This window comes from Petromyzon marinus, chromosome 52, assembly GCF_048934315.1.
Source record: "Petromyzon marinus isolate PM22_M1 ecotype Great Lakes invasive population chromosome 52, UKy_Petmar_22M1.pri1.0, whole genome shotgun sequence".
Classification (NCBI taxonomy): Eukaryota; Metazoa; Chordata; class Hyperoartia; order Petromyzontiformes; family Petromyzontidae; genus Petromyzon; species Petromyzon marinus.
Window position 1 is genome coordinate 3,261,643 of NC_133718.1, and position 143,511 is coordinate 3,405,153.

Genomic DNA, 143,511 nt, shown 5'->3' on the forward strand with positions numbered 1-143,511 from the left:
AGTACATATCAAACAGGAGAATTTTGCATTGAAATATCTGAGGGATTAGCTTGTGACTGGTCACAGAAATAGCTATGTTAAAGTCAAAGCCTACACATCCACAGAGGCACCTAGTACATATCAAACAGGAGAATTTTGCATTGAAATAGCTGAGGGATTAGCTTGTGACTGGTCACAGAAATAGCTATGTTAAAGTCAAAGCCTACACATCCACAGAGGCACCTAGTACATGGACGCCAAAGGGGGCTGTAACAACTCAACTATCAAACAGTAAACTGATGTGAAAAAACCTAAGTCTGAATTACATCAATATAATAAATGTACTCAATATATTCTTCAATAAGCTGAGCTATTAACAGCAACTGGGTATGCACTACACTATATAATGAATACCATATAGTAAACCAATAAAAGCCAAAATATAAAGTACCTCAATGTTATCAATAAACTATATATATTCTCCAACTAGCTGAGCTACCAACAATAAGTCGTTATATATCACAATGCTATATGGCGAAAAAAAATGGGTGGATTCTTACCCTCAACGTCAGCACCACGGATAGCTACGAGCCCCGTTCAGACGGACGAGTCCATCCATGGTCGGAACGGAGGAGGGGGGAGAGAAACAACTGCGAGGCGCTGTTCTACTCCATGTTATAAACCATACCATTAACCATGGTGTGAGAGGTATTACGAGTCAATGCCAGCGAAAGAGTTGCGGTATGAAGGTCACTGTAAAATACAATTAATTAAGAACCGAAATGGTTTAAAACATCTTTCCAATGGTTACTAAGCCAGAATCCATCTTTTCGGTTGAAATTGTCTCTGTGCTTGTATATGTGGATGGCCTCATGAACGAATCTCTCATGGTAGCCGATTGGCTTGCAAATAACCTCCGTCTTGGAGAAGTCAATGTAATGTTAGCCCACTGAATTATAACAGTGATCTGCCACGGCAGAGGAGTTCGTCCTACCGTGTTTCAAGTCTGCTTTATGTTCGCGAATGCGGTCCGAGATATGTCGTTGGTTTCTCCAATGTAGCTACTACCACAGAGGCACTTTAGTTTATAAACGTCCGGGTACTGTATGTCTGGAACAGCATCTTTTACAGATGGAACCAGATCACGGATTTTATGTACTGTGTTGAATCGGACCTGGATCTTGTGTTAATTCAGGATTTTGGAGATCTTTTTAGTGACCCCTGCAATGTAGGGTAAGGTGATGGTTTTGAGTGGCTCCACAAGAGGATCCTTCTTCATGACTGGAGTGATGGCTTTTGCGGATTGTGTAGTCGGAGTAACCATTAGCCCTGAGAGCCTGGTGTACGTGCTTGAGTTCACTGGTAATGTGTTCCTGGTCGTAAATGCATTGGGCTCCATGGTATAGAGTCTTGATGAGGGAGTTCTTCTGGGATGGATGGTGGTGGGAATCCGGTTTCAAGTAAGCATCTGTATGGGTGGCTTTCCTGTAGACAGAGTGGCTCATTGAACCATCAGGTCTTCGTTTAATTAAGACATCCAAAAAGGGTAGCTTGCCATTTTTTTCGACCTCCATGGTAAATCTGATGGCTGGGTGTATGGAATTGATGTGGTCGCGGAATTGGTCCAGAGCAGGCTGGCCATGTGGCCAGATGACAAAAGTGTCAGCCACGTACCTCTTCCATAAGGTTGGGCGTAGAGTGGCAGTCTGGATGGCGTCAGTTTCAAATTTTTCCATGAATACGTTGGCTACAACCGGAGACAGGGGGGAGCCCATTGGAGTGCCCTCAGTCTGTTTGTAGAAAGTTCCATACCAGGTGAAGTATGTGTTGGTTAAGCAATGTCTCACCAGGGGGGGTACATCAGTATGCAGTCCTTGATGAATCAGGTCTTCAATGATAGCGATGGTGGTCTGGCAGCCGAGGGTTTCAATAATGCATTTATTTTTTTGCACAGCAAGTGAGCTGTGACGTCAAATCTGTCACGTGACCCGCGCGTGTGGAAGCGTAACGCATTGTAGTGGTTAGCGCACCGCGCTACGAACCCGGCGACCCGCGTTCGATTCCCGCTCACGGCCATCACCAATGATGATTATTTCAACCGATCCTGGGCCTCCCTTAGGTCGACTCAGCCTCAAACGAGTAACTGCTGTGGTGTGTGAACATTGCCACTGGGGAGACAAAGGCGGCCGGGCGTGGTGAATGCAAGTCCCGGGCGAAGCCGGATAGTTAACCTAGTATTTGTATATATTTTTACGTGATTTTTTTACCTTTTCCTATAATTTGCATTCTTATCGTGTGTTTGCACTGTTTGTTGTTGTAACGTTCTGACCTGCCCCTACAGGCCAACCTGGGGAAAAAAAGGGGAGCTTTATAGCTCTTCGGATTCCTCCAGTCTCTAAATATTCTGCTTGTGAATTTAAACAAACTCTTTGTGTTTTTTTGCCTGATGACGACCGCTTGTGTTGCGATCGAAACGTCGTGATTTGTTTCATTTTATTTCTAACTACGTGACTTTACCGAAAGAACCAAAGAGTATGGATTATTTCAGTCGCGAAAGCTTCAAATCAAGAATTTAAACAAAATCCGAGTTTAAATCGATTCGCTCAACAATTGCGAATCGATTCAAAAAGCCACGCCCCTTACCACACCCTCCCCCAATAACGGACGGTACCCCTCCCCCCCCCATCTTTCCCTCACCCACCCACAAAACATCGCGAGACTTGGCGATGTCATAACGGCCATAACCGACCTCGATCTCGCGATAACACCACCAACCACCCCCCCACCACCGCCAATCGCAATAACAAACAGCGCGAGGAGGCCCCTCCCCCTTCTCTTCACAACGGAAGCCGCCCCCTTTTTAGATTCCGCAGTGCCGATGCGCTCCGCCCTGGCGGTTCCCGTGCTCGCCCATTGGCCCGCGCGGGTCGCCCTCGCACCAATCGGAGAGGGAAGCCCTCTCCCATGTGCGGTGGGAAATTGAAACCCCTCCCTCCCGACGCTCTCCGTTAACGCGAGCGAGTCGCCACCACCGCCACAGTTTCGCCAGTGGGGGGGGTTGTTGTTGTTAGTGGTGGTGGTTGGTTGTGGCGGCGGCGGCGGCGGTGGTGGTGGTCCTACCCCCTCCACCCCCCCGCACCCAGTGCTGCTTTCACAGAGGGGCTTGCCCAGGCTTCTTTTACAAAGTCGCCCCGGCTAACTGCGCTCGACTTCGCTGTTTTCGGTAGCGCGACGCGGCGATTTTAAGGCGGAGCGCGACGGCCGCGTCCGCAGGTCGGAGTGGTGGTGGTGGTGGTGTGGATTTGTGAGGGGGATTGTTTTTTTAAAATATATATAAAAATAACATTTTGTGTTTTTTTTTCCTATCCCTCGACGATCGGCGCCTTTGTTTCGCATTTTTTTCCGCTTGGAAGCACGGCGAAGGCCCCAGGTGAGGCTTCGGTCAGGCGAGCGGCGGGCGGGGGGGGATTTGCACGCGCTGAACGCACGCGCGGAGCCGCGTTCGCAAACGTTTCGCGTACCGTATAAACATTATTAAAAAAAAGGTGTTCGTATACCTTTTATGTTGTTACACCACCAATCTTTCTACCGCCAGTCAACCAACCCACCCACCCACCCCCAAACACACACAAAAATACCACCCGAGATATAATCTCGTACGCAACGGGGGGGCACTTTGGATGATCGCAACCCGGGAGGATATCGTGAGATGGGCGAACACGGGGGAGCGCGTGTTGGATGCTTCTCGTCCAACAGTGGATTGAACATGAGCCTCGATACGCTATTACGTGTTTTATTAATACATTAAAGTCGCCGGCAAAATGCCCATCGCGTGTTTTCTACCGCTTGTGTGAGTCGGTGGGTGACATTCCACATTCGCATGACGGTTGCCAGTGCGTCCACCGTTGACTTTCCACAAAGTGATGCTCGTTTTAGTGACCCGTTTAAGGATAATAGTGATGATGGTGGTGATGATTCAACCTCACTACTGCCGGTTAACCTGTAAAATCCAAAGGTTTGCGAGTGGAACGCCTTAACCACCGCGCACCGTCCCATATGATTATATACAGCCCATCATGCTGTACGAGTCGATAAAGTGAGTAACCATTTGTCAGAAGTTGCGACCAAAACGTTGATATTTGCACACAGTGCATCGCAGCCTCGAATGGATTATAATTATCAGCTGTGTGTACACAATCATTACCGTCACCATCAGCCACGCTGTGACCATCCCTCGCGGCCCTGTCATGCAACAATCCTAACAGCTGCACGCAATCTGATTTACATCACAAGGCACCAATAATTAATTATCAGTGATGGTTAATCCACTGCTGTATGAAGGCCCTCTGCATGCTATCGTGCTGCTGCTGCTGCTGCTAAGACCTGATTTGCAGACGCGTTAACATTTGCTGAACGTGTGAATGTCGATGGGGCATTTCATGGTACTGAAACCAGGCCTCTGTATGTGCACGTTACTGACGGTGCAATGTGATTTTGTGAGCAACACACATTGATTGACGTGTCTCTCTTTTGCAACAGATGTGTGAGGCCGGCACGTAAAAGCAGCATCAGCAATGGCGTGTGCTCTCTTTGAACCTCTAAAGGAGGACTCTAGCTTCAGATGGTACGTACCGTGCACATTTACATCACTTCCTGGCTGATTGCCTGCGTTGGTTTCAGTTGCCAAGGTAGCCTTGAGCTGCCTGATCACTGGTTTGTAGTTAACCTGAGGGAATTTCTTGCCACAAAATAATTACGTCCATCTTCTCAATACTTGAAAGTGCAATGATCTGCCGCAGGAGCACAAACGCTTAACCCACGTGAATGACGATGCCTAATTGACCTAACAGTCTGCTACACTTCTGTTATATCACAAGGAAATTACAGTGCATCAGGAGAAAGCAAACCCAGTAAACAAAGTGATATTGAACCATGTAAACAAACTGAAGGATTAGCACACTGACAAAATAAGTAAGACTGCTTTTTTTTAAAAGAGGCATCATTCAGCTTTTAGACGATGAGCCATGTATTTGTTTGTGATCTCTGTGCTTCTGTTCCTGACAGGGAGGAGCCGCTACTCGAAGGATATGGCTCCGCCAAAGGCAAGGGGAAGATGGTCAATTTCCATGCGGACGTCCATCAGTCGATGAAAGGTAGCACATGCGTGTGTGTGTGTTGGTTGGGTCACGTAGCCTACATGCCCGGCCTCCGCATGCCTAAACAGCTTTTGTTCGGCGGAATTGAGGGGGCTAAACGGGCGCAGCAGGGCTAGAGAAGAGATGGAGTGATATGGTACAGGAGGATGTGGAGCTGAGTGGACTTGCCGATGACTGGTACCAGCGGCGTCAAGATCGGCCTCTGTGGAGGAGGCTCGTGAAGCACGCTGCTGGGCAGTTGCAGGCAGTCGCCTTCCAGTATCAACGGAGGGCAGAGGAGTGATGCTCACAACAACGAGCGGAGTGCCGGGTGGCTAAAGCACAACACGTTGGCACAGTAGGGGGCACAGGTGGTGTATCAGCCAGTTATCTCAGTCAGGCAACCTATGGCACCTGGGTCTGTCCCGTGACCTGTCAGCGGGCGTTCGACACTTCACGTGGACTTAACATCCACATAGCCTGGCACAAACGCCGTGGTGATGTCACCGGCACTTAGTGGCGAATGGCGGTTTTTGTGTGAGTGCAAGTTACCCGTTTTGCTTTTCAGTGTGTTGATGGAGCGTTGTGGAGACTATAGTTTGTGAAAACTTTCTGGGCTGCAAGCTGACCACGAGATGGCAGTGAAGCAAGCAGGTTAGAAGACTAACTGGTGTGGACCGCTGAGCGTTATCGCCTGAAACGCTCACTGGGGTTTTGTCTATGTATTCTGGTTTCCTGTGATTTAAAGGGAACAGCACATGCATTAAACAATCTTATGATTTCACAAGATTACTTGTACAGCCCTTTGATCAATCCTATTGCTGGACCAGGCCATGTGGGTCATGGGGTTTATTTGTACTTAGTCACGCTGGACACGGGAGCATGGAAATAGAATTACAGGTCAACAATTTTTCTGCACTGCCCTCTAATACCCAAAGCACAGCTCCAGATCACATGACACATGTTTTACGCGTGATTATGGGCCATTCGAGCACTATCTTGGTTCCAGTATTGCTTACCTTAAGAAAAACGTAGTTTGTCAATAACATTGCATGAAAACGAAATGTATGTAATCGGCGACATTCCAGGCAATGGTCCTTTTACAGCAAATAGAGAGGCCTGAGAGTTGGAGCTTCGGATATATATATGAATCACTGCAGTCACGAAAGCTTTAAATAAAAATTTAAACAATTTTTACTTGACCAGGTAAGGCCCACTGAGCTATACAACTCCTTTTCAGAAGCGACCTGGCTATCACAAATGATAGCTCAACGAAGTGGCTTATGCGGAAAGTTATAAGCAGCCAAATACTCCAAAATCATATTTCTGAATGTGGATGGAAAAAAACCCGCGGGCTCTGAGAAAATTCTGCGCGACCATTGGGAGAGAGACATGCAAACTCCAAATATACAGGTGTCAACATCGGGAATGGACCTACACCCTCCTAAATACCAGGCGAGATAGTTGGCATCTCGCCACCGTGGTGTTTTTGTTGTTGTTGATGATTTTGTCGTAGGTTTCAATATATTAGTATTGTGATTTAAACACTGGTTATGTAAACAGGGGTATGGAATATGATGTATGTATCGTTCCCCACAGGCAAAAGGTTCCTATGCACGGCTGACGGCAACTGTGATGAAGCGTTCGACAGCATAGAACTCCTCATGGGGCATATGCGGGTTCACCATCGGCCCACGCGGTTTTTCAGGTAAGGCCCGGTGAAGCAATATGTGTGGTGGTGTTGGTACCTATCTACGTGCATGTCTTGTGTGTGTGCGTGCATAATTACATGCGACTTTAATGAGTACCTGTTGCGGAGCATAAGCGTCAGCACTGGGGAGACGGGGCCAACTCGGCGTGGTGCTGACCGCACACACCACCTCCTTGTGTGCCGCGCTGGCCTTAATTGGTAGCTCGCGAACAGCACTTGCCCCAACACTCTGTAAAAATGACATAGGGGGATCTTTTTTTTTGCGAGTTTGTGTTTGTGCTGTTGCTATGTACATGTTTGCAGTTGCAAGTCTGTCTGCATGTTTGCTGTCGGTGTGTGTATATCTTGTTTGTATGTATGAATCTATTTTGAAATCTATTATCTCATTAATAAAGCTTCACACTTATGTCAGGCAGCCTGGGACACATCCTAAGTGCATATATGAAAGAAAAAAACAGGAACTTATTTTCCAGTTTCGTCTTTAATGGCATTTTCCCACAGTCCAAGCCAAGAGTGGGCCCTTTGCCTCGTGTCTTAATGTGCTCCCGCAGAGACACTGTGTCAGAGTACCTGTCCTAGCTGCATGGGAGTGTCATCTCCTACAAGCGCCTACCCGTGTGCTTGTTTGATCTGTCGCGCAGGTGCGAGAAGTGCGAGCAGAAGTTCAACACAAACCGCTCTCTCTTCAAGCACCTGCATGTGTGCCTCAACCACGACGAGCCGGGTTCAGTGTTCGGGAGACGCAACACGCGTGCCACGACCGGCACGACTGCCGCTCCTCCCGCCAGCATTATGGCCGCCCCCGCCAGCATAATGGCGGCCTTCCCCGTCACTGCGGCCGCCGCTGGCGCGGACATCGCGGCTGTCCCTTGTGGTGCCGAAGACGACCCTCTCGGTACCACGATCGACCCCTCCGCCGAAATCACGGCCACTGCCACCGACGTCGCGACCGCCCCTCCTGTCGCCGATACCACCGCCGCTCCTGTCGGCGTCGCGGCCGCCCTTCCTTCTGACGTGACGGTCGCCCCCACTGACGCGGCATCAGAGGAGAGGCGAGCGGTGGATGAGATGCCTGATCTGACGTGCGAGCGCGCCGGTGTCCCGCCGACTCTACCGCCGCCGCCGCCACCGTCGCCGCCGCTAGGACTCCCTAGCGGCCTTCCGATGCCAAAGCTGAAATCCAGCGAGCAACATGAGATGCCGCACCTGAAGCTAGGCCCCGGTGGCGCGTCCAACGCCAGGCGCAAGCGTAAACGGCGCGTTGGCCGCCAGGGCGGCGCGGTCGAAGCACCGGCGGAGGAAGCGCCATCGCCGGTGGCCGTGCTGCTACGGCCGGAGGCGAGCGCCGCCCCCACGCTGAAACGTGCGCTGCCGAGTGAGGACGCAATGGAGAACTCGCAGGGACGGGCGTCGGCCGTGTCGGATGGGAGCACAGAGGGCGCCAGTGCCGCTCCTCAGCACTTTGCTCCGCCGCGCCTGAGCCGCAGCAGCGATGAAAGCGGGGAAGACGGCGCGCCGGCGCGGACCAGCCTGTCAAAGCGCAAGAGTAAGAAAGTTGGCGGCAATGCCGGCAAATCGACCGTGACTACGGCTGGTTCTGTTGCCCCTCCTCCGGCTCCGCCCCATGGAGGTGAGGAGAGCGGTGATGACGGTGTGATCACCGCGGTTTCAAAAGTCGGAAAGAAGAAGGGGGCGGGGCGAATGGGTGACCTGATTTTGCCTGCCGGTGCCCCGCATCTCGACTCCCCCTGTCGGCCGAGCCTCGGAGAAGCGGAGAGCGGCACGGGCGTGGCGGCTCGAACCAGCGATCCCAAGGGGAAGAAAAAGGCCACCTCGGGTCACCCCGACACGACGAGCGCTGCCCACGGTGGTGGGGCGGACGGTGGCGACAGCGGGACGGCCCAGGCGGGACCGCCGAAGCGACGAAGGAAGGCAGTCGGCCGAGGCAGCGAGACGCGGAGTCGGGTGGCGGCGGCGGCGGGGAAAGGGGCGGGGAAAGCGTCGACAAAGACGCTGCTGCTCAAGTTGAGGACGGACAGGGCGGCCGGGGAGGAAACGCGGTGGATCCGAGAAGAAGCTCGCGGCGACGGATCCTCGTGCCCTGGCCCCGCTTTGCCGCCACTGTTGGCGTCGCAGGAGCGGGGGGCAGCGGCGGTGGCGCGAGATGATGCGAGCGACAGAGGCTGCGGGGCCTTGGCTATGGCCTCCGGCAACACGGGAGCCAGCGGGACGGAGTCGCCGGTGGCAGACTGTGATGACAGGACACCCCCTCCTCCAGCATCTTCACCGCCGCCACCACCGCCGCCGGTGAGAGGGAGGAAGGGGAAGGCGGTGGCACCGGTGATGGGGGGGAGCGGTGGCGCGTCTGAAAGCCGCGCCTGCGTGGAGGCGGCGGCGGCGGCGGTGCCGGCGCCGGCCTTGGCGTCGGAGCAGGATGAGACGCCACTGACGCCGAGAGTAGCGAGCCTCCTGCCGCCGGCGCACCACAGCCACCCGGGCTGGCAGGCGGGCTCCGCTCGCTGGAAGGCGGCGGGTGAGTGTACGCGTGTGTACACGGAGCGCAGCGCCACTCTGTCGATCCGCTTGTGGATGACCAGCTTCCCTCCCTACCCTCCTAACGCCATGAGTAGTGTGGTGTTGTTTGCTAGTTTTTCTTTGCCACGCTGGTCAGTGCCGGTTTGTCTTGGGGCACACCGCCTTTTCTCCCCCTTCCGCTGACCAGTGTGGTGAAGATAAGGTCAATTAACCCCCATAACTAACAAGGCGTGGGGGAAGCCTTCATCCAGCAGGGGATTGACAATTGGCTGTAAATTATCAGGAGCAATTAATGTAAACCAAGCAAAGCATTTGTACTCTGGTGATGTCGCTTGAGGTTGGTTTTGAGGTTACATATTGTCAGAATTTCACAAGAGTTTCTTTTTTAAACTGTGCAACTTCAAATCTTGTCCTGGTCGGATGCTGGCACATAGGTTAGTTGTGCATGTAACGCTCTTCATCAAACTAGTGCCAAATGAGAGCCTCCCCAGGCCGTGCAGGCTGCGGGAGTTATTTGTCCATACTTCATTACGCTGGTCAGTGCAGATTTGGTGGATTTTTTCTGCACTGCCATCTACCGCCCACCACAGCCTCGCAGCCTATAACTACCACTGTGCATGGTAGTCATCCATCGGAGCACTATCCAAGCTCAAACCCGCTTAGCTTGTGGGATCTCACGGGATCGGCTGCATTCCAGGCGAGTGAAGTTGTGAGGGTGTATAAATATGCGTGTGCATGACCATTTCCTGTGTCTTTGAGTTTGATTCCTGGACATGGCTGACATCAATGGCGAATGATATCCGAACCAGTCCTTGGTCTTCCCTCGGCCTACTCGGCTTTGAATGAGTATCTGGTGCTGTGCACAAACAGTACTGGGGAGACGAAGGCAGTTGGGCGTGGTGCTGGCCACCCACGCCCTCGTCTGCCTCGCCGACCGTTACAGGCGCAGCTCGCTAGCTGCACTTTCTCCGACAGTCCGTTAAAGGCTACACAGCGCTGGGATCCCCGACAAGTGAGGAGCAACTAACGATAGAAATGGCACGAGCACAGCTAATCGACAAAACCGTATGGATAATGCACCCGTGGGTCACCGGGAGTTAACCGCGTTTCCTCCCTCCCCCACCGTGTGCCACCCCCCCCTCCCCCTCGCAGGCCTGTCCAGTAAGCGCCGGGTGTCGTGGCAACACACGCGTGGCCTCTACACGTGCACCAACTGCTCCTTCAGCAGCCTGTGCCGCCAGGAGGCGACGCGCCACGTCTACGAGCACAGCCGCTAGCGCCCGACGCGCCAACAGCGGTAGGGAGAGCTGCGAAGGGACCGGTTTCTCCCCCTCGCTGCCCCCACCCCCCCCACATTACTAATATAATGAGCCAAGAATGTGTGTGTGTGTCCCGCGCGTGACGTCACTCCACATGAGGCCACCCCCCCAACCCCCCCGCGTGATGTCACTCCACATGATTTTTACACTAACGCAGAGGAAGGTCAAGCTGAATTCAATAATTTATTACGCAAAGTCGCTTCAAATATTGTTCCCTTACAGAAAGTGACGGTGAAAAATAAATATACGCAGCACAGTGCTACATCCTTAGCACTGTGCTGCAAAAGAGCCCCCCCCCCCTTCATTAATATTCATGCCCGTGTAGAAATTTACACGAACGCACAAGAAGGTTGCGCACTCCACATGCCGCACCCCTCCCCTCATTAATAATCATGAGCGGGTGATGTCACTTCACATGCCGCACCCCTCCACAATAACCATTAATGGGTGACGTCACTCCACATGGGGCAACCCTTCCCCCCTAATTAATAATCATGAGATGAACAATTTTTCTATTGAATTTTCAGATTTCCTGCAATATACACCCGTCCTTGGACGGGCAAAAAAGCTAGTAGCATATTGATAACATTTCTTAAGATTTGCACCATCTGCTGTGATTGTAATAAATAACAACTTTTAATTTTGTTTTTTTTACAGGAACTCAGTTCGTACCTTGGGACAAGACTACTGGGCATTAGATGCTGTCATCAAAAATGGTTCTTTCACACGACAGATCACCTCTCACCAAACGCCTCGAAAGTACAACTTTCATTCTCACTTCTCCATTTGGAGGATCGTAACCTTATCGTGGTGGTGGGGTATGTGTGTTCCAATGACCCTCGGAGCTATGTCGCCTGGAGTCTTATACTCCTGGTAGGGTCTTAGTGAACAGATCTTGGGGGAGGTTCCAGACATATCGCGGTCCAAAATACAAAAATCAGAGAACCGCGCCCGGACAAAGAGATAACGGGATACACCCCTGGAGCTAGGCCTGGGGGTGGTATTCGCCGGCAAGCACCTGGTGGCCGGGTGACCCATGTAGCCTGGTCGGGCCCAGCCCGAAATGGCTATGTGGTGCTGTCCTGTTGGGCCCACCAACCGCATGACGAAGGGTGAGGGGCAGGTGCTATGACAGTATAGCAGGGAGAGTGATGGTCTTCAGACGGACTCAACCTTGGCGACGGACACTAGCTATTGGGACGTGGAATGTCGCGTCACTGGGGGGGGAAGGATCCAGAGCTAGTGGAGGGGGTGGTCTCCTATTCCGAAGTAATCCCTGGTGAGAGGACCTGGGCGGGTGTGGGGATACTCAGAAGCCCCCAGCTGGGTGCTGTTCAGCTGGAGTTTGTCCCAGTGGATGAGAAGGTCACCTCAATGAGACTTTGGGTCTCAAAAAGAAAAACTCTTTGACTGTTTGGGCTTATGCACCAAACAGCAATTCAGAGTATTCTACCTTGGAGATGGTGGGTCTAGTGCTCGACAGAGTGCCGCCTACCGACTCCATAGTCTTACGAGGCGACTTCAACGCGCACGTGGGAAAGATGGAGATACCTGGAGAGGCGTGATTGGGAGGAATGGCCCCCCTGATCCGAACCCAAATGGTGAGATGTTATCAGAATTCTGTACTAGTCACGGAATGTCAATAACAAACACCATATTTGAACACAAGGATGCTCAAAAGTATACTTGGTATCAGAACACCTTGGACCTAAAGGTCAATGATTGACTTTCTAGTTGTATCATCGGACCTAAGACTGTATGTTCTGGACACTTGGATGAAGAGAGGGGCAGAGCTGTCAACTGATCACCACCTGGTGGTAAGTTGGAGCCGATGCTTGAGGCACAGACCAGATAGACGTGGAAGGCCCAAGCGAATAGTGCGAGTTTTCTGGGAATGTCTGGCGGAAGACCCAGTGCAGAAATATTTCAACTTCCAACTTCTCCTTCGCTCCAGGGAAGGTTGTGGACATTGAGTCCAAGTGAACGATGATCAGGACCTCGATTGTGGATGCAGCTGTGGTTTGAAGGCAGTTGGTGCCTGTCATAGCGGAAACCCTAGGACCTGTTGGTGGACACCAGTGGTGAGGGAAGCTGTCAAGTTGAAGGATGCTTTCTGAGCTAGGCTCAGAAAAAAGGTCTACCGACTCGATTGAGAGGTACTAGCATGCCTAGAGCGCGGCAGGAGTCACTGAAGCGAAAGGCCGGGCGTGGGAGAAGTTTGGTGAGGCCATGGAGAGGGACTATCGGGGATTCTCAAAGATATTCTGGTAAACCAACCGACGCCTGAGGAGTGGTCGACAGGACGTGGCCCAGGCTGTTTTTAGTAAGGGTAGCGTAACATTGAACTCAACTAGGGAGATAGTTGAGAGGTGGGAGGAACACTTTGATGAGCTCCTTAACCCAGTGGACATGCCCTCCTTTCAGGTGGCAGCCCTGTGGACAGCTGGGGGTGTCGGATCCATCACTGTTGCTGAAGTCGCTGTGGCGGTCGAAGGCCTTCGTAGCGGCAAAGCTGCTGGGGTGGACGAGATTCGCCCAGAGTTGTTGGAAGCGCTGGACAGTGTAGGAGTGTTGTGGTTAACACTCCTCTTCAATGTTGTATGGTAGGTGGGTATAGTACCTCTGGACTGGCAAACTGGGGTCGTGGTTCCCATTTTTTAAAAGGGGAACCAGAGTATGTGCTCCAACTACAGAGGAATCACACTCCTCAGTGTCCCAGGTAAAGCCTATGTCAGAGGGCTGGAGAGGAGGCTCCACCCGGTGGTCGAGTCTCAGATTTAGGAGGAACAATGCGGATTCCGTCATGGTCGTGGAACAATGGACCAGCTCTTTTCCCTCTTACAGATATTTGAGGGGTCATGGGAATGTGCTTCTCCAGTCTACTTCTGCTTTGTAGACTTGGAAAAAGCATTTGACCGTGTTCCCCGCAAGGTCTTGTGGCATGTGCTGCGGGAGTGCCGCTTTTGTGCGCTATCTGGTCTCTATTCCCGGAGTGAGAGCTGTGTTCGTATTTTTGGTGTTAAATCAAAGTCATTCACTGTGGGTGTTGGACTCCGCCAAGGGAGCTTCTTGTCTCCACTCCTGTTTGTGATTTTCATGGACAGAATATCAAGGCGTGTCCAGTACGGGGGCCATGGAGGTGGCATCGCTACCTTTTGCAGATGACGTCATCTTTTGCTCGTCAGTCTGTGATCTCCATCATCTACTTGAACGGTTTGCTGCCAAATGTGTAGAGGCTGGGATGACGATCAGCACCTCCAAATCTGGATTGTTCTCTCCAGGTGAGGGGGAACAGCTGCCCTTAGTGGAGGCGTTTAAGTACCTCGAGGTCTCCTTCGTGAGTGATGGTAAGTGGGAGCGGGAGATCGGCCGGCGGATCGGTGCGGCGTCCGCAGTGTTGCGGGCGCTGTACCGTTCCGTGGTAGTGAAGCGTGAGCTGAGTTCTCGAACGAAGCTTCGGTTTACAGGTCGATCTACATTTCCACCCTCACCTCGGGTCACGAGCTTAAGGTAATGACCAAAAGAATGAGATCCCGGGTACAAGGGGCCAAAATGAGGTATCTCCGCAGGGTTGCCGAGCTCACTCCGTGATCGGATGAGGAGCTTGGTAATCTGGGAGAACTTCACAGTTGAGCCCACTGCTTCTCCCGATTGAGAAGGAGCCAGTTGAGGTGGTGTGGACACCTGGTAAGGATACCCCCCCGGTAGACTCCCCCTGAAACTCTACCGGGCATGATCCACTGGGCGAAGACCCCGGGGCCAGCTCGGGACACGCTGGCGAGACTGTCGCTCGACTGGCCTGGGAATGCCTGGGAATTCCCCGGACAGAGCTGGAGTGTGGCACCAGGGAAAGGGAGATCCAGACCGCTCTACTCAACATGCTGCCGCCCACGACCCTCACCAGGACAAGCGTATTGAGAAACGAACGAACGTCTCCATTAACAAGAGACTCGAAGTGAACGGGGCAGAGACTGCACGATGGATCGTCTTGCAACGGTAGCGCTCCTGCGCCGACTCAGAACGGCTCTGTAATACATTTGGGTAAAAACGTTACAAAAGCATGAAATATTTCATCGCTAGTTTTCAACTCGTACAAGATTGAGTGTTGCGGCCAAACATGCCCAGAAATATTTTGTTGTACTTTAGTCATTTTTGCTGCGAACACCAAAAGTTAAAAAGATAACTAGAAATGAAAAGGTGAAGCACGATAGCTGGCTCTACTGCTAGGAGCTGATTAGCTAGTTGGGGTTAGTGGTAGGGTTAGAATCTGGTTGGCTAGTTTGGTTAGGGTTAGTGTTTGGCTTTTGTGGTTAGGGGTAGGGCTAATCATTGGTTGGCTACTGTAGTGAGGTGTAGGGTTGATGTTGGCTTTTTAAGATGAGGGGGTCAGGCTCTAGGGTCTGATGGGCTAGTGTGGTTGGGGGTAGTGCTAGGGTCTGATTGCCTAGTCAATCGGACATCTATTTTACCATCACTGAGTGACTAAAGTTGATCCTTTTTTTATGTACAACTTTCCCGTGTGGAATGCTTGGAAAGTGCCACAAATTTGGCAACCTCATTAGAGTCAACATTTGTAAAACCATCCGAATAATCTTATCTGGTGCTATATTAAGAGTAATTATATGTTTGCAATATTAATTATTCATGGCATAAGGTGGTGGTTTGACCATGGACTGTACAGGAAAATGATTGCATCATCACCACCATCCCAGCATGGATGAAAAAGTCGTATTGTCTTAGTACGTTCCAACACCACGGTAATTTACGAGAATTTATTTAATCAAGCATGGACAATTTATTTGTCTCTGAATTACAGCTGTAATTGGCTGACGTGTACGCTGTTGAGTTGAAAGCCACTCCGCCCGGTTACTATTGATTGGCCACATCTCTAAAGTGTCGAAAAATGTATGTCCGAAAACCGTGGAACTGCCCATGGGAAAATTTGACCTGTGCTTTGTGCCCACCTGAGTGGACAGAAAACGACGAATGGCAAGGCTCGGCAGTGGGGGGAAAACTCCTCGCAGGCAGAGCAAACCAGCCACCCTCGACACAAGCCCAACCCTAACAAACGAGCCAACCAGCCGCTTAGCATTAACTCTTTTCCCGACCCGATCCGCAATGCTCCATAAAACATTTTCGCTGTGCTCACTTTTCCCCCATTGAATGCCTCGTGGTGATTGGCCCTCTCCAGTATCGGTGGTAACAGTGGACGGTAGTTTGAGTCGTCGTTATCATGGTTCCCATTCTGTTAGGGGGTGTATCGACGCACCCGTTCATCGGTTAAAATCTACTCTCGCGCATTCTAAGCTCATGGTTGCATTTTTGGGTCATGGAATGCAAACAGAACTGTACAAATTATATCACTGAACTGCAGCAAATGATACGATTCATATTGTAAAAATGAGACTAAACTCGGCACTCGCATTGACACGGCTACCCTGGATAGTAGCAGTATTGCATCACTATGGGGTGGTAGTGAGGTTAATCGGGTACATGCCTCCCACTCTTTGCAAGTGTGCGTGATAATGTGTCGAACCACACGCTCCACTCATAGCATCCCCTGCTAATTATAGGAATGGATGTAAATTGTCATAAATCGTTCATTTTCATAGCTTCCACCTGTGCCAGTTTGCGGAAGCATCACCCATATTTTTGGCCATATCTTCCGTACACCAGTTATTTTCTATCCGTCCTCCGCGTCGGAGGAAGTGGCTGCGAATCAATCGTAGGCAGCGACTCTCAAAATGCAACTTTCGTTCCGAATCTCAAGCACCCTTCGAGTTATTCGGCTTTGGTCGATGCTATCCTTTTAATTTCGCTTTTATCTCGGATGTTGTGCTCCGTCACAAATTTACGCACGTGGAAGCGAGCCGATTTTGATATTTTTAAATTTGGCAGCTATAAACTCTCCGCCGTATTCCACAGAATTCTTCAATTGTGTTTTGATGTACAATACAGGAAGAGCGGTAGGACATTGCGATTATGAATTTTGATTCTCAAGCTTGTGCTACACGCATCGAATTGCGTGTGCGCATGTAAGAATCGATGTTTTACTATTGTGGCGTTTGCGTCAAGCCTTCCAACCACTAGGGGGCGCCACCATTAATCGCAATGCTACAGATATGTTGTAGTTCAAAAAAACCCCATACATTAAGCTTTGTGCAATATAACAAAAAGAATATAACACATTTTCCGGGAAGGGGAGAACTCTACAATATTCGCACAGCGCGCAGTTTGTGTGTACATTCATAGACATGGGGAGGCGGGTTTTCTCGTTATTTTTACACGGGCATTTGTGTAAAACTTAACCCAATTACCCTCTATTTTATGAAGTTAATTTGTAAGGGGTTGTTTTATTACAGCTCTCACGTGGAATGTATTTACTATAGGAATAGATATATTTTCTTACCTTTTTTTCTGGAATGCCGTTGTAACCTGCTTTTTTTTTTCTTCCTTTTTGAGTATTTTTATTGTTTTTAAACATGCATTCAAAGTGTGCTGTTCATACCCATACCACCCAATGTACAGTTCTGTGTAAATTCATGATAATGCTGAATGATGTGTATAGATATTTGTCAGTCCATTGCTGGATGAAGTCCTCCCCACGCCTGCGTCGGTCATTGGAGGGGTGGGGGCGGTACGATCATGCTTCACCATGCTGGTCAGCGAGGGGAGGCCGAAGACCAGTTCATTATATATAAATCGCCACCGATGTTAGCCGTGGCTGGGGAAACGAACTCAGGTCGCCGGGTTAACTGCAGCGCGCTAAACGCTGCGCTGCCGTGCCACGTTTCTGTATAGTGACACTAACATGGACCTTAATCGTCATCCAGCAAAGAAAAGATGATAACATTTTTTTAAAGGCTATATAAAATGAAATTCAACTGTTTGTATTGAACAATAAATTGAACTAGAAGAAAAATACTTTTTACAAAAAAGTTGAAAAAAATTAAAAATAATGTACAGTATTTATATACATTTTTAAGGCTGATGTACATTTTATTTAAGAGGTTAGTGTTTGCGTTTTGACTTTGTATTCACGCGGTGCTGGAGTCTGTGGGAGCAGTCTTAATGTTTTGATAACTGAGTATTATTTGCTTATACACTGTTTTCAGCTGTTCAGATATCAACATAGAACATGAGACGAGGTGGTGCCTGTTGACGGCAGTACAGCAAGCAGGTTCTTGAAGGTTGTTTGGTGGGGCCCTAAGTGTTCTTCCTCGCATGTGTGGGTTTTCTACGGACACTCATGCTTTCGCACCACAAAGAAACACCAACGTTTTGTCCGCGTTACCGTAATGGCCAGAAAACTAGCAAAGTCCCGCTGGGAATGAGTGAACTCTCGCGTGCATTTAACAGTTGCGTACGATGAATAAGCACAAACATGCATGGCATAAACACAGCTCAATTTGACACGTAGGTTTTCGCGACCAATATTATTGGTAAAGGTTTTTTTATTCTGGGTTGGATCGCAAAATTCTGGCAAAATCCAGCATCATCTGGCAAAATGGCCCGATGATACTGGATGTAATTACCAGCGAAACGTCGTGGTACTCAAATTGTAAATGTGGATTTACTCCCAACACACCGGTGGGCTAAACTAGTAACTAATTGGCACGTTTTCTTTACAGGACAAACCTTTCTCGTTGGCCGTGGCGGGTTAACAACACATTTATACTTTTGATTTAAAGTTTTCGTGACTGCAGGGATTCATATTCTTGGTTCTTTCGGTAAAGTGACGTAGAAGGGAAATAATACAAAAAAACAATAAAATTATCGCGACGTTTCGATTGCAACACAAGCAATCATCATCAGGTGTGGAAACCACAGCAAGAAAATATTTTTTCTTGCAAGAATTTTCTTGCTATGGTTTTCACACCTGATGATTGCTTGTGTTGCAGTCGAAATGTCGTGATGTTATTGTTTTATTTGTATTATTTGTATTATTTCCCTTCTACGTGACTTTACCAAAAGAACCAAGAATATATTTATACTTGCGCAATCTGAGCCAAAATACCTTATGAACATTGAGAACGCTGCTGTATTTTATGACAGTGCTTCTATCGGCTGTTGCATCACACGCCACGGGGGTAGAAGGTCTCGAGTCACCGATGGCGGTTGTATATTCATGAGAGTTTTACACGAGACAATACTTCGGAACCTTTTCTCACCCCGTTTCAATGAATTAAACCGATGAGTTGTGTTTATTAGAGCCCAAAAATAAAAAAAAATACTTGTTAAGACTTTCCAAGTTGCGAGGAAAAAAAACCCTGCATCTTGTAACAAATTTCAGCTCTAGCCCTGCAACATCATAAAACAAATTTCGTCAAGTCACGATCGCCAGTGTGTAGCGGATGAATTACCTAAAAGTTTTGACTGCTGTCATGTTCGTGACGGTTACGGCGGTGTATAAAACGTTATGGACGAGTGACTTGCGTGTGTAGGATGAGAGTTGAGCGAGTGTACAGCGGATGTGTGTATTGTATATGTTGTTAACCCGCCGGGCATGCGTACTTTTCCCAACGCGGTTGTGAATTACATTAAACTGGCGTCTGTTAAATAACGTGAAGCTGGCCATTCATTCATTTCGGGTTTGTGGGTCACGGTTGGGGAGTGGCGTTTTATCCGACCCTTGCCAAATCCACTTCTGGATGAAGTTCTGGCCAGGTGCGTCCCCTCGCTCATCTTGAGCCGTGCCTTTCGCCTCCTCTGTCCATCTTGGTGGTGGGGACTTCTTCCCGGCCTCCTCTCCCACTCCATTCTCTTTCTCCATGCATTGTATCCTTGACTCCTCTTCCCGTGGTGCGCCCTGGGTAAGACTGAGCAACCCCGCACGTCATTTGAATGTTTGGTCAGCCCTCCCTCCCAGCCAGAAAAAAACGTTTAATCTTCTATGGAGCCCGTCTCGCAGCTTTCGCTTGCCTTATCTATACCGTATATCCCAATTTATCTCAATGTCTCACCGTCTCTCCATTCCTCCATATTCCTCTTTCCACGAGCTCACCCACTTCCCCCCCCCCCCATCTCGCTCAGCTGTGAAGGCCAGTACGGCACACAATGGGTTAGGTGGCCAACGCCACACCCGACTGCTTTTGTCTCGCCAGTGGCGACACACGGCAATCGGGATTATAAGAGATACCCTCAATATCTGATTTAAATTACGGTGGCCACCTGTCAAGAGTTTGACCAGAACAGTTTGAGAATTTGGCATGTGTTTTGGGCAGCAGGAGTTGATTCATACAGAGGTCTGGTGCCGGTATTGCTGTGCTGAACTTTATTACGGGAACCTGCACGGAATGGAGATGCAGCTCAACACCAAAGCATCATTGCTGTGCGCACTTCACAGCTTCAGGACAATGCATTTTTTTTGTTCACTTTTGATGGGTCCACCGTCCAAAAAAAAAAACCTTGTTACATGTGGTGGGGGATGTGGTGTACCCGTTCCAACTATTTTGAGAAAAATGTTATTGTATTCATCACAGCAAGATGAGCCATTTATGGTCACGTTATTTTCACCTTAAACATTTTATTATTGCGTTTCTTCTAACCACAAACTTGCACAGCCTCTATTGCACCGATGTGCTTGCAAAAAAAATATATCGACGCAAAAAGTACTGCAGGATTAGACTTGTTGCTTCCTGGATGAGTGACCACCATGCAAAACAGGTGTTATAGGCTGCTTTGGAGCTATGTGGTGGGCGGCAAGAAACTTTGTTGCACTTCTAAGCTCTCGCGTCGGATGCCACCTGCATTCACCATACTTCAGCGTGGCAAAGTATGGTCAAATAATCCCCACGACCCACACAGGCATGTGGAAGGCCCTCATCCAGCAGTGGTCTGACAAATGGGCTGCACGTGTGCCGTGTAGAGGTTTCTCCCTGCAACAAGCCGATGGGTGGCGATTTTTTGTTTGTTAAAATTTTTCAGCGTAAAGCTGCTGTGCGACGTAACCGTTAATTCTGCGGGCGTCATGGGAGTCGAAAACGTGACGCGAACCCGAAACATGACACAAGCACCGGATGAACAGGTGCTTAAAAAACAGCGCAAGGCCTTCATGCAAAAAAACAAGACTTAATTATTTTTTCCTAACGGAAAAATCAAAACCCCAACCTGCGCTCAACTTATAGGGCAGAGCATGAAACACCGCAACCTGTCCAACTTCGATCACCATGGGTGCTTTGCAAAGGTTCAAAGTAGCACTTGCTCAACCTCAAAACACATCAAATTTTACTTCTTACATCATTCTCACCTTTGTGTGAAACAATGAAATCGGAGATCTTCGTTCCACACGAGGGGAGCCGCAGAAATGGCAAAGCAAATTTAGGGCCTACTTGAGATTTTTTTTTTTAGGACATTGGTCTCGAGGCCCAATCAGGAACTGGTTTGTCTATTGTGTAAAGAATCCCATCCGGTCATTCAGTCTATGGTATTAAGAGCCGATCATAACTGGTCTGTCTTAAGACCACGTAACAGATAGATCTGTACTCTCTCGAGACCCAGAGGATCTCACACTCTTTGGTTCCTTCGGTAAAGTCACGTAGTTCTAAAATAAATCACGACGTTTCGGGCGCAACACAAGCGTCCATCATCAGGTGGGAAAGCCATGGTCTGCTGCTGAAGCAGTCTGCTTTTAAAACAGATTTTCAAAAACAGTCTGCCTCAGCAGCAGACCAATGCTTTCCCACCTGATGATGGACGCTTGTGTGTGTGTGCCCGAAACGTCGCGATTTATTTTATTATATATCTACGTGACTTTACCGAACGAACCAAAGAGTATGGATTCCTGCAGTCACGAAAGCTTCAAATCAACATTATCACCCAAGAGGATTTGTTTATCGTCTCAAAACCTCATTCTTTACCGGCCTTTCTATCGATCATCTGGTAACCTTGTCAGAGAAGGGTGAGATTTAAAAAAAATTAACAAGAAAAACCCAATTCTGATGCTAACGTTAAGATGAATGCAAAACAATCCCAATAGGTTAACTATGCCTATTCATAATGGCTGCATATCGTACAATCGAGTGGAAAAAAACACAAACGGCGTGCCGTAAATTCCAAAAGTGTGAGAGGGCATGAAAGCAAAATGTCGACGACGGAATGCCAAGCAGGTGTGTGTGTACGCAGCAGACGTGTGTGTGTGTGTGTACGCAGCAGAGGTGTGCGTGTACGCAGCAGAGGTGTGCGTGTACGCAGCAGAGGTGTGCGTGTGTACGCAGCAGAGGTGTGCGTGCACGCAGCAGAGGTGTGCGTGTGTACGCAGCAGAGGTGTGCGTGCACGCAGCAGAGGTGTGCGTGTACGCAGCAGAGGTGTGCGTGTACGCAGCAGAGGTGTGCGTGTACGCAGCAGAGGTGTGCGTGTGTACGCAGCAGAGGTGTGCGTGCACGCAGCAGAGGTGTGCGTGTGTACGCAGCAGAGGTGTGCGTGTACGCAGCAGAGGTGTGCGTGTGTACGCTGCAGAGGTGTGCGTGTGTACGCAGCAGAGGTGTGCGTGTGCACGCAGCGGAGGTGTGCGTGTGTACGCAGCAGAGGTGTGCGTGTGTACGCAGCAGAGGTGTGCGTGTGTACGCAGCAGAGGTGTGCGTGTGTACGCAGCAGAGGTGTGCGTGTACGCAGCGGAGGTGTGCGTGTGTACGCAGCAGAGGTGTGCGTGTGTACGCAGCGGAGGGTTGCAAGTGCAAAGTATACGAAACGACATCAATGGCAGAAACCATCTCCTCGAGATCATAATAGGTCAGAAAAATATCCAGTGCAAGGATTGTGACAGGAGCAGCGACGCATCGATTTTATCTGCCCCGCGATTTGATTAATCGTTGCGATTCACTGTCACGATTCAATGCGGGAACAGGTTCTTTGTAAAACGTCGCGGTGAACAGAGGTGACCAGGGCCACCGCAGACACCGCGTGAAAACCGGCGATCCACAAGCTCCCATCGCGCGATCATCGTTGACCTTAAAGGACGAATGGGTGCACCGCGCTTCGTCTGCACTGAACAGCCCTCGTCACGTGAAATAATTGGATCTCGCGCAGCAGCTTTGACCAAACAGTTTCAAATGCCGGACGTGCCTCGAGTCGCGTTACAAACGAACCAATCCCAAACCAGGTTTTTACGAGGAACGGTTTTGTGAAGCGGCTTGCACCGTCCCCCTTCTTTGCGCCAACCAGGCTTCCCCGCCTTCACCGACCCGCGCTGACCAGCGGGAGGGGGGAAGTGCGGTCAAATAACCCCGACGACCCGCACTGTATGGGGACGAGGCCGTCGTCCAGCAGTGGATCATCGCACGGGCTGTACACGCGCAACGGGGGCTGTACGGGTAGGACTAGACTACTGGTGTGGTGTGTGTGCGCGTGCACTGCAGTGCACGCGCACACACACCACACCAGTAGGTAGGCATCTCATCGTATTGTGAGTCTCGTGTGTCGGAGGAGAGGGGCGGTGGGGAGGGGCAGTGAGGAGGGGCAGAGAAGGGAGGGGAGGGGCAGGGATGATGGGGGGGGATGATGCTCCGAACTGATCAGGGTTTCGCGGGCAGCTGAGCTGTGATATCGACCCGGCAGATCGGGCATTTCCTGTTAGTGACGAGCCACTGGTCGACGCATGTTTGGTGGAAGAGATGCATGCAGGGCAGCCTCCTGCACCACCAGGGAGGGGCAGAATGAGCCATGGGGAGGGGGGGGGGCACAGCAGAGATTTCCCCAGTCATTGAATATCTTGAGGTCGCAGATTCATCCTGACCAACTGACCACCTACACGCAGTGCAGTTTTTGTGATACACCTTTGATTTTACATCCATGTTCACACATCTGACTTTTTTCACAGAGCAACCTGTACAATCAGTCCGCAGCGAGTGGGATAAGCGACGCTGTGCTGTGCCAAAATATATCAAGGAAGAGCAACGGCAATTCACCAACCTCACATCCTCCTCGTCTTCCAGCTCGCACAGACAGATGGTGCATTTCTCATCATCGCTCTCTTCGCCATCTGGCCTCTTGTCCTCTTTACGAGGCCTCAGCTGTGAGGCGGGGGTGGGGGGGTTATTTTGGAAGGAGAAGGGGGGTGGTGAAACTACATGACCGGCCTTTGCTTGAACTAGCACAAGTCATGTAATGAATCGCCATACCCGACGATTCTTTTGATCATGATTCTACGCATGTCTGGCCAGGGCGTGTTGTCTTTGGAGGTGTGTGTGTGGCGCTAGCACGGTTGGCTACGTGCGGTGCGAAAGAAGTTCAACTTACAAACATACAAGTGTGTGTGGTGTGCATGTGTGGTGCACGTGTGTGGTACCTGAAAAACCTTTCACAATTCTTTAACAGCTGTCAATACTACTAAGCCAGAGCATTAATTTATTAATTATAAGGTTTCAGCGTGATGGGATTACAGTACATTTGAGGAGCGTTGCATTTCAACCATTACAGAGCAGTACATATATCTATTTATTTTTTGCAGGGGACTCCTCAAAATCAAAGGGACTGGGATGCAGGCCTCCTGTGTTAATCTGGCACATGGTGCCAGTAGCAGGAATTGAACAGCCGCCCCTGTGCAAGCTGGCTCGTTGGCAAGCGTTGTGACCACCGGGTGAGGCAGCAGCAGCGGCGGCCACGCGCTTGTACCTTCTTGTACTTGTGCGCGCACGTGTACCACTCTATCGTGCTCTGAGACGCCCCGTGCAGGATGAACTGGAAGTCAAAATTCATCAGGTCCTGCAAAACAGAACCGAAGCAGCATCATCAACGACTCGCTGCCCTCGAACTTTTTTTTTTTCCCCATGTTTAAGCGGAGAAAAAACTGAACCGGTTTTGACCTTCTTGGTGTCACCATGTATGCTGAACTTCTTTCACACCACACATAGCCAACTGTGCTAATCAGAGGTGCAGTTCAGTGGGCCACAAGATCAACTCGGAGTGTCCTGGCGGGCAACGTGACGCCACACACTATGGCGGCACGTGACGACGTGCCGCCCATGGCGTCCATACGTGCGACCGCCGCATTGCACGCCGCTCTCGTCCCCAGATGTCGCATTGCTCTCTCTTGTTAACCTCCATTCATGTCCAGCGAGATAAACAAGAGGACAGCTCTCTCTCATCTCTCTCGTAAACCCTATCCATCTCACAAGATGGTATATCTTGCCTGTTCACAACACTCTCATTTCTATCCGTTGTTAATCTCATTTTCATGGAACTAATCGGGAGCTCTATTTAACGCGCAGGCTTTCACGACCAACATTACCGGTAATAAAGTTGCTTGGGTTCTGTCAATTGCGTGATTAAGCAGGTGCTCAAATTGTTGACGTTTTAGGTTTGCTCTCCAACACACAGGTGTGCTGAAGTAGTAACGTTTTTGTTCACGTGACAAGCCCTCACTGATTGGCTGTGTCGGGTGGAAGTAGGGTTTACGACACATTTACATTAACGAGATCTAACCCAACTAAAAAAAAAACCTATTAAGAGATCGGCATGTCTCTATATACGAGCCGCATCTCTGTGGGCAGCCACACCTCTTAGTGGGCCACTCCCGAGACTCCACGAGAGCCGCACGCGGGACATGGCCGCCACTTACAAGAACCTCGGTCAACGCGAGCGACAATTTATTCGTGCGAGTGAATTCCCCAACCCTGCAGACCTACTGCACCATGTCAGTGGATGACAGTGCAGCAAATAAGTTGCCGGCCTATCTGTACAGCATAGTTTTGAGCCTTACCTCTTCATATACGAGGGTTTGCTTTGGAGACTCCTTTTAAAAAAAAATGTATCCAAATGCTTTAAAAAATGTCATATACTACGTATGCTGAACTTCTTTTGCACAGTACGTAGCCAACCGCGCTAATCGGAAGTGCGGGAGAGATGATCATATACCACCGATGACAAACGCGTGCAGCAAAGATTTGCAAATCCATGTGTATACATTTGTCTTCATCCTAGAAAAAGTTAAACCCCTTCCCCCCCCCCCACTCATCAACACAATTTCCGATGTCCTCACCTCCAGCTCCGGCCTTGGCACGGTGAGGATCTCCGCCATAAATACCCGGGGTAAACCGAGCTACACACCCAGGAGACACACGGCGGTACACAGGGGACACACAGAGAGACACAGCGGGCACAAGGGGACGCATATAGGTGATTGGTGACCGGGTAGAAACCATAAATTCACAACACTTGAGAACCTGGCTGAAGCAATATGTAGGTGATTTGTGATTTGTGACCGAGCTGAGACCATCAACTCATTAAACATGAGAGCCCAATTTATTCACGACTAAGTCTAGGTGAGTCTGTGTGTCTATGTTAATCTATTGGTGTGTCCTGGAGTCTATGAGCCTCTATGTCAGTCACTGGTTACCGTCTGAGACCATGAAATCGCTATACTAGAGAAACCTGGTTTAATTAAGGCCGGATGAAACTCAACATTTTAAACCAGAATCTCAGCGGTGCCAACACAGTAAGTAAAACTCAAGTTTTATATCGCGCCATTCACACAAGGCCTCACAGCGCTTTACAACACAATCCCTGTAAAAAACATAAACATTAAAACTAAGAGTACAAAGACTGATACGCAAGAAAAAATAAATGCGTTTTCAGACGAGCCTTAAAAACCTCGACTGATGGAGCGTCCCTAATGGACTGGGACAAGACAATCTACAAATGAGGCGTCTGACTACTGAAACCTCTATCACCCACTGAACGCAGACTTGTCCTTGGTACGCTTAGATGCCTGGATTTGGTGGATCGATATTACCGGACAGGGGCATGTGGTTTCCCTGACCTGTGAGCGACTAGAACACTCCCCGCCCCCCCCCCCCCCACTCAGCTGCCCGTGACGAATTTCCAGTGACCGATACTTAATGTAAAGCGCTTCGAGATGATTTTATTGATGTGGAGTGCGCTGTAATACATAATAGTCTGTGGACATTTTTAAAATGCGCTTTAAACCCTATTTATACACTTCCACTTATGAATTTTTTGTTAATTTAGCAAATGGATTCTTAAAATGTATTTATATTATTTTTATGCCCAGTGTATGGTGCTGCTGCTGCGTCCTGTACAGCGCTTTCAGATCCTTAATAAAAAAAATGGAATTATTATCAATAAATACTTTTTGGTTATTTTGGTAAAGTCACGTAGGCATAAAAATAACAATAAATCACGACGTTTCGATCGCCACACAAGTAACCACTCCCACCTGAAGACGGTTTGCTTGTGTGGCAATCAAAACGTCAGGATCTATTATTATTTTTCTACCTACGCGACTTTACCAAAATAACCAAAGAGGGTGGATTCCTGCAGTCACGAAAGCTTCAAATCGAGATTATCATGAATAAAGTTGGACACCCGACGAAATCACCGATAAGCGGTCTGCCCATATATGGAAGGAAGCAGGCGTTGGCATTGCCCCTAGCGGTGTGTCTCTGCCAATAATATGGTCTTGTGGAACCCGACTCGGAGGTGTCTATTGTATCGAATCTGGACAGTCAGACGACAGCCACGTTAGAGTATCGATCCCTCGAGGGTTAATCACTGCGTGTATTCATTGCCAAGTGATCCCACGGATAGAGCAATCCCATTGGTTGGTATAGCGTCGTGTGAAACGCCACCCCCCTTTTTTTTGTGATTGGCCAATATCTGCGTAATCGGTGGCCATTCGCTCGCACAGTGCCGTACAAATGTTTATCGACTGACCATGGGCGAGGGGTGGGAGGAGGAGCTCCCGAGCGTGGAGTGCTGGACCCGGATGGGGGAGGGACGTGTGGAGCGCAGCAGCGAGTGGGGCGGCAGCGGCAGGACGGTGCGCGGGACGGCGTGATGGAAGTCGGCCTCACCGCGAGACCTGCGGTTTGTCATCGTCGTCGCCATCCGTCGTGAGAATCATCGTTAGTCACTGCTTGCAGCAGCAGTTGCTTACTTTATCGTTATTAAGGTCATCATCGTCAAAGTCATAAGCATTATCACTTCTTACAACTTCATAACCACCACCACCCTGCAAAGCCTAACATTGTCGCAACCACCGCAAGCCACCGTCATCATCACAACTGAATCGGTAAAAAAACGAGCACCGCCACCTACAATTTTACCACCACCAACTACCAACAACCACCAGCATTGCCACCACCATCCCCACCAACTTCAAAGACAAATATCCCCCCCTTATAGCCTCAACAGACGTTTGGGGCAAGTGCTGTTAAGTTTAATTTAAGTGAGCACCTATGAAGGCCAGCAAGACACGGGGGAGGATGGCCAGCACCACACCCGACCGCCTTTGTCTCCCCATTAGGCGATGTTTACCCACCGCACCAGGCACTTATTTGAGGCAGAGTCGAACTAGGGGCGACCCGGAACCGGTTCAGATAACCGTCACCGGTGTTGGCCGCGAACGAAAATCGAACTCGGGCCGCCGGGTCCGTAGCGCAGCGGCGCCAACCGCCGCTGCTGGCACTGCCCGCCGCCGCCGCCGCCGCCGCCGCCGCGTCACCTGGAGTCGTCTCGAGTGGCCTGCGCGTCGTCCCCGCGGTGAGCGGCGCTCGTGCGAGGGAACGCGCGGTACCGTGGAGCGGACAGCGGTGGCTCCCGGTCGCGATCCCTGCGGAAGCCAGACAGTGGTGAAAGGTCACACGGCAACGGTGACATTAAGCGACGGTGATGTCACCCGTGCCGCTTCGTGCCAGGCTAGGTACACTCTTGAGGGCACGCGAAGTGTCGAAGGCTCACTGGCAGGTCACGGGACAAACCCAGGTGTTATGGATTAACGGGCTGAGGTGACTGGAAGATGTACCACCACCTGTGTTCCTCACTGTGCCACATACACGCACACAAGACACAAACACCCATGCACACACGTACACAACAATAAAAACAACAGCCACCACGGTCCGGCACTAAGTGGCAAAGATGTCACCATGGCACTTGTGCCAGGCTAGGTGCACAGAGAAACACATGCACACATCCATACGTACACAAAGATATTTACCCGCACAGAGACATGCATCCACACGCAGACAAACATTTTACCCGCAGGCTTTCAATACAACCTTAATATAATGAAAAGCCTATTTGCACCAACCTCTAAATAGAGTCACCTTATTACACGAATGTAGCCTGCCAATCACAACGAGCAATCAATTCTAACTACCAAGCCGGTTCACATGCGTGGCTGTTCTGATGACATCATGGCACCTACTTAAGGACCCGGACCACGAGCTAAGCCTGACGATGCCGTTAAAAGTCACCTCCAGCGCAATTGCCAAAATGTTGCTCGTCTCTCGACATTCCTGTTTGCCGAAAAGCCCAATCTGTCGTCATATTTTTGCCCTTGGCGTGACAACTTGATTTGATTGGCTCTGTCGTCGGGTGGTGGAGGGTTATCGTTAAAACGTTGACGTACCGACACGATATTATGAATCAAAGATAACGATCCAACTCCCCGCCCCCGTGTGGCCTACATACGGGTAAACCATACGATTTACCTGTGTAGAGGAGTAGTGGAGGACGTCATGTCACTCACGGGGGTGAAAAGGGATGACGTCAGAGGTTAGGGGGATATATAAGGGGGAACCCCTGACGTAGAGGGGGTCGTCGCGAAGGGCCAGGAACGGAGAGAGTTAGGGAGTCGGGGTCGAGGGTAGGGGGAATCAGTGCCAGGCGAGAGTGACTACTTCACCCGGCGGACCGAGTTGGATGATCCCTTGGTCGGTGCTGGGGGGGGGGGGGAGATCACGTATAGCCTGGGTGGAGCTAGGGACCTCCCAGTACCCTTTCCCCTGGGGAGATATTAGGGTTGTCACCTGTTAGGCGTGAGCCTTTAATAAGTTACCGGCAGTAGCCCTTAACAAACCTTGGCATCAGCCCCTACTAAAAGAACCGTGTCAGTGTCGTCAGTTGCACCTCAACACCTGTATTCTTGTACAGGTAAATTGAGTTCAGGTCCATACGACGTACAGCCGTTTAAATACGGGAAAACATTATTTCTTGTCTATTTGTTTGTGTTTCTGCCTTGTGATGGGGACTTTTGTAGGATGAACGTTGAGATGTTTAAGGGCATGTAGTGACCAATAAGGTCTGAATTGGTCTGTAATAAGGTAGGCACTGATAAAGGGGTTGAAAGGTATGTAACATAGACCATTGGCGATTGTTTCTCCCTTATCAAGAAAAGTAGACACATTAATTAGCTGACTTACAGTCGGAATTGGTTGACCTACGGTGCTGTTGTAGCAGCAGCAGTGGCCGCAGAGCACGTCTGGCTACCACCACAGCTCACAATGGAACTGCTACACTCTCACTGCTATCACAGCTGTAGTTGCAGCCACGACCGCGGTCTCCACCACTCAAAGTGCCCAAGCTGTCCCCAATGCTTGCGCACAAGCGTCCACGTACCCGACACCATCGCCATCATCGTTGGGCTGCTGTTGCTGCTGCTGCTGTTGCTGCTGCTGGCGGACGTAGTACGGCACCGGCACGCCGCCATTCGCCACGAAGATGGGTTGTCCATACGAGACGTGCGAAGACAGCCGTGCATCGGCCACCCCGTGCCCTCTCATCGAAGTGTGGTGCGCGAAGGCCTGGCCACCCCCTCCGCTCCTCTGCTGCTCCTGATGCTGGATGTGGCCGTGGTGATGGTGGCGGTGGTGGTGGTGATGGTGGTGGTACAAGGATGTCGCGTGTGGGTAGAAGTGGGCTCGTGGCAGGGCGAGATCATAGCTGCCACCCAGAACCTGCGACTCGGACTGCATGTACTGCGGGAGGCGCCCACCGGTCGGTTCATAGCTCGGGCTGGTCGTCCTTGCCCCGTCCGCACCGTCACGTTCGAAGGGCGGCTGGCGTTCCGAGGCCTCCCCAGCGCTGGCCACTTCCGCCGGTGCTCCCAGCGCCGCGCTCCTCACCACCGCGGATAGCACCATCAGCGGCGGTGGTGGCGGCGGCGGTGGCGGCGGCGGCGGCATTGACAGAAAAACATCAGATGGCTCGGCTGAGCGACGGCGGAATGGGTAGCCAATCGCCGGAGAGCGCGGCAAACGCTGGCAGGCATTGGCCCAATCCGCCGGCCCAGCCACCCCCATGGTCGATGGCCAGCGGAAGCCGCAGCGCCGCTTGGGTGTAGAGTTGAGCAGCGTCGACGAACCGACATCATCGCCGGCGCCGTTTCCCCGCGCGTGTGGCTCCGCCCGCAGCTCCTGAGGCAGGGGCGGGAAGTCGAAGTGCGAGCCGTCGCCCTCGCCCCCCGGGAATTGAACCTCATCCAAGCCAGGCACCGGGGTAGGAGGCCGGGCGCAGCCTGCCGCCGATGCCGACGACTCCGCGGCGCCATCGGTGTGGGGCGGCACGTCGGTGGCCACTGCCAGCGCCGCCTTGGTCGCTTCCCAGCAGCGGTGGAGCCGCTCGACGCGGTTCGCCATCAACTGGCGGGTGGCTGCTACCAACACCGCAACGTCAGCAGCAGCACCGGTCCCTGCACCAACTGCGTCCGACGCTTGCGTGGATGCAGCCGGAGCGGCCGCGCCGTCAACGACCACGTCGTCATCCTCGTCCTCGTCGTCGTCGTTTTCATCGTCGTCCTCCTCGCCGTTTGCGTCAAAGAGGAAGAAGGGATCGGGGGTCGAGGCTCGCCGTGCTGCCGCGAGCCGGCGCCGCTGCTGGTGATCCCCGGCGGTCACCGCGCGCCTGATGGCGCAGTTCGCTTGGTGACAGCAGCGCCCCAGCAGTTGCTGCTGCCGCCGGCGGCCCCGCGGCGAGGTGGGCGAGGTGGGCGAGGTGGGCGAGGTGGGCGAGGCGGGCGAGGCAGGAAGCGAGAAGAATTCCGGCGGCTGAGCGGGCACCTGGTTTGCTGCCGCCGCAGTCACGCTTGTCGCGGCGACGGTCGTTGCGGTATCGTTGTCAAGGCGGCGAGTCTCGCTGGCCCCGTCGACAGCTCCCGCCGGGGATGACCGCCCACGAGCGGAGGTAGCGGCGCAGCCGCCCGGCGGGGTTGGAGGGCACGAGAAGCACGGGCAGACGCGGCGATGCGACGGGGAGACGCACAGGGAGGGGAGGCGCGCGCATGCGCTGCCTGCAAGCGGGAGTCGCAAACGAAGCGTCAGGGCAGGAACAGCCAAGCACTTCACTGGTACGCGTACGGTTCGAGACTGTGCGCCATGCGGCCCACAGCCATGTGAGGCCTGCCCCTTCGTAGCGGCACACAAACAACAATCGTCCAAGACTGCGGTCATCTTAGTGACAGACATCACCCAGCCTACAGCAGAATTGCTCATGGCGGTGACGATGGTGAGGAGGGGGTGGTGCAATTGTTAGCGGCGGTGGCTAAGACGGCGGCGCTGGTTATGGCGGTGATGGTGACGGCAGTCGCAATGGTGGCGGTGGTAATACTCACAGTGGGCGACACGCCGCGTGGCTGTGCCTGAAGGCGTAGAGGCGCGGTTCGGTCCCCACGCCTGGCTGAACAAGAAGCGGTGCAGGAGTGGAGAGGGGCACTCGGACGACAATGCCGGCTGAACGGGCGTGGCTCCATCGGGCGGCAACGCCGTCAGCCCCTTCGAGGAGTCCGGATCAGCTGGGGCTCGGTCCAGGCTGGAGCGACGACTTGGACTCTCCGTCATATCCTGAAAATGTGAACAGAAGCAGTTAAAATACAAGCTGGAATTATCAGTGACCGACCATCAGCCGTGGACAATCAACTGTTGAATGAAGGCCTTTCAAGTTGTCACCATCTCTCTGGAGCCTGTCATGGGGCACCTGAATGTAACCACATCTCCGGACGCTGCATGCAGTAGTTGGATGTGCATCTCGGAAAAAACAAAGAGGTGTATGTATATATTTAAAATACAGAGAAGAGATGACGCAGTCAGGCAGAGGGGAAGAGGAAGGTCTTCCGCCTACAGAAGGGGGCTAGCATTCCAGACTGTGTGGGCAGCAGAAAGCTTCGGTTGCCGGAGCTACGTGGAGTGAAAGGAAAGGAGTGGAGTGAGATGGGAGAGTCATTGGACGATGTTGAGGATTAGTTAGGGTGATCTGGGAATTGTTGCAGGATCGTATTGGGAGCGATCAACAGGTTACGTGGTTACGTTTACAGGTGGGGATGAGATGAGGGATATGGGGAGAGGCTCTAGAGGAGAGAGCTACATGTGGTGAAGCATGTATGGGGGAAGAGAACTATAACAGAAAAAAATCACGATGCACTATCATGCTGGTAAATATTGGTTGGGCTGGCTTCGACATAACATATCTTCTGCAAACGTTTAAAATATTTTCTTTTTGACCTGTAAGCAGTGCAATACAAGTAGATTTCGTCTAATATTCTTTCAGGCTGAGAAATTGAATTTAAATCACTTCATTATTTACCTGTTTCATATGTAGATAATCAATCTTGAAGAGTAATTTATTAGCCGCCCGACCTACCCGATCCCTTAGCTTCCATCACGTCCACCCACAAGCGAACCTGATTGGCGCCGACGCTGCTACAGGCCGCGTTGCGGAGACGCCCGACAGCACCACCGGTGCCCGTGGGCGGGCCCGGCTGACCCCCGAGACCCAGCGAGGAATATCCGGAAAATCCCATGGTGCCGTCCAGGGGCTGCATCGCGGAGAAGGGAGCGGGGGCAATGGGCGGCACCAACAGCAAGGGTGGCAGAGACGTCGGTAGTGGCGAGCGCCAGGCGCCGGCCCCCACGCCGCCCCGGTGGTGGTGGTAGTGGTGGCCGCCGCCACCGACGCCGCCCAGCACATTGAAGTACGGGTGGCTCCGGTGAGCCACAGTCGGCTGCGTTTGCGCGGCGCTGGTGGTTGCGGCGGCACCCCACAGCTCGCAGCACGGTGGTGGTGGTGGTGGTGGTGGCGGTGGTGGCGGCGGTTGCGACGGCGGTTGCAATTGCGGCGGCGGTTGCGGCGGTAGCCGCTGCGGTGCGGCCGCCGCCGGAATCTCCGGTGCGAGCAACGGCTGACGTAGCCATGATGCCAGCGCGGAGGGAGGGTGGCGCTGCGCGTTGTGGTGGTGCGTGTGGTGGTGGTGGTGGTGCGAGTGGTGGTGGTGCGCGTGGTGGTGGTGATGGTGCGAGTGGTGGTGGTGGTGGTGGCGTAGGCGCGAGTGCGGGCCGCCCCACTGGGGGGAGCAGTCGTGCGTGCGACTGAGCGGGGATGGCGGCGCGTGTGGCGGCGGCGGCGGCGCGTGCGGCTGGGAGTGCAACGGGGAGGCGTTCGGGGTGGAGTCGTGGGAGGAGTCTGCGCAACATTGACCGGCGCTCGGAGATTCGGCCTCATCTGCAAATGCAAGGGGGGACAGGGTGTCACCCTGGTCGGTGGCTACTCATTTGTATTAGAGCCGGGACGATGAATCGATAAACAAAATCACGATAGAATGCTGGCCGCTCCGAAACCTTGCCTACCGAAGGCTGGAAACCCCTGTATATAATAACACTCCCGAGGGTGATGCGCCTGATGATGGCAGGACCTGGCCTCTCCACCCCTTCACCAATTAACAGAGCAGGGTGATGAAGTATGGCCAAACAACCCCATGACAAAAAAAGATGTGCAGAGGTCTTCATCCATCAATGGATTGGTAAAGGGCTGTGAATGAGAGTTTTTTTTTATTGTTTACGATGATCGTGACAACTTCTGAGATTCATTCATACTTCTGAATCGGTGGTGAAAATTCCACTTTCCCGCATCACGCGTAGCAGCTTCTTAAGAGGGTGGTGTTCATTTTATCGACCACACAGGGATAACGACGACTCGCTTGACCCATAGCTCGGGGTCACAACCCAGGCCACTATGACCACCACTATCCCAATATCACCACCAGTCAGTCAGGTCACCGCTAAAAAAAAAAACAACCAACATCATACCAAACCATCATCGCCAACAACACAAGCACCACCAACACCATCCTCACTACCACTAATACTTACATCAACGCCATGAACATCTGCACCACCAGCCCCATATTCAACACCAGCACTCCAAACATCACAGTGTCCACCACTATCATGTCACCAATGACAAAGCCCCCCCCCGTACACCCTGAAACAGACTGTTGGGGCAAGCGCTGTTAGCGAGCACCAATGAAGGCTGCCAAGATACACGAGAGGGTGGGTGGCCAGCACCATGCCTGGCTGGCTTTGTCTCCCCAGTGGCGATTATTTTTACACACCGCACCAGGTACTCATTGAGGCCGAATCATGTCACCATCACCAGCAACACCGACGGTACGGGCAGCATGACAGCCATATCCTCCACCAGCATTACAACACCCCCACCACCACCACAATACCACTTTACCGACAACACTGCCACCACTATCAACACTATCCCGCACCTCCCATTATCACGGTTTGGCTACGTACAGTGTGAAAGAAGTTCAACATACAGACAAAACGATGCCCATATTACCTGGGGCAAGTTTTGTTGGTGGTGATGTTAACATGCTGCACCAGGCACTCATTTAAGGCCAGGTAAACCTGGGGGAGGGCCCGGGATCGGTCAGATACACGTCACCGGTGTTGGCCACATCTTCATCACCAACCAAAAAAACAGCACTTCTGCAATGCAATCCCCACCAACACCCACCACCACCACCTCCTCCTCACCGCCACACGGTCGATGAAGAGGCCCCCCCGTGGCACCGCCGGGAGGGGAGAGAACATCGTTGGGGCATGGAGCCCAGGGCAGGCTGTGCCCCACCATGTCTCCATTGGCACTGCTGCTCCCCCTGCTCCTCCTGCTGCTCCCACCACCAAAATAAAACAACAAATCCTCAGTGACAGCATGATTAACAATGAGAGCTCTCAAGCAAGTCATCGGGGCTCATGGTGGTGTGTTTATTTGGTCTTGGAATAATAAATGCAGTGGGTGGCTCTTAATTTTCACCACAACCACCAAAAAGAGGCCAACACCACCACCAACAACAACACCATGGTGGTGCTGATCCCGTGATACTGGTGGTGGTTGTGATATTGGTGCAGTTGGCAGTTGTGGTTACGTTAATATTGTGTGTTAATGACAAACCTTGCAAATTTGTTGCATACTTATACACCAATTGGCCGAAACGTTCTACGTATATATTTTCACCACCATTGCGATACGTTTGTGTTTCTGTGAATGTAACACAGTGGAAATTGATTAAGGCTTCCCGAGAAGCACACTTCCCACCCAGCCTGTTAATAAAAATAACGCGAAAGTTGGAACTTACCCGGACGAAACTTCTCCGCCGTCGGCAAAGCTTTCCGTGCGATCGAGAAACGGCTCGTTGAGACTGGGAATGGAGTCAAACCCGTTATCCTCCGATGCGGCGAGCTCCCCACCATCCGCGGCAAACAGGCTACACGGCATGCCGTGATTTGCCGGCGAGGAAGCCGCGCTTCGACTGGCGCAAATTGCGCAGTCGCCCGATTGGACGGACGTCTCGGGGCCGGGTGGGAGCAGCAGCAACTCGTCGTCAGAGTTTGCGAGTGCCAGTTCGCCTGCGCGAGAGAGCGAGGGTGTGGAAACTTGACTACCCAGTTCATTATTTAGCAACATTTATTAAAAAAATTTTTTTATGTTAGTTAGTGCATCAAAAGACAATATTTTTTATTAAACACCTTTGCCCAGAAAAGCCTCTGTGAGCCAATTTACTGTTGTTTGGAGGGTCCTGCCAAGCTTTCACAGCAGGGGTGATCATTGCTATGCATACTTCATTTGAGTAATGTTAGCACGGTTCGCTATGTGCAGAGAAAAATAAGTTCAAGATACATATAAGTGGCAGGTAATTTCTCTAATTTGGCACGAGCACACAATGGCCTACGCTTGCAAAAGACGTCACGAGAACTCTTAACGTCCACTGTGATGCAGACGGCACGTATTTTTACGGTAGTTACACCTGCGGTGTTAACCAGGGTGACTGCCAGATTCGAACCGTGAACATCTATAAGGAAGCGGCGAACATGTTACCGCTAGGCCGTGTCATCGGCCATTGCTCGGTCAACCAGGCAGACGCTCCGACTAGTGACGGTGAGCGACTCACAATGACAGTGCTTTCATTTTTGCGCTGTATATTCTTTGTGAGAGAGTACTATTAAGGGCTGTTGAACCTAGCCTACTACCTCATTAAAATGTTATTGAAAATTATAGTTATATAAGGTTTTGAAAATCCCCAAATAAGTTTATCATTTTGCAAAAGGTGTTTGCAGTTTCAATGATCTTTAATCATACTTAACATATTATGTTGTTTTAACCAAGTGTTTCTTAATGAGACACTTAAGAGTAAATTGACGCTCACCTGCTTATAAACGAACTGTAAGAGTGAATGAACAATAATGAGGCTCTCACCTAGTTAAAAATAAAGTTCAGGCGTGTAGGCATGGTTATATGGCAGGTGATTAAAGAGTCAAGTAGCAGTGAGGGCTTCTGTGGCAACCCAAAGTCTCACTGCAACCAACACAAACAGGTGCGGAGTAATGGGAAATATTGTGACCTACAACCCACAGGAGTGGTGCAACAACTCCAATGCGACAAGGCCACGGACCTTTCCAAAAAGACGAACGCAAAATATAACGTGCAGCCACCTCGCTCGCGATGTTCCCACGAGCACCCGTCGCTGCCGCCTGAAGCCGTGTGGAAGGCGTCCTCCTCCTCATCCTCCTCCTCGTCCTCCTCGTCATCATCAGAGAGCAGCCTATCCCGTGTGCCCTCCCTCCGGTACACCCATAGCGTCGCCTGGTCACCGGCGCTGCCCCTTCGACCACCCCCGCCGCTCACTTCCCCGCTCGCTCCCGCTCCCTGCAACCGCGCCTGGGACAGCCCCAGGTCGCTGCGGCTCCTGCCCCAGCCGCGCGTCACGGCCGCCCAGCTGGTGCCGTCGTCGTCGTTATCGTCATCTCCAGCGCAGACGCCGCTGCCGCTTACGCAGTGCTCGGTGGACGATGCGTCTCCATCTCGGCAGCCAGTACTGTCAGGATCATCAATTACGGCCCAAACTGGCCTTGCTTCTACTGCCGCTGCCGCCGATTCTGCCAACGTTACTCCGTCGGCCCCTTGCTCCCAGTGCCCGCCCCACACTCCGGCACTGGTGTACAAGTGGCCATCTTCATAAATAATTTCATCTTCACTGCTGCTGCTGCTACTGCTGGTGTCACTAGTAGTGTCGCTGCTGCTGCTGGTGTTGTTGGCACTAGTACCGCTGCCGCCACCACCACCACCGCCTGCAGGCTCATTGCGCACACTCAATACCTCTTCCAGCTTGCGCCTCAGTGCCAGGTATCGCTCCAAGTGGCTGGGGCGCTCCTCCTGGCCCCAGCTCTCTCCTCGTCCAGCTGCTATAGGGAGCCCCCACCAGGCAGAAAAATATCACAACAGCACAATACACGATGCAACAATGCAATGTATTTCAGTATGACACTATACGATGTGATAAAACAGTGTAATGTACTTCGGTGTGATGCTAAACAATGTAATGAATAGTGTAGTTTGCTTAATCAGATGAAAACTTAAGATACCAGGTTAAAAGCACAATTAATTTGTGTGATGATATACATCTTTACGCAACTGTGTTCACAACGTTCTGAATTATCACAACGTGACTGACAATGCATTACCACTTACAACCTTGCTTGGAAAGTAAAAAAAACACAGATGCAAAACGTATGAAATTTTGCTTATAAAAATGCATTAACACTGTAAAATGTATCAGCGATCTCGTAGCTGTTTGGCAATAAAACACAGCTATCACATGTCATGTACATGCCTCGCTCCCCAATGACATCTTTGTGTGACATCACACATCCTGCACTCTGTGACGTCTCGTCGTACGGTTTGGAAGGTAACTTTTTTTATCACCAATTAATACTTCTCAGAACAAAGCAATGCTGGAAAACGTTACAGAACGCATTATGTACGATTTTTATTTCTCGTTAGCCAGATTATTTGCATACTTGTTTGCTCGTTGTGCAGTTATGTGGGCACCGAATCACTGATTTTTGACAAGTTAAAATCAGACAATGAATCCATCATGAAAATAAAAATGTTATTTATTTTTTCGCAATCATGGTTCATCCTTAAAAAGGAAATGGCCACAATCAGGAATTAACTGTATGGGCTGTGAACTGGCATAACCTTATAAACATGCGTTTCGAGTATTTGGCTGCTATAAATTTCCACGTGATAAGCCACTTCGTTGAACTATCAATTTGTGGCCAGGTCACTTCTGAAAACGAGCTACATAGCTCAGTGGGTCTTATCTGGTAAAATAAAAAATAGTTTATTTTTTCAGTTTAGTTTTTACCTGTGGTGGAGGTCTTGTCACGGCGATCCCTTGACCTCATGTCGACACCGCCCGCTCGCCTCGCTGCCTCATGGCTCGCAGCTCCATCGGCCGCGGCATCGCAAGCGCGGCACCCGAATCTGGACCCTGGGATAAACTCGGTCTCGTCGGCAGCCTCATTCCCACGGGAAGCGACCGCCCTGTCGCAGCTTCCATCACCACCACCACAACCGTCACCGATACCGCCACCACTGTTGCCACCGCCATCATCGCCAGCACCGTTATGGTAACCGAGACGATGGCAAAGGGGAGGTGGAGGATTGGAAAGAGGAGGTGGTGGTGGAAGCTCCGCTGGGGGTAGATGATCAGGATCAACTTCGTCCGGAATTTGAACCACAAACGGGAGTGGTGGAGGAGATGGTGGTGGGGACAGCTCGCAGAAGCCAGGGCACGAAATCACCGTGCTTGGTGGTGCAGAGCACATTGTGAGACCAGCCCTGAAAGGAAGATAACTTTATTTTAATGGTGATCTATGGCATTAGGACCACAATGCGCTTCTTCAGGAACTACTGGTGGTTTATTTTCATTATGCGCAAAGGCCGAGTGCCTTTTACAAGTTGTGTTGCTGAAATATATATGGTTTTCCGGCCTGCACTATTTTTCTTTCAAAATGTGTTCATCTCGTCATTTATAGATTTGATTGTTGGAGGTACAGTAATGGAAAAGAATTACGCCATGCAAACTAGAGTTTATACGTACACATGTATTAAGCACCATTATCCTATGCAATAATCACCATCATCCCATATATCATATACCGCATCATACAAAGGACTATCCCTCAACTCTCCGATGTCAAACCTGTCAACTCCTCATCAGTGCCTACCTTATTACAGACAAATTCGGACCCTATTGGTCACCCCGTGCTCTTAGAAATCTCAACGTTCATCATATAAAACCGGTATTGAAACGGCTGTACGCCGTATGGACCTGACAACTCAATTTCCCCGAACAAGAATACTGGTTAAATCGTATGGGTTGATAGGTACGCGGATTTTCACGGTTGGCTACGTACGGTGCGAAAAAAGTTCAACAACCGCACAACTCATCATAATCATCTATGACCATACACCTAATCCTACACATTCATCAATATCGTTCCCATCCGATGACTTTGTAATCATCACTATATTATGCACTCCTCACCATTTTTCTACGGGGCATTACCGCGCATTTCCGACCTTCTGAGAATCATTCGCCCTTTCTTGCAAACCATTTTGGCTATACTTTAGGACCAGAACCCCCCCCCCCCCCCAATTTCAATTCCTCCTTTACAGCGTCTCCAATGCAACCGTCTCGAATAACCGCTGCACGAGTTTCCCTCGCCCCGGTGGGCTTCAACAGGGAAGCCGTTTGGGAACCGGGGCGACCGTACCTCTTCCGGCGGCAGGCCGCTTAGGCAAACGCGAGGCTTTCCCAACCCACCTTAGGCCTCGACCCTCAATCCCGCATAAAAAATAATACAATTTAAACACTAAAAAAAACTCAAAACTTGCGACGCACGGCGAATTGCCTCCTCTAGCGCCGACGTGCAACCGCGCGCGCGCGCGCGTGTGTACGATTTGGTTAGCGAACGCATACAATTACACGATAATTGTTGTAAATTATGGCCAGCGGCCTTACACCCACCTCCTCCTCCTTGCGAGGCTGTTTACTCGTCTCATGACGTCACGCCACAGCTATAATCCTATTGGTCCTCGCAGATCCCCCGGCTCCGCCTTTATAACCCCCTCCCCACCACCCTCACCTACAGCCCCGAGTGTCACTCAAGCCAACACAAAACATTAGATTTGTACCTCCAAATTAAACATTGCTTGATTTAGATTTAAAGCTTTCGTGACTGCAGGGATTAATATTCTTGGTTCTTTCGGTAAAGTCACGTAGAAGGGAAACAATAAAATGATAAAAATATAAAACAATAAAATTATCACGACGTTTCGATTGCAACACAAGCAATCATCATCAGGTGTGAAAACCACAGCAATATTTTTTTTGAAAATGTTTTCTTGCTGTGGTTTTAACACCTGATGATGATTGCTTGTGTTGCAATCAAAACGTCGTGAGAATTTAATAGTTTTATTTTTATTATTGTATTATTTCCCTTCTACGTGACTTTACCGAAAGAACCAATAACATTACTTGATTGTTATTTTTTATTTAAAGCTTTCGTGACTGCAGGGATTCATATTCTTGGTTCTTTCGGTAAAGTCACGTAGAAGGGAAACAATAAAATAATGAAAATATATTTTTATTATTTTTATATAATAAAATATGTATAGTATATTTTTATTATTTTTAAATATATATTTTTTATTATTTTATTGTTTCCCTTCTATGTGACTTTACCGAAAGAACCAAGAATATGAATCCCTGCAGTCACGAAAGCTTTATGTCAAAAAATAATAATTATAATTACTTTATTGTTTCCCTTCTACGTGACTTTACCGAAAGAACCAAGAATTGATTATTATTATTATTATTTTGTGACACGTGCCATCAGCCACAAAGTGGATCATTCTGGGAGTGCATCAATAATAACAGCAACGTTCGTTCAAAACGAGTTAAAACTGTGGTCCGGTTTGGACATTACTGTCCGTCATCAGTAGAGGTCAGACTTTGCTTGAACTCAGAATCAGAATACGTATTAATACTTGAGGAATCCGATGAGCTATAAAGCTCTTTTTCACAGACGTCCAGCGGAACAAGGAAGCCTTTCCAATCTGAGATTTGTCCCTCCAAATGAAACATTACTTGATTATTATTATTTTGTAACACGTGCCATCAGCCACGCAGTGGATCATCCTGGTAGTACATCAATAATAACATCAACGTTAGTTCTAAAAACAAGTTAAAATTCCGTCCGGTGTCGAAATTACCACCTATTATCAGTAGAGGTCAGGCTTTGCTTGAACTCAGAATCATAATACGTATTTATACTTGAGGAATCCGATGAGCTATGAAGCTCTTTTTCACAGACAAGGTAGACTTTCCAATAAGAGATTTGTCCTTTCAAATGAAACATTTTTTTATTATTATTTTAGTTTATATCCCATAAGCCACAGAGAGGATTATTCTGGGAGTCCATCATTAACGGCAACGTTAGTTCTAAAACAAGTTAAAATTCCGGTCCGGTTTTGACATTACCGTCCGTCATCAGTAGAGATCAGGCTTTGCTTGAACCCAGAATCAGAATACGTATTTATACCGGAGAAATCCGATGAGCCATGAAGCTCTTTTTCCGCACATGTCCGGTAGAACTAACGCAGATTGCACTGCTAGACGTTCACGGGTAAAGGAACCCTCTCTAAAAAAAAACACATCGCCACACGCTTCGCGCTTAGGGTTGTTAATAACCGGTAAACCGTATGGCAGTATGGTTCAAGAGCTAAAGGCCAATGTCCAGGTTTGCTCGCCACGAGAAGGCTTCAGGAGAGAGTCCGTGTTGTTGTGCTGCTCCTCTGTTGCAGGAGCGCAGACTCCAGCCGTTCACTATAATGGGCCACGGTGTTGGAATGGATGGTCACAATCGCACTACTGCGTCTGTGTCTTTGATTTTCAAAATCATTAAGGAGATGTGCTCCTTCGGCCTGGTGATGTTCTAATTGGGTTGATGGCCACGCCACGGGTGTCTTCGGGGAGGAATGACAAAGCCAAGGAAGAGGTGCGTGGAGGATGATGATGATGATGATGTTTGAGTCCAGAATGATGAGGAGGATGTTTATTCTGGACGTCCGCGTTTCTCCACTCTGTTCACGATCAGCGTTCTTCCATCATCGGGGTGGGATCCTAGGACGGTGACAGCAGCAGGCAGCGCGATCCCAGAAGGGATGGGATCGGTGCTTGAGTCGACGGCGAGGTGACGTCGAGGTCTCGGCTGATGATTCTTAAGATGTTGTGTGTGGTTGTCGTTGGTGCGAAATCGTGTGAACTCCCTTCGCGGTTTGCGCGTCTTTGTGGATATTTGGTGGCAGATTGTTCGCTGGAACAGGACGCTAGAGGATTGGTGTCGGTTTCAGCATTCCGGTTATGATGCAAAGTTGTAGAATTAAAATCTATCTTTTCTTTTTTCTGAAATATACGCACATATACGAAGTGTACACTTTAACAAATTAACAAACAATTTCAGTCTGATTCATGGACAGAGTTTGTTTACTTCAGCATCTTCCTCTGTCTCTCAACGTTTCATGCACGCACCTCTCTAAGTGTGCACTTTATTGTTACGTCGTTGATCATACGCAGAAGGCTTGAACCCATTCACATCCCTGATGCAGTGGTGGAAATTACGTTTTTCCATGGTGGAATCCATCCATGGGAAAAATTGTTTGATTTCCCGCAGTTTTACTATTTTTAAGTTCCCCGAAGGATGTTGGCATGAGTCAACCAGTGATGAGGGTATGAATATGATGAGACATTCAAATTTCCATCAGTGCTGTGCCACTCATTTGGTTGATTTATATTTAATGATTAAACACATTGGTGATACTTCGTTTCCAGTGGTACAACATCCACATATTGTACAACAACAACAACAAAACCCACCACATTCGTCAACAACTCTGCCTAAAAAAGAGAAACAATAAAATACTTAACGTTTCGGGCATGGAGTGGTCACGTGCTATGAAGGTCCATTGCACGAAACGTAGCCTCATTTTTTTATTTTTAGGCCACAGTGTTATTGGCGGATATGTTGAGTTTTGTTTAAACTATTTGATATTGGGAAGAGTAGTGGCGCAGTGGCTGTGTACATATTTACCCTTATGTCGCTCCATGCACGTGCGCAGTGCAGCTTGCACGTTACGCATACGTACATAACGTTATGTCACGACACGTACATATAATGAAACTCTGTTTAGTATGTAAATCCAGCATTTGGGAGGTGCCATGCCAGCCGAGTATGATGGTGCCATGCCAGGCAATCTGGTTGGGTCATGACAGCAGTGGAAAAGGGAAAATGAATGAGTCGTTGGAATTCGTAGTGGTGGTGGGAGGGTCTAGAATTATTAATTAGTAGTCACCAACCTTGCAGTTCCATGCCATCAGTTTCCCGACTACGTGAGTCACCAACTGCCTGTGGTTACAACTTTACTGGTGCAACCGAGTCATCAGCCAGGAATCCATGAGCTGGGGTAAACTCAATCGCCCCATGTTGCAATAAGTGTAAAACATCTCTTACTTGTACTATGATGGCTATTTTTATTTAAACAGGTAAGGCCCACTGTGCTATATAGCTTTTTTTTCAGACGCGACCTGGCCACAACTGATAGCTCAACAAAGTGGCTTATCACATGGAATTGTATAGCAGCCAAATACCCTAAACCCACGTTTCTAAATGTGGAGGGAAAAAAACTTAGAGGACCCGGAGAAAATTAACGGGGAGAGAGAGACATGCAAACTCCAAATATACAGGCGTCAGGGTTGGGATCGAACACCACGACCTCCTGTATACCAGGTGAGGTAGTTAACATCTCACGCACAGCCGTTTATGTCCATCCACTGTTGGGTGAAGGCCTCCTCACCCCCTTGTGTGCCGTGCCAGCCTTCAATAGGTACTCGCTAACAGTACTTGCCCCAATAGTCTGTTAAGGATCTACGGTGGTACACTACCTTTGTATGTGGTGGTTAACCATGTTTCATATATCTTGGTCAGTGTGGGTTGGTGAAGGTAAGGAGTACAATACAGTGCAGCAGTGGATTCAGAATCTTAATTAATCCTGGAGAAATCCGATGAGCTCTGAAGCTCTTTTTTCACAGAAAAGTGGGATCAGGGTTATGCGGAGTCCCAAATTCCACACTAATGGCAAAAATAATAAAACATGTAAACGACGATACATATTTTATTAAAATTATACTACGATGGGAACTTCTCGAAATTTTAGTCGTTGTTCCAGAATTGTCACAGCAGCCAGACCATCACCCGTAACATCACGGCAACCCAACCACGTGCTTGACACAACTTCCTCGTTCGTTGCCTTATATGGGCCAACTCGGCGGAGGCGTACATCCTAAAACGCGGACCACCCCGCTCCGCCACCGCAACAAAGTAACAACCAACAATGAAGAGAGAAATAGTTCCCCATTCGTTTGCGTCTCGAAACAGTGGACATTGCAACCCCGCACACACACAAAAAAAGAAAGAAAGATGAGATTCAATCTAAAACGCTGGACTTTAATGACCGTACGTGCAAAGAGTTGAGTCACATAATGACAAGTAACAAGTTGGATGTAATATTTAATTATATACATTTTCACCCATTCGTTGTGTCGCTGAATTCCTGGGCGGCGACGTCACGGGGCGAGTAACCCTTTAAAAGGCGCGGAGGGATATCGGCACGGCCATCCCCACCTACTACGACTCCCTGGAGCCCTGGTGAGTTGGATTAAAATCGCAGTTAACGTTTCATCAATTCGCGTCGATTAAACGTTGCGGTTGTGTTTATTTTTGTTTGTTGGGACGCATCTGTAAGCCTTAAGCCGTGCGTTGTCGAGTGCGTAGCGAGAAACTCACGTGGCGCACGTAACGGGGTGCATGCGTGGTGCTTGATCTGGGACGTCTGTAAGCAGTGGTTTCTCTTTACCTGCTGTGCAAACACCCCCCCGGGCGTGCGAGATGCCCTTTCTGGGGGTGCGTGATGCCCCTTACTGGGGGTGCGTGATGCCCCTTTCTGGGGGTGCGAGATGCCCCTTTCTGGGGGTGCGAGATGCCCTTTCTGGGGGTGCGTGATGCCCTTTCTGGGGGTGCGAGATGCCCCTTTCTGGGGGTGCGTGATGCCCCTTTCTGGGGGTGCGAGATGCCCCTTTCTGGGGGTGCATGATGCCCCTTTCTGGGGGGGGGGATGCCCCTTTCTGGGGGTGCGAGATGCCCCTCTCTGGGGGTGCGAGATGCCCCTTTCTGGGGGTGCGAGATGCCCCTTTCTGGGGGTGCATGATGCCCCTTTCTGGGGGGGATGCCCCTTTCTGGGGGTGCGAGATGCCCCTCTCTGGGGGTGCGAGATGCCCTTTTCTGGGGGTGCGAGATGCCCCTTTCTGGGGGGGGGGGGATGCTAGACAGCAGAATTTTTTTCGAAGGATAAATAATAGCAAAGAAAAATGTAAGCACGGGACAACGTAAGTCCTACTAAACCTATGTATTTATAAACATGATACGTTTTATTTTACGATTGAGAACCAAATGGGGTACAATACTGCAGTTGAGGCCAAGAACCGCTGGCCTACAGCGTGGTCCTCGTGTGTCTGTGTGATGCACGAATTATGCATTCGATACGTGCCGTGGATGTGCCCACGTGTTAATACGCATGGATGCACACGTTGGCTATGTACGACAGATTGTTATAGTATGTTTGTAATGTATAAGGAGCATGCATAATTACGTATGGTACATGCATATTATAATGGAGCGTGTATAACACGTACAGTGTATGCGTATAATTCGCACGTGTATGTTTAATACACGTGGTGCATGTGCACTGCGTATGGGGCGCGCTGATGGTTGTGCATATTGTAATGCGTGGTGCATGTATCATGCCATGCAGTGCGTGTGTGGCGGATGCATTCCAGCGTTGTTCATGTGCAATGGGGTGCATGCATGGTGCATGTATGATGTGGTGCATGCCTCAATGCTTAGGATTTGCGTGCAGTAACCACGCGTTACCGTGAATACGGTGGGTCATGCGTGTACCATGCGTACGCGCATAGCACCTGCGTGGTATACTGTACACGATTAATATGTACGGTTCGTGCGTAGCAAATGTGTCGTACAGGTATCGTACGTATTCGCACATGTATGTTGCATGTTTTAACACGATGGAGAGTAACTAAATCACGAGAGATGTATGGTATACGCATGACACAATATACTTGCATAGTACGTATATAGAGCATGCATAATGTTGGGGGATATACTCCTATCGCTCGTGGTGCATGTTAAGTACATGCATGTGTAACGTGACACGTGTTTACGTGTATCGTACATGCGTAGTGCGAGACGAGAGGATGATGACGTCTTGCCGAGTGACGTAACGGCCTAATGATGATGTTCTAGAAGGGCGAGAAAGGTGGCTGGGTTTCAGAACGAATGTAGTGGAACCCATGCTTTTATAATGGTCAAAAATACAAGCACCGAAGTGGTGAAGTATGGTCAGATACCCCCCCCCCCCCCCCAAATCATGACCCGCGCGGCATGGGAAGGCACTCATCCAGCAGTGGATTGTCAAATGGTCTGTACATGCACAACTACTACATAGTAACTGCAGGCTAAATATACATCCTGTGTGTGTGTATATGTTATGAATGAAGGCTTTTATTAACCGGGCGTAGTCATTTAATGCAGAATGCTTCGACAAGACCTGGAATGCAACTAAAAAGATCAAATTAGACTCACGGTAGGGAATGTAACGCCATCCACAGACCGATACAATCTGGAGTACAACGTTTAGTATTATTTTTATGACGCGTACATTTGGATTTTTTTTCTGCTGGCCGTTGCAATTATAAGAACACCATTTACTTGGAAGCGTATTATCAATGATAAATGGTAATGATTTCACTGTGCTTTGTGGGACGATTGCCACTCGTTGCAGAAGGGTTTTGTTGTTTGCCGTTCGAACCACGGCGGCCGTCCTGGTAAATACTGCGGTACCGTAATGCACCGTCAATACGCGCCGAAAGTCTTATTGACTTTGCACTTTATAGATCCCGTGGGTGTTATTCGAAAGAAAGGTTCGGCCGCGTGTGCCTGCGACACGGTCCGAATTTCTTTTGGTTATAAAATATTTCCAGAAATGTTACTCTGTTGTGAAAACTGACCGCAGCAGTCTTCCCCGACTGCACTGCTAACCAACTGCAGACTTCTGTGCGAATCTCAACGCCATCCTTTTCGATGATAGCCTTGCACGATTTGGAATGATAGCGCCCAAACCAGATGTACTGCGCCAATTCTTTGATTGGCTTTTTCCAATCCACTGCTGCAATAATGAAGGTGATGTTGGTCACGGCGGGAGGTCGGGATTTCTTGACCATACTTCACCGCACCGGAGCGGTTCAGATATCTTGCAGGGAGTGAGTGCGGAGAGACACACACTGGAGGCAGCAGGGTAGAAGCTGCCTCTGCGGGTATTTTCCCCACCTGAGCAGAATGAAGGTGACCCAGCGAGATTGTTTGCACAGCACCGTACAGTGTACAAGGCGCCACCAGCAACACCTATCGCCACCCACTCTCTCTCGCTCACACGCGTGCGAGTGATATTTTATCTTCCCCCGCTATTTTATGATTTACCGCCTGGCCCATCCCTCGAGGCACATTTACGAGGAGGGAGGGCCCAGGCTATGTCGGTTTAGTTTGGCCAAATATTCGATTTACGAACGCGGTCTTGGGTTTCCGTGATGGAGACTTGTCATTTTTGTGGCAATTTATCTGATGGGAAGGAACATGACAGCAACATGCTGATCAGGCCATGTGTGTAATATAATAGCGCACGTGTACCTGTTAAACTAATGCCCCTTATAAACCAATGGAAATCATAATTCTCAAGACTTTTTTTTATCAAGAGGTTGCTGCTCTACATTGCTGATGTTTGTTCGCGAATTCCATGCTTTAATGAGAACTTGGCTTTGCGTCGGAGGTCACCCGGAGAAAATCCTGCACTCGTAATAATATATAAAGCAATACAATTCTCACGACGTTTCGACTGCAACACAAGCAGTCATCAGGTGTGAAAACCAACGGCAAGAAACATTTGAAAGAAGTGGCGGTTTGTATTTATTTATTTTTAAACGTTAGCACCATGGATAGCGATTTGACAAACTGTCAAATCGCTATCCGTGGTGCTAAATACAAACCGCCACTTCTTTCAAATGTTTCTTGCCGTTGGTTTTCACACCTGATGATGACTGCTTGTGTTGCAGTCGAAACGTCGTGAGAATTGTATTGTTTTATATATTTTATTATTTTATTATTTCCCTTCAACGTGACTTTACCGAAAGAACCAAGAATATGAATCACTGCAGTCACGAAAGCTTTAAATCAAAAGTTTGTATGACGTTCTGACCCCTCCCCCCCCCCCCCCCCCCCCCCCCCCCCCGTGTGTTTATTTCCTCAAAGTGCACCTGCCCTGGCACAGGCGTCGTGGGGATGTCACGGCCACTTGGTGGCGAATGGCGGTTGTGGTTATTTCAGTATTTTTTTCTTTCCGTCTCTCAATGTTATTCCAAGCATGCACCTCTCTTGGCGCACTATATTGTGATGCTATTGTTAGTTTCTACGTGCACGGTTGAAGCCATTCACAGCTCCGAAGCAGTGGTGGATTTGACCTCCATCCCCATGTTGTTTTCTGGTCTCCATCGCTCTCGTCCTGTCTCTCGGTGCAACTCGAGGCCCGAAACTCGTGCACACGAGTCGTATGTCACATTTTTAAAAGAGGGATGTATTTAATTTTAACAGAGCATTTATTGTTTTTTTTGTTTGTTGACAAGTCTAATTTGATTTGAAGAACAAGTGAAAACGGAAATTGTATAATGCAGTGCAGATGTACTTGCAAAACTAAATTTGATACAGGCTCTTGAATGGCTGTGCTGGAGTGCCCAGTGTACTTCTGGGAGCAATATGGGTGATCTGGACTTGGTAATATGTATCACGACAAATGAGGGTGTTAAACTTGTGTGAATAAAATGTATAGCTTTGCTTTTCTGTCGGCGTTGAACCAAAATTCAGAAGCGTGGCTTTCTCCCGGTGCTCCGGTTTCCTCCAACATGCATAGTAACTTTATAATTGTCTGAAAACATCTTACTGTATAAAGAACTGCTGAGCTTGGGCAATTGTTGGCAGTGCCGGCTTGCCACCTTGCTGCTCCCTTCCAGCACATCTGTGGATCATCTGCGATTTTGAGATACAATATGCATGAACACGATATACACAGTCTATTTGTAAAACTAAAACATGATTATTATAATTGACTGCATCCTAAATGCATTTATTCAATAAATGTCAATGAGTGGAATACATTACTTAAATTTGTCTTGTCCATTTTCTGAAGTTGTAATCACACAAACCCAAAGTTTGCATTATTTTGAGCAAAAATATTTTATGGCATTTCGTGGATATGTGGAGGAAGTTTCACACGTTAAAGAATCAAAATGGTTTTGTATATATTAAAACAAAGTTAGATTCACGCACAACAAAAGAAAACCCCCCACAATCTGACCTTGAAGTCTGTATTTTGCTACTAGGGGCGGGTTTTATCGGCACTGGGTAAACATAGGCCAAACAAAGGCCGACACAATTACCACACCCTCTGCTCGCGTGTCATTCCAACCTTATTGGCGCACAAAATCAGTGGGTAGACATGTCTCCTTCGCGTATCCATTTCACTGCGTCACGTGAAATGCAGGCGCTTCTTACATAACCTGTTGGGGGCCCAATTGCCTTCTGAGTCCTGTAATTTCAGCACCATTTGGTCAACCCCGAGCTAGGGTTTGAACTCCCAACCTTTCGATTGCGAGCTTCTCTCTCTCTCCTTTCGAGAGACCCTCCGGATTTACGATTCGATAACAAATTGAAATATCTTAATGTTGCCAACAGTTAATTTTCACGCGACTTTTCTGATTTACTGGCGCAGGTGGTGGTGGCGGTGTTTACGTTCCCAACTATTGGCAACGGTTTCGTCGGTGCTCTTAGGCAGATGTTCAGGAGCTTTTAAATTCCGTGCACGGGGAAAGTGACCGTACTGGAAACTGTAAAAGCTTTAGGAGGAGAGCGCGACAAGTCCACAGAGAGCCAGAACGCTGACAGATGTGTCGTGTGGAAAGTGGGGGGGGGGGGGGGGGAAATACCCCCCAAGCGACGGAGACACGAAGTGACAAGCCGGGGTGGGGTGATGGCGACGGATTTGAACGCATGCCCGAGTGCGCCGCGACCTTCCAGCCTGCCAGGTGCACAAAGGGAAGGGAACTGCATGTTGACTCGATGGTTTCATCTCAAATGTTGCCTCCCCGCCGATTGGCTTCAGGTCCATGCGCTGTTGCCATGCCTGGACTCGCACCGAGAAGGCGCTTTTGTGAAAGAGTGACTGGGTGGCTTGTGGGGATAATTTCATTTTTTTTACTTTGGTCAATTCAATAAAACTTTTTTTTATCTGTGACAACTTTGATAGTGTTGTTCGCTGTGGGCCACTTGGAATTTTAGATCTATTGGCTTGAGCTCTGAAAATGTATTGAACAAAAAAGTAATCTTTTTCGATTTAAAGCTTTCGTGACTGCAAGGATTCATCTTCTTTGGTTCTTTCGGTAAAGCCACGTAGAATGAGAATAAAATAATAAATTGATAAAATAAAAGAACACAATAATATTCTCACGACGTTTCGGCCACAACACAAGCGGCCTTCATCAGGTGTAGGGACGAGATTGTCTGGAGGACAGCCCGTCCCTGTGTTGTGGCCAAAACACCTGATGAAAGCCGCTTGTGTTGTGGCCGAAACGTCGTGAGAATATTATTGTGTTATTTTATTTTATCAATTTATTATTTTATTCTCATTTTACGTGACTTTACCGAAAGAACCAAAGAAGAGAAAAAAGTAATCTTAAAAGTTAAGCTGGGATGAGCCTAGTTAGGTGACCACCGAGGCTTGGCAGGTGTTGTTGGTGTGGCCTGAGATGTGTGGCCGTACGATGGCAGTTTCTAGTGTAACCCCCCCGCTCTCGTACGTGTGATGGGCGTTCTCCAGGTTGTCCGGTTTCCTCCCACCACAAGAAGCCAAACTCTTGTGAATTAAAGGAATTGGCCAAACATCCTAGTGAAGCAAGGACCCTCCTCAAAAATAGCATTGTGACTCTGTGCAGCTTTCCTAAGTAAATAATTAATGTTCTATAACACAAATGATGTTGTTTTTCTGTCCTAGTTACCTTTTGAGTTTTTATTGCCTGGCAAGAGCACGTAATGATGAGACGAGAGCCGTCTCCAGCAACGCAAAACTAAATGTGCAAATAAAACCAGAAGTGAGGTAGGTGGCAGGGTGACTCGGACCGCATAAAGTTATGCCAGAGACGCTGAATCGGCACCACAGCTCTGAGGATCGAATCAAGGTTGCAGCCACCCCTTGTACGTACGCAAGTATGTATGTTGAACTTCTTTCACAATGTCCGTAGCCATTCCGGCGCTAATCGGAGGTTATGTGAGGTGCATCAAGTTGTGTGTTGAATAATTGATGTTTTGGTATGTCTCCGATGTGTTATTCGGGTTGTACCATGTTGTTCTTCGTGGGCCTGATGTCTGGATCTGAAGAAGCGCTTGGAGGAGCGACACCTTTGAAGGACGTACGTTCTGCTGCTACTGTTTATATGAAACATTCAATTAGGGATTTGAGTTTGTTTGGGTTCTGAAGACCAAAGGAACGTTCTGTTTGATTGGCAAGTTGACTCTTGTCTCCAGCAGGCCCTGTGAAAAGCGCCAACTAGTGTGCATTTAGACGCCGTTGAGAGGACCTCCAGACCTCCAGAAGTAATCTTGTCTTCCGCAGCCCAGTCTCTCGCATATGCGATGAGGGCGCGCTTGCTGTCTGCAGGAGATCCAAATGCGGATGCTTCTGCAGTGAGTTGATGACCTCGGCCCGGCCATCGATGACCAGAGAGAATAATTTTTGTATTATTGGACTTCCTCCTGGGGCTTAAGAAGGAAATAATAGTTCGCTTTGATTCGCCGAGCAACGGGCACCTCTCCCCGATAGCAGGGCGTGCGAGAAGGTGAGGTGCCACCGAGTGGGCATCAAGGGGCAATTGATGGGGCCTCGGAAGTAGTTTTGTGTTGTCACCCTAACCCCCTGCACCAATTTCCATTCGCAAACCTTTACTACCAAGGAAACTCAATTGGTCAATTAACACTGTGGCCTTAAAGGGAAATGTATATAATAGGTGACGTTTTGGGCAATGGGCCTTCACAGAACATAGGAACAATAGGGGTTAATTGTGCTTGTGCACCACTGAAAAAAAAGCGCAGCAGCATCACCAAATAATTAGTTGAACCTGCATGCACGACATCAATAAGATGAACGAAGGGTCCCTCTCCCCCCCCCCCCCCCGACTTTACAAACGCACGCTGACCAGCGTGGTGAAGTATGGTCAGACGATGTCCCCTGACCGACCACCGGTGCTAGGGGGGGGGGTGGGGAGGCCTTCGTCCAGCCGTTAGCCGATGTTGACGTGCGAGGTTTGGCGGCGGCGGCGGTCATTTATAGCGTGGAAACAATTGGTCGATGCCACTTGTGAAATTACACGTTGGCCTCATTCGCGGTGCCGAAAGCCGATTCGAGCCCTGGGGGAGGAGGGGGATGTGGAAGCGAGGTGAGAGTCCAAGGGCGGTTACGGTGAACGCGTTTGGGCTTCGCGTTAGGGTTAGCGTTTTCTAGATTTACATAATCAAGGTTTTTTTTTGGGGGGGGGGGGGGGTGGCGTTAAACCCGCCACCACCCGACACGGCCAATTCAGTAAGGTTGGGTTACATAAACAAAACGTGCGAATTGGTTACTTGTTCAACACGCAGGTGTGCTGGAGAGTAAACGCACAATCTCATCCAAAACATCCTCCCCCCCGCCACATTTTTATTGTGGCTAATATCGGTCGCGAAAGCCTACGTATTAATCTGAGCGTCTATTCTTGTGGACCCGGGACATATGGCTCCTACGGCCCGAATCGATTAACACGGTGCGTGCGGTTGCACTGTGATGGGGTTCTGCGGCCAGATCTCGGTACAAATCAATTGCTGCCACCCGAACACCGATGCCAATGCCCCCCCGGGACTGTCCGGGATTCGAACGTGGTAGAGGTGGTAACAACTCCCGGTTCAATGTAGTGTCACGGTTAACCCAATTTTACATGCTCTTTTTTTAACTCGCTCTGTCTGTTGTTGTATCCTCAAATCTTGTAACTCAATTTTAACCCACTTCCCAATGTGGTATCGACTGCAAACTTGGTATACTTATGTCATACTGATGACAATACTATATTCCATCATAAAAATATATATATATTTTTAAACAATCTTTTCTCCATGTTATGTTTCGGCTTGGGTCTAATTGTCCACGGTCAACATGACGTTGGCTGTATATGACCACGGTCCCTGACGTTATGGCAAGCTTCGGGGCCACTTCCTGGAGTCGTGGAGTTCTGGCATTACTACTAGTACATTTCATAAAAGCGTGTTTAAAAAAAAAGTTTTAATATTACTTATTTCTCTTTAACTCAAGCCTATCCGCATCGGATAGGTTTGAGTTATGGTTGTGGTGTGCGTGCGTTCCGTGTGGTGGGTTAGATCGAATGTCGGAGGGCCCCCTCCTCGCGTTGTGGAGCCATTGCCAAGGAAGTCGACAAATCTCCGAAATCGCGTGTCGCCTCTCAATCTGGACGCGTAAACCGGGCAAGGGGCGGGAAAGGGGGTTCTGTTATGTAACAGGCGGGGCTGCCCGTTCCGCAACCCGCTGTGGATTTTTATCTTTTGTGCGGGAGCGGTGGATTTTTATCTTTTGTGCGGGAGCGGTGGCGCAGCGGTTAGCACGCTGAAAACCCGGCGACCCGAGTTCGTTCCCGCTCAACGGCCAAACACCCAGTGACGATTATCTGAACCGGTCCTGGGCTTCCCCTAGGTCGACTCGGCCTCGGTTGAGTACCTGATGCGGTGTCTAAACACATCGGCACTAGGGAGACAAAGTCGGCCGGGTGTGGTGCTGGCTACCCATCACTTCCCAAGCCGCACCGGCCTTAATAGGCGCTCGCGAACAGCACTTGCCCCTTCAGTCTGTGAAGGCTCTGCGGGGGGGCGGTGGGGGGGGGGTCTTTGTCTTTTTGACTCCCCTCGCTGCCACGTCTCGCCATCGGGGGGCTACGAACCATTACACCACGCCGGGTGGGTTTGCTCCCTTTGCTCGGTGGTCTCCAAACCCACAAGACCGTCGGACAAGTGATCCGCAGAACTGTGGCCAACGTACAGAGAAGTCAGATTTTTTTGTTTAACGTCGAGCAGGACTTTTATTTTGGGTGTCCCGCAAGAGAAACACGTGCGAGGGGTTTCCCGACGCGGGCGCTGCGTGCGATGGATTCTGAGAGATCTGCAACCAAACTGCTGAGAGTTCAGAACTCTGCGAAGTCTTCTAAGCCCCCCACTTCGTCTCCACCCAAACACTTGAGGGGGTCCCCCCTTCGTCTCCACCCAAACACCTGAGGAGCCCCCCACCTCGTCTCCACCCAAACACTTGAGGGGGTCCCCCCCCCCCTCGTCTCCACCCAAACACTTGAGGGGGTCCCCCCCACCCCTCCCCCCCACCCCTCCCCCCCACCTCTCCCCCGCCCAGCGTGCGGTGTTTTTTTTTCCCGCCGCGGCGGACCCCGGACGATCCGATTGGCTCACGCGCGGTGCACGCGCCGTGCGCGTGCTTTGCAGGGCGCCCGCGGCCAATGGGCGGGGCGCGCCTGCCCGACTGTTGCCGTGGCAACCTGCCGCAGTGACGGCGCGCCACCAGCCCCCCCCCACACACACAACCTTGGGCGGTGGGGATAGGAAGGAGAGTGTAGGTGACGTGAGGTGACGTTTGGGTTTTAAAATCTCATTGTGTGTCTGTGTCGTGGGGAGGCTGAGGTCGACTCGGCCTCAAATGAGTGCCTGGTGCGATGTGTGAACATCGCCGCTGGGGAGAGACAAAGGCGGCGGACGGGCGTGCTGTTGGCCACCCACCCCGTCGTGTGCCGTGCCGGCCTTCATAGGTGCTCACGGCACTTGCCCCTACAGTGTGTGCAGGCTACAAGGGGGGCCTTTGTCTTTTTGTAGTGGGGAGCGGTGCGCCGCGCTGCGAACCTGGCGGACCCGGGTTTGATTCCCGCTCACGGCCAGCAACACCGGTGACCATTATCTGAACCGATCGTGGGCCTCTCCCCTAGGTCGACTCGGCCTCAAATGAGTACCTGGTGCGTTGTGTAAACATCGCCACTGGGGAGACAAAGGCGGACGGGCGTGGTGCTGGCCGTGCCGGCCTTTAAAGGTGGTTGTTAACAGCACTTGCCTCTACAGTCTGTTAAGGCTACACGGGGGTTCTTTGTCTTTGTACCCTCTCATCTCTATGCCAGCGAAACGTGCACCCCCTTTTTATTATTATTACACGTTTTTATTTAACTCACTCAATTTTAACTCACTTCCCAATGTGGTATCGACTGCAAACTTGGTATACTTATGTCATACTGATGACAACACTATATTCTATCGAAATCTTTTTTTTTAAACAATCTTTTTTTAACGTTATGTTTCTGCTTGGGTCTAATTGTCCACGCTCAACTCACGTTGACTGTAAATCACCACGGTCCATTACGTTAATGGAAAGCTTCGGGCCCACTTCCTGGAGTCGTGGAGTTCTGCCATTACGAGTACGGTACATTTCATTAAAGCGTGTTTTAAAAAAAAACAAGTATTTTTAAACATTACTTATTAAAAGGAACATCTCCGGTTGGAAACGTTCAGTGGCCTCCCTACGATTCCATCCTGGGTTTAACCAGACCATCGATGAGTTTCTCCGGCAGGCAAGGTTACATCGTCTGGGTAATGTAGCCCACATGCCCAACCATCGCATGCCCAAGCAGCCGGATGGAAGTGAGGGCACAGGTGGTGCATCTGCCGGTCAACCCATTCGGCCAACCCACAGCACCTCCCCTGGGTCTGTGTCCCGTGACCTGCGAGCGATCCACATGGTCTCAAAGTTGCACCTAGCCTGGCACAAGCGATGCGGTGACGTCGTCGCCGCTCGTGGCAGCTGTTGCAGGTGTGTGTGTGTCTGCGTGGAGCGATTTGGTATTGGCATGAGCGCGCGCGCTGCATTACGAACCCAGCAATGGTTCGCATCGGGTGCGATCGTTGTTGAACTTGCATCTGGGCCTGCACTGGGTTAACTCCGTCTTAAGCGAGTACTTGGTGCGGCGTGTAAAGACACGGTCACTGGGCGAGAGGAATGCGTTAGGGCGCGGTGCTTGGCACTTGCGCGCACCGCCTCTTCTTCACCGCACTGACCTCGGGTGGCCCACTAACGGCACTGCCCTTGCAGTGAGTGCAAGGCTATCTTTAACTTTGTGCCTTTTTGTAAGCGCACCTAGCCTGGCACAAGCGACTTGTGTATGTGTGTGTGTGTGTGGGGAGCGGTAGTGTTGCGGTTGGCGCGCTCCGCTACGAATCCGGCGACCCGAGTTCAATTCCCGCTCATGGCCAACACCAGTGACAATTATCTGAACCGGTCCTGGGCCTCCCCTAGGTCGACTCTGCTTCAAATGAGTACCTGGTGGGATGTGTAAGCATTTCCGCAAGGGAGACAAAGGCGGCCGGGCGTGGTGATGGCCACCCTCCTCGTGTACCGTTGCCGGCCTTAGTAGGTGCTCGCTAACAGCAATTGCCCCAACAGTCTGTTAAGGCTTTATGGGGGATCTTTGTCATTGCGGTTAAACGTATAAACCCACTTATTATGGCGTTGTGGAACCGGCGAAATCTTAGGGCATATGGAGTAAATTTAGCGTAATTAAAATTCATTGAGATGCGTATACGGCCTGTAACATTTGAAATGTCAAGAGTAGTGAGATTAATGTTTAGAAAACCTTATAAACGAGCAGACAAATCACGCGCTCCCCATATTTGTATTTCCACGTAACAAATGAAAGCATTTCATACACATCCCATCAGCCATGCGGCTTTATGGGAGTCTGTTGGTTTTAACAGCGTTGGTTTCATTTGGGGGGAAAAAACTCTGGTCAATTCTCATTGGCAGTCGGGCTTTCCCAAACCGTGTTGGTGAAATTCCGGATCTTTTATAGGCAAGGACACAACACTCCTTGTTCGGTTAAGATATGGGGTCCGAGTTCACCGCAAAATTACGTAATGCACAACGCACGTATTCATTTGCGTTGCAGTGGAGCGTATAAGCCGCGCCACCTTTTACTATGTGTGTGTGTGTGCAAATTGGGCGTTTTGTCACCTTTTTTTTTCCTCCTAAAGGAAACTTTGTAACCGTCGTCACCTGGAGAGAGCGCTTGTTATCGATAAGCCACCATTGCGTAAGCGTAAATTGCAAGTCTGACAGTTGAACTTGAAGTGATGTGGCCGGGTGACTCGGGGGGTGGGTGGGGGGGTCGCTAATAAACCCTGGCCGGAAACACCGGCGCGGCACCGGCCAATTCCCGGGTTCGAATCTAGGTTTAGGCTGCCCGCAGTTTCAACGATTGGCTTAATCCTCGCGGTGTAGAGCATTGATGGTCTCGGCCCAGCCACCGATGGACGGGGATGGTACGGCGCATCAATGAATCGATCCTTAATATCACGATACGTGCATCGTATGCATGTATGTTCAACTACTTCCGCACCGTACGTGGCTAACCGTGCTAATCGGAGGTGCGGGGAGGTGCATCAAGTGCTGTGTGTGTGTTTGTGTAAGAATCTGATTTTTTGGTAGGTGTCCGATATGTGTTTTTCGGGTTGTACCATGTTGTAACATCGTGGGCCTGATGTCTGGAACTGAAGAAGCGCGTGGAGGAGTGACTTTCAAAGGACGTGCGTTTTGCTTGTACTGTTTATATTAAACATTCAACTAGGGCGTTTACTTTATTCGGGCTCTGAAGACCGAAGGAACGTTCTGTTTCATTAGCAAGTTGACTAGCGTCTCTAGCAGGCCCTGTGAGAAGGAGAAGCACCACCTCGTGTGCACTAAAAGCCGATGAGAGGACCTCAGAAGTAGTTCTGTAATCTCATCTTCCGCAGCCCAGTCTCTCGCACGTGCGATGAGGGTGCGCTTGCTTTCTGCAAGAGATCCAAATGCGAATGCTTCTGTCTCTACTTTGATAACCCAGCAATAATTGTTTGAAAGTAATAATTTTCAGCCCTGTTAATCCACTGCTGGATGAAAGTCTTCCCACGTTGTGTAAACCACGGGGGTTCTTTGGCCATGCGTGTTGGTGAAACGGTGATGCCCCACTTGATGTTAGCCGTCGCTGGGAGTCGAACTGAGGTTGAGAAACGGAATATTTATTTCTACTGGAGGAATCCCATGAAGTTATAGAGCTCTTTTTCACAGATGTCCTGTAGCTGTAGGTTGCTGTGTTCATACCGTGCATGCCACTAAAACCACTGTTCAGTGGGATAGGAAAAAAAACACATTCAAAATATCAAAGTGAATTTTTTTACGTTGTCTGTTTTGTAACCTACACTTCATTGGCTCACAAGCCCCATGTGCGTATAACGGCTCTGCCTCCCGGCTGGACGTTGTGTTTGCGCACCGTCCTCAATTGTTCGACAGCAAATCCTCGTAATTGGGGATTAATTTCAGCCGGGGTCTGTCCTGGTCGGAGACCCAGAAAATATTTCAGCACAACATCCAGGATGGCTGTCTCGGTGCCCGTGGTTAGGTTTCACATGCCAGATAATCCAATCTGGCAGCGACCCAGCCAGACATATTTGCGCACCCTACACACACCACATCCAGTATACCTGTCTCTCTCTGTGCCTGTAGTCACTTAATCTAGTCGTGCATTAACCCTGAAAATATTTGGTGACAAAACAAAGCGCCGATTTTATAATGGATCTGACCACGTCAGCGCTCTGCTTATACTGCCAGCTGCGTGCGTGGGGGCGGGGCGGTAGTTGTGAGTTGCACACCGTAGCGGATGAATGCGCATTAGCGGATTTAAAAATAAACTGCAGCTCTCCGAAAGCTCGGATGCTTGCTCGCACCAAGGTGAAAGCCAGCGTGGGATTCTAGAGGCGAAAACCTGGAACTGCTCGCTCAGTTCATCGTTGGGGGGGAGGGGGGGGACCTCCACTAACAAGATGAAGCTTTGTGTTGTCAACCTTGTAGTTGATATGGCGGGCCACTTAGTGGCTGCATGGGTAACAAGTATTTATTGCATGCAACAAAAGCCTCATTTCTACCATTGGGGTGTGGGGGGGGTATCTATCACTCTACTGCTGGATCAAGGCCTTGGCACACCGTGACGATACTAACCGTGCTTCACCATTCCGATGAGTGCGGGTTTGTGAAAGGGGGAAGCTTACGGACCGGTTCGCTGATTGAATTTGCGCATCCTGTATAAATCGGTCACATAGCGCTCGCCACCGATTGCGGTTGTGCACACTGTATAGACCGGTTCAGATATCGTTCACCGTTGATTGTGCACGCTGTATAGATCGGTTCAGATATCGCTCACCGCGTTTTGCACACACGCTATATAGACCGGGCGGGTGGCTCATCGGTCGAGCGAGCGGCTCTCAATCGGAAGCTTGCGACTTCTAATTCTGCTCGGACATAGGTTGACTCGGCCCATCATCTCTCAGGGATAGATAAAATTATTTCTACTTCGTACGGGGGAGGGGGGGGGGAATCAACAGTGGTTGTCCTATGGAGAGACCTGTCACTCTACCATAGGAATGTGGAATTTCCATTACCGGCGCGGGGCTCTAAACGGGAGATGATCACTACCAGAATGCTCATTTGTGCAGGAAATCGCTGTGATTACATTATATTTGTTAAACTATTAATCCAAATTGGGTCGCGTTGTCAAGGTCAGGAGGTCATGATGGCCAGTGCCGTTGATGCAACCACATCTCCACGGTCACTTCCTTCTGCCAGTTTCCACAGCTGTTACAAAATCGAAGGCCCACTTGTAATTTCCGCTCTCAGTCTTTTAATGCAACTCAAGTAAGAGGCAGAGGCGGAGCCCTGCAACTGCTCGCTTGCGCTACTGCCGGTGGGGCACCCTACAGAGGGTGCTCCAGAGAGCCCCCCCCGTCTTAGAGTGTTTTTGCCTACTCTTTCAGACTGAGCCAAGCGTTTCGGAAGATGCGGGAATGCCCACACTTGACCCCGCCATAAGGGCGCAGCGCAACCTGCCGATCTGCTAACGGTGGTGACCCCATTCACACCACTGGGTGGGCAGAGAGTTCCCGCGAACTTAGTAATCTTTAAATGACATTTTTTTAAAATTTTACCAGGTAAGGCCCACTGATCTATATAGCTCTTTTTCAGATGTAACCTTGCCACAGATGATAGCTCAAGCAAGTGGCTTATTATCACTTGGAAATTTATCGCAGCCAAATACTGTAAAACGCATTATTCTAAATGCGGAAAAAACTGGAGGACCCGGAGGAAAATTTCAAGCGACCATGGGGAGAACATGCAAACTCCACATTCGGGCATCAGGTCGGGATCGAACCCACAACCTCCTGTATACCAGGCGAGGTAGTTTAGATCTTGCCACCTCTGCAACGTTACCTTCCCCACGGTGGCGTCTTGTAAGTTGAAACACATCCGATGCGTGCGAATCGAAGCTGACACAGTCACTGTGACCCCCACCCCTGAATCACTCAGCCCTTCTGAAAGTGTGACCGGCTGCAGCGCGTTTTGTGGGCGTGTTGTGGTATTCGTGGACGCGGCGGTGTAAGACGTGCTCGTCGCCACAGGCACGATGGGGGACGTGTTGCGTCTCGCCCACGTAACTTCGTGTTTAACCGTTAAAAATCATTTTGACTTTTCGTTTGCACCTCTACACGCGTCCACATCACTCCGGTACTCCAATCCTCCACTGGCTCCCGATACCAACGCCAAGATCCCTAATAGACTTGCGTACTTGCCCACCTCTCCCCCCTTATCTCGCTCTACTCCCCCTCCACGCACCCTGCTACCTCTGCGATCTCTCTCAACCGAGGCTTTCTGTGGACCCCATCCCCTGGTCGCTCAGTGGGAGGTTGCTCATTCTCCTCCGCTGCCCTCCACAGTTTGGAACTTCCTTCCCCCAGTCGCCAGTGCTGGTGATCCTCTGGCCCCCATTGAAGTCCAGGCTCAAGGCCTTCCTCATTCCTTCTGCCCGTGATTGAGACTCCCCCCCCCACCTCTCTCTCTGCAAAGTAAATATTCCCCTTGGGCTTCTGCAGTTGCGGCGTCTCGGGATGCCGCCGCGCTTCGGCGCCGTACGAATCCCGCGCCTCTTGCACTCTCCAGGGGATGGCATATCGTGATTGTCGGGATTACAAAACCAAACTTTGCGTGAGAAAAAAAGGTAAAGTGAGAGAAGCGAGATTACAAACTGAACTCTGAAACGCGAGCCGTGCGCGGCAAGCCGTGCACCGCACGTTACCCCGATGCGAAGGGCGTGGCGGGTTCAGCCCCTGGCGCCGTCGTCCGCTCGTCGTCCCTCAGCTTCTCCTGGCCTAGGGCCACGGCTCCCAGCCTCCCTCCCCCTGGCCCCCACCGCGTCTAGTCGCCCGCACCCTTCTCGTCGCCTCGTGGGCTCTACTCTCCTTGTCGCTGTCGTGTTGTGACAACGGGACCAGGCTTAAAGGGGCAATGGTGGCTTTCTTCTCTCCCCCCCCCCCCCTTAGCCCTGCTCTCAACAGTGGTGTTTAGCTTGAGCACCGTTTTGGACACCGCGGTGGCGAGATGTTATCTGCCTCGCCTTGTATGCAGGAGGTCGTGGGTTTGATCGTGACCCTGACGCCTATATATTTGGAGTTTGTGTCTCTCTCTCTCTCCCCGTGGTTGCGTGGATTTTTTTCCCCGAGTCCTCTGGTTTTTCCCTCCACATTTAGAATCAACGTCACGCGTTTAGAATATTTGGCTGCTGCTCTAAATTTACACATGATAAGCTACTTCGTTGAGCTATCATTTGTCGCCAGGTCACTTCTGGAAAATAGTTATATAGCTCAATGGGCCTAACCTGGTAAAATAACAAATATATTTTTAAATAGTTTTCTGAAACTGAATTCTACATGCTTTCAGACGACGGACCCCTTGCAAGTTTTAAATGGGTGCATGATATTTGATTGGCAGGTCTCATGTGCTCGGTGGGGTAAAGTGTGGGTATTCCCACTTTCCCAAGACATTTGGCCACTACAGGGTGCTGCGCTCCTCCCAACAGCTTCCCTCTAGTGCGGGCGCCCCCCCCCGACGATCCACCGGCAGTGCCACGAGCAGGGCATTGCAAGGCTGCGCTTTTTGCCTTGTTGAAGGCGACTGCAATGCGTTGACGTTGGCTCTAATAGGTGACTTGGCGAGTAAGGAATTTCCACTGCAGACAGCCGCCCCGTTCATTGCCCCTTCATAGCTGGAACCCTGCAAGAAGCTCGCTTCTCCTCCCCCACTCCCAGCCTTGTCGCGTGTGTGCACAGTGCCTGCCTTCATTACACATGGATGTTCGCGGCCAGCTCCTCGTGCCGAAAGGCATCGTCGCCAAAGCAGTTAATGTCACCGCCACCGTCCCTCACCGCTGCCACCACCACCACTACCGTACCTCTGCACTACCTACCACCACCACTACCGTGCCTCACCGCTACCACCACCCACCCACCACCGTAACGCGCCGTGACCAACACTTTCTCCCCTTAGCCAAATGCCAGGACTGTTGCCCAGGAGACGCATAGCGATCTTCAAGGTTGTGGCCTGGCAGTCTCCCACCTTCATCTGGCCTTAGGTCTTCTCTTCCCTGGGTCTTTTGAAATGAGTTCTTTTCCAGCAGTGGTTTTTTATTTTTAAGCAACAAAAACCCTGGGCCGGCTTCGATTACTCCGAGTCTCATCAGCAGGATGTAGCCCATAAAACCAATTTGTATCTAATGATGTACACGTGGACTCGTGCGTGTCTGTATATCAATGTAGGCCGACTCGGCCTCAAATGAGTACCTAGTGCGATGTGTAAACATCGCCACGAGGGCTAGGTGCTGGCCACCCACCCCCTCGTGTGTTGTGCCGGCCTTCATAGATGCTCGCCAACAGCACTTGCCCCAAAAGTCCGTTACCGGCTATACGGGGGATATTTATCTTTGTATCAATGTATACTTGTAGAGTTTGTAATGCGTGGTGTGGCACATTACAAATATCGTATTATATTTCCAATACGTCGTGTTGCATGCATACCATATATATTCGTGTAATAGTATATGTGTGGTAATGTAACATGTCTACTTAAATAATGACTAATGTTGCTAACATTCCATTCATGTACTTTGTATGTGACATAAACTCGACACATTCATCAACACCGTGTGGCCTTAAAATAAAATTAATCTTTGACGGACGTTTTGGGCAATGACCCTCCATGGCACATGAATCATGAAAAAGGGCCATTGCCTGAACCATTTACTATTATACGTTTTCTTTTATGGCCACAGTTACTGACGAATGGTGAGTTTTTTTTTTAATTTGTTAAGTTTGCTAAATGCAGCAGCCCTATGACTAAATGTTGCGTTTATATAGACTGTACGTTGTACAAAAAAACTCACCTCTGGTACCAGCATCGTATGCAACTTTATATTAGACGCGCGTCACTCAGTCCATCGTCACTCCGGGGGTCAACAAAATCAGCACCACTTTGCGGGGGAAACAACAGCAGGTTGCCCCGTTGGTAGCACGGTTGGCTACGTATGGTGCGAAAGAAGTTCCACATGCGTGCGTCCATCCCTGCAATGGGAATGTTACATTTTCCACCGCTGCCTTAAGGCTTTACAGACGAGCACCCATGCCTCCGGTATATGTGTACCATATATACTTCCGTAATAGAATATACATCATTTAACAGGATGCGTTATTTAATTTACACACACACACATTATCACGCGTGTATGAATATTACAGTAAGTATGAGCTTTGCATTTATAGTATCGTTTTCAAATGACGTTTTAAAGCGGATCCAAGCTGGGCTTGCATTGCTGACGTCCGTCCGAAGGAAAATCCTCCGCCCGCCCCTCGCCTGCTCCTATTGGCTGGCGCTGACGCATTGCGGACCGTAGGGCCTCCCCGGATGGTTGCCGTGGCGACGGGGCTGGTCGCCCAGGCTACGATCGTGCGGCTGAGCACGTCGCCACGTTTTGGCGGTTGTCCCAGCATCCCCAGACCGCAGCCGCCTCCAACCCGTGCACTGCCAACACTGAACCCCACCGCTAGCACAGAACCCCACCACTAACACTGAACCCCACCGCTAACACTGAACCCCACCACTAACACAAACCCCACCACTAGCACAGAACCCCACCACTAACACTGAACCCCACCACTAACACAGAACCCCACCGCTAGCACAGAACCCCACCGCTAACACTGAACCCCACCGCTAAAACTGAACCCCACCACTAACACTGAACCCCACCACTAACACTGAACCCCACCGCCAACACTGAACCCCACCACTAACACAAACCCCACCACTAGCACAGAACCCCACCGCTAACACTGAACCCCACCGCTAACACTGAACCCCACCACTAACACTGAACCCCACCACTAACACTGAACCCCACCACTAACACTGAACCCCACCACTAACACAAACCCCACCACTAGCACAGAACCCCACCACTAACACAAACCCCACCACTAGCACAGAACCCCACCGCTAACGCTGAACCTCACCACTAAAACTGAACCCCACCGCTAACACTGAACCCCACCGCTAACACTGAACCCCACCGCTAACACTGAACCCCACCGCTAACACTGAACCCCACCGCTAAAACTGAACCCCACCGCTAAAACTGAACCCCACCACTAACACTGAACCCCACCACTAACACTGAACCCCACCACTAACACTGAACCCCACCACTAACACAGAACCCCACCACTAGCACAGAACCCCACCGCTAGCACAGAACCCCACCACTAACACTGAACCTCACTGCTAAAACTGAACCCCACCACTAACACTGAACCCCACCACTAACACAAACCCCACCGCTAACACTGAACCTCACCGCTAACACTGAACCCCAGCACTAACACTGAACCCCAGCACTAACACTGAACCCCACCGCTAACACTGAACCCCACCACTAGCACTGAACCCCACCGCTAGCACTGAGCCCCACCGCTAGCACTGAACCCCACCGCTAGCACTGAACCTCACCGCTAGCACTGAACCTCACCGCTAACACTGAACCCGACCACTAACACAGAACCCCACCGCTAGCACTGAACCCCACCGCTAGCACTGAACCCCACCGCTAGCACTGAACCCCACCGCTAACACTGAACCCCACCACTAACACAGAACCCAGCCACCTATACCACCTGGGGACCCACAGTGGCAAAATGTTAAATACCTCGCCTGGTTTACAGGTGGTGGGTACGATCCCGACCATGATGCCGGTATATTTGGAGTTTGCATGTTCTCTCTGGTTGCGTGGCATTTTTTCCGGGTCCTCTGGTTTCCCCCCCCAACATTTAGAATCAACGTGCGTTTAGAGTATTTGGCTGCAATAAATTTCCACTTGATAAGCCACTTCGTTGAGCTCATTTGTGGCCAGGTCGCTTCTGAAAAAAGCTATACAGCTCAGTGGGCCTTACCTGGTAAAATAAAAAAAAACATTTGTTTTTTAGCCCAGTACCCATCACGAACACAGAACCCAGCCACGGTTAAATGCAACATCTATTGCGAGCTTATGAATCGATGTTCACCAGAGCCTCTTCACATTTGTGTTGAGACACGATATAACAGCCACCATTAACCCAGCCTAATCCCCCCCCCCCCAAACCCATCAACTCTCTCGCTCACCTTAAGTATAACCCGACCACTCGCAACCAACCCAGCCATCTATACAGCCACCCTGCCACCTACCGACCCACCCACCCTATCGCCTACCCACGGAACCATTCTCCCTCCCCTCCAACTCTCCCAGCCAGACCTGAATCGATAAGGCTACCCACCCGGCGCTAGTCAGCCAGCCATCGAGCCCGCCGGCTACTTGCCCACCCTCACCCACCCGCTCCCTCCCCCACTGCCCCGCATCGCACGCTCTCCTTGAGCCCCCCCCACCCCTGCCCTCCACCCTTACCGCCCCCCCCCCCCCACGTTTCAAGTGGGCTGCCCGCAGCTTAAAACGGACGTCACAGCTGTTCCGCTCCCCCGCTCCGCCGGATAGATAGTGCCGTGTCTCAGCCTGAGCGCCATTCCTAGAAGCTCACGGAAGACTCGCTCCCGCTGCTCCGTGTCCCCCTTCGCAGGTTTGTAATTCTCAGCGCTGGCGTTTCCTGCCGCTGTGTTTGCACGCGTGATGCGAGTGTGCGGATAAGATGGTGGTACATACGTTGCGTATGGATCCAATTTAGACGTGCCTGCGAGGATATGCGTGTAAATGTTGCATACGCAAATGCGTACGTAGAAATATTCGTACACGGGTACAAATACAACAGGGTCGTCTGTTATCGTCACCGTCTTATTGTATTGAATTCAGGCGCACACATACAGAAATGTGCGTGCAATAGATGCGAAGCAGTATTCGGACGTGTGTGAATATTACGTTCATATGCATGCGAATACTTGCGTGTCTTGTATTACACCTAGCTACTGCGTACTTTCTACCGCGGTAATCTTACGCAATGATAAATGGATTATTTAATACATTATTAACGCAAGTCTTTTGTCGCTAGATATTATTTTAAGACTCTGCAAACTGAACCTATTTTTGAAGGAAGCCTGTCGGATGAAATTTGTATCATTCTTTCAACAGAGTAAAACATTTTTTTAAAATCCTGCTTATTTATTTTGGGTGCGTACATAATCCGGCCAGGTGTCTCGGCGGCAGAGGCCAGCGGCTCAACAATCGCACGGTTGTGAGTTCAAATCATGGTTGGGGAGGTATGGACAAAGCCCATCATTCTGCCCTCCGGTGTCAATAAAATAAGTACCACGTTGTGGATAGACTTTCCCCCATCATAGGAATGTGGAATTTGCACTTCTGTTCTCAGGGCTGTAAACAGGAGATGAGCACCAATGCCTCAATGTGTCTCATTTGAGCAGGAAATCACTTCGACTTAATTATAACATGCATGCTATGTGTACCCCTTGCATGCATATTCATATATCGTAATGTATATATAATAACGTACATATGTACATGATTGAGTCCTGTATATGTATGCTAAAATGACTGTTCAAGTTTTAAGTGTATAGATAAAAGGACGACCAATGCAGAGATGAAGCGATGAGATCGGCTCAAGTGCAGCAGCGAGAGATGGAGTGTGAACATCGTGAGAGCGATGGTTTCAGCAGTGGCATGGCTTCCATCCAGCAGTGGATAGGTAACAGCTGAAACGATGGGTCAGCATTTTCGTTCATCTTTAAAACAACCCTTCACCAACCCGAACCGACGAGCGTGGTGAAGTATGGTCATATTACCCCCCCCCTCCCACCAACGTCTGATACGGCATGGGGAAGACCTTCAACCAGCAGTGGCTTGACAACATTTCCTGATTGAGTGGCTCAATTACTCCAGATGGCCGAGTAATTTTTTACGTAGGCTGCATATTGGTTGCATCTTTGTGTGGATGCTCTGGGCATAATTTGCCCTATTTTTTTTGTCTGAGAGGTTTTGTTGAAGCGAGTGTTCGTTAGATCGCACGCCTCGTTAATTAAAGGTCTATACAAGTAAAAGAGAAGTGCCTGCCTTCATAATATATACGGTATGCGCATTTAGCCTGCGTTGAAGATAAATAGTGACATTGTAATTTGCAGCCCTTTTTATCAAGGCCTCATTTTGCCGGGGGTTGATGTACATACGTATCGGAGGCAAATATTTTGGTAAAATTATTTGGTTTAAAATGACAGATTCCTCATTTAGTATTGGCTCTTGGAATCTAGCACGTTTTGAAGCAAATGCACCTGCGTATAACCAGACCGATATTAATACTGTTGATCCACTGCAATGTGGCAGTTGAATTTGAGCTTCGCGCAAATACAAACATTGCCAATTCACTGCTCAAGACCTGCGCTGTCAGCGGTGTTACCAATCGGCATTAGCAGCCCTGTTCTACCCACTGCTGGATGAAGGCCTGCCCTTCGGCATCGCGATGCAGCAAATCCGCCGAGCCTCCCGCACGCTGCGTCCGTTACTCCGACCGCCGGGGCCACGTGTCCCTTTGACGTGACGTGCCCGACCCCAGCAGGTGCCCCGCTGTGCTCGTGTCCATGCGATGGCTGCGTCTCGCGAATGCTCGCTCCGATCCAAGGGGGTTTCCTCTTTTTTTCTGTCTGCTCGGTGCGATTGTTGCGCCTCCACCTTCTCCGTGCTGTTGGTGCGCGCCCCCTCAGATTTTGTTCCAATTTAATTGCGGGATGTTTATTTATGATCCGTACATCAAGAGCTGGAAATATGACATGAGCGAACAATTTTACATAAACCAGTTTATGTAGGCATGCTGTATTCTGTAGGCACATTGCACGTGTGTTGATAATCGTTTTGTAATATCCCCCCCCCCTTCATGCTTCAGGCTCTGTAGAATAATATGGAGCGACCTCTACGCTGCCTGCTCCGTAGAATAACACGCAGCAGCCTACACGCTTCGGGGTCCATAGAAAAAAACATGGAGCGTCCTTCCAGCTTAGCCCACGTGTTGTGACGGGGGCCATGGTCATGACGTCACTGGGGGACGTCATGACCATGGCCCCCGTCCTGAAGGTCATACGACCGTTACATTAAATTATTATTTTCCTCATCAATTTCTTTCGTAATTAAATTATACTGTGTCTAGGCACAAGCCTCACTCGGTCTCAAGCTTGTCCCTTTCTGTCGGAGGGCGCTGCAACATAGGGACGTTTGGCCGATTTCCATTATTAATGAGAGATTGGCCTCGCGCGGGAGGGAACTGGAGATACATGGAGTAGACCAAGCCATGTGCATACGACACGGAGGGGGGAGGGGGGTCGCGCTCAAAGCTCCACACAGGTGGATTTGATTTCCGCTTTTGCTGCACTCCCCATCTCCTATCCACTTCCCAGCCCAAGCCTGCAGCACCTTGTTTTCTGACACATTCTTCAACCCCAAGTGTGAACCAGGCCCAACTCCCCTGCTCTTGGCTTCTGCGATCCGAACGTCTTGTTGGATCTCGGAATGCACAGGCCCTTTGTCAATCCACGACTGGATGAAGCCCTCTCCACGCCCTGTCATGTGTGGATCTTGTTTTCGCCATACTTCATCACATTGGGTCGTACCGGGTTGGTGAATGGGGGGGGGGGAGGGTGGTGGGTGAGAGTGGGTCTGGCTCCATTCATTACTCGCCACCGATATTGGCTTTGGCTGGGACTCGAACTCGTGTAGGCACGTTTACAGTGGAGTGCGTGATCTGCTGCGCCACCGCCCCCCCCCCCCCCATTTAGTTTGGTCTTAATTCCAGCACGACAGCTGAGAGAACATTCTAAATGAACCGGTGTGGCACACACCATTTATTTATTCATATGATTGACCGCGGCGAGACGCTCCAACGTGCTGCCTGGGCCCGTTGCCGTTCTTTACGCTGCATTACCTGTGGTAGACGTTACCTAAACATACACGGGCAGGGTGTTTTAGATTCGACACTTTATATATATACACACACACGTGACCCATGACTTGCGCATTTGCTACGCGTGTCGCTCGACGCCCCAAGACACCTGTGCAAAAAAACGAGACGTCCCATCTGGAGGGGAGCGGGCAGGGAATTAGCCGCTTGAAATGTTTTAATTAAAACAATTTTCTTCTAGTTTTCCTCTCGTCCGCCAAGTCGGTGTGAAGGGACCGGGCGGCGATGCTGGGGTGTGCCGCGATGCAGCGGGAATCTGGGTCGGGGACGCTGACGCTAGACATTGACTGCCGCCCCTTTGGCCAAGGTCGTTTGAATTTCAGACGCTGCGTCACAGCTCGGCGTTACGCGCGCCTCCTTTTTAAGCGGTGCGCGGTCATTTGTATTTTTTTGGTTTTGTGGAAATCTCGGAGCTATTCAAGTGTCAAAAGTTGTAATTTATTTTTAACCGATTGTGAACTTAAGAGATGAGGGCAGTCTCATTTGCAAGATTTAGTGAGTCGGTGAATGCGTGAGAGAATGGATGGTCGAGTGAATGAGTGGGTGAATGGATGGATGAGTTGATGGGAGGTCGAATGGATGAGTGAGGTTAGCTCAAGTTTCAAGCTCCAAGTTTATTTTAGTTTGTAACCGGACGTGAGAACTCAAGAGACCAGGATGAGTCTCGCCTGCAAGATTGACCTGGGTTGCCCAAATGACAATCAATAACAATGAAGTGAATGAAGATCCCCATATTGGGAAGTGGTGCGCAAGTATTGGATATAAAATGGCTGATGATGATGATGAAGATGGAACCGAAGTAGCATTGTTGTTGTAGAGTATACCCCAAGTGTATCGACCAAACGTCACTCGGGAACACTGTTAAAGACTATTATTAAAGGCGCTCGCACAGTGTTGCGTAAGTGACGCATGCAATATCCTTCGCTGTTAACGAGACCAATCGCGTCGCCCCCGTTGAAAAGCGGTGGCATGCGCCCACCCGATCTACCGTGCGAAATTCTCACGTTACACTTCTTTGCACGCAAGCTCGCTCGCGTGATTACATCGAAAATTAATCTCCGCTCGACTCAATGGCCTCTATTCAAAGCCGGCCAAACTCCACACCCCCCCGTCCCCGCATAGAGCGCACAATGCCCAGGGATTAATTTCGGCCACTTCTGTCCGTACCTGGCTCACCATATCAAGTATGTTTCCCGCTGTGGCTGTGAGTCGTGCGCCACCTGCTCCAGTCTTATACCAGCGAGCCTCATTGCTGAGCTTGCGTGTTTTCGGGCTCATCGTTTGCCCCGGCTAATACTGCGGGGGTGCTTTAAAGCAATCAAATGCCCTTCTGTCTCCGTCAAAGTGGACGTTGGTCGTCCCCCGTGACGTCGTTTTGAAAGAGGTGGGCCACGCGCCCGCCAGCGTTGCAATCCAAATTTGGCCACGTTGGAAAATGACCCGTGAGGTGGCCTGATTTTTTTTCATGCGGAAACGCATGGCAACATCGCCTTCCCCTATGACTGTGAAAACTTAGCAGGACCCTCCACGACTCTCCTGGGAAAACGAGCAAAGCTACGATAATAAGAATGGCATGAATACCGAAATGTACCGATTGATTTGTTGACGCGCCCCGTTTTCATTTTTTTGGCTTTTGCAGAAGTCTGTAGCGGACGTGCTCGCATTTTGAATCGCAGCGAAGCTCCCAACCTCCCCTGAGCAGACATGGCAAGCCACGACCCTGGAAGCGCCTTCGTGCAGACGCAGCAGCTGTCGGCATCGCGCGCCGACACATTCCTGGAGCACATGTGCCTCCTGGACATCGACTCGGAGCCCATCACGGCACGCAACACTGGCATCATCTGCACCATCGGTGCGTGCGTGTGTGAGCTGCGCGGCGAAACCGGCGACCTGGGTTTGATTCCCATTTAACGGCCAACACCAATTATCTGAACCTGTCCTGGGCCTCCCCTAGGTCGACTGGGCCTCAAATGAGTACCTGGTGCGGTGTGTAAACATTGCCACGGAGGAGACGAAGGCGGCCGGGTGTGGTGCTGGCCACCCCACCCACTAGTGTGCCGTGCCAGCCTTCATAACTGCTACTCACGAACAGCACTTGCCCCAACAGTCTGTTAAAGCTACACGGGGGATCTTCGTCTTTGTTTCGTCTTTGCTGCTCAACACGGGATCTCCGTGTGTTCCCTTGCCCTCCCCTCTTCCCTCCGTCACCCCGCCGTGGCACAGGGCCTGCATCGCGCTCGTTGGACACCCTGAAGGAGATGATCAAGTCGGGCATGAACATCGCTCGCATGAACTTCTCCCACGGCAGCCACGAGGTGTGCCGCGTGCGGCGCTGTGTGCGGGAACTGCATGCTGCGTGCGTTTCTGTGTGGTGCTACGTGCGGCTTTTATTGTTGTGGGCCTCGTGCGGTTTTGTTGCGCGAGCGTGACACTCCGCGTGTCGCCACTGCGACGTTGTCGTTGCCGCGTGTCGCGATCCTTCTGCCGCCTGCGTCCGTTGCTGTGGTGTAATCGAGCATTGCGAGCGAGAGCGTTGCACCGCGAACGTTTTATTTTGTCGTGCTTCGTACGCGTTTGTTGTTGTTGCGAGCGCTGCGCCGCGCGTGTGTTTCTCCCGCAGTACCACTCTGACACCATCAAGAACGTGCGCGAGGCCACGGAGAGCTTTGCCGGGAACCCCATCTACTACCGCCCTGTGGGGGTCGCCCTCGACACCAAGGGGCCCGAGATCCGCACAGGCCTCATCAAGGGGGTACGCCTCCACCCACGGACCCCCACACCCAGGGGATGCAGCAGCAGCAACATGGCCCTTAGTCCACGCATCAAGGGAGTACACCACCACCACTAATTTTAATTTGGATAACCTTTCAGGTATGAGAATTCAAATGCTCAGCTTTGTGCGAAGACGATTCGTCCTCTACCTGTGGCAAGGCGGGTGGGAAAGTGCTGCCCTCTTGTGGCGAGGAGGAGAGAGACCCGTGATGTCATCTCCTTCACGCTGCGCTTTGCGAGCTCCGAACGGACACTTAAATTTGGGGAAAAGCCAACACGTGTCAACATCGAGCCCCCTGAATGACAGTTCGCAGGCCGGAGCTGCTGCGCACGCTTTGCCCTACACGCAGGGTCGGCTGCCGCTGGGTGTCCCCTTGGCTAGGCCGCAACAGGGCGAGGGGATCCTTAATTGCCCAAATGAAGACTCATGCTGGTTCCCACAATGAGTTCACCCGGTTCACATGAAACACACTTGAACATTTGAAACTTCGCCTTAAAACTTGGGAAGGAACATTTTAAAAAGTAAATGAATGAATGGGCGAATGGCTCGGTAAATTGTATCGTAAATTAATGAGTGAATGAATACATTAATAAGCGATTGAGTAAATAAATGCATTGGCTGTTTTGAATTCACAAATGCTGTGAGTGGATCAATAAACGAGCGACTGGGTGACTGAACGAACGAACGGCTGGACTAATGAGCGAGCGGTGGTGGTGGCGGCGCAGAGCGGCACGGCGGAGGTGGAGCTGAAGAAGGGCGCGGAGCTGAAGGTGACGCTGGACGACGCTTACCAGGACGCGTGCGACGATACCATGGTGTGGCTCGACTACAAGAACATCACCAAGGTCGTGACGCCCGGCAGCAAGATCTTCGTGGATGACGGCCTCATCTCCCTGCTCGTCAAGGAGATCGGTAAAGGAAGGGAGAGCGCGCGCGTGCGCTGACTTCCTCGCCAGTGGCTTTGACATCGGGTGGCGTGGGGGGCGGTGATTGGGGGGGGGGGGAGGTGATGATGGGCGGGTCGCGTCGAGAGACGGTACGCGTGGCGGCGGCTGTGTGTCGCTAGCTCGGTGGCATCAACGGAGAGATGGGTAATTTAGCACGTAGTCGATTTTCGCGACAAATGGTATTCACAATAAGGGGGATTTTGGGTTGGATCGCGTAAATAGAAATGTGTCCGTTGACCCACCACGGTCAATGAATAATGTTTGCCACGTAAACAAAACGTGCCAATTAGTTACTACAGTACTTCAGCACACCCAGTTTGTTGGGAGAGTAAACCCACAACATTTACAATCCGAGTACCATGATGTTTTGGGAACAAGTCTTACCGTTTTCGGTCTTAAACAGAGTAAAGGTGATGTCATCGCTGTGAGCCTACATGTTAAACTGGTAAATGGGGGGGGAGTTGTCAACAGGGCAGAGATGCACGGGGGGGTGGGGTCACACGGGTCACTGGGTCAACGTGTCAGTGATGCACGGGGGGGTCGACTGGTCAATGTACGGCAACAACCCCTCTCTGCGTAGATCTAGGGGGGGGGGGGGCAGTTTTGCTGCACTTCATGCCAGCTTAGAGCAACGAAAGGGCTTTGACCTCGGGCAGATTAAACGCGCGCGAACTGAGCAGGTAAAGTTCGCGAAGATGCGCGGCACCGTCGCTGGGCAAGGCCAACGGTGGAGTGGCAGCCTGCGGCGAAGGGTTGACCGCAGAGATGGAGCGTTGAAATGGGCTCGTGTGCGAGTGCTTAGGTGTGATCGTTGCATCGCAGGGCTATTATGACATGTCGACAAACTTGGAGGCCTTCACCCAGCAGTGGATTGATTTATGACGCAGGTATACCAGATAAGTAAAAAAAGACACCACGTTGATCCGTTACGTGCCATTTTAATGATGGTAGTAATAATTTAGAGCCCATATTAAACCACTGCTGGATCAAGCCCTGTCTATTTCATTCATAGTGGCTGGTAAATCGTGGTTCATACATTTCTTAGTTTTACCTTTTGTGTAACCAGACCATTTGCAAACTTGTGTGACCTGGGTCACCAGAACGACAAAAGCAACAACACAACATAGCAAGGGCAACATCCCAAGCAAATAGAAACTGGAGCGAAAAACAACTAAAATGGAAACCGGAGCGTGGTCGAAATTGATGATGAAACGCCGTCGCAGCTGTGCTCACCGCCACTATCCGTCACCCATCGCCCTGCCCCCTCCGCCCTCTTCCAGGCGACGACTACGTCATTACAGAGGTAGAGAACGGGGGGATGCTGGGCAGCCGCAAGGGCGTGAACCTGCCCGGCGCCGCTGTGGACCTCCCCGCCGTCTCCGCCAAGGACGTGCAGGACCTGCAGTTCGGCGTGGATCAGGGCGTGGACATGGTGTTCGCATCGTTCATCCGCAAGGCCGCCGACGTCGAGGAGGTTTGTCTGCCGGCACCGCCCGCCTGCCCGCCACGGACTCTTGCACTTATTAAACTATAAACTAAACTTTTTTTATTTTACCAGGTAAAACCCATCTGAGCTGTGTAGCTCTTTTTCAGAAGCGACCTGGTTATCGCAAACGAAAGCTCAACGAAGCGGTGGCTTATCTCTCCATGTGGAAATTCATAGCAGCAGCCAAATAATCTTAATAACGCATGTTGTGGATTATAAATGTGGAGGGGGGAAAAAAAACCGGAGGACCCGGAGAAAAATTCACGCGACCACGGGGAGAGACATGCAAACTCCAAATATACAGCAGGCGTCAGGGTCGGGATCAAACCCACAACCGGCATACCAGGTGAGGGAGTTAACACCTCTGCACCACAGTGCCTCTTAAATTTGGTGTGGTGGATAAACGCACTCTCTCACTTGGCTAGACCAGGCACTCGCTTCTAACCTTGACGTCGAAAAACCGTGGTCGCTCTTAACCCTGACGCTGGACGTAACACCCGTCGTGCCTAGCCCTCGCGCTTGGTCTAACGCCGACCCTGGCACTGCTGAGACCACAGGCCTGACGCTCGCCCTCGCTCGTACTCATCGCAGCGACGTCCAACCTTGTCACCTAGGTGCGAGCCGTGCTGGGGGAGAAGGGGAAGAACATCAAGATCATCAGCAAGATTGAAAACCACGAGGGCGTGCGCAGGTGTGTGCCGTTTACCGAATCGCGGTCGTGTTCACGATCGTGTGCATGTTCAGCCCTCTGTGGCGTTCCACTGCTGGGTGTGTGTACGCATGTACGCTGAACTTCTTTCGCACCCTTACGAAGCCAACCGTGATAATCGGAGGTGCGGATGACAGCCTCTGCCCACGCGTTGTGCGGGGATGATTGACCATAACTTTCCTACGATGAGGGAAACTGAGTTTATTGTTCACGGTATGGTGACCGAAAGTGGAATTCGATCCGCGAACCTCGGCAGTAGCCGGCGGCTCGGCGTGCCTGACGTGGTCATTCCGAAACCCGAAGTAAACCTCCCCTGGGCTCGTTTCAGGTTTGAGGAGATCCTGGAAGCCAGCGACGGAATCATGGTGGCTCGTGGGGACCTGGGAATCGAGATTCCCGGAGAGAAGGTGTTCATTGCGCAGAAGATGATGATCGGACGCTGCAACCGTGCGGGCAAGCCGGTCATCTGTGCCACGCAGGTGAGGGCCACGGGGGTCGAGGGCCACGGGGCTGGGGGGCCACGGGGCTGGGGGGCCACGGGGCTGGGGGGCCACGGGGCTGGGGGGGCCACGGGGGTGGAGGCGCTGCGGTTGGCACACAGCGCTATGAACCCGACGGGTGGCGATTATCCGAACTGATCCTGGGCCCAGGCCAGACGGTGGCCGTTGAGCCGAAGCGCGTATTTGCGAAAGGTCCTCCTCGCTCTGGTTTGCGTCTCTCGAGTTCCGAGCAACCGCTTGATGGATTTGGCGGCGATCTTTGCTGCAGATGCTGGAGAGCATGATCAAGAAGCCTCGGCCTACGCGCGCGGAGAGCAGCGACGTGGCCAACGCGGTGCTGGACGGCGCCGACTGCATCATGCTGAGCGGGGAGACGGCCAAGGGAGACTACCCCCTGGAGGCCGTGCGCATGCAGCACGCGGTGAGTGAGAGCGAGTGTGTGGGTGGGTGGGTGAGTGAGTGTGGGTGTTGGAACAGTAGGGTGCACAGGTGGTGCATCGTCTCGGTCAGTCAACCTATGGCACTTGGGTCTGTCCTGTGACTTCCTGCCAGCGGGCGTTCGACACTTCACGTGGCCTTAACAGGCACAAGCGCCCTGGTGATGTCACCGCCACTTAGTGGCCACTGGCTGTTATTGTTGATGTTGGGAGCGGTAGTGTCGTGGTTATCGCGCTGTGCTGTGATGCCTGCCGGACACAAGTTCGATTTCTGCTCACGGCCAACACCAGTGACGATTCTCTTAACTGGTCCTGGGCCTCCCCTAGGTCGACTCAGCCTCAAATGAGTACCTGGAGTGGTGTGTAAACATCACCACTGGGGAGACAAAGGCGGCCGGGCGTGGTGTCGGCCACCCACCCCCTCGTGTGCTGTACCGGCCTTTGTAGGTGCTCGCTAACAGCACTTAACCCAACAGTCTAATGCTATACGGGGGATCTTTGTATTTGGTGTTGCTGTAGATTGCCCGGGAGGCCGAGGCGGCTATGTACCACCGTCAGCTGTTTGAGGAGCTGCGGCGGCTGTCGGGCATCACCAGCGACCCCACCGAGACCACCGCCATCGGCACCGTCGAGGCCTCCTTCAAGTGCTCTGCGGGTGCCATCATCGTGCTCACCAAGTCCGGGCGGTGAGTGGTGGTGGTGTTGGTGATAATTGTGACCGAGGCCAGTGGTGGGATGGCGTTGATGATAACGACAACGGCGGAGGTCGTGCTGGTGGTAGTTGTGCTGCTAGTCGTCGCGGCACTAGTGTGGTTGTGCTGGTAAGTGGTGGCGCTACTGGTGGTTGGTGCGGTCGTGGTTGTGCTGGCTATGGAATTCGTGACCAATGCTAGCAATAGCGCATGGCATTTTCTCTCCTACCGGCTGCCCGGTAAACTCGCGTGTGGAGTGTGGCGCGTGCCTGGTTAAACACAGTTCGTGGCGAGGTACGGGGGACATGGTGCGTGTCGTGACGGTGTGGGTCCCCTCCCTCCGGCTGAGACAATCGATCCGTTGTGGCGCGTGCAGCTCTGCTCACCTGCTCTCCAAGTACCGCCCGCGCGCGCCCATCATCGCGGTGACGCGCTGCGGCCAGACCGCGCGCCAGGCGCACCTCTACCGCGGGATCTTCCCCGTGCTGTGCCGCGAGCCGGTCAACGACGTGTGGGCCGAGGACGTGGACCTGCGCGTCAACCTCGCCATGGAAGTCGGTAAGGCTCGCTTCGGTACTCGGGCTTTTAGCGGGCTTGTTACGAAGTCACCCGACTTCCTCCCTTCTCCACCTCCTCTTGCACTCCCCGTCTACGGAGAATCGATGGGATTGTCGCATTTCTCTTCGCGAGTTGGCGTTGACGGCTTTGTCTCCGTTGTTTTCGTCGGCAGGCAAGTGCCGCGGCTTCTTCAAGCAGGACGACGTGGTGATCGTCGTGACGGGCTGGCGCCCGGGTTCCGGCTACACGAACATGATGCGCGTCATCAAGGTCACATAGAGCGGGGCGGCCAAGCGAGCGCGACAGAGGGGCAGGCGAGCGAGGGGGCGCCAAGGAGAGCTGGCGGGTAGAAAATGACGACGCATGCTAAACCGGGGACCAAGTACACTCCAGGGCCGGTTGGCAAAATGACGACGTGGATGGTTTTTTCCTGTGTGTTTTTGTCTAATTTTTTTCTGTTTACTATTTTGTTATTTTCGAGTCCTTGGATATTCTTCGTTCCATCAGAGTGCTTTCATCGGGTGCCGAACGGGACTGTCCAATAATTTCATTGCTCAAATACAGCTTTATCGTTTTAGCAGAGCACTTGCCATTCAGTGCTCTGAGATCTTGGTCACGTTTCTGTAATTTCCAAAAAGAAAAGAACCAACCAACCAATGTGTGCTCGCTGTGAGCAGCCAAAAGTAATAGACAATCGACGCCGACTCTAATGCCGACAAAGCAGCTGTGAAAATATTAATTCTGTACCGTATACCATGAACTGGCAAAATCTGTCGGACGTGGGACACACGCGTGTAAGGACCGGACTAATTATGTCCGCATGTTTCAAACGGAACTTACACCTACGCAAAATAGTAACACGATATTTCCTCCGGTTAGTTTTTAGTCTAGGTGCTTTACAGCGATGGCAAAATGTAAAAAAAAAACCTGGCTTACTGAATACTCGTAGCCTATGACCAAATCGGCCGGAATGCGCCCGAGTCCTGGTCGACCAAGCCGGGTAGAGCCCGCGGGTTGCGTTTTGCATGGTTGACCATCGTGCAACAGGGGTTTTTGGCCAACAGATGGCAGTGCACCAACATCCCCGTTATTCTTTCCCCAACCCTAACCATCGGTGGTCGAATCGCGGGCGAGGGACCCGCGCGGCATCCGGAGGCCCTCGTCCAGCAGTGGATCGGCAAATGGGCTGCGCGAGTGTTCACAGACGCGGACATTCGTAGGCGGGACAGGGACGGCGGGTTGATGGAAAAACTCGCGATTTGCCGTGGGGCCACGCGTGTGTTGTGAGTGTCGCTCCCGATGGTAGCACTCTGCGTGCGGAAGGCCGCGCTGTTCTCGGCAGACATAACGAGGAAGAGGAGGTCTTGTCTCCTCGATGTTAAAGACAAACGTTTAACTTCAGACGAGTCCCACGCAGCGGCTCTGTCGCTGCCGCCGCCGCTACCGCTTTGCGTGTTCGTGTGTGCGTGCGTATATATATCCATGTGTGGGCCTTGCAAACGTTAATCTACTGTATCGCGCAAGCACTTAGGCCGGTGTTGGCCACGATATTTTTCTCTCTCTTGGAAACGGCAAAGTTATGAGAAGTACTTTAATGTGTGCACAGCTTGAAATAAAAATGTAAAATGCGAGCTCATTCCAAACACGGCGAGCGCTGCTTTGTGGCTTAAGTTTATTTTTCCAACACGTACAACCACAGGACGGCAATATAAGCAGGTGATTGTTCTCCTGCATAATAGACGTGCTTTTTAAATTTGCCTTCGTGAACCAAGAATCTATATATTTTCTGCCACCAATATATATGCGTAATAGTATAAACGTATAGTCTCGCTTCCCAGCAAAAACCAAGACGCATCTCCCAAAGAAAAAAAACGCGTTCTCCTTCGGGGCATCCACGGACATGAAGGGCATCATCGCTGTCAATGTTGTCGTCTCTCCTCTTCTTCATTGTGGTGGTGCCAGCACCTGCGCCCCGTATAGCTGAGACAAACGTTGCCACACCGACGGTTAACCCCACGGCGGTTAACCTCCACTCCGGTTAACCCCGCGGTGGGCGGCCACATCTCGGCAGGCTTTACGTAACGGATGCCACGTAAAAAAAACTTGGCTGTAACTCTGGATTTCGGAAGAAAAAGACACATTGTGCTTTTTGTCTTAGTTGAACACTTGAAGATTGTGTGTGTACGGTGGTGGTTGGTGGCGACGGCTGTGGGCTGTGTGTGTGTTTGCTGTGCTGCTGCAGTGTATTTATTCTCTCTACCCAAGTTCCTCCGCTCACTTCCCCGCACCTGAGTTCACCTCCCCTTCGTCTCCCCCCCCCCCTCAACCCTTCCTCCCTTCCTTCCCTTTGCTTCATCTGCACTGTGCTGCCGTCTCGCCCGGGCTTGTCTTGTCTTGTAAAAGGGAAAATAAAAACCTCCATGTGAGCATGCGTGCACCCCGCGCGTGTTTTGCGTTTCACTCCCGTCTCGCTTCGCGGGCAAGGGTGCGCGCGGCACTGCCCACGCGGAAAAACTTGCGCGGGCAAATTTTTAGTGGAGCAGGTTGGGTGCGTGTTGCCCACAGGAATCATTCCGATTGTGGTGCGAGCTTGGCACTTCCGGGGAGAGAAATTCACAAGGGTGGATCCGTTCATAATGAAAACCGTTAGCCACTTGAAATTCCAAATTGGCACATTTCTCCCTTCTGGAAAACGACCGGGTTGTCCAGTTTCGATTATTTGAAGTGTTTATTTCTATGTTCACGTTCAGTAGCAGATTTGACATGCCCCCCCCAACTTCTAAATTTGTATGCATCACTTGACCAATGTTTATGAGAAGAGGCGAAAAATAATACATGTCCGTGCACCACCAGGGTACACTGGCACTGCTGTGCCACTCGGCACGGGGTGTGGGGTTTTGTGGGCTCCGTGCCAGCTAACGTATTTGTACTCTGAGTGCAGTTATACTTTAGTGTCCCTCGTGCTAACTCATAAGCCCCGCAATAGTTGGGTAGCTGCACGTGAATCAACACGGATGAGCCAGCTGTGGGAGAGCCGAGCCAAAGATGACGGGGCTTGAGTCGTGTGGTTGGTGTACAGATGGGGGGTGGGTGGGGGGCATCGGTGGCACTGGATGAACGATCTGGTTGGTGTAGGGCAAAGACACGAACCTAGCTGTGTCCCATTCATTTTCGAGATTGAAAACTTCGTTTCTTTAGAACTGCTTTGTGTGTTTTAGTTTGTTGTTCTCCTTCCACCGCACCTCCGATGCAGCCACGGTTGGCTCCGTACGGTGCGAAAGAAGTTAAACATACATTCATGAAAGTGCCAAAGGAGTAAATGGTTAAAACCTCGGCCTTGAACTATTAATCTCAACCTCTCAAAAGAGCAATTTCTGCTAACTTTAAATCTAAATGGAAGACTGAGCGGAGCGAGTGTTGCCGTTAAGCCACCGCAGAGTTCCCGCAGTGCGGAACAAAACGGCAAACAAATGTTCCTCCGCTTCGCGCTATCGGCGCTTTTACCCATCACCCTGGATACGGCCAGATTGGATGAAGGCGGTGGTACATTCTATTCTGTTTAAGATGGAAGGCACGTTTTTATTTTGCAAAGCAAAATATCACCAAGCATGTAGACTGATGCGCAACAGCGCCACCGAACCACCACGCTACAACGGGTTCAAAAGAGCGCATCCGCTGGTGAAACCGACGCGGTTTATCACCGCGGTGAGTACAAGTCTTCTTCCCAACGGTGCGCGGATGCCTTTTTTTGTGAGATGGAGGCTCCAGAATCGGCATCGTCGCCCACGACGCAACACGGAATTGTCGCATCGCGGCGCCGACTCGGGAGGTGGCGACGGCTTGGGTGGACCTTGATCCAGCAGTGGTTAGAACGTGGCTGCTGGTGGCTTCTTGTTCACAGGGTGGCGAAGCGGTAGCAATTCTGCCTGAGATTGATTATCCTGGGTTCGATGCCCGAGGTGGGGTGCCTTTCCGCGTGAAATTTGTATGTTCTGCTCGTAGTTTTTTCCGCCTTCTCCTCTGGTTCCCTCTGAAAGCGAACAAAAAATACAGACGCAATGTAAACTAAACCACTATTTTATTTTTCCAGGCAATGCCCATTGAGCTATATATAGCTTTCTCAGAAGCGACCTGGCCACAAATGATAACTCAACGAAGTCACCACGTGGAAATGTATAGCACCCAACGGCGTAGCCATGGAGTCAACATTGGGCGGGGGACTAAATCTTCCAGAGGATCTGGGGGTCCCCACCCCAGAAAAAAAATTAAATTTGAAAACTAATTTCCTGCCTATAATATTAAAACATTCACTAACACATAGGATGGACTTTTCTTTCGTACAATAATGTCCAATAGTGTTATTGTATTACATTGCTCTGTTTTTATTTTTTTACCTTTTCTTGTTTCATTGTATGTAATGGCAGAGATTAGGGATTCATAAAGTACAACCATAACCACAATAATATAAATTTTGATTTAAAGCTTTCGTGACTGCAGTAATTCATATTCTTAGCTCTTTCGGTAAAGTCACGTTATTTTATTGTTTCCCTTCAACGTGACTTTACCAAAAGAGCTAAGAATACACAATAATATAAACAAAAATCTATTTTATAGTAATATATTGGGGGGGGGGACATTTTGAGTATTTTTAATATTGGGGGGGGGGGGGGTGTCCCCAATATACAGTGAGGGAAAAAAGTATTTGATCCCCTGCTGATTTTGTACGTTTGACCACTGACAAAGAAATGATGTCTAAAATTTTAATGGTAGGTTTATTTGAAAAGTGAGAGACAGAATAACAACAACAAAATCCATAAAAACGCATGTCAAAAATGTTATAAATTGATTTGCATTTTGAGGGAAATAAGTATTTGACCCCCTCTCAATCAGAGATTTCTGGCTCCCAGGTGTCTTTTATACAGGTAACGAGCTGAGATTAGGAGCACACTCTTAAAGGGAGTGCTCCTAATATCAGCTTGTTGCCTGTATAAAAGACACCTGTCCACAGAAGCAATCAATCAGATTCCAAACTCTCCACCATGGCCAAGACCAAAGAGCTCTCCAAGGATGTCAGGGACAAGAGTGTAGACCTACACAAGGCTGGAATGGGCTACAAGACCATTGCCAAGCAGCTTGGTGAGAAGGTGACAACAGTTTGTGCGATTATTCGCAAATGGAAGAAACACAATAACTGTCAATCTCCCTCGGCCTGGGGCTCCACCTCGTGGAGTTGCAATGATCATGAGAACGGTAAGGAATCAGCCCAGAACTATACGGGAGGATCTTGTCAATGATCTCAAGGCAGCTGGGACCATAGTCACCAAGAAAACAATTGGATATACACTACGCCGTAAAGGACTGAAATCCTGCAGCGCTCGCAAGGTCCCCCTGCTCAAGAAAGCACATATACATGCCCGTCTGAATTTTGCCAATGAACATCTGAATGATGCAGAGGTAAAACTGGGTGAAAGTGTTGTGGTCAGATGAGACCAAAATGGAGCTCTTTGGCATCAACTCAACTCGCCGTGTTTGGAGGAGGAATGCTGCCAATGACTTTAAGAACACCATCCCCACCGTCAAACATGGAGGTGGAAACATTATGCTTTAGGGGTGTTTTTCTGCTAAGGGGACAGGACACCTTCACCGCATCAAAGGGACGATGGACGGGGCCATGTACCGTCAAATCTTGGGTGAGAACTTCCTTCAGCCAGGGCATTGAAAATGGGTCGTGGATGGGTATTCCAGCATGACAATGACCCAAAACACACGGCCAAGGTAACAAAGGAGTGGCTCAAGAAGAAGCACATTAAGGTCCTGGAGTGGCTTAGCCAGTCTCCAGACCTTAATCCCATATAAAATCTGTGGAGGTAGCTGAAGATTGGAATTGCCAAACGTCAGCCTCGAAACCTTAATGACTTGGAGAAGATCTGCAAAGAGGAGTGGGACAAAATCCCTCCTGAGATGTGTGCAAACCTGGTGGCCAACGACAAGAAACGTCTGACCTCTGATTGCCACCAAGTACTAAGTCATGTTTTTCAGCGGGATCAAATGTTTATTTCCCTCATTAAAATGCAAATCAATTCATAACATTTTTGACATGCGTTTTTCTGGATTTCCTTGTTATTCTGTCTCTCACTGTTCAAATAAACCTACCATTAAAATTATAGACTGATCATTTCTTTGTCAGTGGGCAAACGTACAAAATCAGCAGGGGATCAAATACTTTTTTTCCCCTCACTGTATATTATAATTAACGGCCTTGACAGCACCCAATTACTCCACAGGCGTGTTTTGAAATGTGGAGGGGAAAACAACCGGAGGAGGACCCGGATAAAAGTTGTCGCGACCACAACACAGCAAACTCCAAATACACACAGGCGTCAGGGTGGGAATAGAACCCAATGAGACCTCCTGCGTACCACGAGCTAACGCCTCGCCACGGCGGCGGCCCATGCGACTTGTATCGGCCAGACCACCTCCAATCCCAATGCTGGAAATCGTCCTAGCGAAGGACCCCACTGCGATCGCACAGAGAGCCGCGACGTCGGCGGAAGCTTGGCAGAGGGCGCCCCCGGGGCTCGTCGAGGCTTTCCTGGGTGAACGCGCGGTCTCAACCGACGACGTTTGTATTTGTGTCCGAGGTCGGACAACTGCAGGGCCGAATAGAGCCGCGGTTTAACAATAGTATTTTATCCCTTCAAGGCAATAAACCGTGAGGTGTTAAGATGTTAAAACAGCAAACAGAATACTTTTTTTTCCCCCCAAGGAATCCTATCTGCATTAGCCACCACGTACTTGTGGTGAACACGCAAACACGCTCTGGTAATATTTGGCATTATCTTTGAAACTGATTGGCCTGCATTAGAGACAGCCTTCTTTATGGCCCATTATCACCAGTATGAGACCGGAGAGCAACGCCGAAAGGCGAACAGTACAAAGACATTTCACGTTAAAGGTCATTTATAGCTAGGGGTGAGTAGAACCCATATTAGAGCCGTGGTTGTCTGCGCAGTGAGGGGCTCGTTTAAAAAAAAATGTTTTGGCGACTTTCAGATTCTCATGTGATCTTCCACTCCTCAGCACTATGCGAGTCTATGGGTCCCTGTGTAAATCAATGGGTCTATCTATGCGAGTCTATGGGTCCCTGTGTAAACCAATGGGTCTCTCCATGCGAGTCTATGGGTCCCTGTGTAAATCAACGGGTCTCTATGCGAGTCTATGGGTCCCTGTGTAAATCAATGGGTCTCTCTATGCGAGTCTATGGGTCCCTGTGTAAATCAATGGGTCTCTATGCGAGTCTATGGGTCCCTGTGTAAATCAATGGGTCTCTCTATGCGAGTCTATGGGTCCCTGTGTAAACCAATGGGTCTCTCCATGCGAGTCTATGGGTCTCTCTATGCGAGTCTATGGGTCCCTGTGTAAATCAATGGGGTCTCTCTATGCGAGTCTATGGGCCCTGTGTAAATCAATGGGTCTCTCTATGCGAGTCTATGGGTCCCTGTGTAAATCAATGGGTCTCTCTATGCGAGTCTATGGGTCCCTGTGTAAGTCTATGGGTCTCTCTATGCGAGTCTATGGGTCCCTGTGTAAATCAACGGGTCTCTATGCGAGTCTATGGGTCCCTGTGTAAATCAATGGGTCTCTCAATGCGAGTCTATGGGTCCCTGTGTAAATCAATGGGTCTCTATGCGAGTCTATGGGTCCCTGTGTAAATCAATGGGACTCTATGGGAGTCTATGGGTCCCTGTGTAAATCAATGGGTCTCTATGCGAGTATATGGGTCCCTGTGTAAATCAACGGGTCTCTATGCGAGTTTATGGGTCCCTGTGTAAATCAATAGGTCTCTATGCGAGTCTATGGGTCCCTGTGTAAATCAATGGGCCTCTGTGCGAGTCTATGGGTCCCTGTGTAAACCAATGGGTCTCTCCATGCGAGTCTATGGGTCCCTGTGTAAACCAATGGGTCTCTCCATGCGAGTCTATGGGTCCCTGTGTAAATCAATGGGTCTCTCTATGCGAGTCTATGGGTCCCTGTGTAAACCAATGGGTCTCTCCATGCGAGTCTATGGGTCCCTGTGTAAATCAATGGGTCTCTCTATGCGAGTCTATGGGTCCCTGTGTAAATCAATGGGGTCTCTCTATGCGAGTCTATAGGCCCTGTGTAAATCAATGGGTCTCTCTATGCGAGTCTATGGGTCCCTGTGTAAGTCTATGGGTCTCTCTATGCGAGTCTATGGGTCCCTGTGTAAATCAACGGGTCTCTATGCGAGTCTATGGGTCCCTGTGTAAATCAATGGGTCTCTCAATGCGAGTCTATGGGTCCCTGTGTAAATCAATGGGTCTCTATGCGAGTCTATGGGTCCCTGTGTAAATCAATGGGTCTCTATGGGAGTCTATGGGTCCCTGTGTAAATCAATGGGTCTCTATGCGAGTATATGGGTCCCTGTGTAAATCAACGGGTCTCTATGCGAGTTTATGGGTCCCTGTGTAAATCAATGAGTCTCTATGCGAGTCTATGGGTCCCTGTGTAAATCAATGGGCCTCTGTGCGAGTCTATGGGTCCCTGTGTAAACCAATGGGTCTCTCCATGCGAGTCTATGGGTCCCTGTGTAAACCAATGGGTCTCTCCATGCGAGTCTATGGGTCCCTGTGTAAATCAATGGGTCTCTCTATGCGAGTCTATGGGTCCCTGTGTAAACCAATGGGTCTCTCCATGCGAGTCTATGGGTCCCTGTGTAAATCAATGGGTCTCTCTATGCGAGTCTATGGGTCCCTGTGTAAATCAATGGGGTCTCTCTATGCGAGTCTATAGGCCCTGTGTAAATCAATGGGTCTCTCTATGCGAGTCTATGGGTCCCTGTGTAAGTCTATGGGTCTCTCTATGCGAGTCTATGGGTCCCTGTGTAAATCAACGGGTCTCTATGCGAGTCTATGGGTCCCTGTGTAAATCAATGGGTCTCTCAATGCGAGTCTATGGGTCCCTGTGTAAATCAATGGGTCTCTATGCGAGTCTATGGGTCCCTGTGTAAATCAATGGGTCTCTATGGGAGTCTATGGGTCCCTGTGTAAATCAATGGGTCTCTATGCGAGTATATGGGTCCCTGTGTAAATCAACGGGTCTCTATGCGAGTTTATGGGTCCCTGTGTAAATCAATGGGTCTCTATGCGAGTCTATGGGTCCCTGTGTAAATCAATGGGCCTCTGTGCGAGTCTATGGGTCCCTGTGTAAACCAATGGGTCTCTCCATGCGAGTCTATGGGTCCCTGTGTAAACCAATGGGTCTCTCCATGCGAGTCTATGGGTCCCTGTGTAAATCAATGGGTCTCTCTATGCGAGTCTATGGGTCCCTGTGTAAACCAATGGGCCTCTCCATGCGAGTCTATGGGTCCCTGTGTAAATCAATGGGTCTCTCTATGCGAGTCTATGGGTCCCTGTGTAAATCAATGGGTCTCTATGCGAGTATATGGGTCCCTGTGTAAATCAACGGGTCTCTATGCGAGTTTATGGGTCCCTGTGTAAATCAATGGGTCTCTATGCGAGTCTATGGGTCCCTGTGTAAATCAATGGGCCTCTGTGCGAGTCTATGGGTCCCTGTGTAAACCACGGGGTCTCTCCATGCGAGTCTATGGGTCCCTGTGTAAACCAATGGGTCTCTCCATGCGAGTCTATGGGTCCCTGTGTAAATCAATGGGTCTCTCTATGCGAGTCTATGGGTCCCTGTGTAAGTCTGTGAGTCTCTTCGTGAGGCTGTGGGTCCCTGTGTAAATCAATGGGTCTCTCTATGCGAGTCTATGGGTCCCTGTGTAAGTCTATGAGTCTCTTCGTGAGGCTGTGGGTGTGTATGCAAGCGTATCCAATCAAAACATTATTTGGCGATGCTGCTGTGTTAGCAGCGGCGCAAAATGACAAACGCTGAACACATTCGTTAATAACATTGGTTATGTAAGTCTGTGCTTAAACGTGATTTTACATACGCCTATGAGTTCCTACGTAAAGTTACGCAAGTCACAGTTTGTTTAACAGGTTATGTCGGTACAGTGTATGGGTAGTATGTGACGATGGTTGTTTATGTAAGCCTACGGTCTCTATGTAAGTCTATGGATCTGTATGTATGGGTCTGCGGGCCTATGGGTCTGTATATATATCCGCACATGGGAATAGAGGTGGGACTTATATTTTTGTAACTGATTTTCGCGCCATCCGATTGGTGGATCAATTGAATTGATAATCGATGTAGTAATGAAATCCAGTACATAATCGGATATCCCAGCTCTACAGGGACTCCCCAACTTACAAACATTCGACTTACGAACTTTCAAAGATATGAACAAACCTGGTCCGTATGTCAAATTGCCTATTCGGACCGAGAAGTTCAACCACTGCGCAATAGATGGCGGTGGTGGTACATCTGCAGAACATGAAGAAGCAGTGGCATCTACATCTACAGAATATGAAGAACCAGTGGCATCTACATCTACAGAACGTGAAGAAACAGTGGCATCTAGATCTACAGAATATGAAGAACCAGTGGCATCTACATCTACAGAACACGAAGAAGCAGTGACATCTACAGAACATGAAGAACCAGTGGCATCTACATCTACAGAACATGAAGAAGCAGTGGCATCTACATCTACAGAACATGAAGAATCAGTGACATCTACATCTACAGAACATGAAGAAACAGTGGCATCTACATCTACAGAACATGAAGAAGCAGTGGCATCTACATCTACAAAACATGAAGAAACAGTGGCATCTACATCTACAGAACATGAAGAAGCAGTGGCATCTACATCTACAGAACACGAATAACCCGTGACATATACGTCCACAGCAGATGATACAAATTTTAATACCATTTACCGTGTTTAGTGTACACGGCGTACAACATGTTTGGATTCAACAGTAATTGGACTTTCGAACAAATCGACTTACGAACAGACCTCTGGAACCTAACTCGTTCGTAACTAGAGGAGCCCCTGTACTTGGTTATGAATGACTACCACGTACACTCACACAGAGGTTCATTCATGTTGTCACGAGGGTCCTGCAACGTTTTTTGCAGTCGCGGGGGCGATTATTGCCATGTTGAATAATTGAGTAATGTACGATTACATCTTCAGCATTGTTTGCTTATTTGGTTGCGGCGTGCTCACGGTTAATACGACCGCAGGTATTAACCAGGGGGCCGCCGCTGTAATTCGAACCGTGGAGTCTCTGCAACAACGACGGCCACATCATCACCGCCCGTCTCACGCAGCGATGAGAAGATGCCTGAATGTTTAAAAACCGGTCCAGAGTTTGGCTTTGTTGCTGAAATTACGCACTCCCAGAAGGTTAATGGAACGTGTATATTTAAAAAAAAAACTATACATAATTATATATTTTTTTAGTGGAGGGCTATATATGTGGGGATCATGCTTATCGTGTATATTTTCCACGACGATGATACAGTCAGCGTCGTGGTACTCATTTTCTGTGGCGGGGGTGAGATGGCTGGCGCCTTCAATAATTGAACAGGGTAATATGAAACCGGCTTAACCTTTGTGTGCGTGTGCGTGCAACGTTCAGTGAGTGAGTGGGGCCGTGCATGGATTATTCAGAGGGCGTGGGGGTGTGGTAATGGGGTATAATGGAGGGCTAAATGAACGAAGCTCACAACAACGAGCGGAGCGACCGGGCCGGCTAAAACGCAACAAATTTGGCACAGTCTGGAGCACAGGTGGCGCATCTGGCGGTCATCTCAGGTCAAGGTCAACCCCAAATATCTGGCTGGGTCTGTCTCGCGTGACCTGCCAGAGAGCCTTCCACACCACACGTGGCCTCAAGGTGCACCTAGCCTGCCGTGATGACGTCGCGGTCAATAGCGGAAAGGCGGTTGTTGTGTATACGGGCGGCATAGGTGTGCATGTCTATGGATGTCCGTCTGCGTATGGATATACAGTACTGCATTTTTTTGTAAACGTGGGGAGCGGTGGTGCAGCGGTTAGCGCACTGCGCTACGAACCCGGCATCCCGAGTTCGATTCCCGCTCACGGCCAACACCCAGTGACGATTGTCTGACACCTGTCCTGGACCTCCCCTAGGTCGATTCGGCTTCAAATGAGTACCTGGCGCGATGTGTAAGCATTTCCGCAAGGCAGGCAAAGACGGCCGGGCGTGGTGCTGGCCACCCACCCGTTTTCGTGTGCCGTTCCGGCCTTCATAGGTGCTCGCTCACAAGCACTTGCCCCAACAGTCTGTTACAGGCTATATTGGGGGGATCTTTGTCTTGTTGTATTTCAGGAAATGCAAGGATGTTGCATGTCTGTGGCTGCCTCTGGGTGTTGTAACGCCGCCTTAAAATTAATAATATATAACAGGCGACGTTCCGACCAAAGACTTCACAAAAAAATATTCTCGTATTCCAGCTGATGACCGATACAACTGGTGAATATATGAGCCGGTCCTGGGCCACGCCTAGGTCGACTCAGCCTTAAAATAAGAACTGTACCTGCTGCGGTGTATACACTCCCTCGTGTGCCGTGCCGGCCTTGGTAAGTGTTCGCCAGCAGCACTTGCCCCAGCAGTCTATTGCGGCTACACGGGGGATCTTTGGCTGTGTTTCTCTATGGGGGAGTTGCGGGGTGCGGTCACGCTCCCCGTGATTCAGCCGGGATCCCGGCACACACAGAGAGAGAGAGGAGGAGGGAGGGAGCTGTGTGAGGAGAGAGAGCGTGAGAGAGAGTGCAGAGAGAGCGGAGAGAGAGAGCGGAGAGAGCGTGAGAGAGAGAGTGGAGAGAGAGCGTGAGAGAGAGAGTGGAGAGAGAGAGCGGAGAAAGAGTGGAGAGAGCGCGGAGAGAGCGCGTCAGAGAGAGAGTGGAGAGAGAGAGCGTCAAATAGAGAGAGAGGAGAGTGGAGAGAGCGTCAGAGAGAGAGCGGAGAGAGTGGAGAGTGAGCGTCAGACGGAGTGGACGGGGAGAAGAGAGAGAAGAGAGACAGAAGCGAGAAGAGTGAGCGAGGAGGAGGCGCTGACTCAATCCTGCAGCAGTCCAGGTCAGCACCACCCTGCAATGTACCCAATGCACTACTCTCTCGTACAAGCCATAAAACCTTAGTGTTTGTACAATAACGCTGCCTGGCGGCTCTGGTGTTTATAAAACATCGAGTTTTTAGAGGCCTTTCCGAAGTTGACCGTTGGGTGAAGGGCCTGGAACGGTCGGTGCTGTGTTGGCCGAGGAGCGACTCTGACTCAATACCGATTTGCTATCAGCGGCCGGGAATTGAACTTGGGTTGGGGGGGGGAGGGTTGTGGTGGTGGTAAGGTTGTGGTGGTGGTAAGGTTGTGGTGGTATTGTGGTAAGGTTGTGGTGGTGGTGGGGTTGTGGTGGTAAGGTTGTGGTAGTGGTATTGTGGTGTTGTGGTAAGGTTGTGGTGGTGGTAAGGTTGTGGTGTGGTGGTGTTGTGGTTGTGGTGGTGTTGTTGTGGTGGTAAGGTTGTGGTGGTGGGGTTGTGGTGGTGTTGTGGTGGTGGTAAGGTTGTGGTGGTGGTGCTGGGGTTGTGGTGGTAAGGTTGTGGTGGTGTTGTGGTTGTGGTGGTGTTGTGTTGGTGTTGTGGTGGTGGTAAGGTTGTGGTGGTGGTGTGGTGGTGGGGTTGTGGTGGTTGTGTTGTGGTGTTGTTGTGGTGGTGGTAAGGTTGTGGTGGTATTGTGGTGGTAAGGTTGTGGTGGTGCTGGGGTTGTGGTGGTGTTGTGGTGGTGTTGTGGTGTTGTGGTGGTGTTGTGGTTGTGGTGGTGTTGTGGTGGTAAGGTTGTGGTGGTGGTGTGGTGGTGGTGTTGTTGTGGTGGTGTTGTGGTTGTGGTGGGGTTGTGGTGGTAAGGTTGTGGTGGTGGTGTTGTGGTGGTGTTGTTGTGGTGGTAAGGTTGTGGTGGTAAGGTTGTGGTGGTGCTGGGGTTGTGGTGGTGGTGTTGTGGTGGTGGTAAGGTTGTGGTTGTGGTGTGGTGGTATTGTGGTGGTAAGGTTGTGGTGGTGCTGGGTTTGTGGTGGTGCTGAGGTTGTCGCGGAAGCGCGCTAACCGCTGCGCCACCGCTCACCGCCTCACCATTAACACTGCGACACTTCTTAACCGGCGGTCGCAACGCGTCGCTTCACCATGCACCTGTCACCCGCACCGCCTGAGTTCGACTCGAGGGCCACCACGCTCGAGATGATCAACTCCGAACCCGGTATCGTGCACACCGGAGTGGTGAAGTATGGTCAAACGTACGCCACGATCGGGGGGAAAGGTCATTCATTCAGCAGTGGACTTTTTAATCGTGCCAAATAAATAATAATCATAATAATGTTGTTATGTTTCGCATGGTAGATTATAGTAACTTGCAGTGTCAAATCATACGGGTTAACCCCGTAGTCTTGTGCAGGGAAATTGATTTTTCACGTCCATACTGCGTACAGCAAAAAAAAAACATGTTTACAGTATTTGTGTTTCTCTCCTTGTGACGGGACTTTGTAGGATGAAGTTGAGATTTATAAGGTCGTACGGGGTGACTTGGTGTGTAGTAATAAGGGGTTGACCAGGTGTGTTAGTAACTACTAAAGAGAGTCTTAATACGGTACAATAAGACGGATGTTGCCTCGCGTTGTTAGCGATAAGCTATTGCAGCGCCTAGGTAGGCTTACATTATTCCCATACAGTGTACACACTTCACGCACATGTATTCCGCACTTAATAACACTCGTGTACTGTACACGTAGCGACACACACGTACAAAGACAAAGGATCCCCTGTTGTAGCTTCTAACAGACTGTTGGGGCAAGTGCTGTTTGCGAGCACTGTGGCACACGAGGGGGTGGTGGGTGGCCAGCACCGCGCCCGGCCGCCTTTGTCTCCCCCCCAGTGGCGATTTTTTTTTCCACAACGCACCAGGTACTCATTTGAGGCCGAGTCGACCTAGGGCGGGGGGCCCAGGACCGGTTCAGACAATCGTCACTGGCGGTGTTGGCCGTGAGCGGGAATCGAACTCGGGTCGCCGGGTTCGTAGCGCAGCGTAGCGCTAACCGCTGCACCACCGCTCCCCACGTGTTAAAAACAAATGCAGTACTGTATATTCATACGCAGACGGACATCCATAGACATGCACACCTATGCCGCCCGTATACACAACAACAACAACCGCCTTTCCGCTATTGACGGCGACGTCATCACCGCAGCTTGTGCCAGGCTAGGTGCACCTTGAGGCCACGTGCGGTGTGGAAGGTTCTCTGGCAGGAGGTCACGCGAGACAGACCCAGCCAGGTATTTGAGGTTGACCTTAACCTGAGATGACCGCCAGATGTGCCACCTGTGCTCCCCACTGTGCCAAATTTGTCGCGTTTTAATCCGCCCCGGTCGCTCCGCTCGTTGTTGTGAGCTTCGTTCCTTTAGCCCTGCATTATACCCCATTACCACACCACACATCCTCTTACCGCTACACCACCGCTCCCCACGTTAATACACAAAACACACACACACACACCGTTACCAATAACAACGCGCAGCCGCCTTTGTCTCCCCAGTGCTGATGTTTACTACACACCGCGCCGAGGTACGGTACTCGTTTGAGGCTGAGTCGACCTAGAGGGGGGGGGGGCGTGTGCCCAGGACCGGGAGTGTACTCACACACGCACACTTCCCCAAATGCTGCCTTGTGGTGTAAGATGCACGCTAGCTACGGTCACAATGTCTTTGCCAAACCACTCCTGCGCCCTCCCCCCCACAATAGAGATGGAAGCGATGCTGCAAGCCCTGTGCGTCGTCATCAGCCTCGTCGGAGCCTCCGTCTCTCAAGATGCCAGTTTGACACCCAGCCCAGGTGAGATGCAGCCCGGCCTGCCGAATAAAAACCCCGGGACATTGCCCCACCTGGATCTCGGTAGGCTTTGCGCTCAGATAATTGCTCGTGTGGTTGTTTGCAGGCCGGGGTTGCGATGCGGGTCAGGAGATGGCGGTGGGTTGTTGCGTCGATCTGTGTGGAGCTTTGAGTGGTATCCCTCCCCACCCCACCTCTGCCCTCCCCCCCACCCCGCATTTAGTGTGGGGAGGTTTTCTCGCACGCTCGTTTGGAAATCGGCCAAACATCCCCATGTAGCAGGACCCTCTCCAGAAATGTTCTTGGGACTCAAACCGTGGATTTCCTGGGTCAAAGGTTAGGCAAATGTGAGTGGCAATGAAAAGGTCGCCCCCATTGTTTGAACCACCTCCAGCAATTCCACGTTGCCATGGCGTAAGAGCCACAAGTACATCCAAGGCGTAACCGTTTTGCCCACCGCGTCCAGATTTTTTCCCGTGGGGGCGAGTCCCTTGTGGCAATACAACTGTACATATGATAGGACGTGTGACTGTGGTGTGCTAGTGGAGTTGGTGTGTCATTGGAGTTGGTGTGTCAGTGGAGTTGGTGTGCAAGTGGAGTTGGTGTGCCAGTGGAGTTGGTGTGCCAGTGGAGTTGGTGTGCCAGTAGAGTTGGTGTGTCAGTGGAGTTGGTGTGTCAGTGGAGTTGGTGTGCCAGTGGAGTTGGTGTGTCAGTGGAGTTGGTGTGTCAGTGGAGTTGGTGTGTCAGTGGAGTTGGTGTGCCAGTGGAGTTGGTGTGTCAGTGGAGTTGTTGTGCCAGTGGAGTTGGTGTGTCAGTGGAGTTGGTGTGTCAGTGGAGTTGGTGTGCCAGTGGAGTTGGTGTGTCAGTGGAGTTGGTGTGTCAGTGGAGTTGGTGTGTCGAGGCGGCCCAGCGGTAGAGCGAGCGGCTCGCAATCGGGAGGCCGTGAGTTCAAACCCCGGTTGCGGGAGGGGCTTACTCACGCACGGTCTCATCCAGCAGTGGAACAGCTGCCGTTAACCGGCTCTCTTCGTCCCGGCCTCGTGGTGATTTCCCGGCCACGCCGTGCTCTCTCGGGTCGTACCGCGCGCTGTTCATCGGCACGACGTCCGACGTTTCGCCCTGGGACCTTCTTGGGGAAACTGACTTGATCGAGCCGCCTTGTTCCCCCCGGTCACCACGCCGCGCTCCTGCCAGCCGCCCCGTCTCTGCCGACACCTTTTTATTCCCCCCTCTTCGCTCCGCAGCGCCGTCCGCCGCCGCCGCCGTCGTCGTCGCGACCCCCGACCTCATCCTGTGGAAGAACTCGTCGCTCGCGCTGCTCGAGTGCCGCCTCGTGCCGTCGGGCGACGAGGTGGTGGCTCGCTCGTGGCTCCACAATGGCTCGAAGATCCACGGCGACTGGGTGCCGAGCAACTACATGAACCACACGTGAGTCACGGCCGCACGATCGAGGTTGTTCTTTAGCTCGCCGCGCCGACGTGCCGTTCGTCCGGTCGTGCCGTCGGGGTTGTGCCGCTGTGCGTCTGCCCAGCGGGATGCTCCACCGGAGGACCCGCCGTAGTAACGGGACGGCCGACACCTGGGTTCGATCCCAGAAGCTCGGCGGTGACGTCTCGCTGCTCGTGAGAAGCTGTTGCTGGGGGTGCGTCGATTCACCCTCCACACCTCCCAGTCATGGAAATTTATTATCGGGGAGCCCTAGTTGTACTCTTTGGTTCTATTCGGTAAAGTCACGTAGGTAAAAATAAAACAACAAAAATCACGACGTTTCGGCCACAACACAAGTAGCCTTCATCAGGTGAAGAAACAGGACTGTCCAGAAGACAGCGCTTGAGTGAACACTGCCATGCATGGGCCGCGTCTTTTAAGCTGTGTGGGAGGAACAGAGCGCCTTGACAAAGGAGTTGTTGTTTTATTTTTACCTTCGTGACTTTACCGAATAGAACCAAAGAGCATGGATCCTTGCAGTCACGAAAGCCTCAAATCTAGAAGCCCTAGTTGTACCGCGCGATGTCCGACGTTGTGCTGCCCGTGCTGGATGAGAAGCAACAGTCGGTCTGGAAAACCGATTCCTCCGCATGGATTGACGAATCGGCGAGCGGTAGTTGGTCGTAGCGACAGAAGAGTGATGATGAGGCGACTGACCACTGGAGCAATGAGTTCATCTCGGACGCACTCGAGTTTTAAGAAGTCACGGTTTGCACGCAGCGAGAGTACACGAGACTGGTGGTGGAATCGCATCCAATGGGGCGGAACACGCCCCAGAAGTATTCTTAGCTTTTTCGGTAAAGTCACGTTGAAGGGAAACAATAAAATAATAAAATATATATAAAACAATAAAAATTCTCACGACGTTTCGACCATAACACAAACCAACACACCTGAAGACGACCGTTTGTGTTATGGTCGAAACGTCGTGATAATTTTTATTGTTTTAGATATATTTTATTATTTTATTGTTTTCCTTCAACGTGACTTTACCGAAAGAGCTAAGAATATGAATTACTGCAGTCACAAAAAACTTTAAATAAAAATTTACGCCCCAGAAGGCCGGACAACCATGCAGACGTGGCCATCTCCGGAACGGTCTCGCTTGATCGAGGGCGAGAGCTTGGGAAGGCCTTCATCCAGCAGTGGACAGACCGCGGCGCGCGCTGGCGATGACGCCGACGATGACAAGCACGTGTTGTGTTGACCCGCGATGTTGCCCTTGGCTTAGCTCTCCTTGTCGCGCCACGACGCCGCTCAGCTGCACCTGGCACCGTTGTGTCAACACAGTTTGGCCATATTTTGGCAACCGCCGTTAATTGCTGCCAAGCCAAAACTAACTCATCCGGTTTTTCGCATTGCTTACATTTTTTTATTTTTACCCAATGTTGTACAAGAGACGAGGAGTCCTCTCCCCCAACACGACCTTTGGCAGAAGGCCGCGTTGCAAAGTCTGCGTGTACGAAACCGCGAGGGCGCAACCCGTGGCATGGGTGACCAATCGCAGGCCTGCGCCAAGTGCTACAATTACACTCACTGTTGTAATCTCCGCGGCCCGCCGTGCATTTGGAGTTCCCGTCGTCACAGTGGTCGGCGTCGTAACGTCGCCTCGTCGAAAGGGTAGAAGGAACACCGGCTCGAACTTTGTCCGGAACGTTGTGGCTGTCTCTCATCGTCGGCGTCGGCTGCCGGTAAACTTTACACAGCCGGGCCCTCCACAATGGCCGTTGATGCGGCCGTTTTTGTGCTTTCAGCGTCCGGAGCTTGCTCGAGGCCGGCGCTTACACCTGCTACTTCGGTGGCAAACACAACTCCTGGAACGCAACCGTTCTGGTCAAAGGTGAGCGGTCACGAGATTCAGGTACGGTCGGTCTTCGAATTATCCGGCGCACCGATTGTCCGACTGCTTCCAACATTTATCCGGTGGTCCCAGGCCGATCCGGTGACACCGGCAAACCGCTCCAAAGGCGTTAAACAGTCTGGCGATCGGCAGCTCTGTGTGTAGCGTTACAACTAAAAACGTAGCTCTGCTTGATTTCAGTGTTAAATCATACATACGGCGCATTATGCACTACATACAACTTAAACAATGAAAATACTGCACGTTTATGCATCGCCCCATGCAGAATCTGCGAGATTAGAGTGGTAAGTATGGTACAGTAAATACAGTAACTTTTTAAAGTAGGATATGTATTTTTGTGTATTTGTTTATTCGTGCCAATTTCATCTCGTAAACTAATTTTAAAACGCACCAAAAATATAACAGCACCTAAAAACATAACGTCATACAAGAATGTGTCAAAAAAATAAGCTACTTTAAATAATGATGATCGGTGATTATCCACCGTTTTTTAAAATCTCTCCCGAAGCCGCTGGATAATTGGCAAACTCCTGCATCACGTGCGTAATCGGCAACCCTTTTCGTGTGCCGTGCCAGCCTCAATAGGGTTGCTCGCTAACAGAACTAGTCTGTTAAGTCTACACGGGCGATATTTGCATAGATTAAAAAAATGTCGACCCCTGCTTTGCAAGCGCAGCGCTCGCCATCGTCCCCCAATGCGAGCACTGGCGGGGTGGCGTTTGAAACAATGGGGCAGAGTTTTTTAAACCCCCGCCGCCGCCCCCATCCGCACCGCCTCTGTCCTCCGAGCGGCTTAAATGGGGACGCCGAAGTCGATCGGCAGGTCGCTTGTGGTGGGGTAAAATGTGGGTACTCCCACCCATGGAAGAGTAGGCCAAATTACCCTCCGCTAGAGGGGGCTGTCGCTCTCCAGAGCTCCCTCTCGTCGAGGCCCTTCCAGTGGCGCCGTTAACTTTTGCAACAAAGCCAAAGGTGCCCCCCCCCCCACCGTGTAGCGTCCGAACAGGCCGTCGGGGGCAAGTCGCTCGCCCTGCCGCGGCGCTGACTGCCCCCTTCCCCGCGTCGCTCTGCTCGCAGCCGCCCCCCAGTTCGAGGCGGTGTCGGGGGTGGGCAAGAAGGAGCACAAGAAGGAGCACAAGAAGGAGCACAAGGACCACAAGAAGGAGCGCAAGCTGTCGGCGTACATCGGCCACAAGGCCGTGATCAGCTGCCACCTGGCCTTCGAAGGCTTCCCGGCCCCGACCTGGACCTGGTTCAAGCAGTCTGCGGATAAGAAGACGCTCACGGTGAGTGGACGTGCGAGCGAACGAGGACGAGGTCGGGCACCTGGCCGGCCTTTCCCAGAATCCCCCCCCACCCCCCCCCCCCCCCCCCCGAACTCTTGGTGAGTGAGGCAGCTTGCTGCTCCAGCTGCCCGCCCGGCAAATCTGTCGGTTGTGTAATAATAATTAGAATAAAAATTATGATGATAGTATTAATTATCATAATATATCCCACTCAATGGATTTGCATGTGGGTCTCCTCTTCTTTCCATGATGTGTCCCAGGGTTTGAACCTCGGAGGCGGTAACCCTACGCACAGGGTGCGTTTGGTGAGGTCTTTAACACAGAGATACGTATAAGGTGGGTGGGTTTTGGGTGGGTGGGATGGGTGGGTAGGTAGGTGGGTGGATTTTGGATGAGTGGTAGGTGGGTCAGTGGGGGTGGGTGGGTGAGATTTCGGTGGGTGGTAGGTAGGTGGGTGTGTCAGTGGGTGGGTGGGCGCCGGATGTCTTTGACATCATCATGAAGGTGATCATGACGCTTACCGTGATCCTGGTGATGACGATCAACGATGATGCTCATAGCGATGATGCTCATGATAATGCTGATGCTTTTTTCGATTTAAAGCTTTCGTGACTGCAAGGATTCATCTTCTTTGGTTCTTTTGGTAAAGTCACGTAGAATGAGAATAAAATAATAAATTGATAAAATAAAATAACACAATAATATTCTCACGACGTTTCGGCCACAACACAAGCGGCCTTCATCAGGTGAAGGGACGAGACTGTCTGAGGACAGCGCTGGAGTGAAAAAGCCACGCTCAGATCACGATCTTTAAGGTTTTTTAAGGTCGTGATCTGAGCGTGGCTTTTTCACCCCAGCGCTGTCCTACCAGACAGTCTCGTCCCTTCACCTGATGAAGGCCGCTTGTGTTGTGGCCGAAACGTCGTGAGAATATTATTGTGTTACTTTATTTTATCAATTTATTATTTTATTCCCATTCTACGTGACTTTACCGAAAGAACCAAAGAAAATGCTGATGCTGCCGCGGCTGGTGATCAACGATGCTGCTGATCACGATCACGACGACGCCCATGGCGGTGTTGCCGATCACTGTAACGACGATGACGCTGACGACGACGCCCATTTTGCCCGGTGACTCTCGCGGCGCCCGCAGCCGCTGGACGCGAACGACACGGAGGGCGAGAGCGGCGCGAGGACACAGCGCGTCATCGCCGCGGTCTCGCGCGAGGACGAGGGCGAGTACCTGTGCCTCGCCAGCAACAACGCCGGCTCCAGCAACGACACCGTCACCTTCAAGGTACGACGTGGGGGGGGGGGGGCAGGGCGGGGGGGGGCCGTGCGCGACTCTCAATTGCCGCTGACGCCCTAGAACGGAGCGCCGCAGCCGGGTCGGTGGGGCCCCCCAAACCAAGGGTCTCGCCACGCTTGATCAGCCGGACGATTGGCACACGCGTACCCACCCGATGATGTGGAGAGCGCCCGTGAGAAGTTAAGTCGCTGCGCTATACGCTACGGGACACGCGGAAAGACAAAGACCCCCCCCCCCCCTTATAGCATTAACAGAATGTTGGGGCAAGCGCTGTTAGCGAGCACCTGATGAAGCCCGGCACGGCACGCGAAGGAGTGGGTGGCCTGCACCACGCCCAGCCGCCTTTGTCTCCCGAGTGGCGATGTTTACACACCGCACCAGGTACTCGTTTGAGGTCGAGTCGTAGGTGCGGATGTTGAACTTGTTTCGCACCGTACGTAGCCAACCGTGCTAATTGGAGGTGCGGGGGAAGGGAAACATACTGAACACACAGCAGTCGACCTAGGGGTGGCCCAAGGCCGGTTCAGACAATCGTCACTGGTGTTGGCCGCGAGCGGGAATCAAACTCGGGGTCGCCGGGTTTGTAGCGCAGCGCGCGGACCACTTCAACTACCGCTCCCCACAACTCCCCACAAGTGCACGCGTACACACACACACACGTACAAAGACGAACATCCTCCGTGTAGCCTTAACAGACTGTTGGGGGCACGTGCTGTTGGCGAGCAGCACCTACGAAGGCCGGAACGTCACACGAGGGGGTGGGCGGCCAGCACCACGCCCAGCCGCCTTTCTCTCCCGAGTGGCGATGCCTTTTGCGCACCGCAGCAGGCAGTCATTTGAGGCTGAGTCGACCTTGGAGAGGCCCACGTACACACACACACGCGCACGCATGCACGGGACTCCTCTCCTCACCGGCCGCTCGCCTGGCCGTCCCCGGGTTCGACCCCCCAGGTCCACGACCTGCGTGACGCGGTATGGCCCTTCCTGGGTATCGCCGCCGAGGTGGTCGTTCTCATCGTCATCATCTTCGCCTGCGAGAAGATGGGGCGCAAGAAGGCGACGGCCACCCCTATCGGTATGGCGGCGCGGCCCGCCTCTCCGCTGCTGGATGACCGCAGCTTTCCCCCCCCACCCCCCCCCCCCCCGCCCGTGTTGGTCAGAGCGGTGGGTTTGCCGAAAGCGGAGAGCGTAGAAGTAGAGTAGAGCGAGGGATGTTTTTGCCGGCGCTGCCAGTGAACACGTGTTTGTACATCGGTGATTTAGTTTGGCCATACTTCACCGTTCTGGTCTACCCTATGTGTTGTTCTTCACCACGGCGCCTGTGCCAGGCTAAGTGTCGGAACGCCCGCTGACAGGAGGTCACGGGACAGACCCCGGTGCCACGGGTCGACTGACCGAGATGACTGAGACGACTGGCTGATGCGCCGCCTGTGTCCCCTACTGTACCAACCTGCTGTGCTTTAGCTGCCTGGCGCTCCGCTCGTCGTTGTGAGCGTCGCTCCCCTGCCTCCAGCTGCCCAGCAGCGTCCTTCACGAGCCTCCTCCCCTATACGGCCTCGGGGAGAGGCATCCATTCAGGAGTAGAGCAATGGAGAGCTGTGCATGTATTATTACCTGTTTAATATGACTTGTTTGATGCTCGATGCTTCAATTTTCACGGAAAACCAATGTATTTGTCTAAACGAAACGCGTGCTTCTTGTTTCTCCGGTTCTTGCAGAGGATGACGGAACGATGGCACTGTAAGTCCGCGTGCGTGCGTGCGCGCACACGTTACTAGGCATCGCATGCACACGCACAGAAAACAAAGGTGCCCCGTGTAGCCTACACATAACCATCAGGGCAAGTGCTGTCCGCGAGCAGCTATGAAGGCTGGCACGACGCACGAAGAGTGTGGTGTGGTCATAGCACCACGCCCGGCCGCCTTTATCTCTCCCCCAGTGCTGATAATGTTGTGTACCTCGTACACCTATGCTGTGTTCACGTAACAACAACAACAACAACAAACAAACGTCAACTCGTAACACTGCGCCGCCGCATGGCGTTCGCTCATTGCCCTCGAAGAGAGAGGCGGCTGAGAGGTGCGTGGGGGTGACGGGGACGAGTGGTAAGGCAGCGATAGCAGCGGGGCGGTGAGCCGGCGCCAACCGTTGCCCAAGCTCTGTGGTTCCCTACATATGGCGATGTTTTCTGCCAATTTAATGACGAGGGTTTATCTTGTCCAGGATTTTACGTAGCGGTTTTTTTTTTTTTGTTGAAGGCGCTTTACAAGAATTACAAAGCGCCCGCTAGTTATTGGCCGATGGGGAAAAGGGATGGGGGTTTGAGTGTTGGGGCGGGGAAGGGATGGCGAGGGAGGGTGGTGATAGGGAAAGAGAGAGGTTGGTGAAGTTAGCAAGAGGAAGGATGGTAAGGAAGGGTGATGGCAAGGTTAGCAAGGGGGAGGTTGGTAAAGGCTTTAAGGATGCGGACAGGAAGTGCTAGAGGGATACGCTATTGAAAAAAGATTAGTCTCAAGGGAGGAACAAAAACGGACGATTGAAGTTGGCTTTGTTGACGTGGAGTCGGAGTTTATTCCAACGGAGGGGAGCGGAAACGTGACTGAGTGCAGAGAGAGGTGGGTGGGGGGGGGCATGGTGAGGAACAATAGAGATTGTGAACGCAGGGGCCCGAGATGAGAACCGGAGCACCCTGGGAAAGACTACTGGAGGAATCCGATGAGCTGTGAAGCTCTTTATTAACGGATGTCCAGCAGGGGCACGGGGTAAGAACGTTACAACAACAAACCGTACAAAAACACGATAGCATTGCAAAGTACAAGCAAGGTAACCAAATCACCCAAACACAAACAAATACAACACTTAAACCATCCTCCCAGGCAAAGCCCACTGAGGTATCAACTTATTTTTCAGAAGCGACCTGGCCACAAATGATGGCTCAACATAGTGGCCCCATCATTTGGACATTCACAGCACCAATTATAATCTAAATAATCTCAATGCGTGTTTCTAAATGTGGAGGGGAAAACCGGAGGACCCGGAGACAAAATCCCAGCGACCACGGGGAAAGAGACGCGCAGACTCCAAATATACAACAGGCGTCAGGGTTCGGATCGAACCCACGACCTCCAGGCGAGGGAGATAGATGGCATCCACACTCTGCTGGTAATGCCTTTCTCTTTGCCGAGCAAGAGTACGGGTCCTACTCGACGCCCGCGTGTTTCGCCAGCCCTCGCTACCTCCGTAGTGCTGGGTTTTACAGGCCACGTTGCCCAGAGCACAACCACCACCACCACCGCCACCACCCGGGCTTAAGTATCGGATGTTGTCGCCGTGCCGCTCGTTTTGTCTGTCACGTTAACAGGAAGGGCGCAGCAGAGAATCGCCACCCCGGCACGGAGACCGTCAGGCAGAGGAACAGCAAGTAGACCGCCGTGCCTGACCGCACTCCACACGACTGGAGGTAAGCGGGGGATTGGAGCGCGAGGCGTGTAGTGACTCGCTTGGCGGTGATGCGGTGGATTACCACGACTCAGGATTTGAGGTTCAGTTTGGTGTGGCTCAGAGGTGGTCAGGCCCAAGGGGGCACGTTGCTTTGGTGATGAATTGTACGCGGACCGCCGCCTTGCGTGTCGCGTATCCCACGTGTTGGGCGTTGGCGGTGAATTTCATTTTTTGTAAAGCACTCGGAACCCTGATTGATGTGAAGGCTGCTATGTAAATTGCATTGTCTGCATTCCATGCATTTTGTGGTTGTTTGTGTCGTGCATTGTAGAGTTTCGCGTTGAACCAGGACCCATATCTTAACAGAGAGCGAGTCCCTTGCCTGATGAACATCTGGCAGGTCACCAGCATTGGTTAAAGCGAGCCTCACTCTGCTGCTGCTGCTGCTGCTGATGAGACGCTGAATGTTGACGCCGGTCGAGAGTTTGCTTCTGTTGAACCAAAAAAAAAAGAAATCACCGCCAGAAGGCCGTGTGGCCGATGGGATGTGTAAAAAAACTACTATTACATGTTTTTTTTACACGCAGGGCCCAGATGTTGGCAAGGAGGCGCGCTGTACGCTTATTTATTTTACTACTTGAACAGGGTCGATAGACCATACTTCACCACGCTGGTCAGCACGGGTCGGTGAAGGGTTGGGGGCGCGCCAGGGACCGGTTCCCAACATCGCTCGCCTCCCCCCGATGTTGGCCGTGGTTCGAGGGAACGCCATGTGGGGCTGGCGCAACGGGGGCGCCGGCGGCGACGCCGCCCGGCGGAGACGGAGACGCCAGATTTGTTTTTCAAGTTGGGGAAAGAATTTAACAGCGCGGCGCCCCAGAGAGACGGGGATTTGTTTAAAAGATCTCAATAACAATGGTAACAGCAGCCGCGCGCACTCTGACCCCCGCCGCCGCCGCCGCTGCTGCAGGGTTTCACTCGGGCCTTTAAATGCAGACTTTTCCCACGGTGTACCGGTCAGCACCACCGGACTTGCAATCCAGAGGTCGCCGGTTCGACTCCATCTCCCAGGGCGGCGGTTGAAACGACGAGGTTTATTTTTAAATCCGCCCCCACCCACCCACCCCTCCTCCGCCTCCGTCCACCCGGCGGGCGTCAATGGGTCCGCGACAGCGGGCCAAGCGGCAGGCCGCGTGCGGCGGGGTTGAAGTGTCGGCGTTGCCGCCTCTTCCAAGTCGTCCGGCCAGCGTGGAAGAGCAGGCCAAATACCCTGTGTAGAGTGAGGCTCTCGAGAGCCCCCTGGAGCGGAGGCCGCTCCCGCCAGCAGTGGCACGCCCGGGCAGCCGCAGGGCCTGCGCCTTCACCCTCGACCGCCGTGCGCGACGCCCGTCAGCAAACAACATTGGGCGGCAGCTGACGCCGAATCCACCCTCGTGATCCCACGCCGGGGCCAAGGCCCGCAAGCGCGGGGGCCCCCCGCTCCGCGGTGCGCGCCGTCGGTTTCCTGCGCCGCGCCGGTGCCGCGCCGCGCCGGTGCCGCGCAGCTCGCCGGCGCGGTGTCTCGGGTTGTGCGAGCGAGCGTTGTTCCGCACGACGTCCCCCGATGTTTTCTCCGCCACCTTGCCGGCTCAAGCCTTCCCGTGCATCGCGTGGCTCCCTGTGTGGCTCACCCCCACCCCGAATCCCTCCGCTGTCATCTGTGCATCTCTGTCGCTCAATGTGAAACCAGCTGTGAAGCCTCCAAGTAACTCGCGTGACTTCAGTGAGTGGCCAGCCCCACTCTGAGCCCCTCGCCCTCGCCTGCTGCGAGAACAGACGCCGCTCCGTGCAGCAGCAGCAGCAGCATCGAGGCCCTGACGCAGCCTCTCCCTCCTCCACCCTCTCCTCGTCTCTCCTGGCCCTGTGCTCCCGTTCCTCCGCTCTTTCCCCATCCTCTTCCTCACATTCCCCATTCCTCCTCCTCCTCCTGCTGCTCGTTGATCTTAAGACTTGATTGCCAATGTTCGTTGTAATGTTCTTACCCGCCCCTTACTGGGCATCTGTGAAAAAGAGCGTTATAGCTCATCGGATTCCTCCAGTATGAAAACATTTCTGCTTCTCCTCTGTCTTTGTTACAGCAACATGCGGGCCCGGCAAATCACAGCGGGAGATTCCAATAACAGGATACAACATACTCTTTGGTTCTATTTCATGTGGTCCAGCTGCGCTGGAATGGATGTTGGATGAAGTTTTCGTGACTGCAGGAATCCATACTCTTTGGTTCTCTTTCGGTAAAGTCACGTGGGTAGGAAATAAAATAAATACTAAGTCACGACGTTTCGATCGCAACACAAGCAATCGTCATCAGGTAGAAAGGTGCAGCAGTAGAACTCTTCAGTTCAGATCGAAACGTCGTGTGTTTTAGTATTTATTTTTCTTTCTGCCTACGTGACTTTACCGAAAGAACCAAAGAGTATGGATACCTGCAGTCACGAAAATTTCAAATCAGGATGAAACATCCATTCCGGCGCAGCTGGAACACATGAAAGGGACGGAACAAAGGGGGGTAGGCCCCCCCCCTCCCCCCCCGCTGCCCCAAGCCGGGAGCTTCTTCTTGAATTTAATATTCGGTTCCCGAAGAAGGTCCCCATCGCGTGGAGCGAAACGTCGGACGTCGCGCCGGACGACGCGTGGGAAACGCGGGAGTCTTTTTTGCGTACTCTCACACGGTCGTGATCTTCCCTGCAGGGCGTCCCGGCGGGAGATGGAGGGTGCGGAAGCGGATTCGGACACCGGCCGTTCTTCGCCTACTTAGTGCATAGTCTTCCCGACATCATCGTCGTCATCGTCGTCGTCATCAGCCGTGGTCTATCCGCTGCTAGAGACGAAGGGTCTCCTCCCCGTGCCGCCGTCACAATCTCCCGTCGCGTCGATATTTCCGCCGCCCGTTTTTTCCCCCGCGTGCGCGCGCCCATTTCATGGTTGGGGCCTCCCCTGCGGTCGCCCTCCGAGGGCGCTGTTTTTCGTCCCGTCTCGTCCGTCGGCCCGCCATCCCATCGCAGTTGACGCGTCCTGCCCAAGCCCGCTTGCTTTCCCCACCGGCCCGTGCGACGTTTATCGCCCTTGGCCCCGCGCGTCCGATTAGCCCGGTTGGCCACGTACGGTGCGAAAGAAGTTGAACATGCGTACATTGCGTGCGCGCGTTCACAGCAGCCACCTTTGGGGATGAAAGCCACCCCCGCTACCTCTCCGTCTCTCGCTGTCAATCCCGAGCGTGCGCCTCACTGCTTTGCACACTTTTCAGCTCCCGCTTGTTTTGTTTTTTTCTGTCCGTGTCCCTCTGCGTCCGATCGGACGCAGAGGGACACGGATAGCACTGAGGAACGGAAACTCCAGGTTGCTGACAGGACAAGAATGTATGAGGGACGCGTCTTCTTGGAATGTTGTGTTTGTCAAAGCGCAGGGCATTACCATCCTGCAAATACGTACACACACACACACACAAACACACGTACCACTCGTCATTTACATGTCATCATCGGCCATGGTCAGTCCACTGCTGGATGAAGGCCTATCCACGCCGTCTGCATCCGTCATGTTTTCGCGACGTCGCAATCCATCTCGAGCTGATCTTGTCATTCCATCTCCGCTTTGGGCGTCCTCGCCAGCAATTATGGACCTGGCTGGAAGGTGGGGAGGGGTGGCTTTCACCCCCATTGGTGGCGATTGTGAAAATTCCACATTCCTATGACCGGGGTCAGCCCACCGAAAATACAACGACGGTTAACTTACCCGCAAAGCGGCGCTGATTTTAACCGCCCTGGAGGGATGATGACCGATGCAATGAAATGAATACCAGCCAGGTCTTAAACAATGTGTGCGTAGTAGATGCATTTAAAATGGAGCCCCCGTAGCCTTATAGAGTACTGGGGGGTAAGTGTTGTTAGCGCGCACCAACCAATCACTGCCAGCAGGGCGCTCGAGCGCCTGGTGTGGCAACAATCACGCCCCACCGCCTTTGTCTTCCCATTTATGGTGCTTGCTCATTTGAGGCTGAGTCGACCTAGAGGATATTCGTCACCGACGTTGGCCGGGTTTGTAGCGCAGCGCGCTAACCGCTGCGTCACCGCTCCCCAGCGCACACAGATAGAGGCGTCACGTACGCACGCGCGCACACTTGCACTGCTGCGCAGGCAATTGTAGAAAAAAAAAGTCGTATATTTACAGTCGCAAGTATATAGCAATGAGAATAGTTGTAGAAAAAAAAGCATGCGTCGGATAACTATGCATTGTTTTACGGGATAAATTATACGAGCGGCTGTGTAACTTCGGGATTCGCCACCAATCCTGCAATTCGTAATGAGTTTCTTTTCGGGTCTCAGTGTCTCACAATAACCCTCCACCACCCTGCGGCAGGGCCAGCCGAATCAAGTTGCCGCGTGGGGCGAAGGGCGTCGCTTGGCGCGGTTTATCGGCGAGTCGGGCGAGTGTTGGATGAAGGCCAAAAGCCAAAATATTAACGATTTGGTTGGAGGTTACGCCCAGCAGAAGCTCAGCCAGCTTCCGCTAGCACCGGCGATGCTGGCTGTCATCTCCAGCGAAGCGTCTTATTTTATGTGTAAATAAAAATTGTCGAAATGTTGTTCGCCTTTCAACGACGCTCCGGTTTTGCTGATAAACCGAATCGATTGGTTGTGTCGCCGGCTGGTGGTGCGGTGCAGATAACAGTGGACGCACGGTGGCGAGGAGATGTTAACTAACTCGCCTGGTATACAGGAGGTCGTGGGTTCGATCCCGACCCTGACGCCTGCTGTATATTTGGAGTTTGCGTGTCTCTCTTTCACGATGGTCGCGTGGATATTTCTCCGGGTCCTCCGGTTTGTCCCTCCACATTTAGGATGAACATGCTTTTATAGGTTATTTGGTTGCTATAAATGTCCACGCGATGATTAGCCACTTTGTTGAGCTATCTTTGTGATAGCCAGGTCGCTTCTGAAAAAGAGCTTTATTGCTCAGTGGGCCTTCATCTGGCAATATACAATATATTTTTTAAATAGCTTGGTTATGTTGGGGCCTTTTGGGCTTGGGAGTGAGTGCTCAGCCTGGCCCTGTTTGCTGTTCAACTGTTACGTACCAATTTTAAAACATGAAAATGTGTTTAAAAAAAATGAAGCGACGTGCTGTTTCCGCTTCCAGTAGTGCTGTTTGTTGCTGGCTGCCTGCCTGGTGTAGCGAGATTATGGTGGCAGCTCAGTCACCACTCGCTGCTGAAAATCCCAAATAAATGTAACATTCGCTTGCGCAACTGGTGAAATGTCAGCTCTGAGAATAAAAAAATGACATCAGTTTGACCGTCGTGCGACGAAAATATCTGTCACAAGTGTACGGGGGGGGAGGGTGGGGATAGTGCTGCCCGCGACTGTGCCTGTGGAACAGAGGAGACTTCAAGAAGAGGAAAAATAATAAGGCATCTGGGAGGTAGCTCTGTGATCTCCACGTCTGCAGGGGCCGTTCTCGAATAACGCCCAAGGGTTTGCACTGCTGCGTGACAGGGATCCGAATGCCCACTCTGATTTTAAATTTGTTTGGAAACCTGAAATGTCGTTTTAGAAACTTGTTTGCCAAATCTTAAAGTATCACCCACCCCACGTCCAAGTACCCGATTAGTGCAGCAATGATGCTTGCGCGTGACGGGATTCGTGTATCGCCTTCGGGGCCGTTTGGAGAGTCGTGCGCCTCGCGTGGCCAGGGGGCCGCCGTGAGACGAGGTCGCGTGTCGCGTTCGGTCCACGAGACCGTAGCTTCCTTTATTTTTTTTTGTATCACCGATTGAAACGATCCCTACAGGTTACAGTGGAGCACCGCTCTCTTCGCTTGCACGATGGCAGTAGCAGAAGCAGCAGCAGCAGCAGTGTGTTCAGGAATCAAATGCCAATGTCGAGTTCTTCCAGCCACGACGAGAGGGCTTCAGGAGAGAGAGAGAGAGTCCGTTGCCGCCTTGTTTATTCCTCCAATTTGAATGAGCGCAGACTTCAGCGGTTCACGATATGCTCCATATCATTAATGCACTGGAATACAATTGCTCTTTGTCGTCCATCGTACTTGTGTCGCATATGAATGTATTCTAACAACGGTGATAGCGATGTCCGGTGTCTTGTGTGTTGCAAAAATAAAATAGTACGTCCCATGTGATTTCGGCTTGTACCGTTATGTGTCCGACGTTTCGTCGCCACGCGCCGGGAGCTTCTTCAGGAACTGAAGACATCACGGCGGAGAGCTATACAGCGCAACCGCAAAAATAAACTTGCGCAGTGAAATAAAAGTGCATCCTGCAATTTAAACATGAAAAAAATATTAGTCTTTTTGGTTGTTGTTGATGGGGGTTGGGTTTTCAGCTGTGCAATAGACGATGAATCAAACAGACGGTCACTGCATCGCGCGCTTTCGAATGCGTTTCTGCGGCCGTCTGGAACGCTCTTGCTTCCGATATTACGAAACCACTGGAGCTGTGCACTATGAAATCATCTTATACTCATTTCTTTAAAACGGATTTTTGTGTTTAGTTTGTTTGTCCTTCCCCCGCACCTTCGATTAGCACCGTTGGCTACGTACGGTGCGAAAGAAGTTCAACGTACAAGGAAGCGACGATGGTTGTGGTGACTTCGGCTGCCACGTGGATTTTTACAATGTTAAGGCCAAAAAAAGGAAATGTGCAGAGGACCTATTTGGATGGATGGTGGTTTTGGTGGTGGTGACACAGTGAGCGGCCAATACCAGTGACGGTAATCTGAACTGGTGCTGGGCCTCCCGTAGGTAGACTCGGCCTCAAATGAGTACGTGGTGCAGTGTGTGGTAAACATAGCAGCTCGGGAGACAAAGGCGGCCCGGCGTGGTGCTGGGCAGCCACCCCCACCCCTCACCGTGTGCTGTTCTCGCCTTCGTAGGTGCTCGCTAACAGCACTTGCTCCTACAGTTTAAGACTATGCGGGGATGTTTGTCTTTGTACGTGTGTGTGCACGTTTAACAGCAGAGGTCTCACTCCGAATCAGTCGAGCGGCAATATCTTTTCATCGGTTGCGTAACGCTGTGTGGAAGCTACCTGGTCTGTCGCTCCGCACTAAGCTTCAGGTCTTCTCGGCCACGGTCATTCCCTCCCTTCTCTACGCTTGCGAAACGTGGACCCCCCTAATGGAACATCTTCGCCGGTTGGAAACATTTGGGCTGGCCTGCCTACGATCCATCCTGGGTTTAACCAGACTGGATTGTGTGAGGAGCTCACAAATCCTTGAAAGATCTGGGCAAGGTGCCATCGGTGAGCTCCTCCGGCGGGCAAGGCTGCGATGGCTGGGTCATGTAGCCCGCATGCCCAGCCACCGCATGCCGACACATGGAGTGATGTGGTACAGGAGGACGTGGAGCTGAGTGGACTTGCCGATGACTGGTACCAGAGGTGTCAAGATCGGCCTCTGTGGAGGAGGCTCGTGAAGGACGCTACTGGGCAGTTGGAGGTAGTCGCCCTCCAACAACAACGGAGGGCGGAGGAGCGACGCTCACAACAACGAGCGGAGCGCCGGGTGGCTAAGGCACAGCAGGTTGGCACAGTAGGGGGCACAGGTGGTGCATCAGCCAGTCATCTCAGTCATCTCAGTCAGTCGACCCGTGGCACCTGGGTCTGCCCCGTGACCTCCTGCCAGCGGGCGTTCGACACTTCACGTGGCCTCAAGGTGCACATGGCCTGGCACAAGCGTCGTGGTGACGTCACCGCCACTTAGTGGCGAATGGCGGTTGTTGTTGTGCACGTGTGTGTGTACGTGTGTGTGTACGTGTGCCACAGTGCCAATCCGTCATAGGTGCATGCTACTCTGTAACAGCACTTGCCCCAACAGTCTCTTAAGACTGCACGGAGGGAGAGAGAGGGGGGGGTCTTAGTAATGTTTTGATTATGACGCAGTGGGTTGGTGGTTCCCTCTGCTGCCGCGAGGTGGCGTAACGCCACCTCGGTACCACCTCGGCCTCCTCGACCTTACCTACCAGCGGCGATCGCCAGAGGCCTCCAGACAGCTGGATTATATCCCAGGGCGTCTCAAGTGTCCAACAACAAGCGAGGCCTTTGATTGGGAAGTAGGCCGACCGGTCGGGTTTACAATATCACGAACAAAATGGGAACTTTTTTTGAATTCACCGGATTATTATCAGACGCACCCCAAAAACTTGCCAATAAAGGTTGTAGACGAAAATGTAAAATGTGTACAGTCGATAATCGATTATCTGGCGGTCCCGGGCCGATCCAAAGGCTGTCAACCAGCCCGGCGATCAGCACCGTGTGCATGACAACACAAAGTAGCTGCGCTTGATTTCAATGTCCAATTCGACACAGCTCCTGATCATCGCCCCATGCAGAGTCGTCGAGATTGGGAGTGGTAAGTTCGGTGCAGCGAACGCGGCATCTGTTCGTTTATTTATGTAAATGTCACGGTGCGAACACATTTACACACGCAAAAAAACGTATACACAACACCTAAAAACATAACGTTGCTATTTTAAATAATGATTATTAGTGATTAATTATCCGGCGACGCCCACACCCCCCCCCCCCCCGAAGATGCTGGAAAATCGACGATCGATTGCATTTTTCACTTCTTTTGCACCGTACGTAACCAATTGGAGGTGCGGGGAAGGACTCCACACAGTCCCTCAATAACATTGCACATTCAAATTGGACTATCGATACTACATGGGGGAAGGGGGGGGGCTCTCTTCCTCTCTCCGGGGTCAACTGCACAGACGCCACGGCGATGGGAGTTGAGTTGGGGGGAATTGGCCCTTCTATTCTGAAGGGTCATTGCCCGAACCGTCGCCTATTGCTGGTAAGGTGTATATATATTTTCTCCTATTTTGAGTAGTGTTGATTTACGAATGTATAGACTTTCACTTTTAATTTGATCGAAACTAGTTTTTATCGCCATTTGCATTAACTCGAGGTGCCGTACCGTGGCTCGCCAGGAGGAGGCGGTAGAGCAAGCGGACTAGATCGCCATCTGTTTCCATCTGTACGGGGGCGTGGAGTGCTGTTTCCCCCTCGTGGGATATTCTCCTGGTGCTCCCGTGTCATCCCACGCGTACAATAAAACAGCCATCGCCAATTAGCCGAAACGCACAAAATAAGCACCGAATACAGCAAGTAGCAAGTCACGATTATCCTAAGACGACACCAGCTCGATTCGTGTTTGCAACGGCGCGTGGCCACCGCGCATTAACAGCGGTGCAGTGGGTTTAAACGCCCTCTTGCTGTTTGCCCCCAACCTCTTGCTGGGTCGCACACACGCAGCGTATTCACAGAGGTGGGTCTACCAAGGCTCCTCGTGCCAGGTGCAGTGCGTCAGTGACGTACATCGCAACGTCTGAAATGACCTTGCTTTTATTTGTCGCTGCTACTGTCACTGCTGCCACTGCCGCTGCGTCTACTCTGCTGTTGTTGCTGCTGTGTGCTGATATTGCTGTTGCTACTGCTGCTCTTGCTGCAGTCACTGTTGCTACCCCTGCTATCTGTTGCTATTGTTCTATGCTGCGAGTGATGTTGACTCTGTAGTAGCAGCAGCAGCCGCAAATTAGTCAATTGGGATTCCACATCGCAGCATTATTACCCCCTCCCCCCCCCCTTGCAGTGAATTATTGGCAGCACTGCCCTGTTTAATACGTTGTAGTCGGCTTTCGCGACCAATATTATCCATAATGAGAGGTTTTTGGGTTAGATCGCGTAAATTTAATTGGGTCATTAAACCCGCCACAGACAATTATTAGTAAGCTTCGTCACGTAAACAAGACGTGCCCCAATTCGTTGCTAGTACAGCACACCGGTGTGTTGGAGAGTAAACCCACGGCATTTACAACTGTACATGTTTTCAAACCCACATTTACAATTGTACATTTACAATTGTACAATGTACATATACAATTGACCATTATACATACATTGTAAATGTACAATTGTACAATGTACATTTACAATTGACCATTGTACATACATTGTAAATGTACAATTGCACAATTGTAAACGTGTGTTTGAAATCCCTTTCTTGACAACGAGTCAAGAGCCGTCCCTCAAGGCGTAGTGAGGAGGAGAATAACAACAACAACAACAACAGCGGCTCTTGGCAGACGGCCACACACACACACTGCAATGCCGTCCGCTCAACACGCGCGCGAAACGGGTGTTTGACCAATGAGTGAGCGGATCGGCGGGCAGCGTCAGGGAGGGAGTGAGGCGCCTACCATGGACAGCTCCACCAACCTCACTCCGCACTGCGGTAACCCTCGCGCAAGGAACCACTCTGGGCACACGGGGTTCCTGGTCAAGGCAACTTCAACCACCTCCGCGTGACATTGTCCCGGGTTCACCACCACGAGCTACTTACCACTGCCGCCTCCGTCGTCAGTTGCAAGCAGCAGCCATAATTCTCTCTCGCTTCATTGCGTCACCTCATTGTGCTTTGCTTTGCTCATGTCGGTGAGCCAGGCGAGTGGGCTCTTGCACACGGCACTAACTCATCCATGTCTCCTGCACTTCTCACCTTGCTGAAAGGAAATAAACTTCACTTGACTGGAGTCATCGACCGCCATTCGCCAAGTGGTGGTGACGTCACCACGGCGCCTCTGTGCCAGGCTATGTGCACTTTAAGGCCACGTGAAGTGTCGAGCGCCCGCTTGCAGGAGGTCACGGGACAGACCCAGCTGCCATGGGTTGACTGACTGAGATCACTGGCCGATGAACCACCTGCGCCCCCTACTAAGATAACTTGCTGTGTTTTAGCAACTCACACACTCACCCACTCACTCACAAACTCACTCACCCACCTACTCACCCACTCATCCACCCATTCACTCACCCACCTACTCACCCACTCATCCACCCACTCACTCACTCACCCACCCACTCACTCACCCACCCGCTTATTCACTCACTCACCCACTCATTCACTCACCCGCTCACCCACTCACTCACCCACTGACACACTGATTCACTCACTCACCCGCTCACTCACCAACTGACTCACTTACCCACTCACTCACTCGCCCACAAAATTAAGTAACTCTTGCAAATGGGGACTCATCCTTATCCACTGACGTTCTCACCTGGTGAAACAAAACCAGCTTGAGACTTGACATGACACCACCACCGCTGGATGGAGGCCCCCTACCCGAACCGTCGCCACCTCTCGCTGCCCTGCGATACAACAACAACAACAGCAGCAATCCACTCGGCTTCTGTCACACGAGCTGTAGATTTCATTGCTCAATTTCCTGCCGCTCGAAATCCCAAATTCGAGCAGTTGCAGGGCTGTGCCTCTAACTTGACGCATCTAACATCATCATCTATCATGAGCAGCAGCAGCCATTGTCTATCTACAGCTGGATGAAGACCTTTTTCCGTGCCATCGCCATCCCTCACGGCCCAGTGCTGTAGCAGGAACTCATCGACTCGCCCCGTCTCCACAGCGGTCACAAGTCTCGTTCATTTCGTCACCAGTCACGTTCATCGGTCATCAGAAAGTCTCTCGCATACACACATGCACGTATCTCTCCCATACACACACATGTACGTATCTCTCGCATACACACACATGTACGCATCTCTCGCATACACACGTGCACGTATCTCTCGCATACACACACGTGCACGTATCTCTCGCACACACGCATGTACGTATCTCTCGCATACACACATGTACGTATCTCTCGCATACACACATGTACGTATCTCTCGCATACACACATGTACGTATCTCTCGCATACACACATGTACGTATCTCTCGCATACACACATGTACGTATCTCTCGCATACACACGTGTACGTATCTCTCGCATATACACATGTACGTATCTCTCGCACACACACATGTACGTATCTCTCGCATACACACGTGTACGTATCTCTCGCATACACACATGTACGTATCTCTCGCACACACACGTGTACGTATCTCTCGCACACACACATGCACGTATCTCTCGCACACACACGTGTACGTATCTCTCGCACACACACGTGTACGTATCTCTCGCACACACACGTGTACGTATCTCTCGCACACACACATGCACGTATCTCTCGCACACACACGTGTACGTATCTCTCGCACACACACGTGCACGTATCTCTCGCATACACACACGTGCACGTATCTCTCGCATACACACACGTGTACGTATCTCTCGCATACACACATGCACGTATCTCTCGCATACACACGTGTACGTATCTCTCGCACACACACATGCACGTATCTCTCGCACACACACGTGTACGTATCTCTCGCACACACACGTGTACGTATCTCTCGCACACACACGTGTACGTATCTCTCGCACACACACATGCACGTATCTCTCGCACACACACGTGTACGTATCTCTCGCACACACACGTGCACGTATCTCTCGCATACACACAAGTGTACGTATCTCTCGCACACACACATGCACGCATCTCTCGCACACACACATGTACGTATCTCTCGCATACACACACGTGTACGCATCTCTCGCATACACACACGTGTACGCATCTCTCGCATACACACATGCACGTATCTCTCGCACACACACATGCACGTATCTCTCGCATACACACACATGCACGTATCTCTCGCACACACACGTGTACGTATCTCTCGCACACACACATGCACGTATCTCTCGCATACACACATGCACGTATCTCTCGCACACACACGTGTACGTATCTCTCGCACACACACGTGCGCGTATCTCTCGCATACACACATGTACGTATCTCTCGCATACACACATGTACGTATCTCTCTCATACACACACGTGTACGCATCTCTCGCACACACACGTGTACGTATCTCTCGCACACACACATGCACGTATCTCTCGCATACACACACGTGCACGTATCTCTCGCACACACACGTGCACGTATCTCTCGCATACACACACGTGTACGTATCTCTCGCATACACACGTGTACGTATCTCTCGCACACACACATGCACGTATCTCTCGCACACACACGTGTACGTATCTCTCGCACACACACATGCACGTATCTCTCGCACACACACGTGTACGTATCTCTCGCACACACACGTGCACGTATCTCTCGCACACACACGTGTACGTATCTCTCGCACACACACATGCACGTATCTCTCGCACACACACGTGTACGTATCTCTCGCACACACACGTGCACGTATCTCTCGCATACACACACGTGCACGTATCTCTCGCATACACACACGTGTACGTATCTCTCGCATACACACATGTACGTATCTCTCGCATACACACGTGTACGTATCTCTCGCACACACACATGCACGTATCTCTCGCACACACACGTGTACGTATCTCTCGCACACACGTGTACGTATCTCTCGCACACACACGTGTACGTATCTCTCGCACACACACATGCACGTATCTCTCGCACACACACGTGTACGTATCTCTCGCACACACACGTGCACGTATCTCTCGCATACACACAAGTGTACGTATCTCTCGCACACACACATGCACGCATCTCTCGCACACACACATGTACGTATCTCTCGCATACACACACGTGTACGCATCTCTCGCATACACACACGTGTACGCATCTCTCGCATACACACATGCACGTATCTCTCGCACACACACATGCACGTATCTCTCGCATACACACACATGCACGTATCTCTCGCACACACACGTGTACGTATCTCTCGCACACACACATGCACGTATCTCTCGCATACACACATGCACGTATCTCTCGCACACACACGTGTACGTATCTCTCGCACACACACGTGCGCGTATCTCTCGCATACACACATGTACGTATCTCTCGCATACACACATGTACGTATCTCTCTCATACACACACGTGTACGCATCTCTCGCACACACACGTGTACGTATCTCTCGCACACACACATGCACGTATCTCTCGCATACACACACGTGCACGTATCTCTCGCACACACACGTGCACGTATCTCTCGCATACACACACGTGTACGTATCTCTCGCATACACACGTGTACGTATCTCTCGCACACACACATGCACGTATCTCTCGCATACACGCATGCACGTATCTCTCTCGTATATAGAAGGCATGTTGTTCGTTATATTAAAGCCTTGGCGGCTGATGCTGAGCATTGCTGTGAATCATTCCACACAAAGCAATTTTTCACTTGCAGCTTTAATTCACACCGTTTCATCGCCGCCTTGAGATTCATTTCCAATTAAATCCGCTACAAATTCACGGTGCGTTTCTAATTGTACCTGAGGGATTGTGGGGGGAGGGGGGGGCTGGTGGTTCTACATTAAGCTGCACTCTCTACGAGAATGTTTGAAGGTGACGTGAAGTGAATGAAACCGACTCGTAATTTCCCAGGTGCAGCTAGTCCTCATTTGTCCCCATCGGTGCTGGCGACCCAGTCAAGCCGCTAAGGCAGGCGAGCACTGTCTCTATGGCAGACGCGTGTCATTACCTAGGAGGGTTTCGCTCAGCCATCTCAGGACATGTGAATCATTTTGCGGGACCCCGGGGTCCCGCGTAAAATCTGGTCAATTATTATTATTATTATTTTTCTTCAGTCCGCCCCACTACGTGATCCCGACAGCAACGCGTCCAGACTCGCACCAACAACAAGCGCCAGCAGCAGCAGCAGGCGGCGATCAACACGATGGGCGCCACCCCACCGGCCAAACGCGAGCCCCGGGGAGGCGTCTGCCGCAGTCGCCCTCCGGTCAGCCGTCGATCCTCAGCTTCTTTGCCAAGGCGAGCCCCACCGCCGCCCCCCAGGCAGTGAATTTAACGTGATTATGTAATTCTTCAACTTTTTACGAAACTTGGTGCCCCGAGTAGCTCTCGACGAGGCCAATCGATTGACGCTAGTTTTGTTGTTGTCGGTAAGGCAGCAAGACTCGTGTCGCTACGCGGTTTTTCCCACCCCGGGGCAGTGATGGGACCCCGGGGTCCCGCCAATTGCTTCGTGTGTCGATTCGGTCAACCAGACACTGTGACTCTTTCGTTTCAACCGCCACACTGAGTTCAACCACCACGCCGTAGATCACAACAACACGCTCACTCACTCACCCACTCACTCACCCACACACTCACCACACTGCAGGTCACAACAACACACTCACTCACCCGTTCACTCACTCACCCACACACTCACCACACTGCAGGTCACAACAACGCACTCACTCACCCACTCACTCACTCACCCACTCACTGACCACACTGCAGGTCACAACAACGCACTCACTCACCCGCTCACTCATATTCTCATTGATCCACTCACACGCTCACGACACTGCAGGTCACAACAAAACACTCACTAACCTACTCACTGACCACCCTGGAGGTCACAACAACACTCTCACTCACACGCTCACTCACTCACCCGCTCACTCACTCACCCGCTCACTCACTCACCCGCTCACTCACTCACCCATTCACTCACTCACCACACTGCAGGTCACAACACACTTCACTAACCCGCTCACTCACTCACCCACTCACTCACTCACCACACTGCAGGTAACAACAACACACTCACTCACCCGCTCGCTCACTCACTCACCCGCTTACACGCTCACGACACTGCAGGTCACAACAACACACTCACTCACCACACTGCAGGTCACAATAAAACACTTCACTCACCCGCTCGCTCACTCACCCACTCACTCACTCACCCGCTCACTCACTCACCCATTCACTCACTCACCACACTGCAGGTCACAACAACACATTCACTCACCCGCTCACTCACTCACCCACTCACTCACTCACCACACTGCAGGTCACAACAACACACTCACTCACCCGCTCGCTCACTCACCCATTCACTCACTCACCACACTGCAGGTCACAACAACACACTCACTCACCCGCTCACTCACCTACTCACCCGCTCACTCACTCACTCACCACACTGTAGGTAACAACAACACACTCACTCACCCGCTCGCTCACTCACTCACCCACTCACACGCTTACGACACTGCAGGTCACAACAACACGTTCACTCGCTCACCCCGCACCTCCGATCAGCATGGTTGCTTACGTACGGTACAAAAGAAGTTCAACACGCACTCACACACTCACCACACTGCAGGTGGGGCGGGAATCAAACTCGTGTCGCCGGGGCTCTCGTGTCCCGGGGCGCGCTAACCACTTGCGCCACCGTTCCCGCTGTGTTTGCAAATTATCGTTTCGGGTGTTGGCAATTAGTGAATTGAAACGTTCACGTGCGAAGGATATTGCTTAGAAGGTGTGAAAGTCGACATTGAAATTCCTGTGACTGCATTCCGTTAACGAGCATCCCTCCAGAATACACGCGTGGGGAGAGGGGTCCCAGTAAGATCTCGACTCTTATGGGGGTCCCAGTAGGATCGCCACTCTCAAGGGGGTTCCAGTAGGATCTCGACCCTCATGGGGGTCCCAGTAGGATCTCGACTCTCAAGGGGGTCCCAGTAGGATCTCGACTCTCAAGGGGGGTTCCAGTAGGATCTCGACCCTCAAGGGGGTCCCAGTAGGATCTCGACCCTCGTGGGGGTCCCTGTAGGATCTCGACCCTCATGGGGGTTCCAGTAGGATCTCGACCCTCATGGGGGTCCCAGTAGGATCTCGACCCTCAAGGGGGTCCCAGTAGGATCTCGACTCTCATGGGGGTCCCAGTAGGATCTCGACTCTCATAGGGGTCCCAGTAGGATCTCGACTCTCATGGGGGTCCCAGTAGGATCTCGACTCTCATGGGGGTCCCAGTAGGATCTCGACTCTCATGGGGGTCCCAGTAGGATCTCGACTCTCATGGGGGTCCCAGTAAGATCTCGACCCTTATGGGGGTCCCAGTAGGATCTCGACTCTAAAGGGGGTCCCAGTAGGATCTCGACTCTCATAGGGGTCCCAGTAGGATCTCGACCCTCATGGGGGTCCCAGTAGGATTCTCGACCCTCAAGGGGGTCCCAGTAGGATCTCGACTCTCATGGGGGTCCCAGTAGGATCTCGACTCTCATAGGGGTCCCAGTAGGATCTCGACTCTCATGGGGGTCCCAGTAGGATCTCGACTCTCATGGGGGTCCCAGTAGGATCTCGACTCTCATGGGGGTCCCAGTAGGATCTCGACTCTCATGGGGGTCCCAGTAAGATCTCGACCCTTATGGGGGTCCCAGTAGGATCTCGACTCTAAAGGGGGTCCCAGTAGGATCTCGACTCTCATAGGGGTCCCAGTAGGATCTCGACCCTCATGGGGGTCCCAGTAGAATCTCGACTCTTATGGGAGTCCCAGTAGGATCGCGACTCTCATGGGGGTTCCAGTAGGATCGCGACTCTAAAGGGGGGTTCCAGTAGGATCTCGACCCTCATGGGGGTCCCAGTAGGATCTCGACCCTCAAGGGGGTCCCAGTAGGATCTCGACTCTCATGGGGGTCCCAGTAGGATCTCGACTCTCATAGGGGTCCCAGTAGGATCTCGACTCTCATGGGGGTCCCAGTAGGATCTCGACTCTCATGGGGGTCCCAGTAGGATCTCGACTCTCATGGGGGTCCCAGTAGGATCTCGACTCTCATGGGGGTCCCAGTAAGATCTCGACCCTTATGGGGGTCCCAGTAGGATCTCGACTCTAAAGGGGGTCCCAGTAGGATCTCGACTCTCATAGGGGTCCCAGTAGGATCTCGACCCTCATGGGGGTCCCAGTAGAATCTCGACTCTTATGGGGGTCCCAGTAGGATCGCGACTCTCATGGGGGTTCCAGTAGGATCGCGACTCTAAAGGGGGGTTCCAGTAGGATCTCGACCTTCAAGGGGGTCCCAGTAGGATCTCGACTCTCATGGGGGTCCCAGTAGGATCTCGACTCTAAAGGGGGTTCCAGTAGGATCTAGACTCTAAAGGGGGGTTCCAGTAGGATCTCGACTCTCATGGGGGTCCCAGTAGGATCGCGACTCTCAGGAACAAAAGGATAAATAATTTTTCAAAACTCCCTGCCCGCGAGGCTAAATCCTAATCGCCGACACAGACAAAGTTAAGTCTCAATCGTCCCCCGAATTATTTAATGGCAGCGTATAGATATGGGGCCGTCCATAAATGACGTCACGCACCTAGGGGGGGGGGGGACAGACATTTGTGACGATGTGTGACGAGGGGGGGGGGGGGTTTGAGAAATGTGACGCCACATCAAAATGCGCAACTTTAAATAAATATAGATAACACGTTCTACTTAATTAAATAGACTTTTTAATAAATGTTTTATCCTACAACATCAGAGCGCAGCGCCACATTAAATACGCACTACAATGACAATAGTTTAAAGCGATTTGAAGCATGTTTTATTTTCAAAATGGAAATGTTTTTTTTTTTGGGGGGGGTGGGGGTGGGGCAGAGCTTTGTGACGTCATATTTGGGGGGGGTCTGACTTTTTGTGACTCCGCGTGACGAAGGGGGGGGGGGTCAAAAATCGTCCAAAATCGCGTGACGTCATTTATGAACGGCCCCTTATATGTATATGTGGTGCACGCCTTCGGAGACGATAATTGCGAAGGCGCCTTCTTTTCTGAACACACACAATCTCGCCGGCCTGCAGACACACACACACACCCCCACACACACTCCGTACTCGCTAGCCGATGACACAACACTTATGAGCCGTGCACGCTGACCGAGACAGCTGACAGAAGGCGATCTCGCAGCGTGGATGCCGATCCAACCCCGAACCGTCGTCCAACGAGCTCTCCCCACGCTCTCGGTCCCTTTTGACACGCTTTATTTTCACTCATTATTTGTATTATTATTATTGCACGCTTTTATTTAACTCACTCTTGTCTGTTGTCGTTGTTGTTGTTGTCGTCGTTGTTGCATCCTCAAATCTTGTAACTCAATTTTAACCCACTTGCCAATGTGGTATCGACTGTAAACTTGGTATACTTATGTCATACTGATGACAATACTATATTCTATCATAACAAATAAAAAATGAAACATTTTAAACATTATTTTTTTACTCTATGGTTCTATTGGGTAAAGTCACGTAGGTGACTTTACCCAATAGAACCAAAGAGTATGGATCCTAGCAGTCACGAAAGCTTTAAATCTAGAATTATTTTTTTTATATGTTATATTTCGGCTTGGGTATAATTGTCCACGCTCAATTGACGTTGGCTGTAATTGCCCACGGGCCCCGTACGTTGTGGCAAGCTTCGGGGCCACTTCCTGGAGTCGTGGAGTTCTTACATTACTACAGTACATTCATGTTTACGATGTGACGATGATCTACGAGCCATACTACGCCAAGAAACAAGATCGCATTTCATAAAAGCGTGTTAAAAAAAAATAGTTTAAAAAAATATATATCCTACCAGCGTGGCCTGTCTCCGCCCTGGAACGCGCCTCCCTTCTCGAACCAACAATCGAAGGTTCCAGGGGCTTCCAAGTGGGGTTCTGCCATGGACCCTGGTCACAGTTCCTCCGCCCTGTCCACACGCAGCCGTTGTGTATCCTCACACGCCATGTGCACTGCTTGTACACCGCATTTTCCGCTGCTGGTCACTAGCCGCCGCTGTTACACTACATCTACACCATGGGTGTGTGAGGAACGGTGGCGCAGTGGTTAGCGCACTGCGCTATGATGAACCCAGCGACCCGAGGTGCGATTCGCAGCCACGGCCAACATCAGTGGCGAGTAGTCCTGGCTCCCCCACTCCTCTCTTCACCAACCCACATTGACCAGCGTGGTGAAGTATGGTCCAAGCGACCCTCCCCCCCCCTCCATTACCGATACGACGTGGGGGAGGTCTTCGTCCGGCAGTGGATTGGCAAAGGGCTGTAGGTTATTATCATAGTTAGCGTGATGATGCTGATAATGATCGTGATTTTGTTTTTGATACAGCACTCTCTGCGCCGTGTAGTTTCAGAGCGAATATGATGATGATGATGCTGTTGCTGCAACCATACCTATTTGCAATGCATCGTTAGTCTTATGCTGGCCGTGAAATGAAACATTTAACAATAAATCGAGGGTAGCGTGTTCTCATGCACACGTCTGTGTGTTGTTCTTATGATGCTGATGTTATTTTGTACTATCAATTATTTTCAGGTTTGTGTTTAAGTTACATTTCCCCCCCCCCCCCCACCCACCACCTCCTCTCCCAAATTTTCACCACGGGATGAGGGAATCCATTCGAAACTCTTGCCGTGAGCAGCGAGAGACCCCGGCTCGTGTCAAGAGAACCTGCCCCGCGGAAGAGGATATCACAGAGCTGGCTTCAGGCCGCCGGGGAGGAACGATCGTCGCGTGACAGGCCGCACCGATATTTTAGATTCTCAAAAAAACAAATTGAGTGCAGTGATTGTTTGTTGTTGTTGTTGTCGGCGTCGTCTGTGCGATCGTCGGTGATTGTCGGGACAGCTGCCGGGAGCCTGGAGTCGAACGCAGGCCCCCTGGGTCGAGCGGGGCCTCTGCTTCAATTAAAAAGGTCGTGCCACGATTTCGCCACGGTCTGCTCAGTTCTCGGTCCGCAGCTCGTTGCCTGTGCTCATTGACGTGTCCGCTTCACCTTCTGATGAAATTCTCCCCACCCCACCCTACCCCACCCCACAAACAAACACCAACAACAAAAAAAGCAAAACCTTCACCAAGACACTTTGCAATCAGCGCGATGCGGTATTGGGTGCGATGGCGATTCCCCCGCGGAATGCCCTCCCAAAGTCACGAGCCAACGCGTCAGCCTGGACGCACGCACACAGACAAAGGTGCGCCCCCTCTCCCCAGCACCCATCACAGCCCTAACACGGGCTGTCGGGGCAAGTGCCGTTAGCGAGCAGCACAAAGACAAAAAGACAAAGATCCACCGGACAGCCTGTCACAGACTGTTGGGGCAAGTGCTGTTAGCGAGCAGCACCTATGAAAGGCCAGCACGGCACACGTGGTGGTGGGTGGCCAGCAACCACGCCCGGCCGCCTTTGTCTCCCCGGTGGCGATGTTTACTACACTCTGCACCAGGTACTCGTTTGAGACTGAGTCGACCTAGGGGAGGCCCAGCACCGGTTCAAATAATCGTCACCGGTGTTGGCCGTGAGCGGGAATCGTAGCGCAGCGCGCTAACCGCTGCACCACCGCTCCCACGTGCACTCACAGACGCTGTGATGGGCGAGAGAGAGAGAGGCGCCTTCTCACGTGGAGGTCACGCGATTTCTCTGCCCTTGACCTTACGCCTTCTCCAATACGTCAAAACAATAAAATATAATCGATTCTCGCCAAACGATCGCCACCTCGACTTGAACTCGTCCTCGACACCCCCCCCCAATGCCCCCCCCCCCCACTATCCTCCCCACCTACTCGACTCTCCACATCCCTTAAAATCCGCGCGTTGTTGCACTGTTTGTCCTTGTCACGTCCTTACAACGCCAACCACCCACCCCTTTACTTGACATCGGTGTAAAGAACAGCTCTCGTAGCTCAATGGGATTCCTCCCGCAAGTACCAAAAACAAAACGAAAAATTCGGATTCTGATCTCGTAAAGTTACGCAGGCGGTGCAACTGCACAACGCTTCCCACGTGGGCCCTGGAGGGGTCCCAATGTGGGGGAATGGGCCCGGCTGTGACCCCCCGGGGTCTCCCATCGGGGCTCCTCGCCAGCAGTGCCCCCCACCCCCCACATCCCCCCTCGTGTAGAGGTGGCCTCGTCTGGGGGGTTTGGGGGGGGGGGGGTCCAGCCACCAAGGAATTGCTGGGCTGCTCCTTTGCCCCGCCTGTGATAAATCATTCCAGCTTGCAACGGCGTGGATGAGTTGGCGGGGCAGGGATGGGTGTGTGTGGGGGGGGAGATCTCTCGCCCATTAACGAGTGCCCCCCTCCCTCTCTGTGGGGAGGGGAGGAGGGAGAGAGAGAGGTGGGGGGAAAGGAGAGAGAGGTGGGGGGGAGAGAGGTGGGGGGAGGGGAAGGGAGAGAGAGGTGGGGGGGGTGTGAACGCCAGAGAAAGTTAACCCCCCCCCACACACAACTCCCCCCCCCCACACAACTCCCCCCCCCCCCCCGCATCTCATTCACTGTCGCCGCTCCTCGCCTTGCCCCGCGTGGGTTTCCCATCAAAACGTGAATTTGTCTCTCCGTGGGGATGACGACCCGGGCCAGGGATTTGTCGGCATTAGCGGATGGGTCGTGCGTCTACTGCGATGCGTGGAAGATTAAAACAAAATATATATTGATTTGACTTTAAAGGCATTGTTGAGTTTATTTTTTTATTTTTAATCGCGGGGAAATATTAATTAAATTCGGTTGGGATTTATGTGGTTGAGCCCCCACCCACCCCCGCACCCCCGCGGGAGAGGCGGGCGTAACTAGGTAAGGCCGTAGGCTTTCAGTTACCGTAACGGCCTCGCGTGCTTTACCGGGTAAGGTGAGCTTTCCCCGGCAGGAAAAACTAGGTAAGACGCTAGGCTTCCAGTTACTGTAGCGGCCTAGTGCGTGCTCCGTCCACTGCTGCCCTGAGGGAGAGACGCGCTCTATCCACTGCTGCCCTGAGGGAGAGACGCGCTCTATCCACTGCTGCTGCCCTAGATGTTGCGGGTGCTGCCCCAGAGCAAGGAGGCGCTGCTGCAGTCGTTCAACAAGCGGCTCAAGGCGGACGTGCGCTCCATTCCTGGACAACTTCACGGAGATCGTCAAGACGGCCAAGGGTCGTGAATGAAGAGTCCCCCTGTGTGGGCTTCAGTGGGGCCGTCTGGTCGGGCCGCAGAGACACGAGAGAGGCCAAGAAACGACATTCCAGTCGTGGGCTGAGCTCAAGGAGGGCTAGCTCGAGCACCATCCTGCGGCGGGGAAAGGAGGCGGTGCAAGCGGTTCAGCCGAGCCCACAACAGCCAAGAATCTGGGGGTGGGCGCTGTTCAACCCTAGCACATGGGGGGCGAGAAGCCGTGCATGTGTGACGAGTGCGGCAAGACGTTTTTCTCGCGCTCGGCCTACAAGTATATATACTTTTCTTTTCCGCTTGTGTGTTAATCTGTGTATACCCCGGATATTTTAGAGATGGCAATTCTGCTGTGTATCCTACTGCTGTCCCTCCCGGCCATATCTAGTGCCACACTCAACTCTACAAACAGCTACCCTCGTTATTTTGCGTCCATACTTGTTGCTCGATTTGCCACTACACCTGCTAATGAAACGGCTCATAGACACTTCTACACTACATCATTGTATCCATTTTAAACCCTATCTTTGTCCCATTACTTCACCAGCACTCCTTCCAAACTTAATTTTGCTCTTAAAAATAACACCATCTGCGAGCTGCTGCTATTCGTCCAAGGTTCGCCGCTCTTCATTCTTTCACAGAAAATACTTGTGCAAACTATGAATTCTACTTTTCTTATTTCTGGGTGGTATTGAGCTTCATCCTGGCCCAAATGTAAAGAACTCGTATAATTCTGTAGATTTTTCTGGCAGAAAAGGTGTTGGTGTTCTACATGTCAACATCAGAGGGCTTGTGATTAAATTAAGGCAACTAAAACTAGAAGTGGCAAATCTTGACCCGGACATTTTTTGCATAACAGAAACATTTTTCACTTCTGTCGTCAATGACTTGCAGATTATGATTGACAACTACAACCTTTTTCGGCTTGACCGAGGATCTTAAGGAGGTGGAATTGCCATCTATGTTCGTAATACTATTGCATGTTCACCAGCTCACTCCTTGTGTAAAAAAATGTTGCTTTGAAGGTCTGGCTCTCAGAATAACTCTCCCAAATAATCAACATATATTGGTAGTGTGCTGCTATAGACCGCCTAGTGGGAAGGATGTTGAAGCTGCATCTGCACTGAGAGAGCTTTTTGGGGGCCTCCCTAAAGGTGAAATAGTTTTAGTGGGTGATCTAAATTGGAATTGGCTAAACCCGCCGGCTGTGGCCACAAATTTTACAGATGAATTTTACCTGTTTCAATTAATAAATGTCCCCACAAGACCCAACCTAAAAAATCCGGGACAGTCAACTCTGCTTGACGTCCTATTGACAAATGTCCCTCACAATTTCGCACTGACTGGTGTTCTGGGTAATAACCTTAGTGATCACTCCTTCATTTTTGGGGTGAGATCATCAGCCAGACCCAAAGCCCCCCCTAAATTGGTTGAGAAGCACTCTTTGAGGCACTTCGGCACTCAGGCATTTACTAATGATGTGCTTCACTCGGATATTGACAAGGTCTGTGATATCCCCAACCTGACTTACGGCTTGGGAGACTTTCAATTACATGTTTCTCCAAATTCTTAACAAATATGCTCCGTTGGTTAGATTTAAAACTAAAAGCAACCGCCCACCATGGTATGATCTTTTGATTACAAAGCTCATGAAAACTAGGGACAAGGCTTAGGCATGTGCTCAGAAAAGTAATTGGGTCAATGACTGGCTAGAATACAGGATTTTAAGGAATAGATGCGTCAAAAAAATACGGCATGCAAAAAATGCCTACTTTTCCTCCACTCTCCTGGAATCACATGGAAATACCAGGATTTTTTGGAAAACAATCAAATGTATCGCAAAGGCATCCAAACAGACAATCTGCCCGTTAACTGAAATGGGGAATATTTTTCAGATCCGAAAAAAATAGTTGACAATTTTAACCTTAATTTTTCTGAAGCTGGTAATCTTTTTGATAATGTATTGGGAGTCACCCCTGCTCATGCAAATTCCTACACCCCTGTCCAAACATTAAACGAATTTAGTTTCCAGCCAATCCACGAAAGTGTTGTTCTGAAACAACTGTCCTACCTCAAAGGGTCCTCCTCTACCGGAGCAGATAGTATTCCCGTCTTTGCTCTACTAACTGTTGGTCACCTAATATACAGACCTATAGCCCATATTTTCAACCTGTCCATCAAAGAAGCATCAGTTCCTCTAGAATGGAAACATTCCTATGTCCGTCCACTTCACAAAGGGGGCCCTAAAGATGATCCCGATAACTACCGACCTATCTCAATTTTGTCCCCATTGATGAAAATTTTTGAAAATGATTGAACTACCAAATTAGTAGTTTCCTGTCCACCAACAATCTACTACATCTAAAACAATCTGGGTTCCGAAAAAAATACAGTACCACATCTGCTGCATTAGACTCTCTGAATCAAATTTACAGAAGCCTTAATAATAAGCAGTACTGTGCCTGTCTTTTTCTTGACCTGCCCAAAGCTTTTGATAAAGTAGACCACAGCACCCTGCTTAGTAAACTAAGTTGCCTCGGTTTTTCTGAAAACAGTAAAATGTTTAAAAATGTACCTCTTTTCTCACACCCAAACTGTATTCACATATGGTTGGAGGTCAAACAGTGTTAAGATAACAAAATGGGTTCCACAGGGTTCCATCCTCAGCCTTCTCTTGTTCTCTCTTTATGTCAATGACTTGGGCTCTATTTGATCTGGATCATTCAAGGGTAAATCTTTTTGCAGATGACACGATACTGATTACTGCTGGCCGCTCTCCGGATGATGTGATTGCTAAGCTCCAGGGTGATTTCAACAAACTACAATATCAGCTAGTTGCTCTTAAACTAGCCCTGAATACCTCCAAAATCAAGGTGCCAAGCTTCTCGCCAGGACTACAGCAGGAAGTTATTTTTCCCCAATTACATTCCTTAAATAATGATGAAATAGAGCAAGTCAAGATCTATAAGTATCTTGGGGTCATCCTGGATTCAAAATTGAATTTTGAAGATCACATTAATTATATTGGTAAAAAAACAAAAATCAAAATAGGTTTTCTGTATCGACACAAGCACTGCTTCCCCCCAATGTTCCTTTTGGAATTGATAAAAGCTACCATACTGCCTCTACTTGATTACTGTGATATCGTGTATAAATTAGCCCCAAGTACTGTACTGAAGAAGCTTGATTCCATCTATCACTCGGCCTTAAGATTTGCATTGAACTGGCCATATAGGACTCACCACTGTGATCTCTACATTGGGTCAAACTTAACATCTCTTAATGTTCGACGGCTTGTGCACAGATCTTATTTATTCATGATGTACTTACAAAAAAATCCGCAGACTACCTGCTAGATCTCCTCTCTGTTTCAAAGAACAAATTTGACCTCAGATCTTCGCTCATCTACCAGCTTCACATTCCATATTGCCGTACAAAAACCGGAGGAAGGGCCTTTGGTATTGATGCCCCCCGGGTCTGGAATGCTATTGTCAATAAACTGCAACTTGAATCACTACCTACGAGAGCTTCACTCAAAACTGCTCTAGAGGAGTCATACACCCCTAGCTGCCACTGCTATTCAGTGGCCTATAATAAAATAGAATGTTTCGCTCCGGATAAACGCTGCAAAATATTATCTATATTTTGATTTAGTGTGCTGATCTTAAAGGTGCATTGAAAAATGTGATACTCCGACTGATGCTCCTGTTGTTGTGGAGTGACTCATTCAGCCAGCTATGGCTCTAGGGATTGGTGTTACATGTTATTTATGTAGTTTATTGTTAAAAATTCGGTCACAGTCCCTATGATCACTGTTACATTGCATTTATGGCTTTATTTTAGTGATTTCGAAAACTTTTTTTGGTTTGGCCATGTTTTTGTTTGTTGTAGTACGGAGTTAGACTGCTGGCCTTAATCTAAGTTGTCTTGTGGTTGTTGTTTGACTTGCATCCCACTGGGATTTTTGCACACAGCGTTGGTGTACGGTGCTTTTTCACGAATATTTTGCTGTTTTTTCCTGGATTTTCTATTTGCACAGTCACATAGTCACTTTAAGATGTTTTCTTGTTCATGTTTTTGTTTGTTGCGGTTGCACCCGATTCAAGAGCCGAATGGCTTACAGGGCTATACCAAATAAATGGCAAAATGGAAACTGTATTCGGTTGGATCTCATTTTTCAGTTTCAGTGGTGGTGGGGGGGTGGTAGTGGGCGGGTGGTGGTGGGGTGGGGGTTGTGGGGGTGGTGGTGGGGGTGGGGGGATGATGACAGACGGCCATATATATTGTTGAAATAGCCGTAAAGTAAAACAACTATAAATGACACCGCTAATTGGTGTCGTCTCGCACCGCTCACCGCCCGCGTCTCCAACTCCTCGACACCAGCCACGATCTATCCATTGCTGGATGAATGATAACTTCATATCTTGAATGTTTAAAATGAATCGACTTTGTGACTAGCCGAACGGCATTCGCTCACTCTCGAGAAAGGATCGATCAGCCGTGGCGATGTCACGGAAGCCCTCCGCTTCTCTCCGCTGGATAATCATTTGGCGAGAGTGGGGCCTGGGGAGGGGGGTCTTTGGGGGTGAGAAGTGTAATTAATTATTATTGATATTAATTATGGCCGTAACGGCGCGTGCAATGGGCGGTACAATATTGATTCTTGGCGAGTGTAAAATTGATCTGCTGTGATGTGTTCGGGCCAGGCACTAAAACACTGCAGTCGTCGCTTCCCCCCCACACACGACAAAACATTGGCAGGAATCGAACTCGGGTGGCCGCGTTCGCAGCGGATTGCGCTAACCGTTGCGTCACCACTCCCTGCACTCTGCTCCACATCCTCCCGTACCGCATCAGTCCATCTTTTCCTTCAGCCCATGTCGTACACACAAAAAGATTCCCCCGTATAGCCTTAACAGACTGTAGGGGCAAGTGCTGTTAGTGAGCACCTATGAAGGCCGGAACGGTACACGAGGGGGTGGGTGGCCAGCACCACGCCCGACCGCCTTTGTCTCCCTAGTGGCGATGTTTACACACCGTACCAGGTACTCATTTAGAGGCTGAGTCGACCTAGGGGAGGCCCGGGACCGGTTCAGATAATCGTCACTGGTGTTGGCCATGAGCGGGAATCGAACCCGGGTCGCCAGGTTCGTAGCGCAGCGCGCTAACCGCTACACTATCGCTCCCCACGCTCTCACACTCACTCTCAGACACACACTCTCACACTCTCACACACTCTCACACACACTCAGACACACACTCTCACACACTCTCACACTCTCTCAGACACACACTCACACACTCTCACACACACTCTCAGACACACACTCTCACACTCACACATTCTCAGACACACACTCACACACTCTCACACACACTCTCAGACACACACTCTCAGACACACACTCACACACTCTCACACACACTCTCAGACACACACTCTCACACTCACACACTCTCACACACTCTCACACACACTCTCAGACACACACTCTCACACTCACACACTCTCACACACACTCTCAGACACACACTCTCACACTCACACACTCTCAGACACACACTCTCACACTCTCACACTCACACACTCTCACACACACTCTCAGACACACACTCTCACACTCACACACTCTCACACACACTCTCAGACACACACTCTCACACTCACACACTCTCAGACACACACTCTCACACTCACACACTCTCACACACACTCTCAGACACACACTCTCACACTCACACACTCTCACACACACTCTCAGACACACACTCTCACACTCACACACTCTCAGACTCACACACTCTCACACACACTCTCAGACACACACTCACACACTCTCACACACACTCTCAGACACACACTCTCACACTCACACACTCTCACACACACTCTCAGACACACACTCTCACACTCACACACTCTCACACACACTCTCAGACACACACTCACGCACATCCGCTCCCGTCACACGTCCGCTGTTCATCGACGAGAAGGAACCCCCCCCCGCGCTGTGGAAGTTTCCCCGACCCTCGCGTGTCACTCGATGGCTCCCCCGGCTGGGAGGCTGCGAGCGGTGGCGCAGCGGTTAGCGCGCCGCGCAACGAACCCGGCGACCCCGAGTCCGATCTGCCTTGCTCACGGCCAACATCGGTGGCGATTTTCTGCACCGGTCATCGGCCTCCCCCCACCCCCCCTGGTCGACTCAGCCCTCAACATGAGTGCCAGGTGCGATGTTCAAACATCGCCACTGGGGAGACAAAGGCGGCCGGGCGTAGTGATGGCTCCCCCGCCCACCCTCCTCGTGTGCCGTGCCGACCTTCGCAGGTGCTACTCGCTGACAGCACTTGCCCCGATAGCCTGGGCAGGCTGCACGGTGGATCTTTGTCATTGTGTTCGTGGGTGGATTTACTTTGGTTGTTGTTGTTTGTGAGCCTTTAAGTTCTTAACGAACGAAACAATTTCGTCGGTTATTTATTGTTTATTGTTTTTTTTATGTTTCAAGTGGGGTGGGTGGGTGGGGGGTAAACAACTCCCCCCCCCGCCTTCTTCTCTCTGCTCCTCTGTTCCACAAGAAACAGGCGAATCAATAAAAGTTATTTCCCACGTATTCGGGCGTTGTGATCCAGGTGACTCTTCTCACGATGATTGCGCAACGACCACCCCTGTTAACGATTAATCGCTTAGCGACGTGCCTCCATAGAGCCCAATGTGTAGTAGTGTAGTGTATAGTGTAGTGTATAGTGTAGTGTATAGTGTAGTGTATAGTGTAGTGTATAGTAGTGTAGTGTATAGTAGTGTAGTGTATAGTAGTGTAGTGTATAGTGTAGTGTATAGTAGTGTAGTGTATAGTAGTATAGTAGTGTAGTGTATAGTAGCGTAGTGTATAGTGTAGTGTATAATGTAGTGTATAGTAGTGTAGTGTATAGTAGTTTAGTGTATAGTGTCGTGTATAGTGTAGTGTATAGTGTAGTGTATAGTGTAGTGTATAGTAGTGTAGTGTATAGTAGTGTAGTGTATAGTAGTATATAGTGTAGTGTATAATGTAGTGTATAGCAGTGTAGTGTATAGTAGTGTAGTGTATAGTGTAGTGTATAGTAGTATTGTGTATAGTGTAGTGTATAGTAGTATAGTGTATAGTAGTGTAGTGCCTCAATAAAGCCCAATGTGTTCACTTACCAACCATTCCCTTGTTAACGATGGGCTGTTGTAGATACAGTAAATGCATTGATTAACCATGTTTTTATGTTATGTGTTAATACTGTTGTTACTATCTTTATGTATACATATCCATTGTTTCAATATTATAAAGTACGTTTTTGTTGGGTGACAAAGGGGTAACTTTCGATGCTATCGGAACGAAATAAGCCTTTAACGTGTATCCCCTATTCTCGCCTAACGACCACATCGCTTCACGACCGGTTTCCTGGAACCAATCACCGTCGTTAAGAGGTAGGGGGTTCAACTGAAGTTGTGTCGTCCTTCCACCGCGCCTCCGGTTGGCTACGTACGGCGCGAAAGAGGTTCGTCATACGTACATGCAATCTTCTTTCGCAGTTCGAATGCCAGCGGCCGACCTGGTTATTACTGCGGGCGCGCGATAACCTTGGGACCATTGCGAGGCGCCGTCCTCTTGGACGGGACTAGGCCATTGCGTGCCGGCGTCGTGGGTCCAAGTTTGGTCCGTCTTTGCTCAAGCGAATAAGTAAAAAAAATATGTTTATTTTTTTTTCCATAAGATTTCTCAACAAATCTGGCTGTCGCCTTATGATGCCGGTTGTAATCACTGGCCAAACGTCACGGCACTGGAATTGTAAATGTCGCGGGTTTACTCTCCGACACACCGGTGTACTGTACTAGTAACGAATTGGCACGTTCTGTTTACGCGGCAAATGTGACTAATTGGCTGTGTCGGGTGGTGGCCGGTTTAACGACACATTCATATATTTACGCAATCTAATCCAAAATAAACCTCTAATGTAGACAAACAAAAATATTACCCGCAAATGGAAAATACAAATCAATCATCGCCTTCTTGACGCAAAACAACAACAACACAAACTTTAATCCATCTGTGCGGAATTGTGAGTGTTACACCACTAGTAGATACAGCGTGGTTGGTGATGCAAAGCAAGGATGGGCTTTACCCCATCTGGAATTTAAACAAGAGTTGTGTTAAGATGTTTAAACACCAAAGAGATTTACCTTGGCATCAAGTCTGCATTAACCACACACAGTACTTGTGGTGAACGTGCAAACAAACATGCTCTGATATCCGCCTCGGCGCGGCCAAGCTCCACCTCTGGCCCCGCCCCCTTTCCAGAACCCTCGAGCCGGTTCCAGGAGCTTCTCGACTGACTCCGCCATTCACCTTTACCCCAGACACGCCCCCCTTATAATAAGGCATTACGTAATGCACCCATAACCGCAATTACCACCCCAGGCCGACAGGTGTCACCCTGTCACTACATATGTATAACGTGTGCATTGGCTTTGAAACGGATTGGTTTACACCGATTGTCTTCAAATAAATAAGTAAACTCTCCCAAAACAACTTTTTACCCGAAAATTCAAAATACAAAAACAACCATCGTAAACCCCCCCAACAACAAAGAACTTGTCAGGACTGTAATTCTTCAATCCATCTGTGCGGAGTTCTGAGTGTTACGCTACTCGGAGACACGGCTGCCCGATTTCCTCCTCCGATACTCTTAATCATCATCATCAACAGTGGGATTCAGGGGCCAAGCATCACACGACAGCAGCAACAGCAGCAGTAAACAATTTCGGAATGATGACGATGGAAAGCTTTCCAGCAGCAACTTCCAACCCGTTCCCGTCTCCCTCTTTACATTTCATTTTATAACGGAATGAGAAAATGTATTTCCAATACAACAACAAATTTATATTTATCATTGGAGATACGTTGCTGATTCCCCCCACCCTGCAGCTCTGTGTCCGCCGTCAATGAGTAAATCGATACGAAGTTCAGGCTTTGTGACCTCGGCTTAATACCGCAACGTCTTAAATTTATTGTGTTTACAATATCCGTCGAGGCAGGGTTTATATGCAATGTGTGTGTGTGTGTGTAAATAGGTGTACATAGACACGTCACGTGGTCTTAAAGTGCACTTAGCCTGGCACAAGCGTCGTGGTGACGTCACCGCCACTGGGTGATGAGTGGCGGTTGTTGTTGTTGTGCGAAGTTGTTTGTGCGTGGGGAGCGGTAGTGTAGTGGTTAGCGCGCTGCGCAACGAACCCCGGCTACCAGAGTTCGATTCCCGTACACGGCCAACACCAGTGACGATTATCCGAACCGATTCTGTGCCTCGCCTAGGTCGACTCAGCCTCAACTGTACACCTGGTGCAGCGTGTAGTAAACATCGCCACTGGGGAAACAAAGGCGGCCGGGCGTGGTGCTGTCCAGCCACCCCGTCGTGTGCCGTGCAGGCCTTCATTGGTGCTGCTCCTCGCGAACAGCACTTGCCCCGACAGTCTGTTGAGGCTATACGGGTGACCTTTTCCTTTATATGTGTGCGTAGAGGAACACGTGGATGAGAGAAGGCACGCTTAGTTGTAGACAAGACGAGCGCGTCAACCGCTGCGCCACCGCTCCTCTCGCCCTCCCTCCCCTCCCACGCACACGGCTCGCGTTCGTTTTTTTTGCCCTCGAGAACGACGAAAGGACGAGATGCGGCCGGCCTCGAGTGATGGGAGGGAGGCAGTAGTTGTAGGAAGAGGATGAGAGAGGGTCGAGATCGTGGACACAGAAATAAAATCATCAAATTCTTCCCCAAACCCAGGAGTCTTGTGGCTTCAAAAGCTCCACCCCCCCCCCCACTCCAATTGTCTCCGTGTCCCCGATCACCAATGAGCATCAATATTCATGAAGCTTTCGGGCAAAAAGTCGCAGTTGACGGTGATGCGCATGATGATTATAGGAAAAAGATTTAGATTTTGATTTGAAGCTTTCGTGGCTGCAGGGATTCATATTCTTGGTTCTTTCGGTAAAGTCACGTAGAAGGGAAACAATAAAATAATAAAAACATAAAACAATAAAATTCTCACTGTTGCTTTATAAAGAGATTTAGTTTTTTTTACAGCCCTTTGTTATAATAATTTTCTAGATGAAAGTCTTCCCGTGCCACGCGTCGGTTCATGGAAGTTGTTTGGCCACACTTCACCGCGCCGGTCATTGCAGGTCGGTGAAGTAGTGGAGCTTACCAAGGGACTGCTTCAGATATCAAACGCCACTGATGTTAGCCGTGGCCGGGAATCGAACTCAGGATACGGGGTGTGGCGAGCAGCGGGACAACAGCAAGCACCACTGCTCAGCACCACACTGAGTAGCGTAGTAAAAAAGACTAACATTCGTCAACAACACTGTGGCTTTAAAAGGAACGAAAAAATACATGCCAGTCGACGTTCCGGTCAATGACCCTTGATCATAACACATATGGGCTATTACCCCAAACATCGCCTGTTACAGGTTGTCCTTTAAGGCCACACAGTGTTGTTGTTGTTGACGAACTGTTGAGTGGTGTTGTTGTTGACTGTGCTTGTGCACCACTGCCAAAGCAGCCACAGCGAATAAAGATTCGGAGGATTGCCAATTGATAATTGCTTTTGTGTGCGGCAAAAGGCTCAGAAACCCAGGAGAAAATCCGGCAGCTCAAGCTACTAGCTAAACCAACCAGCTTAATCCACGAGCTGAACCCACCAGCTAAACCCACCAGCTAAATAAACCTAACAGCCAAACCCACGAGTTAAACCCACCAGCTAAACCCACCAGCTGAACCCACCAGCTAAACCCCCCAGCTAAACCCACGAACTGAACCCACGAGCTAAATATACCGACCAAAGAAACCCACCAGCACAAGCCACCAGCTAAACCGACTAGCTAAAACCACCAACTGAACCCACCGCTAAACCCACCAGCTAAATAAACCCACCAGCTGAACTACCAGCTGAACCCACCAGCTAAACCCATCAGTTGAACCTACCAGCTAAACCCCACAGCTGAACCCACCAGCTAAACCCACCAGCTGAACCCACCAGCTAAACCCATCAGCTGAACCTACCAGCTGAACCCACCAGCTAAACCCACCAGCTTAACCCACCAGCTAAACCGACTAGCTAAACCCACCAGCTGAACCCACCAGCTGAACCTACAAGTTAAACCCACCAGCTAAACCCACCAGCTAAACCCACCAGCTGAACCTACCAGCTGAAACCACCAGCTGAACCCCCCAACTAAATAAACCCGCCAGCTGAAACCACCAGCTAAGCCCACCAGCTGAACCAACCAGTTGAACCCACCAGTTGAACCCACCAGCTGAACCAACCAGTTGAACCCACCAGTTGAACCCACCAGCTGAACCAACCAGTTGAACCCACCAGCTGAACCAACCAGCTGAAACCACCAGCAAAATCACCCACCAGCTAAACCCACCAGCTGAACCCACCAGCTGAAGCCACCAACTAAACCCAACAGCTGAACCCACCAGCAAACCCACCAACTAAATCCACAAGCTAAACCCACCAGCTGAAACCCTCCAGCTGAACCAACCAACTAAACCCACCAGCTAAATAAACCCACCAGCTGAACCCACCAGCTGAACCCACCAGCTGAATCCACCAGCTGAGCTCACCAGCAAAATCACCCACCAGCTAAACCCACCAGCTGAACCCACCAGCTGAAGACACCAACTAAACCCAACAGCTGAACCCACCAGCTGAGCCCACCAGCTAAACCCCCACCAGATAAACCCACCAGCTAAATAAACCCAACAGAAAACCCATCAGCTAAATAAACCCATTAGATAAATTAACCTACCAGCTGAACCCACCAGCTGAAGATGTCTTTGCTATTGCTGCTGCTGCTGGAGGAGGAGGAAAGTGAAATCCAGGAGGAGGCGCGCGATGCGTGGTTGTGATTGTCAGGAGAGGGTTACGGCTTGAGACGCCATTTCCCGCGATCTCCTCTCATGCGCTTGGACACCCCAGTCTCACGCTCTCCCCGCGCGAGTGTCTGGAGTGTGCACGCAATCACACAAACCCGGCGCGGACGTGTTTATCTTTCGCGTTAACCGGCTGCAGGGCCAGCCTGCCGCTTGCTATGCCGTGGCGGCTATGGCGAGGTCGCTCCTGAAAAAGAGCGATATAGCTGAGTGGGCCATATCTGGTAGTAATAATGGGAAAAAATGACTATACAGCTCAGTGGGCTTTACCTGGTAAAATTAAAAAATAGCTATATAGCCCAGTGGGCCTTAGTTGGTAAAATAAAAAAGAGCTATATAGCTCAGTGGGCCTTAGTTGCTCAAATAAAAAAGAGCTATATAGCTCGGTGGGCCTTACTTGGTAAAACAAGACAAATAGATGGCTTTAACCTGCTAAAAAAAACATATATATTTTTTAAAACGTTCAAAGTTTCGTTTCCGTCCCGTGCCCACGATTCCGAGCGTGGCGCCTCTCTCCGCGCCGCTCCCGTGTCGCCCACTCCACGTTCTCCGTGCCGGCTGCTCGTGTGCACGCCCCACTCACTTCACGAGCCCCGGGAGGAGGTTGCTCGCGTCCACGTGGCTCCGCGGGTGCACGGCTCCGGCAGTGCACGACCATATTCGCAGCCTCTTCGGGGGTGAGGCTTTGCAGAGCCCATAGTTGTTTCGCCGACGACGACGAAGCTAACTCACATCGAGTCTTGATTTAAAGCTTTCGTGACCGCAGGGATTCATATTCTTGGTTCTTTCGGTAAAGTCACCACGTAGAAGGGAAACAATAAAATAATAACATTTTTTTTTAAACCGCCACTTTTTTCAAAATTTCTTGCTGTGGTTTTCACACCTGATGATGATTGCTTGTGTGGCAGTCGAAACGTCGTGAGAATTTTATTGTTTTATATTTTTATTATTTTATTGTTTCCCTTCTACGTGACTTTACCGAAAGAACCAAGAATGTGAATATCACATCAAGTCATTGATCACGTTTGTTTTGACACACGAAGGAGCGCCAGGCTCAGTTCTATAATTTTTATTTTCAGGAGGGCTCTGCGGCTTCTGCATTGCGTTTTTATTTTAAAGTGTCTTCAGCCGATGAATGTATGCGTGTATATTGAACTTCTTTCACGCGGTACGTAGCCAACCGCGCTAATCTGAGCTGCGGGGGAAGAATGACAAAACTAAACACAAAAAATCAGTTCTAGAGAAATTCGTTTTAAATCTCGACGTAAAAGTGCATAGCTCCAGTGGATTCCTAATATCAACTCGTCGTGTTTATTACACCACGTGCGAGGAGGAAACCGGAGCACCCGGAGAAAACCCACGCCTTGCGCGAGGGGGCAACGCTCTATCCCCGTACAGATGGAAACCGATTGCGATTAGGCCACCTGCTGTACTGCCATCTCCTGGCGAGCCAGGGTACGGCACCTCGAGTCAATGCAAATGGCACGGCGCCGGGCAGAACAAAACGCAGCAAGTTGGCACTGGTGGTGCCTCTGCCAATCATCTCAATCGACGCATGGCACATGGCTCTGCCCCCACGACCTTCATGCCAGCGAGCCTTCCCCACTTTAAGCGATGGCCTCAAAGTGCACCGAGCCTGGCACACCGCCCCGCTGGACGCCGCTGCCACTTGGCGGCGCACGGCGGCTGTTGCTGTTGTTGCTGCGATGGCTCGGCCTTGCGAAGGGCTGAGCCACCTATAATAATAGCAATACAACAGTAATAGAACACGATGGCTAATGTTGCAATTCGGTATCGACTTCAGATTACCAAGGGCAACTACCGGCCCGCGTGTATTTTGTCTTCCCTGCACGAACTTAAGGCCAAAAGCATTGCAAATTTATCTTCACCATATCTCGAAAATTGCATCGCCAACAAAGCCTGCCAACAAACGCAGCCGCACAAATCGCACTCCGCGGTAATGGAGCGTCGGGATTGCTTTGGTGGCAGCTACAACAAAAAAAACTCTCTAAGTGATCCTAAATTATTTTATTTATCGTGGGTCGTTATTTTTACTTCGCCCCCAAAACTGTTTAAGATGCCATTACACAACAGCACACGAGGCCAACAATGCGAATTGGCTGAATGCTTAACAGCTCTTCTTGGGGGTTTTTGCATGTGTTTGTGACCGTTGTGTATATATATAACTAGCTTGACTACCCGGCTTCGCCCGAGATTTGGATTCTTGTCTTGAATTAATACACGGCCTACGTAGAGAGTGGGGATGTGTGACGTCAGCAGGCACACTGCGTGACGCTGCCGCATGCGGGTGACATCACAGATGTGACGTCACCGCTCACTTGCCGTGCAAAATATATCCATTATTGCGCCCCCCCCCCCCCCCCAAATACAAAAGTCTATTTTTAGACTTTGCATTGTGTACAGTCTGGAAGCTACCCACATGCCACATTTCAAGTTTGTTGCATGTTGGGAAGTATGCTGAACATTTCGAACAGACACACATTCACAAATTTCCCTTTTATATATATAGATATCCCATGCCTTTACCGGGGCCGTTTGAAGAAGGGTTCTCGGTGGTCGCTCTGTGATATCCGCTTCTGCGGGCCATCCTCTAACACAGCAGTGACACACTCTTCGGCGATTGCTCTCAATAAAACATCTCTCGATCTAAACCAGCTCAAGCCTCCCGTGAATCACGTGACTTCTGTGAGTGGCCACCCCCACTCCGAGCCCCTCGCCCCGCCCTCTGTGAGAACAGACGCCGCTCCGTGCAGCAGCAGCAGCAGCGTCGAGGCCCTGACGCAGCCTCTCCCTCCTCCACCCTCTCCTCGTCTCCCCTGACCCCGTGCTCCCGTTCCCCCGCTCCTTCCCCTTCTTCTTATTTTTTTTCTCCCTCTCCCGTTCCCTTCTCTTTCCCCGCGCAATATATCCGTGCCTCTCTGCTCCCCTCTGCGCGGCGGTGTAGCCACGGGTTACAAGGTTACAAAGTTATATTCGTCTCATGCCATCACGCCGATCATGCAATTGGACTAACATTGGGTGGACGGCGAGGGTGGGGGGGGGGGCTTAAGGGTAGCGATGACAGCCTAATTAGTGGCCCAGGTGAACGCAACCTCCCCCAGACGATATCAGACGGCACATTCATCATCCTCGATCTTGTTCCAAATTCCACCGCAAGAGATCGATGGAGCGTCAATGCCCGTTGCGCGACCTTGCCACTTCTCAGAAGGCGAGCAGCCTTCGGCCGTGTTGACACCCGGGTGAGAGTCTGCGAGTGAGCGAGTGAGTGAGTGGTTGAGTGGGTGAATGAAGGAGAGGGGTGGGTGAGTAGGTGGGTGAGTGAGCGGTTAGTCGAGTGGGTGAGCGAGTAAGTATGTGGGTGAGTAGTTGGGTAGGAGAATGAGTGTGTGAGTGAGCACGTGAGTGGGTGTCTCTCTCTTCTTCCCTTGCTCCTTCCCTGCTCTTCCCCCAGGCGATTCCCCCTCTGTACTAGGGCTGAAGGATTTGGGGAAAATATCTAATTGCGATTTTTCTGACAGATATTGCGATTTGATTTACGATCATATTTTTTTAAAGTCAAGCTTCAGTTCAATATTCACTGTGCAATAGATTTAAAACACGTGATGAGGCATTACCACATGATACCATCAAAATATGAATGGATCTATATATTCTAATGCAAGGATGAGAACTTAAAAGATATTAATTGCTTCCAACATGTATTTATTAAATGTTTTTAATTGAAATAGTAAAAATTTTGATTTAAAGCTTTCGTGACTGCAGCGATTCATATTCTTGGTTCTTTCGGTAAAGTCACGTTGAAGGGAAACAATAAAATAATACAATATATAAAACGTCGTGAGATTTGTATTGTTTTATATATTTTATTATTTTATTGTTTCCCTTCAACGTGACTTTACCGAAAGAACCAAGAATATGAAATAGTACAATCAAACATAGAACAATATTGTTAAGTTAAATAGCTTAAGTGATAGTAATAAAAAATAAAACAATTCCAATAAGAATGTAACAGGACTTTTCGAATCACAAAAAAATCGCTGCCTTTGCGATTTTCTAATCACGTTGGTTGTTTCAAATTGCGATTTCGATTTGAAATCGATTAATCGTTCAGCCCTACTCTGTAAATGTCAACTCCGAGACGTCTGTGATGTTGCGGGCAAAGCTCCAAACATATCGTTGTTGCCGCTGCTGCCTACAACATAGCCCCTAAAAAATGATTCACACTCACAACTACAGCCGTCAAACCCAAAGACTCCCCTTCTCCCTCCCCGCTGCTGCTTTAAACATCCCGTGACGGCTGTGCGCGTGCGTGCACGCGGGGAGCAGTGGTGCAGCGGTTAGCGCGCCGCGCTCCGAACCCGGCGACCCGAGTTCGATTTCCGCTCACGGCCACCGACACCGGTGACGATGATCTCAACCGGTCCTGGGCCGATGATCTCAACCGGTCGACTCGGCTTCAACCGAGTACCTGGTGCGGTTCGTAAACAACGCCGCTGGAGAGACAAAGGCGGTCGTGGCCTGGTGCTGGCCACCCACCCCCCTCGGTCTGCCGTGGCGGCCTTCATGAAGTGCTCGCAAACAGCACTTGCCCCGACGGTCTGTTAAGGCCACACGGGGGGATCTTTGTCGGTGTGTGTGCACGCGCGCGTGTGCGTGATAGCCAGGTGACGACACAGCTGCGACGCATCGCTCATTAGAGGTTGCAACTCGGGGCGCGGTGTCTCGGGCTGGATGATCATTAGGGGGCCGAGGCGAGCGGTGTCGACGCAGGAGGAGGTCCGACTCGGCGGTGAGCGGGGCGAGAGATGACACTCGGCGATCTGGAGGACATATTTTGCCGTTTTCTTGGTTTTTTCGGTAAAGTCACGTTAAAAGGAAAACAATAAAATAATAAAATATATATAAAACAATAAAATTCTCACGACGTTTCGACTGTAACACAAACAGTAATAATAAAATATATATAAAACAATAACATTCTCACGACGTTTCGACTGTAACACAAACAGTCGAAACGTCGTGAGAATTTTATTGTTATATATTTATTATTTTATTGTTTTCCTTCAACGTGAGAATTTTATTGTTATATATTTATTATTTTATTGTTTCCCTTCAACGTGACTTTACCGAAAGAACCAAGAATATGAATCACTGCAGTCATGAAAGCTTGAAATCTAAATATAATTTGCCGTGTTTTTTTAATTCCCCCCTCTTTCAGTCGTTTAATTTTGTTACATATATTTGGTCGTCTCTTC

At 50.9% G+C, this 143,511-nt stretch overlaps 4 protein-coding genes and 1 long non-coding RNA gene across 11 annotated transcripts; 3 read left to right on the forward strand and 2 right to left on the reverse strand.

Annotated features, from left to right (window-relative positions):
- The first annotated feature begins 2,979 nt into the window (after positions 1-2,979).
- On the forward strand, positions 2,980-19,242 carry LOC116953538 (uncharacterized). 2 transcript variants are annotated; one of them, XM_076075131.1, is made up of 7 exons: positions 2,980-3,409; positions 4,519-4,603; positions 5,044-5,132; positions 6,714-6,822; positions 7,467-9,358; positions 10,513-10,657; positions 11,337-19,242. In XM_076075131.1, the coding sequence occupies exons 2-6, from the start codon at positions 4,554-4,556 to the stop codon at positions 10,635-10,637; spliced, it is 2,265 nt and encodes a 754-aa protein (XP_075931246.1). In that variant the 5' UTR covers positions 2,980-3,409; positions 4,519-4,553; the 3' UTR covers positions 10,638-10,657; positions 11,337-19,242. The 2 variants fall into 2 exon arrangements, with proteins under 2 accessions (XP_075931246.1, XP_032829718.2); XM_032973827.2 differs by having other exon boundaries at positions 2,982-3,409; positions 7,467-9,132.
- Positions 19,243-19,930: 688 nt separating this feature from the next.
- On the reverse strand, positions 19,931-40,648 carry LOC116953531 (uncharacterized). 4 transcript variants are annotated; one of them, XM_032973808.2, is made up of 14 exons: positions 40,577-40,648; positions 38,909-39,384; positions 37,194-37,940; positions 35,840-36,110; positions 35,238-35,371; positions 33,095-33,912; positions 32,030-32,258; positions 30,040-31,708; positions 28,142-28,249; positions 27,352-27,499; positions 25,658-25,717; positions 24,292-24,381; positions 23,590-23,690; positions 19,931-23,310 (listed from the first exon to the last, which is right to left on the reverse strand). In XM_032973808.2, exons 1-14 carry the CDS (start codon positions 40,609-40,611, stop codon positions 23,193-23,195), a joined length of 5,004 nt encoding a protein of 1,667 aa, XP_032829699.2. In that variant the 5' UTR covers positions 40,612-40,648; the 3' UTR covers positions 19,931-23,192. The 4 variants fall into 4 exon arrangements, with proteins under 4 accessions (XP_032829699.2, XP_032829698.2, XP_075931245.1 ...); XM_032973807.2 differs by having other exon boundaries at positions 37,194-37,943; XM_076075130.1 differs by lacking the exon at positions 40,577-40,648 and adding an exon at positions 40,373-40,570 and having other exon boundaries at positions 37,194-37,943.
- Positions 40,649-45,155: 4,507 nt separating this feature from the next.
- On the forward strand, positions 45,156-80,801 carry LOC116953542 (pyruvate kinase PKM). 2 transcript variants are annotated; one of them, XM_032973834.2, is made up of 12 exons: positions 45,156-45,314; positions 71,902-72,114; positions 72,486-72,577; positions 72,883-73,014; positions 73,761-73,947; positions 75,263-75,456; positions 76,083-76,159; positions 76,506-76,656; positions 76,946-77,098; positions 77,634-77,800; positions 78,183-78,364; positions 78,537-80,801. In XM_032973834.2, the coding sequence occupies exons 2-12, from the start codon at positions 71,967-71,969 to the stop codon at positions 78,641-78,643; spliced, it is 1,590 nt and encodes a 529-aa protein (XP_032829725.1). In that variant the 5' UTR covers positions 45,156-45,314; positions 71,902-71,966; the 3' UTR covers positions 78,644-80,801. The 2 variants fall into 2 exon arrangements, with proteins under 2 accessions (XP_032829725.1, XP_032829724.1); XM_032973833.2 differs by lacking the exon at positions 45,156-45,314 and adding an exon at positions 66,773-66,929.
- Positions 46,648-64,643, reverse strand: LOC142931306 (uncharacterized). The gene is made up of 3 exons (XR_012947301.1): positions 64,214-64,643; positions 49,729-49,814; positions 46,648-46,981 (listed from the first exon to the last, which is right to left on the reverse strand). It is a non-coding gene; the product is annotated as an uncharacterized LOC142931306 (long non-coding RNA).
- Positions 80,802-91,027: 10,226 nt separating the features above from the next.
- Positions 91,028-109,748, forward strand: LOC116953555 (basigin-like). 2 transcript variants are annotated; one of them, XM_032973858.2, is made up of 10 exons: positions 91,028-91,401; positions 94,106-94,195; positions 95,437-95,620; positions 97,435-97,520; positions 98,619-98,827; positions 99,981-100,124; positions 101,088-101,211; positions 101,855-101,876; positions 103,498-103,596; positions 106,305-109,748. In XM_032973858.2, the coding sequence occupies exons 2-9, from the start codon at positions 94,108-94,110 to the stop codon at positions 103,559-103,561; spliced, it is 921 nt and encodes a 306-aa protein (XP_032829749.2). In that variant the 5' UTR covers positions 91,028-91,401; positions 94,106-94,107; the 3' UTR covers positions 103,562-103,596; positions 106,305-109,748. The 2 variants fall into 2 exon arrangements, with proteins under 2 accessions (XP_032829749.2, XP_032829748.2); XM_032973857.2 differs by lacking the exon at positions 91,028-91,401 and adding an exon at positions 92,461-92,569.
- Positions 109,749-143,511: the final 33,763 nt, after the last annotated feature.

Bases quoted from the DNA above. Each gene is read 5' to 3' on its own strand.
- LOC116953538 (XM_076075131.1), top strand. From the start codon at position 4,554: ATGGCGTGTGCTCTCTTTGAACCTCTAAAGGAGGACTCTAGCTTCAGA. The intron at 4,604-5,043 runs GTACGTACCGTG...TGTTCCTGACAG, and splicing joins GAGGACTCTAGCTTCAGATG to GGAGGAGCCGCTACTCGAAG. The intron at 9,359-10,512 runs GTGAGTGTACGC...TCCCCCTCGCAG, and splicing joins CGCTCGCTGGAAGGCGGCGG to GCCTGTCCAGTAAGCGCCGG.
- LOC116953542 (XM_032973834.2), top strand. From the start codon at position 71,967: ATGGCAAGCCACGACCCTGGAAGCGCCTTCGTGCAGACGCAGCAGCTG. The intron at 73,015-73,760 runs GTACGCCTCCAC...GTGGCGGCGCAG, and splicing joins GCACAGGCCTCATCAAGGGG to AGCGGCACGGCGGAGGTGGA. The intron at 73,948-75,262 runs GTAAAGGAAGGG...GCCCTCTTCCAG, and splicing joins CCTGCTCGTCAAGGAGATCG to GCGACGACTACGTCATTACA.
- LOC116953555 (XM_032973857.2), top strand. From the start codon at position 92,497: ATGCACCTGTCACCCGCACCGCCTGAGTTCGACTCGAGGGCCACCACG. The intron at 94,196-95,436 runs GTGAGATGCAGC...TTCGCTCCGCAG, and splicing joins CAGTTTGACACCCAGCCCAG to CGCCGTCCGCCGCCGCCGCC. The intron at 97,521-98,618 runs GTGAGCGGTCAC...CTCTGCTCGCAG, and splicing joins CGCAACCGTTCTGGTCAAAG to CCGCCCCCCAGTTCGAGGCG.
- LOC116953531 (XM_032973807.2), bottom strand. From the start codon at position 40,611: ATGAGACGAGTAAACAGCCTCGCAAGGAGGAGGAG. The intron at 33,913-35,237 runs GTGAGGAGGAGG...TTGCATTTGCAG, and splicing joins TCTTCATCGACCGTGTGGCG to ATGAGGCCGAATCTCCGAGC. The intron at 32,259-33,094 runs GTTCGCTTGTGG...TCACATTTTCAG, and splicing joins GCAGCGTCGGCGCCAATCAG to GATATGACGGAGAGTCCAAG.